Source organism: Aquarana catesbeiana, linkage group LG10, assembly GCF_042186555.1.
Source record: "Aquarana catesbeiana isolate 2022-GZ linkage group LG10, ASM4218655v1, whole genome shotgun sequence".
Classification (NCBI taxonomy): domain Eukaryota; kingdom Metazoa; phylum Chordata; class Amphibia; order Anura; family Ranidae; genus Aquarana; species Aquarana catesbeiana.
In genome coordinates this window covers 224044260-224185068 of record NC_133333.1, presented here as the reverse complement: position 1 = coordinate 224185068, position 140809 = coordinate 224044260, and the positions used below count along the sequence as shown (strand labels likewise).

At 44.6% G+C, this 140809-nt stretch overlaps 2 protein-coding genes across 3 annotated transcripts in view; one reads left to right on the top strand and one right to left on the bottom strand.

Moving 5' to 3' along the window:
* FOXJ3 (forkhead box J3) overlaps positions 1–8574 on the bottom strand; it is a 117301-nt gene extending 108727 nt beyond the window's left edge. For both annotated transcript variants that reach the window (XM_073603361.1, XM_073603363.1), the window contains exon 1: positions 8450–8574. The gene's annotated coding sequence lies outside the window, so the exon portion shown is untranslated. The remainder of the gene's footprint in view (positions 1–8449) is intronic.
* Positions 8575–36154: 27580 nt separating this feature from the next.
* On the top strand, positions 36155–126701 carry RIMKLA (ribosomal modification protein rimK like family member A). Its single transcript, XM_073603360.1, has 5 exons — positions 36155–36882; positions 82287–82517; positions 97761–97847; positions 112561–112764; positions 123030–126701. The coding sequence occupies exons 1-5, from the start codon at positions 36720–36722 to the stop codon at positions 123473–123475; spliced, it is 1131 nt and encodes a 376-aa protein (XP_073459461.1). The 5' UTR covers positions 36155–36719; the 3' UTR covers positions 123476–126701.
* The last annotated feature ends 14108 nt before the right edge of the window (positions 126702–140809 follow it).

The following is a 140809-nucleotide window of genomic DNA, read 5'->3' as shown; positions in this document are numbered from 1 at the left end:
TATGAAAAACCAGAAAAAAGTCCCTGGCCCTTTCCATAAAATGCACAGATGTGAACTACATCCATAGCAAACCATGGTAAATGGACTGCAGTGTGTTTCTGTAAAACTGAAAAAGCACTAAAAAATAAATAAAATGCATAGTTGTGAAATAGGCCTAACACCTTGGATTGCAAAGTCATAACAGCAGAGTCAGAAGGTCAGTCCACCTGCCACAAATTTAACCACTTGCCGACCGTCGCACGCCGATATACGTCGGCACAATGGCAGCGGTGGGCAAATGGGCGTACCTGTACGTCCCCTTTAAGTGGCGGGGCTAGCAGGGCGCCTGCCGCATACAGCGTGACCGCGCCCCACGTACTCAATGTCCACCGGCGATCGTGTCATCGAGCTGCAGAATGGGGAGATGCCTATTTAAACAAGGTATTTTCCCGTTCTGCCTAGTGATATGACAGATCTACTGCTCCCTGTCATCAGGAGCAGTGATCGCTGTCATGTCAGTGGAAGCCCATCCCCCCCCCCCCCCCCACAGTTAGAATCACTCCCTAGGACACACTTAACCCCTTCATCGCCTCCTAGTGGTTAACCCCTTCACTGCCAGTGTCATTTACACAATAATCAGTGCATTTTTATAGCACTGATCGCTGTATAAATGACAATGGTCCCAAAATAGTGTCAAAAGTGTCCGATGTGTCCGCCATAACGTCGCAGTCACGAAGAAAGAAAAAAAAGGTGATTGTAGCCGTATTGGTGCAATCGTGACAGAGAAAATCGAGTACTGTCCGTGATACTTTTTTCAGTACTGCTTGGACCTTGAAGAGGGGGACACACCCCAAAAGCTCGTCCATGAAAAATGATATGTTAGTGTAAATTAAAAAAAAGTATCACGGACAGTACTCCATTTTCTCTGAAGAAAAAAAAAAAATGTTTTTGCAGATCGCCACCATTACTAATAATAAAAATAAAAAATAATAATAAAAATGCCATAAAACTATCCCCTATTGTGTAGACGCTATAACTTTTGCGCAAACTAATCAATATACGCTTATTGCGATTTTTTTTTTTCCCCAAAAATTTGTAGAAGAATACATATCGGCCTAAACTGAGGGAAAAATATATATTTTTGGGGGATATTTATTATAGTAAAAAATATTGCCTTTTTTTTCAAAATTGTCGCACTTGACATAAGTACCGGTATTTACTCTTCCCAACTCCATCCCAAACAAAAAGGTTTTGGCTGGAGCTGGGCTTTAAAATAACTATATATTTAAAAAAAAAAAAAAAAAAAGAGCTTTCCTCCTCCCCCCTAGAGTAGGAATGGGGTTATAACCCCTGCCAGTTTTTTTTTTTTTGCACCCACTGGGAGATTTACCTTCACTTCCTGTCCCATAGTCAAAGGAGGAAGTGAGAGTCTCCAAAGTGAAGGAATCCCGGCGTGTCACCAGTACTTGTGTCCCCTCTATTAGAGACCTGATAACACAAAATTTGGGACTTTCATTTTCGGTGATTATGGTGAAAAGGACAAATAGAGGGGACACAGACTCCCTCTCCACATTCTTTTAGCTTTGCCTTTAGTCACACGTTACGCAGTAATCCTCACCCTGTATACACACGTTCACCCCGGGTAGACAGGTACATTATGTATAGCAACTTGACAGCAAGTACACACAACTGAAATATTCATTCTAAGACTACCACACAGATGATTTCATTCCTCCTCTCCCACGACTACAAGCTTTTAAAACTCATGACAGTGAATCAGTGTAGCAGGACGCATCCACTTCTCCACACTGCAAAATCAAAGCCAAAGTAGGAGTAACCTCAGCCAGGACGGTGTGTGTAGGATCGAGAGACGCATGTCAATATTCTCAAGTGATATGACAAGAGATGGGTCAGGAAACACCTGGGAAAATAATGCCACTGTCAGTAGTACATATTTATCTATAGCAGAGATACATGTATACAGTATATCCCTATAGGAAATGACAACCTTTTTCTTTTGGCATATTAATACACACAAAACCCTTCTGATCACCTGCCGCCGATCTTGGCTCCTCCTCTTCTCCCGTGTGCCCCCATAGGAAGCTGCTTGCTATGGGGGCACACAGTGCGTGCTCGCTCCCGAGCTGTGTGCGTCTTTGGAGCAGCACTCCTCCTCATTGCTATTTGACTGTCAGCCAATGACCCCTGCTGCTGTTGCAACTCATGTCTTGTGTGAAAAGGAAGAGAGCCAAGAGAGATGCAGCCATGCACAGTGCTGGGTCTCTTCCCCCCCCCCCTACACACACAGGGAAGAGGGGAGGACAGAACAATATGAAACGTTTTGGCTTTAGAACAACTTTAAAAAAGGAACTGCACCCAGGAAGATGGGCCCATGTAGAGGGTAGAGGACTATTCACCAATTTTGTCTGTGATCTCCCTGCAGCTGCTCTTTCCCTATAACAGGCTTGCCATAGTCTGCAGTGTGTCGGTGGACATCTGGGTAGACGCAGGGGTTTGCTTCCTCGTGTCAGAGTCTCCAGCAAGGAGAACAATGTGCAGCACAGTAGTGATATCACCAAATCTCCTGAGCCTAGCAGAGTCAGCAGTGCCTTAGATCTCACCCTGCAGATATCCCCTGTCCTTCAAAACAACGGCAAGGCTACTTTATTACTGCTCAGTCCAAAGAATGCTGGGAGCCCATTCTGGCCAAAGATGCACCCTCAGGGAGGATGGTGCCAAGTCCAGAACACTCTGGGCCCACAGAAATGGGCTGGATGATGATGAAGACGATGGTAGACATTCAATCTGGGGTACAGCACTGGGGATAAGAAAAGTTCTACAGCAAAAGCGTTTTTCTTCTATTCGGACAGGCGCAAGGCATGTGAATTTTAAACTATATAAAACATTTATGGAGTTTCACATAAAGGTGACATTAATAGCCCCAATCCCTTATCATTGGGCAATAATGCTACAGTTCTTTTACCATATCATGGGATGCTATAGAATGATTAAAAGGGAGCGGATAATCTGATTTTAGTAGATAAAACAAAATGTTCTCTTTACATCAGGAGTGAGCAGCCTATGTTTACCTCCCGCAGTCACATAAAACTTGCACAGGACTAGGTATGTTCTCCAGGCCCAACCCGTGACAATGGGGGGTGTTGCCTGTGCAGGCTCTAGTGGTATATAGGATCAACCTGTTACTACTCTGCCTACGGTGAGCATAGTATAGGATCATTTAAACCAGATCCAATGAGCTGTGCTAATCAGAGGTCAGAAAGTTATAAAGCCAAAAGTCCGTCCCTACGTCATTACAGGATGCAACAGTGACATAGGGATAGGAGAGAGGAACCACAGCATTCAGCGGGAGGACGCAGACATTTGACAAAACTGCATGACCTGCTTTACAGCTCATCTCCAGACAAATCAAAACACCAACATCTTCCTCCACTGATACCTGCATGGTTTGTTTTTTACTTACTATGTGAAGAAAGACGCACTCACTTAAAAGTAGTTGCAAACCTTCACATATACCCAGTGAAGTGACTGGCCTCAGGCGATACACACAGATAAAAACAAAACAAATCCTCCTACATCAGTTGTACCTGTTTATCTGCAGTCTTCTCTACAGCAGTACAAAGTCTAAAATTTTAAAGCTTGTCTGAGAGCTCAGAAAAAAAAAAAAAAAAGGGCAGGAGAGCTGAAGTTACACTTTGCAGAGCTCAGTGAAGAGAGCTCCGACAGCTGATTGGAGGAAAGAGATACCCCCCTCCTCCACACAGGAACAGAGCTGAGGGTCCCACCCCATCACCTTTTTTCAGGAAAACTTGTCAGAAGAGACTTATGCTGAAAGCAGAGGAAGGAAGCAGCAGACAGAAATTACACTCAGTGCTCTTAATTGAGACAAGTACACACTATAAAAGGAATACACTTTGTTCATATTGTTGCGGTGTGCATTTAAAAACTACTCCATGCCGTGTTAAACTTTTTTTTCACCACGCTGCCATGATTAGAAATTAATGAAAGGTCAATGTAACATTTCAGTAATGTTAAGACCAAAAAAAAAAAAAAAAAAAAAAGTAAAATGGTGTGATGTTCTGCCACAGAGAGACAAAAAGAACTAATGCAGCCGCCGCATCCTAAATTTGAAATACTTAACTACAGTACTTACAAAGCCATCCACCACTCTGCCACTTGCCCCAAAACAAACCCCTGCTCCTTTTTTGGGGGCGACAAGCTTTACGTGATTTTTTTTTTTTTTTTTTTTTAGCCGTGTGTGTTGCAACTGCAGCAGAATCGCACTGCGTCTGAGGTGCCACTAGGAACAAAAGCACCCAAAAACGCACGTTGTGCATTCTGCCGCGATTTAGAACCGCCTTAGTCTCAAAATACCAACCTAATCGTTCTTTTTCTTCCTCCCAAGACCTCCTGCTTCTCTAGCTCCCTCGTCAGCTCCTCCCATGCTCACCTCCAGGACTTCTCCCGAGTCTCTCCCATTCTATGGAACTCCCTACCCCAATTTGTACAGCCATCTCCTACTCTGCCGGCTTTTAGGCGATCCCTGAAAACTCATCTCTTCAGAGAAGCCTATTATGTCTCCACCTAACAACTGTATTTCCACTTTCTCCACCAGCTCACCCCTCACAGTTATTGCCTTTTGTATCATCTGACCCTTCCTTTTAGATTGGAAGCTCTAAACGAGCAGGGCCCTCCGATTCCTCCTGTATTGAATTGTATTGTAACTGCACGGTCTGTCCTCATGTTGTAAAGCGCTGCACAAACTGTTGGCGCTATATAAAAATCCTGTATAATAATAATAATAATATTCTGCAGGCCGGAAATGCTCCCTGCGCCCTCTGCTGGCAGAATAGAATAGCGCAGTGGGATACATTCCCCCCCTTAACAGGGTATCATCTATGGCCAGCCTGGGTCTGACAAGCTGCCTGCTGGCTTCCATGTACCCTCAGTACATTTGCCTGCACCTGGCAAGGGCAATGCCCCCCCCCCCATCATCACGTTTCCTGGGCTCTGCTATTCATGGTGAGTGGCATTGGGTAAATGGAAGGGACACCAGTGAAAGTCCATTTGCTGACCTCCCCTGACTAGCAAGAACCCATAAGAGATAAGAAATACCTTGATCTGTGCTCCATTAGCTTCAGTGGAGACATTGAGAGTCTACTAGACCTCTGATGTCTCAGTAAGGAGAACCTATAAGTGTGAGGACACAAAGGGAACTACTGGTCCCATATGTGATAGCAATAAAGTACAAAAAAAAAAAAAAAAAAGTGTAAAAAGTTAAGGTATATCCAAGCATCAAGACCCCCTCCCCTCTAAAAAAAAAGAAAAAAAAAAAAAAAAAAATCAGACACGTTATCTGTGCTGAATGACTGATTCCTATGCATATGCGTGGGATGACATCACCCCCCACTGGCCAATCAAAGGGCAGAAAACTCAGCCCACAGAGAGATGACAGTGGCCAGTGAGGGATGTCACCACCACGTCCCCAGAAAGAGGAAGCGAGTATATTGGGGGGGGGGGGGGGGTTTAGGGATTGTAAACATCTTTTTTTATTATTATTAAAATAACAAACATGTTACACTTACCTGTTCAGTGAGCTCTTCTGGGGTCCTCCGCCGGGCACTCTATGTGCCTTCTCTTCTTCTTCGAGTGCCCCCCCCCCCATAGCAAACCATACTGCAAGCAAGTAGGCAGCGGGTGCAGGGATGGCAAAGTACATGTAAATTGCTGGATTGCCTCCGGAGTTTGGAGCGCACTTGCACACGCCCCCTGCCCTGATTGGACACAGCAGGAGTTTGGCAGACAATTTCCAGCCAATGATCTTGGCTGAGGCCTGCTGATTGACTGTATCCAATCACACACAGAGTTATGTTTACAAACACAGAACTTTCTGTGCAGTGAACAGCGATCTGTCTGGTTCTTCTCCCTTAAAAGCAGAGAGAAAAAACTGCCAGATGGTAAAGTAAAAGCAGCGCACATTACACATAGTGGGGTGAACAGTTAACCCCTTGATTGCTCCTAGATTTTAACCCCTTCTAGCCAATGTTATATATCAGCGCTGATCACGGTATTCCTGTCACTGTCCCCCAAAAGTGTCAAAATGTCGGCCGCAATATTGCAGTCCCGCTATACAGTACAGTACTAGCACTGATCACTATATATTAGTGTCACTAGCGATGTTTGTGTCAGTTAGTGTCCCTCCCAGCCAGTGTCTGTTAGCTCCAGATTGTCCGCCACACTACAAGTCGCTGGTCATCGCCATTATAGTATAGCGTCTATACCGGCATAAATTACAGTATACAGTATATACACACACCATAGATTGTAGACGCTATAACTGTCACACAAACCAATAAATATACACTCATGCTAGCCATACACGGTTAAAAAACCACTAGAAAAAGCGTTCGACTCTCCAAACGTTCGTGGGCTAATTTTGACCAAAACCACTCACGATTTTTAAATCGCGATTTAGGCCCCCCCCCTTCACAATGGTGACAGGACCAATTCGCATGACAAGTCGCACCCTATTTTTGGCAATGGAACTGTTCAAATCAGAGCGACTCCAACTTTGCGGTTCCTGCACTACTTTTGGCGATTTCAGGGGCGTCTTGCATAGACATCTGTGCATGAAGTCGCACAGATGTCAGCCAAGCCGCACCTGAAGTCACAAAGACCTACAGCTTTCAAATTGTGCGACTTCCAAGTCAGATTCAGTGTGAGTGGGGGGGGGTGGAGCTTACACACAGAAATAGGCGTCACGCACCGCGCAACCTATTCGCTTCAACAGGGCTGCCCTATGTGCGTTTGTCGCCCCAAAACAAACCCCTGCTCCTTTTCCTTTTTTTTTTTTTTTTTTTTGAGGGGGCGATAAGCTTCACGTGATTTATTATTTTTTTTTAGCCGTCTGTGTTGCAATCGCAGCAGAATCGCACTGCGTCTGAGGTGCCACTAGGAACAAAAGCACCCAAAACGCACGTCATGCATTCTGCCGCGATTTAGTACCGCCTTATGTGAACGAGGCCTAAAAGTGAGGCCCGAGCGTTAACGGCACCCCAAAACGCAGGAAGCAAAGGCCGCCCCTCCCCGTTAACGGCACCCCAAAACGCAGGAAGCAAAGGCCGCCCCTCCCCGTTAACGGCACCCCCAAAACGCAGGAAGCAAAGGCCGCCCCTCCCCGTTAACGGAACCCCAAAACACAGGAAAAGGCCGCCCCTCCCCGTTAACGGAACCCCAAAAAGCAGGAAGCAAAGGCCGCCCCTCCCCGTTAACGGAACCCCAAAAAGCAGGAAGCAAAGGCCGCCCCTCCCCGTTAACGGAACCCCAAAAAGCAGGAAGCAAAGGCTGCCCCATTTGCTTCCTGTGTTTGGGGTGCCATTAACAAGTAAAGACCGCCCCCTCCCCGTTAACGGCACCCCAAACGCAGGAAGCAAAGACCGCCCCACCCCGTTAATGGCACCCCAAAACGCAGGAAGCAAAGGCCGTCCCTTCCCGTTAACGGAACCCCAAGAAGCAGGAAGCAAAGGCCGTCCCTTCCCGTTAACGGCACCCCAAAACGCAGGGAGCAAAGGCCGCCCCTTCCCGTTAACGGTACCCCAAAAAGCAGGAAGCAAAGGCCACCCTCTTTGCTTCCTGCATTTGGGGTGCCGTTAACGGGGAGAGGGGGGGTATCGGTGGGATCTGAGGCCATGTGCACACCTCGCATGCTTTTTTTTTCACGCTTTTCTTTTGCTCGCTGTTCCCTCGGCACGCATAGAGCGAACTATTGGAGCGTTTTGCCAAGTTCCGTTTTTTTCCCGCATCTGTCCTACATTTTTGCGTGCGGCAAAAAAATAAAAATATAAAAAAAGCGCACAACCAAGAACGTGGCTAAACGTTCCCAAGGGCTGCTCTACGCATGTCGCGGGAAAAGCGTGCAACAGAAACGCGTGGGGGGGGGAACCGCTTTTTTCAAGTGTCAAGATGTGGGTGTGGTCTCAGATCCACCAATAGGAGGAGGAGTTCCTGATCTGTATACAATGTGTACTATAGAGAGGAAGGAGATTGTACAATCAGATTGTATGGTGGGTGACACCCCCGGAATGAAGCTGCCCCCCTGTACCCCTCACTATGGGGGGCCCCTCATGTCACCTCAGGGGCCCCCCACCAGCCAGGCTGTGATAGGCCATGCTGGGATTTGTGGTTCCTCAGTAGCTGGAGGAGGCCCGGCCCAGTGAGGACACGCGGGGAGGGGGGGGTGGCCCCCTTCTCTGGGGCCCTCAGCTCCTCCCCCCTCCGGGGCAGCCAGGCGCCTCCACACACCTCCCCGGTAACATGGGGGGGGGGCAGCCTCGGGCCCCAGCCAGGCGCTTCTATTCCACAGCGGCGGCCATCACAGCCCGGCCCGGGGCCCCTTTACCTCCCCTTCCCCGGGCCTCTCCCGCCCAACACACAACCCGGCCCGCCAGCTCACCTGATCGCCCGCTCCGTGCGGTCCCGACGTGTCGGCCAGGAGAGGAACAAATGCAGAGGAGCGCCGAGACTACAACTCCCGGCATGCCTCGCCCGCAGACACCGGAAGAAGGTGGGATAGGGTTCAACACGTCACAAACTTTATTGACATTGACGGCGAACAGAGAGGCTGAGGGTTCCACTCTGCATGGGCTACTCTGTCTCTCTATGCTCCTCTGCTCCTCTGCTGTACATATGTCTAGGTTTTTTCTGGCTATATTACATCTGTTTACATTTTTTTTACTTTTATATTGTCATTAATATGGTGAGCAACAGAAGACTCAACATTTTACAGTTGTCACCAGTCATGGCGTATCAAGAAACTTCAGGGCCCCCCGGTGCAAGAAACCATGAAGGGACCCCCGAGCCGGGGCCATTCCCTCCAAGCTAGGGCCCGGGGCCCAAGTGTAACCTTTGTGATCGTGGTAGTTCCACCACTGATGTCAGTAGTTTTTTATTTTTTTTTAACATTTTTTTATTTGTATTTTTTTTTTTACAACCTTGTTTTTTTTTATTATTTTTTAACCACCTTAATACCGGGCCAATTCTGACACTTCTCACATATATGTAAAAATCAACTTTTTTTCCCCTAGAAAATTACTTACAACTCCCAAACATTATATATAGTATTTATTTGTATTTTGAATTTTTTTTTTTACAACCTTGTTTTTTTTTATTATTTTTTAACCACCTTAATACCAGGCCAGTTCTGACACTTCTCACATATATGTAAAAATCAACTTTTTTTTTTTTCTTTTTTGCTAAAAAATTACTTACAACCCCCAAACATTATATATTGTATCTATTTGTATTTTATTTTCCAATTTTATTTTTCTATTATTTTTTAACCACCTCAATACCAGGCCAATTCTGACACTTCTCACATACATGTAAAAATCAACTTTTTTGATATACAATTACTTACAACCCCCAAACATTATATATTGGATTTATTTGTATTTTTTTTTTTTTTTTTTTTTTTACAACCTTGATTTTTTATTATTTTTTAACCACCTCAATACCGGGCCAATTCTGGCACTTCTCACATACATGTAAAAATCAACTTTTTTTTTTTTTGTTAGAAAATTACTTACAACCCCAAAACATTATATATCGTATTTATTTGTATTTTTTATTTTTTTACAACTTTATTTTTTATATTATTTTTTTAACCACCTCAATACCAGGCCAGTTCTGACACTTCTCACGTACATGTAAAAATCAATTTGTTTTTATTTATTTTTTTTTGCTAGAAGATTACTTACAACCCCCAAACATTATATATTGTATTTATTTGTATTTTTTTTTAACAATTTTATTTTTTTATTATTTTTTAACCACCTCAATACCAGGCCAGTTCTGACACTTCTCACAAATTTTTAAAAATCGATTTTTTTTTTTCGCTAGAAAATTACAACTCCCAAACATTTATATATTCTATTTATTTTTATTTTTTTTTTCAGTTTTACTTTTCTATTATTTTTTAACCACCTCAATATCAGGCCAATTCTGACAATTCTCACATACATGTAAAAATCAACTTTATTTGCTAGAAAATTACTTACAACCCCCAAACATTATATATTGTATTTATTTGTATTTTTTTTTATTTTTTACAACCTTGTTTTTTTATTATTTTTTAACCACCTCAATACCAGGCCAGTTCTGACACTTCTCACATACTTGTAAAAATCAACTTTTTTTTCCTAGAAAATTACTTACAACTCCCAAACATTATATATTGTATTTATTTGTATTTTTTTTCTTTTTTTTACAACTTTATTTTTTTATTATTTTTTTTAACCACCTCAATACCAGGCCAATTCTGACACTTCTCACATACATGTAAAAATCAACTTTTTTGCTATAAAATTACTTACAACCCCCAAACATTATATATTGGATTTATTTGTATTTTTTTTTTATTTTTTACAACCTTGTTTCTTTATTATTTTTTTAACCACCTCAATACCGGGCCAATTCTGGCACTTCTTACATGCATGTAAACATCAACTTTTTTTTTTTGCTAGAAAATTACTTACAACCCCCAAACATTATATATTGTAAAAAAAATTAAAAATACAAATAAATACAATATATAATGTTTGGGGGTTGTAGATAATTTTCTAGCAAAAAAAAAGTTGATTTTTACATGTATGTGAGAAGTGCCAGAATTGGCCCGGTATTGAGGTGGTTAAAAAATAGTGTCAGAACTGGTATTGAGGTGGTTAAAATTATTAAAAAATAAAAGTTGTAAAAATAATTAAAAATACAAATAAATACAACTTTATTTTTTTATTATTTTTTAACCACCTCAATACCAGGCCAGTTATGACACTTCTCACGTACATGTAAAAATCAACTTTATTTTTTATTTTTTGCTAGAAAGTTACTTACACTTGCCACACATTATATATTTTTGTTTTTTTTACAACCTTGTTTTTTTTTGTTATTTTTTTAACAACCTCAATACCAGGCCAATTCTGGCACTTTTCACATACATGTAAAAATTGACTTTTTTTTTTGGTAGAAAATTACTTACAACCCCCAAACATTATATATTGTTTTTATTTGTATTTTTTTTTTTACAACTTTATTTTTTTATAATTTTTTTAACTACCTCAATCCTGGGCCAATTCTGACACTTCTCACATACATGTTAGGCTGCATTCACACCTGAGCATTTTCAGCTTGTAAAACGCTCATTTCAAAATCTCCAAAATGCCCAACAAGCAAAATCCCATTCATTTAAATGGCCCCTGTTCACATCTGAGCGTTCTGTTGCCTGAAGCAAAACGCCTGAAGCTCAAAAAAGTACATGAGCTTCTTTTTAGGCAGATTAAAGGCTTTTTATTACTTTTTGCATTGGCAACCTTAGGACCTCAAATGCCTGTACAAAAACATTGTAAAAACTATTTATTTGTACTTTTTTTTTTTTTTTACACCTGTATTTTTTATTATTTTAATCACCTCAATACCGGGCCAACTCTGACACTTGTCACCTACATGTAAAACATTTTTTTGGGCTAGAAAATTACTTAGAACCCCCAAACACACACACATATATATATATATATATATATATATATATATATATATATATATATATATATATATATATAATATATATTTATATTTGTATATTTATTTTTTAGCAGAGACCCTAGAGAATAAAATGGCGGTCGTTGCAATATTTTACGTCACACTGTATTTGCACAGCGGTCTTTCAAACGCAATTTTTTGGGAAAAAATACACTTTCATGGATTAAAAAAAAAAAACAGTAAAGTTAGCTCAATTTACTTGTATAATGTGAAAGATGATGTTACGCCGAGTAAATAGATACCTAACATGTCACTCTTTAAAATTGCGCCCACTCATGGAATGGTGACAAACTTTGGTACTTAAAAAATCTCCATAGGCGACTCTTTAAACATTTTTAACGGTTACCTGTTTAGAGTTTTCAGAGGAGGTCAAATACTAGAATTATTGATCTCGCTCTAACGCTCACATGTGTGGTGCGAACGTTATTTACCTATGCGACCACGGCTTACGTATGCTTTCGCTTCTGCGAATGATGGGGGCGCTTTACTTTTTTTTTTTTTACTTATTATTTTATTTTAATTTATTTATTTTTTACACTGTCCCTTTAAAAAAAGGTATTTTTTTAGAGGGATCTCTAAGACCACAAATCCCTCCTTTGCACCTAAAAGCATTAAAAACGCCAAGTTTGGCTGTTTTGAATACTGACATTTTTGCTTCCAGGTTACTAGATCAGCTTTGTTCTGGTCTCTGGCCAGCTGGCAGACGTACCGTCTGGTCGGTCGGACCTCCTGGTGGGACGGGAGAGCCCCGGTGGATCAGCGGAAGGCAGCGGGAGGGGGTGGGGGGGGGTGGTCTCCTCCCGCTGCTTGTGATAAGAATCGAGCAGCTGCAGGTATCACCCCTGTACAACCACTTGAAGCAGAATGATGTACAGGTACGTGATTTTGCGGCAAGTAGTTAAAAAATCATTTTAGGCCCGAACATTACACAAAACCCCCAAACATCATATATTTTCTGAAAGCAGACATCCTAGAGAATAAAATAGTGGGAGCTCCAATTTTTATGTCACAAGATATTCCCGCAAAGGTCTAGGAAACGCAAAATTTCAGTAAAAAAACACACTAAAATGAATTTTAGGGGAAACGAATGCAATAAACTACCCAGATTTTTGGTAAAATATAAAAGACGAGGTTGCACCGCGTAAACAGATACCCAACATGTCAATCCTTAAATTTGTGAAATGCCAACAGACTTCAGTACCCTGTATTTTCTATAGGCGACGACTCAGTGGCCCCCTATAGGTCATCAGTTTAGTGTTACGGAGGAGGTCTGGTAATAGTATTATTGCTCACACTCCGGCGTGTGTGGCGATATGTGACATGTGTATCGCAATCTATGTTTTCACACGTAGACGCCCCCCGACGCATGCGTTTACGTTCGTACGTGTGTATATGTGGGGGGTGGGGGGAGGGGGGGCTCAAAAAATGTTTGAGGGGGGGATTTTATGTGCTTGGGTGTAACTTTATTTTTTTAGTTTATTTTTGTTACTTTTTTTTTATCACATAGGGGACAAAAAGTCCCGTATGTGATGATTTTTAGGCGACAGTTTCTCTCTAACTACATCCCGCCCGCCGTATAGAGAAATGACGGTGGACGGGGTGCTCTGTTGTTCTGGGACAACGTCATCTGTCCCCCCCCAGTCTCACTTTGTTGGCGGACCCACGGGGTATGCATCGCGGTGATCGCAGGCGCGCTGTGCCACTGGGGCACGGCGTGACCCCGATCTTGGTAAAGAGCCAATGACGAGATCACATGTAAACAAGGAAATGCCGGTTGTCAGCTCTCCTCGCCTCACACTGGCAGAGTGTGAGGAGAGGAGAGCCAATCAGCGGCATTTCCTCACAGCGAAGATCTGTACAGATAATCAGTGTTGATGGCAGAGAAAAAAAACGCTCCTGCGCACAAGTGGATACCCAGACAAATGTGTAATGACATAGGCCTTGCTGCCCTCAAGGATAGGGAAATCCTAGTAGTCAAAGATAAAAGAGAAAAAAGAGGGTGCACCAGCCTAGTGCATTATCTTTGGATAAAAATGTATTAAGAAGATAAAAAAGCCTACTTACAAAACATAAATGATATAATTGCAGTGTAGTAGCAGCATTCAGTTGAACATAGACAATACTCCAGAGGTCACGGAGGCAATCACAGAAATCACTGCCAACTGACGCGTTTCAAGGGGTAAGTCCCCCCTTCCTCAGAGCACAGCAGTCGCCCTGATTATCTGTGCAGCCCCAACAGTGCCCAGCAGTGATGCCAATTTGTGCCCAGCAGTGAGGCCAATCTGTGCCCATCAGTGATGCAAATCAGTGCTGCCTTTCAGTGCCCATCAGTGCCTGCTCATAAGTGCCGCCTACCAATTCCCATCAGTGCCACCTATCAGTGCTGCATATTAATGCCTCCTTATCAGTGCCCATCATTGCTGTCTCATCAGTGCCCATGCCTTGCAAAACATTCAGTGGAGCCCAGAGGAGACATGCAGGGTCTTTTAGACCAGGCCAATTTTCAGCGCTCTCACATTTTGAATAACAATTTCGTGGTCACACGTACTAAATTTTTAAATTTTTTTTCACACAAATAAAGCTTTCTATCGGTGGTATTTAATCACAGCTGGGTTTTAAAAAGACCGAAAATTTTGAAGAAAATAAAAGGACTGAAAATTTGGGGGAAAGACAAGACCGAAAATTTGGAGAAAAAAAAAAGTTTTCTGTCAGAAAATTTTGTAAATACCGTAAGTCATGTGCGCTGATGAAGCTGCACTGATAGACACTGATAGGTGGCACTGATGAGGCGGCACTGATGAGGCTGCACTGATAGATGGCACTGGTGAGGCGACACTGATAGATGGCACTGGTGAGGCGGCACTGGTGGGCATCAGGAGGCACTGATGAGGGTGTACTGATAGGTAGCTCTGATGGGCACTGGTAGGTGTTACACAAAATTTTACAGTTATCACCAAGAAAGGAAGCGAGGGAAATCTTCCCTCCCAGCACAAATCTCTACCCCCATCCATCCCTCCTCCTAGCTCAAATCCTCTCTCTCCTCAAAGTCCCACAGCACAACCCCCCCCCCCCCCCCCAAAAAAAAAATATATATATATCTTCTAGCACAAATCCTCTACCCCTCAAATTTCAAATCTCCCCCCCCCCCCCCGCTCCAAATCCCCCTTCCCAGCACAGATTTGAACAGTTTTGGAACTTTGACACATGTTAGTAAAATTGTACATATCATCACAACTACTTCCAGGGGAATTATTCCACTTTTTTTTTTTTAAGACAAATTGGGATTCCATTTGGTGGCAAATTGTAATGGACAGCCTCTGATTTTTTTTTTTAATTATTATTATTATCAAGGGAAAACTGGCACAAAATTGTGCTCCCCATGGATTGATTTTCAGAGGTGTAGCCACACAATTAAACCTAGCCTAAAACCCGCACCACCACAGCGCAGTCATTTGCATTGCACACAGTTGCAGGGGGTTGCGGCACGGCCCCATTCACTTGAATGGGTTGCACATGGCAGCGGTACTGTCCACCGAACACAATAGGGGGTATATAACTCTTGCCCCAGCAGCAATGTTTTTCATGTGTGCAACCCCCTCCAGCAACCCCCTTAAAGGGGTTGGTATTCTCACAACTCTTTTTTTATGCCCCCCACAACAGTAAGCTAAGCCTGACTTTACACTATGCAATCTGATTATACAATGTACTTTTAAATCTACCAGCAGCTACGTAATGCAAGAGCCTGCCATCATACTCATTGAATGGGTTGCATAGGGTTGTCCTTTTATTACATAATCTTGGCAAATCCAAAGAACATTGTTCAGAGATTGTACAATCAGACTGTACAGTGTATGACCAGCTTGGATAGGGAATTTCCCCCCTAACATTAGAGAGATTAACCCTTTCACTGCCAGATCAGTTTTTGCATTTTTTTTTTCACACCTGTTAAAATAATTATTTTAGGCATGACAGTTAAAACCCCCAAACATTCTATATTTTCTGAAAGCAGAGACCCTGGGGAATAAAATGGTATTCCTCCTGATTTTTTTTTTACATTACTCAATTTTAGCATAAAGAATTATCAAAGCACAAACTTTAAGTAAAAAAAAAAAAGAAAATGGTTTCAAACATAGACGCCTCACCTCCTGTTATGGTGACAACTGTAACATTTTGAATTTCCCATCATCTTTATACCAGGTGATAATAGTCACCAGACAACTACAGAGGATTCATTTTCTTAGTGGGGGCTGGAAAAAAAAATGAAAAATGAAACTGATCTGAGTTTTTAACTCCTTCCTATTCTTTATAAAACTGCCAAAAAATGTTTTGTCTTTAGATACACTTTAAATAGTGTCAGGGCTTAGTTTAGACCAGCTTTACCCTTTTAACACAGAGGAGCCCTTCAAACAACTTTTCTGTCTCGGGGACCCCTGCTAATAATTATTATCTACTGCTCCCTGTTATTAGCATTACATTACAATAATAAAATAATGTCATATACTTAGCTTCTTTTCTCCCCAGAGCATATTGTTTTTTTCTACCCCCCCCCATCACCCCTTCCTCCATCCCTTTCTATAAGACATTATTATTTTCAGTAATATTCAAGAAATAAAATGAATGGCCAGAAAAGAAAACAAACAGTGACACTTACTTTGGTGGTGAGTGGGAGAAGTGCGCCTTTACAATAGTGTTCAATAGATAAATGTCCACTAACATTGCTAGTAAGTGGAAGAGGTGCCCTCCTACATTGAGGTGTAGGGGAATAAGTGATCCCTTGGATTGATTTTCAGTGGAGAAATGTTCCCTTACATTGGTGATCAGGGGTGAAGGGACCCCTTACTTTGGTGGTCAGTGGGAAAAGCTCCCCCTTATATTAGTAGTCAGTGGGAAAAGCTCCCCCTTACATTGGTAGTCAGTCGGGAAGTCACTCCTTACATTGGTAGTCAGTGGGGAGGTCACTCCTTACATTGGTTGTCAGTGGGGAGGTCACTCCTTACATTGGTAGTCAGTAGAGAGATCACTCTTTACATTGATAGTCAGTGGGGGGGGGTCACTCCTTACATTGGTTGTCAGTAGAGAGATCACTCTTTACATTGATAGTCAGTGGGGAGGTCACTCCTTACATTGGTTGTCAGCAGAGAGGTCACTCTTTACATTGGTAGTCAGTGGGGGAGTCATTCATTACATTGGTAGTTACTGGAGAGGTCACTCCTTACATTGGTAGTCAGTGGAGAGGTCACTCCTTACAATGGTAGTCAGTGGGGAGGTCACTCCTTACATTGGTAGTCAGTGGGGAGGTCACTCCTTACATTGGTAGTCAGTGGGGAGGTCACTCCTTACATTGGTAGTCAGTAGAGAGATCACTCTTTACATTGATAGTCAGTGGGGGGGTCACTCCTTACATTGGTTGTCAGTAGAGAGATCACTCTTTACATTGATAGTCAGTGGGGAGGTCACTCCTTACATTGGTTGTCAGCAGAGAGGTCACTCTTTACATTGGTAGTCAGTGGGGGAGTCATTCATTACATTGGTAGTTACTGGAGAGGTCACTCCTTACATTGGTAGTCAGTGGAGAGGTCACTCCTTACAATGGTAGTCAGTGGGGAGGTCACTCCTTACATTGGTAGTCAGTGGGGAGGTCACTCCTTACATTGGTAGTCAGTGGGGAGGTCACTCCTTACATTGGTAGTCAGTAGAGAGATCACTCTTTACATTGATAGTCAGTGGGGGGGTCACTCCTTACATTGGTTGTCAGTAGAGAGATCACTCTTTACATTGATAGTCAGTGGGGGGGTCACTCCTTACATTGGTTGTCAGCAGAGAGGTCACTCTTTACATTGGTAGTCAGTGGGGGAGTCATTCATTACATTGGTAGTTACTGGAGAGGTCACTCCTTACATTGGTAGTCAGTGGGGAGGTCACTCCTTACATTGGTAGTCAGTGGGGAGGTCACTCCTTACATTGGTAGTCAGTGGGGAGGTCACTCCTTACATTGGTAGTCAGTGGGGAGGTCACTCCTTACATTGGTAGTCAGTGGGAAGGTCACTCCTTACATTGCTAGTAAGTGGGAGAGGTGCCCTCCTACATTGAGGTGTAGGGGAATAAGTGATCCCTTGGATTGATTTTCAGTGGAGAAATGTTCCCTTACATTGGTGATCAGGGGTGAAGGGACCCCTTATTTTGGTGGTCAGTGGGAAAAGCTCCCCCTTATATTAGTAGTCAGTGGGAAAAGCTCCCCCTTACATTGGTAGTCAGTCGGGAAGTCACTCCTTACATTGGTAGTCAGTGGGGAGGTCACTCCTTACATTGGTAGTCAGTGGGGAGGTCACTCCTTACATTGGTAGTCAGTGGGGAGGTCACTCCTTACATTGGTAGTCAGTGGGGAGGTCACTCCTTACATTGGTAGTCAGTGGGGAGGTCACTCCTTACATTGGTAGTCAGTAGAGAGATCACTCTTTACATTGATAGTCAGTGGGGAGGTCACTCCTTACATTGGTTGTCAGCAGAGAGGTCACTCTTTACATTGGTAGTCAGTGGGGAGGTCACTCCTTACATTGGTTGTCAGCAGAGAGGTCACTCTTTACATTGGTAGTCAGTGGGGAGGTCACTCCTTACATTGGTAGTCAGTAGAGAGATCACTCTTTACATTGATAGTCAGTGGGGAGGTCACTCCTTACATTGGTTGTCAGTAGAGAGATCACTCTTTACATTGATAGTCAGTGGGGAGGTCACTCCTTACATTGGTTGTCAGCAGAGAGGTCACTCTTTACATTGGTAGTCAGTGGGGGAGTCATTCATTACATTGGTAGTTACTGGAGAGGTCACTCCTTACATTGGTAGTCAGTGGAGAGGTCACTCCTTACATTGGTTGTCAGTGGGGAGGTCACTCCTTACAATGGTAGTCAGTGGGGAGGTCACTCCTTACATTGGTAGTCAGTGGGGGAGTCATTCATTACATTGGTAGTTATTGGAGAGGTCACTCCTTACATTGGTTGTCAGTGGGGAGGTCACTCCTAACATTGGTAGTCAGTGGGGAGGTCACTCCTTACATTGGTAGTCAGTGGGGAGGTCACTCCTTACAATGGTAGTCAGTGGAGAGGTCACTCCTTACATTGGTAGTCAGTAGAGAGATCACTCTTTACATTGATAGTCAGTGGGGGGGTCACTCCTTACATTGGTTGTCAGTAGAGAGATCACTCTTTACATTGATAGTCAGTGGGGAGGTCACTCCTTACATTGGTTGTCAGCAGAGAGGTCACTCCTTACAATGGTTGTCAGCAGAGAGGTCACTCTTTACATTGGTAGTCAGTGGGGGAGTCATTCATTACATTGGTAGTTACTGGAGAGGTCACTCCTTACATTGGTAGTCAGTGGAGAGGTCACTCCTTACATTGGTTGTCAGTGGGGAGGTCACTCCTTACATTGGTAGTCAGTGGGAAGGTCACTCCTTACATTGCTAGTAAGTGGGAGAGGTGCCCTCCTACATTGAGGTGTAGGGGAATAAGTGATCCCTTGGATTGATTTTCAGTGGAGAAATGTTCCCTACATTGGTGATCAGGGGTGAAGGGACCCCTTACTTTGGTGGTCAGTGGGAAAAGCTCCCCCTTATATTAGTAGTCAGTGGGAAAAGCTCCCCCTTACATTGGTAGTCAGTCGGGAAGTCACTCCTTACATTGGTAGTCAGTGGGGAGGTCACTCCTTACATTGGTAGTCAGTGGGGAGGTCACTCCTTACATTGGTAGTCAGTGGGGAGGTCACTCCTTACATTGGTAGTCAGTGGGGAGATCACTCCTTACAATGGTAGTCAGTGGAGAGGTCACTCCATACATTGGTTGTCAGTGGGGAGGTCACTCCTTACATTGGTAGTCAGTGGAGAGGTCACTCCATACATTGATAGTCAGTGGGGAGGTCACTCCTTACATTGGTTGTCAGTAGAGAGATCACTCTTTACATTGATAGTCAGTGGGGAGGTCACTCCTTACATTGGTTGTCAGTGGAGAGGTCACTCCATACACTGGTTGTCAGCAGAGAGGTCACTCCTTACATTGGTAGTCAGTGGGGAGGTCACTCCTTACATTGGTAGTCAGTGGGGGAGTCATTCATTACATTGGTAGTTATTGGAGAGGTCACTCCTTACATTGGTTGTCAGTGGGGAGGTCACTCCTAACATTGGTTGTCAGTAGAGAGGTCACTCCTTACAATGGTAGTCAGTGGGGAGGTCACTCCTTACATTGGTAGTCAGTGGGAAGGTCACTCCTTACATTGGTAGTCAGTGGGAAGGTCCTTCCTTATATTGGTAGTCAGTGGAGAGGTCACTCCTTACATTGGTAGTCAGTGGGGAGGTCACTCCTTACATTGGTAGTCAGTGGGGAGGTCACTCCTTACATTGGTAGTCAGTGGGAAGGTCACTCCTTACATTGCTAGTAAGTGGGAGAGGTGCCCTCCTACATTGAGGTGTAGGGGAATAAGTGATCCCTTGGATTGATTTTCAGTGGAGAAATGTTCCCTTACATTGGTGATCAGGGGTGAAGGGACCCCTTACTTTGGTGGTCAGTGGGAAAAGCTCCCCCTTATATTAGTAGTCAGTGGGAAAAGCTCCCCCTTACATTGGTAGTCAGTCGGGAAGTCACTCCTTACATTGGTAGTCAGTGGGGAGGTCACTCCTTACATTGGTAGTCAGTGGGGAGGTCACTCCTTACATTGGTAGTCAGTGGGGAGGTCACTCCTTACATTGGTAGTCAGTGGGGAGGTCACTCCTTACATTGGTAGTCAGTGGGAAGGTCACTCCTTACATTGCTAGTAAGTGGGAGAGGTGCCCTCCTACATTGAGGTGTAGGGGAATAAGTGATCCCTTGGATTGATTTTCAGTGGAGAAATGTTCCCTTACATTGGTGATCAGGGGTGAAGGGACCCCTTATTTTGGTGGTCAGTGGGAAAAGCTCCCCCTTATATTAGTAGTCAGTGGGAAAAGCTCCCCCTTACATTGGTAGTCAGTCGGGAAGTCACTCCTTACATTGGTAGTCAGTGGGGAGGTCACTCCTTACATTGGTAGTCAGTGGGGAGGTCACTCCTTACATTGGTAGTCAGTGGGGAGGTCACTCCTTACATTGGTAGTCAGTGGGGAGGTCACTCCTTACATTGGTAGTCAGTGGGGAGGTCACTCCTTACATTGGTAGTCAGTAGAGAGATCACTCTTTACATTGATAGTCAGTGGGGAGGTCACTCCTTACATTGGTTGTCAGCAGAGAGGTCACTCTTTACATTGGTAGTCAGTGGGGAGGTCACTCCTTACATTGGTTGTCAGCAGAGAGGTCACTCTTTACATTGGTAGTCAGTGGGGAGGTCACTCCTTACATTGGTAGTCAGTAGAGAGATCACTCTTTACATTGATAGTCAGTGGGGAGGTCACTCCTTACATTGGTTGTCAGTAGAGAGATCACTCTTTACATTGATAGTCAGTGGGGAGGTCACTCCTTACATTGGTTGTCAGCAGAGAGGTCACTCTTTACATTGGTAGTCAGTGGGGGAGTCATTCATTACATTGGTAGTTACTGGAGAGGTCACTCCTTACATTGGTAGTCAGTGGAGAGGTCACTCCTTACATTGGTTGTCAGTGGGGAGGTCACTCCTTACAATGGTAGTCAGTGGGGAGGTCACTCCTTACATTGGTAGTCAGTGGGGGAGTCATTCATTACATTGGTAGTTATTGGAGAGGTCACTCCTTACATTGGTTGTCAGTGGGGAGGTCACTCCTAACATTGGTAGTCAGTGGGGAGGTCACTCCTTACATTGGTAGTCAGTGGGGAGGTCACTCCTTACAATGGTAGTCAGTGGAGAGGTCACTCCTTACATTGGTAGTCAGTAGAGAGATCACTCTTTACATTGATAGTCAGTGGGGGGGTCACTCCTTACATTGGTTGTCAGTAGAGAGATCACTCTTTACATTGATAGTCAGTGGGGAGGTCACTCCTTACATTGGTTGTCAGCAGAGAGGTCACTCCTTACAATGGTTGTCAGCAGAGAGGTCACTCTTTACATTGGTAGTCAGTGGGGGAGTCATTCATTACATTGGTAGTTACTGGAGAGGTCACTCCTTACATTGGTAGTCAGTGGAGAGGTCACTCCTTACATTGGTTGTCAGTGGGGAGGTCACTCCTTACATTGGTAGTCAGTGGGAAGGTCACTCCTTACATTGCTAGTAAGTGGGAGAGGTGCCCTCCTACATTGAGGTGTAGGGGAATAAGTGATCCCTTGGATTGATTTTCAGTGGAGAAATGTTCCCTACATTGGTGATCAGGGGTGAAGGGACCCCTTACTTTGGTGGTCAGTGGGAAAAGCTCCCCCTTATATTAGTAGTCAGTGGGAAAAGCTCCCCCTTACATTGGTAGTCAGTCGGGAAGTCACTCCTTACATTGGTAGTCAGTGGGGAGGTCACTCCTTACATTGGTAGTCAGTGGGGAGGTCACTCCTTACATTGGTAGTCAGTGGGGAGGTCACTCCTTACATTGGTAGTCAGTGGGGAGATCACTCCTTACAATGGTAGTCAGTGGAGAGGTCACTCCATACATTGGTTGTCAGTGGGGAGGTCACTCCTTACATTGGTAGTCAGTGGAGAGGTCACTCCATACATTGATAGTCAGTGGGGAGGTCACTCCTTACATTGGTTGTCAGTAGAGAGATCACTCTTTACATTGATAGTCAGTGGGGAGGTCACTCCTTACATTGGTTGTCAGTGGAGAGGTCACTCCATACACTGGTTGTCAGCAGAGAGGTCACTCCTTACATTGGTAGTCAGTGGGGAGGTCACTCCTTACATTGGTAGTCAGTGGGGGAGTCATTCATTACATTGGTAGTTATTGGAGAGGTCACTCCTTACATTGGTTGTCAGTGGGGAGGTCACTCCTAACATTGGTTGTCAGTAGAGAGGTCACTCCTTACAATGGTAGTCAGTGGGGAGGTCACTCCTTACATTGGTAGTCAGTGGGAAGGTCACTCCTTACATTGGTAGTCAGTGGGAAGGTCCTTCCTTATATTGGTAGTCAGTGGAGAGGTCACTCCTTACATTGGTAGTCAGTGGGGAGGTCACTCCTTACATTGGTAGTCAGTGGGGAGGTCACTCCTTACATTGGTAGTCAGTGGGGAGGTCACTCCTTACATTGGTTGTCAGTGGGGAGGTCACTCCTTACATTGGTTGTCAGTGGGAAGGTCCCTCCTTACATTGGTAGTCAGTGGAGAGGTCACTCCTTACATTGGTTGTCAGCAGAGAGGTCACTTCTTACATTGGTTGTCAGTGGAGAGGTCACTCCTTACATTGGTTGTCAGTGGGGAGGTCACTCCTTACATTGGTTGTCAGTGGGGAGGTCATTCCTTACATTGGTTGTCAGTGGGGAGGTCACTCCTTACATTGGTTGTCAGTGGAGAGGTCACTCCTTACATTGGTAGTCAGTAGAGAGGTCACTCATTACATTGGTTGTCAGTGGGGAGGTCACTCCTTACATTGGTTGTCAGTGGGAAGGTCCCTCCTTACATTGGTAGTCAGTGGGGAGGTCACTCCTTACATTGGTAGTCAGTGGAGAGGTCGCTCCTTACATTAGTAGTCAGTAGGGAGGTCACTCCTTACATTGGTAGTCAGTAGGGAGGTCACTCCTTACATTGGTTGTCAGTGGAGAGGTCACTCCATACACTGGTTGTCAGCAGAGAGGTCACTCTTTACATTGGTAGTCAGTGGGGGAGTCATTCATTACATTGGTAGTTACTGGAGAGGTCACTCCTTACATTGGTAGTCAGTGGAGAGGTCACTCCTTACATTGGTAGTCAGTGGAGAGGTCACTCCTTACATTGGTTGTCAGTGGGGAGGTCACTCCTTACATTGGTAGTCAGTGGGGAGGTCACTCCTTACATTGGTAGTCAGTAGGGAGGTCACTCCTTACATTGGTTGTCAGTGGAGAGGTCACTTTGGTTGTCAGCAGAGAGGTCACTCTTTACATTGGTAGTCAGTGGGGGAGTCATTCATTACATTGGTAGTTACTGGAGAGGTCACTCCTTACATTGGTTGTCAGTGGGGAGGTCACTCCTAACATTGGTTGTCAGTAGAGAGGTCACTCCTTACAATGGTAGTCAGTGGGGAGGTCACTCCTTACATTGGTAGTCAGTGGGGAGGTCACTCCTTACATTGGTAGTCAGTAGGGAGGTCACTCCTTACATTGGTTGTCAGTGGAGAGGTCACTCCATACACTGGTTGTCAGCAGAGAGGTCACTCTTTACATTGGTAGTCAGTGGGGGAGTCATTCATTACATTGGTAGTTACTGGAGAGGTCACTCCTTACATTGGTAGTCAGTGGGGAGGTCACTCCTTACATTGGTAGTCAGTGGGGAGGTCACTCCTTACATTGGTAGTCAGTGGGAAGGTCACTCCTTACATTGGTAGTCAGTGGGAAGGTCACTCCTTACATTGGTAGTCAGTGGGGAGGTCACCCCTTACATTGGTAGTCAGTGGGGAGGTCACTCCTTACATTGGTTGTCAGTGGGGAGGTCATTCCTTACATTGGTTGTCAGTGGGAAGGTCCCTCCTTACATTGGTAGTCAGTGGAGAGGTCACTCCTTACATTGGTTGTCAGTGGGAAGGTCCCTCCTTACATTGGTAGTCAGTGGGAAGGTCACTCCTTACATTGGTAGTCAGTGGGGAGGTCACTCCTTACATTGGTAGTCAGTGGGGAGGTCACTCCTTACATTGGTAGTCAGTGGGAAGGTCACTCCTTACATTGGTAGTCAGTGGGAAGGTCACTCCTTACATTGGTAGTCAGTGGGGAGGTCACTCCTTACATTGGTAGTCAGTGGAGAGGTCACTCCTTACATTGGTTGTCAGTGGGAAGGTCCCTCCTTACATTGGTAGTCAGTGGGGAGGTCACTCCTTACATTGGTAGTCAGTGGGGAGGTCACTCCTAACATTGGTTGTCAGTAGAGAGGTCACTCCTTACAATGGTAGTCAGTGGGGAGGTCACTCCTTACATTGGTAGTCAGTGGGAAGGTCACTCCTTACATTGGTAGTCAGTAGAGAGGTCACTCCTTACAATGGTAGTCAGTGGGGAGGTCACTCCTTACATTGGTAGTCAGTGGGGAGGTCACTCCTAACATTGGTTGTCAGTAGAGAGGTCACTCCTTACAATGGTAGTCAGTGGGGAGGTCACTCCTTACATTGGTAGTCAGTGGGGAGGTCACTCCTTACATTGGTAGTCAGTGGGAAGGTCACTCCTTACATTGGTAGTCAGTGGGGAGGTCACTCCTTACATTGGTAGTCAGTGGGGAGGTCACTCCTTACATTGGTAGTCAGTGGGGAGGTCACTCCTTACATTGGTTGTCAGTGGGGAGGTCATTCCTTACATTGGTTGTCAGTGGGAAGGTCCCTCCTTACATTGGTAGTCAGTGGAGAGGTCACTCCTTACATTGGTTGTCAGTGGGAAGGTCCCTCCTTACATTGGTAGTCAGTGGGGAGGTCACGCCTTACATTGGTTGTCAGTGGGAAGGTCCCTCCTTACATTGGTAGTCAGTGGAGAGGTCACTCCTTACATTGGTTGTCAGCAGAGAGGTCACTTCTTACATTGGTTGTCAGTGGGGAGGTCATTCCTTACATTGGTTGTCAGTGGGAAGGTCCCTCCTTACATTGGTAGTCAGTGGAGAGGTCACTCCTTACATTGGTAGTCAGTGGGAAGGTCCCTCCTTATATTGGTAGTCAGTGGGGAGGTCACTCCTTACATTGGTAGTCAGTGGGGAGGTCACTCCTTACATTGGTAGTCAGTGGGAAGGTCCCTCCTTACATTGGTAGTCAGTGGGAAGGTCACTCCTTACATTGGTAGTCAGTGGGGAGGTCACTCCTTACATTGGTAGTCAGTGGGAAGGTCACTCCTTACATTGGTAGTCAGTGGGGAGGTCACTCCTTACATTGGTAGTCAGTGGGAAGGTCACTCCTTACATTGGTAGTCAGTGGGGAGGTCACTCCTTACATTGGTAGTCAATGGAACATGCCTTTTTTCTTATTGGTAGCCAGTGACCCTTTACATTGGTATAACCACTTAAACTCTGGAAGGTTTCACCCCCTTTATGACCAGGCCATTTTTTGCGATACAGCACTGCGTCACTTTAACTGACAATTCCATTGGCGTATGACACTGTACACAAAATAAAATTGATGTCCTTTTTTTCCCACAAATAGAGGTTTCTTTTGGTGGTATTTGATCACCTCTGCGGATTCTCCTACGGGAGATTGTTGTCACATGTACCACACAGCCCATACTTGATATTCCTGCAGCTCCTTTAATGTTGCTGTAGGCCTCTTGGCAGCCTCCCTGAAAAGTTTTCTTCTCGTCTTTTCATCAATTTTGGAGGGACGTCCAGGTCTTGGTAATGTAACTGTTGTGCCATATTTTCTCCACTTGATGATGACGGTCTTCACTGTGTTCCATGGTACTCACCCTTTGCCTGCTGGCTGCCTTTTAATGGGCCAGAGTTTAGTTCCCCTTTAACATTTGTATCTGGAATATATATTTAAGAATGTGCCCGCTGTCAGATGAACAAGAAAACAATAAAACAGGTCAGTTGTGTGTATTCATTGCCTCTAAGTTTTATAATACGCTGTCTATTTAAAATACGCATTTGCGATTTACAAAAGCCCATTACCATTGTTGATCGGCTAATGGCATTGCTTTTAACCTGGACAGACACACAATCAATGGGATTTTTTATTTTACGTATCAGGGTATATTTTATTATCTCCATCCAATTTATGGCTAACACTACGGGGGGGTTATTTACGAAAGGCAAATCCACTTCGCATTACAAGTGCAAATAGCACTTGAAATTGCACTGAAAGTGCACTTGGAAGTGCAGTCGCTGTAGATCCAAGGGGGACATGCAAGGAAAATAAAAAAACGCATTTTAGCTTGCACATGATTGGATAATAAAATCAGCAGAGCTTCCCCTCATTTCAGATCTACCCCCCAGATTTATAGCGACTGCACTTCCAAGTGCACTCAGTCCAATTTCAAGTGCACTTTGCAATTGTAGTTTGCACTTGTAGTGCAAAGTGGATTTGCCTTTAGTAAATAACTTCCTATGTCTTTTTTTTTAAATACGTTATTCTGTAGGCTTATTTTTGAAATGTAGTCATGTTTTTTTTTTTTCTTTTCTTTTCAAATGTCACAGACTCTGGGTCTGGTTTAGTAGCGAGAGAGGCTTCACCGCACAGGTATGGATTCAAGCCAGGTGTAGACAAAATGATTGCCTCCAAAAGGAAAGAGCCCCAGGTGCTGGCTAATGCTGAGTCAGGCAGGAAGTATACGAAAAGATCCTGACAGCCGCACACCAGGAAAATATGCAAGTGTCTTTATTATAAAATCGGGATCATAGAGCATACAGGACACTGTAGCGGAAAAGTACAGGCAAACATCTAACGCGTTTCGCACTTATGCTAAGTGCTTACTCATACCCAGAAGTTATTATTATTATTATACAGGATTTATATAGCGCCAACAGTTTACGCAGCACTTTACAATATAAAAAGGAGACAATACAATAAAATACAAGAGGATTAAGAGGGCCCTGCTCAGAAAAGCTTACAATCTAATAGGGTGGGGCAGGTGGTACAAAAGGTTGTAACTGTGGGGAATGAGCTGATGGAAGTGGTAGGAGATTGGAGACGTGATAGGCTTTCCTGAAGAGGTGAGTTTTCAGGGATTGCCTGAAGGTAGCAAGAGTAGGGGCTAGCCGGACCGCTGGAGGTAGTGAGTTCCAGAGGATGGGAGAGGCTCTGGAGAAATCCTGGAGATGAGCATAAGAGGAGGAGACGAGAGAGTTTGAGAGTAGGAGGTCTTGAGAAGAGCGGAGAGGACAATTTGGGTGATATTACTATTATACCGCGTACACACGAGCGGAATGTCCGACAAAAAAAGTCAGACGGAAGCTTTTCATCGTATATTCCGATCGTGTGTATGCCTCATCGGACTTTCTTTTTCGAAAATTCTGACGGACCTAGAAATAGAACATGTTCTAAATATTTCCGACGGAAACAATTCCTATCAGGAAAACCGCTCGTCTGTATGCTGTTCCGACGGACCAAAAACTACGCATGCTCTGAAGCAAGTACGAGACGGAAGCTATTGGCTACTGGCTATTCAACTTCCTTTTTCTAGTCCCATCATATGTGTTGTACGTCACCGCGTTCTGGACGGTCGGACTTTGGTGTCATTGTGTGTACGCAAGACAGTTTCAGCAGAATTCCCTCGGAACCCCGTCAGAAAAACCTTCAGAGTTTATTTCGACGGGAAAACCGGTCGTGTGTATGCGGCATTAAAGTGCAGGAACTTGCACTTTAATAGTAAGGGGGCCCATCTGTTGGGAAAAAGACCACATAAGCAGAAAAATGGATCATCTTCCAGCGAGGGGCATGTCAACTGCATTAGATTATTGGATACCAAAGCAGAGGAGATATAAACAGAAAATAAAGGGTAATGTATCTTATAAACAGGAGGACGCCTATATTGAGTATACCAGGACCATAATTGCCCATACCAGCCTGTACTGCTGAAAAAAAAAAGAAAAAAGGAGAATATTGACTGAAAAGTCTCCAAAAAGAAAAAAGATAAGAAAACAAGAAGCAGGCAATGGCTTCATAAATTAGGTAGGTACTGTAAGGGCTCTGCTAACTCCAACAAAGCAACATCTACGCTAGACAGGACCTGATCAGGGTCAGAGGTGTGGTCTCGAGTCCGTCATAAGAACCCCCCAACAATGATGGTTACCAGAAGGCTGTAATAATGCCCCCCCCCCACCCCCATCATTAGTGGTCAGTGGCAGGCTTAGGCTGTAATAATAACCCCATCCCCTCCAAGCATGCATGATCAGTGGCAGGCTGTAATAATAACCTCCCCCCCAGTATTAGTGGTCAATGACAAGCTATAATAACCCCCCACACACCAGGATTGGTGGTCAGTGACAAGCTCAAATAAAATCCCTGCCATTGTTGATAGTGAATGGTAGGCTGTATTGACTCCCCACCCCTGGGCAGTGGTAGTCAGTGGCATTCTTAAGCGGTAATAGGAGCCCCCCCCAGCAGCAGTGGTCAGTGGCAAGTTGTAGTAATAACTCCCCCTCCCCAGCGTTGGTTGTCAGTGGCAGGCTTTGAACCCCCTCCTCCCAGGATTGGTGGTCAGTGGCAGGCTGTATATATAATCCCCCTTAGCATTGGTGGTCAGTGGCAGGCTGTGTATCCCCTCCCACCAGGATTGGTGATCAGTGGCATTCTGTAGATATAACCTCCCCCAGCATCGGTGGGCAGTGGCAGGCTGTAAATCCCCTCCCCCCCGGATTGGTGGTCAGTGGTAGGTTGTAAACCCCCTCCCACCGGGATTGGTGGTCAGTGTCAGGCTTTAAACCCCCTCCCCCCAGGATTGGTGATCAGTGGCAGGTTGTAAACCCCCTCCCCCGAGGATTGGTGGTCAGTGGCAGGCTTTAAACCCCCTACCCCCCAGGATTGGTGATCAATGGCAGGTTGTAAACCCCCTCCCCCCAGGATTGGTGGTCAGTGGCAGGCTATAAACCCCCTCCTCCCTGGATTGGTGGTCAGTGGCAGGCTGTAAATTCCCTCCTCCCTGGATTGATGGTCAGTGGCAGGCTGTAAACCTCCTCTCCCCAGGATTGGTGCTCCGTGGAAGGCTGTAAACCCCCTCCCCCCAGGATTGGTGGTCCATGGAAGGCTGTAAACCCCCTCTCCCCAGGATTGGTGGTCCTTGGAAGGCTGTAAATCCCCTCCCCCTGAATTGGTGGTCAGTGGCAGGCTGTAAACCCCCTCCCCCCAGGATTGCTGGTCAGTGGTAGCTTGTAAACCCCTCCCCCCGGAATTGGTGGTCAGTGGCAAATTGTAAAACCCCCTCCCCCCAGGATTGGTGGTCGGTGGAAGGCTGTAAACCCCCTCCCCCCAGGATTGGTGGTCAATGGCAGGCTGTAAACCCCCTCCTCCCTGGTTTGGTGGTCAGTGGCAGGCTATAACCCCCTCCCCCCAGGACTGGTGGTCAGTGGCAGGCTGTAAACCCCCTTCCCCCAGCACTGGTGGTCAGTGGCAGGCTGTAAACCCCCTCCCCCAGGATTGGTGGTCCATGGAAGGCTGTAAACCCCCTCCCCCAGGATTGGTGGTCGGTGGAAGGCTGTAAACCCCCTCCCCCCTGGATTGGTGGTCCATGGCAGGCTGTAGTCCCCTCCCCCAGGAATGGTGGTCAGTGGCAGGCTGTAGTCCCCCTCCCCCCAGAGCTGGTGGTGATTAGTTTACTAACCTGATCACTAGCTCCTGCGCTGCTTCCCCTGTCCCCGCTCTCTACCCCCCTCCCCCCAGGACTGGTGGCCAGTGGCAATCTGTAGCCCCCTCCCCCCAGGATTGGTGGTCAGTGGAAGGCTGTAGCCCCCTCCCCCAGGAATGGTGGTCAGTGGCAGGCTGTAGCCCCCTCCCCCCAGGAATGGTGGTCAGTGGCAGGCTGTAGCCCCCTCCCCCCCAGGAATGGTGGTCAGTGGCAGGCTGTAAATCCCCTCCTCCCTGGATTGATGGTCAGTGGCAGGCTGTAAACCTCCTCCCCCCAGGATTGGTGCTCCGTGGAAGGCTGTAAACCCCCTCCTCCCTGGATTGGGGGTCGGTGGAAGGCTATAACCCCCTCCCCCCAGGATTGGTGGTCAGTGGAAGGCTGTAAACCCCCTCCCCCTGGATTGGTGGTCCGTGGAAGGCTGTAAACCCCCTCCCCCCAGGATTGGTGGTCCATGGAAGGCTGTAAACCCCCTCTCCCCAGGATTGGTGGTCCGTGGAAGGCTGTGAATCCCCTCCCCCTGAATTGGTGGTCAGTGGCAGGCTGTAAACCCCCTCCCCCCCAGTATTGCTGGTCAGTGGTAGGTTGTAAACCCCTCCCCCCAGAATTGGTGGTCAGTGGCAAATTGTAAAAAACCCTCCCCCCAGGATTGGTGGTCGGTAGAAGGCTGTAAACCCCCTCCCCCCAGGATTGGTGGTCAATAGCAGGCTGTAAACACCCTCCTCCCTGGTTTGGTGGTCAGTGGCAGGCTATAACCCCCTCCCCCCAGGACTGGGGGTCAGTGGCAGGCTGTAAACCCCCTCCCCCCAGCACTGGTGGTCAGTGGCAGGCTATAAACCCCCTCCCCCAGGATTGGTGGTCCATGGAAGGCTGTAAACCCCCTCCCCCCAGGATTGGTGGTCGGTGGAAGGCTGTAAACCCCCTCCCCCCTGGATTGGTGGTCCGTGGCAGACTGTAGTCCCCTCCCCCAGGAATGGTGGTCAGTGGCAGGCTGTAGTCCCCCTCCCCACAGAGCTGGTGGTGATTGGTTTACTAACCTGATCACTAGCTCCTGCGCTGCTTCCCCTGTCCCGGGTCTCTACCCCCCTCCCCCCAGGACTGGTGGCCAGTGGCAGTCTGTAGCCCCCTCCCCCAGGATTGGTGGTCAGTGGAAGGCTGTAGCCCCCTCCCCCCAGGAATGGTGGTCAGTGGCAGGCTGTAGCCCCCTCCCCCCCAGGAATGGTGGTCAGTGGCAGACTGTAGCCCCCTTCCCCCAGGAATGGTGGTCAGTGGCAGGCTGTAGCCCCCTCCCCCCAGGATTGGTGGCAGTGGCAGGCTGTATCCCCTGCCCCTCAGGATTGGTGGTCAGTGGCAGGCTGTAAACCCCCTCCATACAGGATTGGTGGTCGTAGCAGGCTGTATCCCCCTCCCCCCAGGATTGGTGGTCAGTGGCAGGCTGTAGTCCCCTCTCCCCAGGACTGGTGGTCAGTGGCAGGTTGTAAACCCCCTCCCCCCAGGATTGGTGGTCAGTGGCAGGCTGTAAACCCCCTCCTCCCTAGATTAGTGGTTGTGGCAGGCTGTAAACCCCCTCCCCCAGTATCGGTGGTCAGTGGAAGGCTGTAAACCCACTCCCCCCAGGATTGGTGGTCGGTGGTAGGCTGTAGTCCCCTCCCCCAGGACTGGTGGTCAGTGACAGGCTGTAAACCCCCTCCCCCCCAGGACTGGTGGCCAGTGGCAGTCTGTAGCCCCCCTTCCCCCAGCACTGGTGGTCAGTGGCAGGCTGTAAACCCCCTCCCCCAGGATTGGTGGTCCATGGAAGGCTGTAAACCCCCTCCCCCAGGATTGGTGGTCGGTGGAAGGCTGTAAACCCCCTCCCCCCTGGATTGGTGGTCAATGGCAGGCTGTAAACCCCCTCCTCCCTGGTTTGGTGGTCAGTGGCAGGCTATAACCCCCTCCCCCCAGGACTGGTGGTCAGTGGCAGGCTGTAAACCCCCTTCCCCCAGCACTGGTGGTCAGTGGCAGGCTGTAAACCCCCTCCCCCAGGATTGGTGGTCCATGGAAGGCTGTAAACCCCCTCCCCCAGGATTGGTGGTCGGTGGAAGGCTGTAAACCCCCTCCCCCCTGGATTGGTGGTCCATGGCAGGCTGTAGTCCCCTCCCCCAGGAATGGTGGTCAGTGGCAGGCTGTAGTCCCCCTCCCCCCAGAGCTGGTGGTGATTAGTTTACTAACCTGATCACTAGCTCCTGCGCTGCTTCCCCTGTCCCCGCTCTCTACCCCCCTCCCCCCAGGACTGGTGGCCAGTGGCAATCTGTAGCCCCCTCCCCCCAGGATTGGTGGTCAGTGGAAGGCTGTAGCCCCCTCCCCCAGGAATGGTGGTCAGTGGCAGGCTGTAGCCCCCTCCCCCCAGGATTGGTGGTCAGTGGCAGGCTGTAGCCCCCTCCCCCCCAGGAATGGTGGTCAGTGGCAGGCTGTAAATCCCCTCCTCCCTGGATTGATGGTCAGTGGCAGGCTGTAAACCTCCTCTCCCCAGGATTGGTGCTCCGTGGAAGGCTGTAAACCCCCTCCTCCCTGGATTGGGGGTCGGTGGAAGGCTATAACCCCCTCCCCCCAGGATTGGTGGTCAGTGGAAGGCTGTAAACCCCCTCCCCCTGGATTGGTGGTCCGTGGAAGGCTGTAAACCCCCTCCCCCCAGGATTGGTGGTCCATGGAAGGCTGTAAACCCCCTCTCCCCAGGATTGGTGGTCCGTGGAAGGCTGTGAATCCCCTCCCCCTGAATTGGTGGTCAGTGGCAGGCTGTAAACCCCCTCCCCCCCAGTATTGCTGGTCAGTGGTAGGTTGTAAACCCCTCCCCCCAGAATTGGTGGTCAGTGGCAAATTGTAAAAAACCCTCCCCCCAGGATTGGTGGTCGGTGGAAGGCTGTAAACACCCTCCTCCCTGGTTTGGTGGTCAGTGGCAGGCTATAACCCCCTCCCCCCAGGACTGGGGGTCAGTGGCAGGCTGTAAACCCCCTCCCCCCAGCACTGGTGGTCAGTGGCAGGCTATAAACCCCCTCCCCCAGGATTGGTGGTCCATGGAAGGCTGTAAACCCCCTCCCCCCAGGATTGGTGGTCGGTGGAAGGCTGTAAACCCCCTCCCCCCTGGATTGGTGGTCCGTGGCAGACTGTAGTCCCCTCCCCCAGGAATGGTGGTCAGTGGCAGGCTGTAGTCCCCCTCCCCCCAGAGCTGGTGGTGATTGGTTTACTAACCTGATCACTAGCTCCTGCGCTGCTTCCCCTGTCCCGGGTCTCTACCCCCCTCCCCCCAGGACTGGTGGCCAGTGGCAGTCTGTAGCCCCCTCCCCCAGGATTGGTGGTCAGTGGAAGGCTGTAGCCCCCTCCCCCCAGGAATGGTGGTCAGTGGCAGGCTGTAGCCCCCTCCCCCCAGGAATGGTGGTCAGTGGCAGACTGTAGCCCCCTTCCCCCAGGAATGGTGGTCAGTGGCAGGCTGTAGCCCCCTCCCCCCAGGATTGGTGGCAGTGGCAGGCTGTATCCCCTGCCCCTCAGGATTGGTGGTCAGTGGCAGGCTGTAAACCCCCTCCATACAGGATTGGTGGTCGTAGCAGGCTGTATCCCCCTCCCCCCAGGATTGGTGGTCAGTGGCAGGCTGTAGTCCCCTCTCCCCAGGACTGGTGGTCAGTGGCAGGTTGTAAACCCCCTCCCCCCAGGATTGGTGGTCAGTGGCAGGCTGTAAACCCCCTCCTCCCTAGATTAGTGGTTGTGGCAGGCTGTAAACCCCCTCCCCCAGTATCGGTGGTCAGTGGAAGGCTGTAAACCCACTCCCCCCAGGATTGGTGGTCGGTGGTAGGCTGTAGTCCCCTCCCCCAGGACTGGTGGTCAGTGACAGGCTGTAAACCCCCTCCCCCCCAGGACTGGTGGCCAGTGGCAGTCTGTAGCCCCCCCCCAGGATTGGTGGTCAGTGGCAGGCTGTAGCCCCCTCCCCCCAGGAATGGTGGTCAGTGGCAGGCTGTAGTCCCCTCCCCCCAGGATTGGTGGTCGGTGGCAGACTGTAAACCCCCTCCCCCCAGGATTGGTGGTCAGTGGCAGGCTGTAGCCCCCTCCCCCCAGGAATGGTGGTCAGTGGAAGGCTGTAGCCCCCTCCCCCCAGGATTGGTGGTCAGTGGGAGGCTGTAGTCCCCTCCCCCAGGATTGGTGGTCAGTGGCAGGCTTTAGCCCCCTCCCCCCAGGATTGGTGGTCAGTGGCAGGCTGTAGTCCCCTCCCCCCAGGATTGGTGGTCGGTGGCAGGCTGTAGTCCCCTCCCCCAGGAATGGAGGTCAGTGGCAGGCTGTAAACCCCCTCCCCCCAGGACTGATGGCCAGTGGCAGTCTGTAGCCCCCTCCCCCCAGGAATGCAGGAATGGTGGTCAGTGGCAGGCTGTAGCCCCCCCAGGATTGGTGGTCAGTGGCAGGCTGTAGCCCCCTCCCCCCAAGAATGGTGGTCAGTGGCAGGCTGTAGTCCCCTCCCCTCAGGATTGGTGGTCAGTGGCAGGCTGTAGCCCCCTCCCCTCAGGATTGGTGGTCAGTGGCAGGCTGTAAGCCCCTCCATACAGGATTGGTGGTCGTTGCAGGCTGTATCCCCCTCCCCTCAGGACTGGTGGTCGGTGGCAGTATGTAACCCCAACCCCCAGAATTTGTGGTCAGTGGCAGGCTGTAGTCCCCTCCCCTCAGGATTGGTGGTCAGTGGCAGGCTGTAGCACCCTCCCCTCAGGATTGGTGGTCAGTGGCAGGCTGTAAACCCCCTCCATACAGGATTGGTGGTCGTAGCAGGCTGTATCCCCCTCCCCCAAGGATTGGTGGTCAGTGGCAGGCTGTAGTCCCCTCTCCCCAGGACTGGTGGTCAGTGGCAGGTTGTAAACCCCCTCCCCCCAGGATTGGTGGTCAGTGGCAGGCTGTAAACCCCCTCCTCCCTGGATTAGTGGTTGTGGCAGGCTGTAAACCCCTCCCCCAGTATCGGTGGTCAGTGGAAGGCTGTAAACCCCCTCCCCCCAGGATTGGTGGTCGGTGGTAGGCTGTAGTCCCCTCCCCCAGGACTGGTGGTCAGTGACAGGCTGTAAACCCCCTCCCCCCCAGGACTGGTGGCCAGTGGCAGTCTGTAGCCCCCCCCAGGATTGGTGGTCAGTGGCAGGCTGTAGCCCCCTCCCCCCAGGATTGGTGGTCGGTGGTAGGCTGTAGTCCCCTCCCCCAGGACCCCAGGACTGGTGGCCAGTGGCAGTCTGTAGCCCCCCCCAGGAATGGTATTCAGTGGCAGTCTGTAGTCCCCTCCCCCCAGGATTGGTGGTCGGTGGCAGACTGTAAACCCCCTCCCCCCAGGATTGGTGGTCAGTGGCAGGCTGTAGCCCCCTCCCCCCCAGGAATGGTGGTCAGTGGCAGGCTGTAGCCCCCTCCCCCCAGGATTGGTGGTCAGTGGGAGGCTGTAGTCCCCTCCCCCAGGATTGGTGGTCAGTGGCAGGCTGTAGCCCCCTCCCCCCAGGAATGGTGGTCAGTGGCAGGCTGTAGTCCCCTCCCCCCAGGATTGGTGGTCGGCGGCAGGCTGTTGTCCCCTCCCCCAGGAATGGAGGTCAGTGGCAGGCTGTAAACCCCCTCCCCCCAGGACTGGTGGCCAGTGGCAGTCTGTAGCCCCCTCCCCCCAGGAATGCAGGAATGGTGGTCAGTGGCAGGCTGTAGCCCCCCCCCCCCCAGGATTGGTGGTCAGTGGCAGGCTGTAGCCCCCCCCCCAGGATTGGTGGTCAGTGGCAGGCTGTAGTCCCCTCCCCCCAGGATTGGTGGTCAGTGGCAGGCTGTAGTCCCCCTACCCCCAGAGCTGGTGGTGATTGGTTTATTAACCTGATCACTAGCTCCTGCGCTGCTTCCCCTGTCCCCGCTTTCTACTTGTACTGTTCAACTGACAGTCCTTCATTCAGTACACAGAGATCCTCCATTACCCGGCACCCCCCATCCTCCCTCCTCCATTCTTCCTCTTATTCTCCCCCATCCTTCCCCCCATCCCCCCCCATTCTTCCCCTTATTCTCCCCCCATTCTTCCCGTGTCCCCCTCCTCTGCCCATCTTATTGTCGGGTCATTGCAGAGAAGCGCTCAGCTCTGGTACCCAGCGAGCATCTCCACCCCCCTCCACTCTCATCCGAGCGCTCTGATTGGCCGCCCGCGTAGTCTCAAGACTGACATCCCTCCGCCCCCATTGGCCGCTTCCTTCTCCGAGCCTGTGATTGGCCGGTGCCGCAGCCCCGCTCATCATTAGGAATAACCTTTTTCCCTCGTATGCAGCGCTGGCTTCCCCCGGGCGGGCTGCAGGTAATCCGATGATCCCGGTGCTGAGTGCCGGGAGGACGGTGATCCGTGAAGTGCAAATAACTGAACTGATAGAGAGCCAGAGCCAGCCAATAAACACACAGAGCCTTGTGCTGGGGGGGTCACCTCTGTCCCTGCTGCTGCTATAGTAAGGGGGGGGGAGGGAGGAGAGAGACTGAAATAAATGGGATCTGACATGGATTTTGCAGGGTCCGCCCATATTGATTCCATCAAGGGGTTTGCCCACTGAATGCTGTATTATGTAGGGGAGTCGGTGATCACAGTCCCCTTCTGATGGCGCATGGCTGCTGGAGATTGCTTTAATGCAGCTGATTCTTCATTACAGAGCAAGCAGTTAGCTGCCTGCTGCACCCAGGCCTTCCCAGGTCCCAGGCACCGCTGACCTTGCTGCATTTTGGTGCACAGTCTTATCCTTTCCTTTTTTTTTTTTTTATTTGTTGTTGTTGTTGCACTTGACTGTTTCCACCATGTGCGCCCAGCTGTGGCTGCTGACAAGCAGGAATATCCTGAAGGATTACCCACAGATGCGCATCCTGGAGGCACTGAGGCAGCGCTGTAGAGACCAAGACGTGGGCTTCAGTCTGGTGTTGATGGATCAGATCGCCCTCACTGTCATTGATGGCAAGCTGGGTAAGAACTGATTTATTTTTTATTTTTTTTACTAGTTTACTCCTCCCCATCTGCATCCTTGTCATCCTGCATAGAACACCTTCAACTCATATTCACTGGCGCAAGTTTATAGATGAACAGTCACACTTCGTCATTTCCAGGGACACTTAGTACTGTTTTGTTTTTGTTTTTTTTTAATGTTGCCAGTTGAAGCATTGAGATACACCAAGATAACATCCTTGCATATTAAGATGAATTATACCTTTTTAATTGCACTTGTTTAAAAATTACTCAGAAAGGCAACATGGTATATTCATGGTGCTTTAAAAATATTTTAAAGAGAGCTTTTAATATATTTTTAAAAAAGGTGGGGAATTCCCAAAGGCAAACATTTCTAGGGACAAACCTCCAAGAATCATGGTTGAACTAGGAAATGAGAAGAGTTAGGAAATGGGGATATTTATAAGGAATGAGGACTTCTAGCAAAAGTGTATAGGAAGTGAGGATAGTTAGGAAATGAAAAAAGTTAGCAAATGTTGATGTATAGGAAATGAGGGTGGCTAGGATAGGAGGATATATAGGAAATGGGAAGAGTTAGGAAATGGGGCTATATAAGAAACGAGGACTTCTAGCAAAAGCTAGTTAGCAAATGAGGATTGTTAGGAAATGGGAAAAGTTAGCAAATGTGTATATATAGGAAATTAGGAAAGTTGGGAAATGAGGATGGCTAGGAAACAAGGATCTATAGGAAATGAGGAAAGTTGGAAAACAAGGATGGTTAGGAAGCAAGGATATGTAGGAAATGAGGAAAGTTGGGAACTGAGGATGGTTAGGAAATGAGGATAGTTAGGAAATGGGGAGAGTTAGGAAATGGGGATATATAAGGAATGAGGACTTCTAGCAAAAGCGAATAGTTAGGAAATGAGGATAGTTAGGAAATGGGAAAAGTTAGCAAATGTGGATATATAGGAAATGAGGAAAGTTGGGAAATGAGGATGGCTAGGAAATGAGGATATATAGGAAATAAGGAAAGTTGGGAAATGAGGATGACTAGGAAAGGAGGATATAGAGGAAATTAGAAAAAAATGGGAAATGAGGATGGTTAGGAAACGAGAATATATAGGAAAGTTTGGAAATTAGGATGGTTAGGAAACAAGGATATATAGGAAATGAGGAAAGTTGAGAAACGAGGATGGTCAGGAAACAAAGATATATAGGAAATGATGAAAGTTGGGAAATGAGGATGGTTAGGAAATGAGGATATATAGGAAATATTAGGAAGTGGGGATATTTAGAAAACTAGAATATATAGGCAAAGAGGGTAGTTAAGGAATGGGGATATATAGGAAATGAGGATAGTTAGGAAATGAGGATAGTCAGGAAATGGGGATAGTTAGGAAATTAGAACATATAGACAATGACGATAGTTAAAGAATGTGGATAAACTGTATAGAGAATGAGGATAGTTAGGCAATGATTATGAATAGGAAATGAGGATATAGGAAACCAGGATAGTTAGGAAACAAAGATAGTTAAGGAATGAGAATAGTTAGGAAATGAAAATACTTAGGAAATGTGTATAGTTAGGTAATTAGACTGGTTAAGAAATTAGGACAGTTATCGAATGAGAATAGTTAGTGAATGGGGATAGGTAAGAAATTAGAATGGCTGGGAAATGGGGATAGTTTGAAAATGGAATAATCTGGAAATGAGGGGTAATAAGGAAATGTGGATATGTAGGTGAAGGAGAGGGATACACTGGGTAAAACTGCAAATATCAACAGTAATGGTAGAAAGTCTTTTTATACAAGGTGTAGTAGATGATTGGAAAGGACTTCCAGAAGATGAAGCAGAAAAATCAACCTCTACCTTGCAGTGCTAGGGTCTTTGGTTTGATTTTCAACAACACTACTGGTATGGAGTTTGCATGTTCTCCCTGTACGTGCATGGGCTTCCTCTAGGTACTCTGCTTACCTTCCACACTCCAAAGATATGCTGGTGGGATAATTAGCTCCTGTATAAACTGGCCTGTAGTATTTAAGCTAGGAGCCTTAGATTGATAGCTCCTTGAGGACCGGGACTGATGTGAACGTACGATATATGTAAAGTGCTGCATATATTAACGGTACTATAAAAACACCTGTGATAAATCTAAATCCTTTGCATGATTTAGATTTATTATTCATGATATGCATTAGTGAAGTATAATAAATATGTGGACTAGATGAATCATTTGATTCTATCTGCAATCAATATTCTAAGTGTGTTTTCTCCATTTTTTACCTTTACAAAACTGTATCCACAACATCAACGTCACCCTGTAAGAGAATGTTTGGTATAATGCAAAATAATTATTATTCTATCACTAAATTCACAGTAACTTAGCAAACATGAGGTGAGAAAAGAGTCAGCAAAAGGTACTGGATTTGCTGCAATGTACCGCTCGTTCCAGGTTAAATGACATAAACAGTTACTTTAATAGAAGGCTGTGCATGATAACGATGTAGCAATGTGTTTCTGTCCTGTCATGTGAAAGCTACAAAGTTTAAAAGCAAACTTAGGTAAGCACCAGAGGGTGGAATCACCAAACAAATTCTTATCATCTCTCCTGGACTCTGGCAGCGAGATTTCTCCATCTTATTTTGTGTCTCCGGCCCCTCCCACCAGGCCATTATGAAAGTGGCGCCCTTCTGCAGCTAAGCTCTCTAATTTTTTTGCTTATTCTACATTACAGAGAATCCATCTTGGGGAGTGTGACAACAATGTTTGGATTTGTACAGGCTGTACTTGTTGGGCAGGATGGAGGACATCTCACAACTGAAATCTCTGTTTGATATAAGAAGCACAATGGTTTTTCAACTCACTGATGCTTGTTAATATTCTAAAATGTATATTTTTGGGAGGAATTTGCTTTGAAGGGTCAGTCCACCCAAAACTGTCATTTTATTAATATTGTTATTATTATTATTTTAATTTACTTATGCACCAGTGGTCTTTTTTCTCAGAATTTTTGGTATGTAGATCTTAGCGCTTGAGATCCCTCTTTTACACATCTGCTCCCAACCATATAAAATGGTCTACATGTTTGATTTCACTCAACATTGTTTGAGGGTCAAACAATTGCTGGATCATTCCTTGTAGGATCATAATGAGTATCATTCATAGTTCTGTAGACCCTGCATTCAAAGCCCTGGTTACCATTCATATTTCTGGAAACCCTACACTCATAGCTTTGGGTACCATTCATAGTTCTGTAGACCCCATATTCCTAGCCTTGGGTACCATTCATAGTTTTGGAAACTCTGCATTCAAAGCCTAGGGTACCATTCAGAGGTCTGTTGACCCTACATTCATAGCCTTGGGTACCATTCAGAGTTCTGGAACCCTACATTCAGAGCCTTGGGCACCATTCATAGTACTGTAGATCCTACAATTAGAGCCTTGAGTACCATTCAAAGTCCTGTAAACCTTACATTCATAGCCTTGGATCCCATTCATAGTTCTGTAGACTCTCTATTCATAGCCTTGCGTAACATTAATAGTTCTGAAATCCCTACATTCATAGCCTTGAGTACCATTCATAGCCTTGGGTATCATTTATAGTTCTGTAGAACCTACATTCATAGCCGTGGGTACCATTCACAGTTCTGGAAACCTTATGCTCATTGCTTTGGCTACCATTCATTGTTCTATAGACCCTATATTCCTAGCCTTGGGTACCATTCATAGTTCTGAAAATCCTGCATTCATAGCCTTGTGTACCCTTCAAAGTTCTGTAGACCCTACATTCATAGCCTTGGGTACTATTCAGAGTTCTGGAACCCTACATTCAGAGACTTGGGTACCATTCATAGTTCTGTAGACCCTACATTTAGAGCCTTGAGAACCATTCATAGTTCTGTAGACAATACATGCATAGTCTTAGGTATCATTTATAGTTCTGGAATCCCTGCATTTATGGCCTTGGGTATCATTCCAAGTTCTGTAGACCCGACATTCCTTGCCTTGAGTACCATCCATTGTTTAGTAAACCCTAAATTCATAGCCTTGGGTACGAGTCATAGTCCTGTAGATCCTACATTTAGAGTCTTGAGTACCATAAATACTCCCGTAAACCCTTCTTATATAGCCGTGGGTACCATTTATAGTTCTGTAGACCCTACATTCAAAGCCTTGAGTACCATTCCTAATTCTGTAGACCCTACATTCATAGCCTTGGGTACCATTCCTAATTCTGTAGACCCTACATTCATATCCTTGGGTACCATTCGTAGTTCTGTAGAACCTAAATTCATAGCCTTATATATCATTCATATTTCTGTGGATCCTAACCCATCATGGCAGTTGTCGCTTGGCCAAGTCTTACTGATGGATCAGTTGAAATGAAGCCGTTACTTTTTTATGGCAATTTAACAAGACAGGGTTAATATGTGTTTTTTAATTAAAAAAATACACCTTTTCTGGAAGAACTGCTATCACTGAATCAAGGTCAAGTAACTGCTACAGTGTGCTTTATACTTACTTCTTTTCTTCAGTTCACAGATCCTTGTCCTTCATAGAAAAAAGATGCCCTCAGTGCACCCAGTTAAAGCCAGTCAGAAGCAGTATGTGGCCATATAGAAGTCTGTAGGGATGGACCAACTGCAGCATAAAGCACAAGGGGTAGGTGTGGCCCAGCACTGCAGCAGTCAATATTTATGGGTAAACTACATAGAGTAAGTGAGTAAGTGTAAAGCACATCATGACACTCACATATTTCTAATTCACTGATCTAGTGTTCTCCTTTAATTGGAAACTGTGCCTTGTCCATGCATGACAAATTAACAGGTTCATTTTGATGCTGGCCCTCACCGGCTGCACATAATCAGACTCTGGGAGTGAGGGAGAGTTAGCTTTGCATATGCTGAGTTGCCAATCACCAATCACCGGTGAGCAGGGCTTTTGTTCTCAGAAAATAGGTACAGGAACTCAACCACACCATGTCTGCATCCGCCATACACCCCAGGCGCCTACATCTCCCTTGTTCCCATTCTGCACTCAGTGGGAGCTACTCAGGAGATAAGAACTGTGGGAGCCATTGAGAGACAAGCTATCACTGGTAAACACAGAAGCTGGACTCCTGTGTTTACAAGTGATAGTGCTGAGCAGGGAGCAGAGGGCCTGAGTCAGAGGTGGTGGAACTAAGTTCCACCAAGTTCCAGCTGAAAAAAAGCCCTGCCGGTGAGGTTGGAAAGGAAGGGGAGGGAGTCGTATTCTCACCCCATAAACAGAAGTGCCAAGTATTTTCTCGTACTCATGCAAATGCTCCGATACCTAAAACCAATACCTTTGCAGTGCGATTTGAGCCCATACAAAATTAATGAGCTCAAATTGCACTGCACAGAATCGCATGTGATTTGAACAGGAATTTCCCCCACCGCTCCTGTGTGAACCCAGGCTTGTCATAGTGACTTCAGTGTGGGCACACACAGGAGCGGGGTGGGAAACCGCATGTGATTCGGATAGGAATCGCACGCATTCCAGTTCAAATCTTATGTAATTCTTTGTAGTGTGATTTGAGCACATTCATTTTGTATGGGCTCAGGTTACACCGCACCAGACAGTATTGGCGAGTGCTTGAGCACAAATATTGGTACTTGTAAAAAACTTAAAAAACAGGTATCGGTGCACCCTAATTTATAGGTGTCCATGTGCAGGAACTCTTATTGTTCCCCTCTAGGTACCCAAGGTCGAACCCTTTCCCCAGGGAAGAAATCTATCTACGGCCCTGCTCTGATTTTGATTAACCATTGACTTATAGAGCAAGGAAGCAGACTATCAGCAAACACAGAGAGTATACACAAGTCCAAACAGTATATAGCATTTAGGAAGTGATCCTTTTCCTGATGGGTGCACACCAACCAAAATGGGGTCCTCCAAGTGCTTCTTGACGCCTTTTTACTTTCACTTCCCTGACTCCTGCTCATTCTGGTCAATGCTTTGCCATAAGAACCTAGGCTGCAATATGTGCATGGCCGCTTTTGCAACTGTTCACAGAAACATAAGAGGCCTGGAGACATGATATTTGAGGATGACCTCCAGCCTTCCCTTCATTCTTGCACAGTTGTAGAGGTTCCTCTCCTGTACTGAAATTACATACTCCGGTTAAATGCTGCCGGAGGGTCACAGTGGCTGCAATTGATAGGCACAGTGGCTGCAATTGATAGGCACAGTGGCTGTATTTGATGGGCACAGTGGCTGCATTTTATGGGCACAGGGGCTGCATTGGATGGGCACAGTGGCTGAAATTGATGGGCACATCGGCTGCAATTGATGGGCATAGTGGCTGCAATTGATGGCACACTTGCTGCATTTGATGGCACAGTGGCTGCATTCGATGGGAACAGTGGCTGCAATTGATGGGCACAGTGGCTGCAATTGATGGCACAGTTGCTGCATTTGATGGCACAGTGGCTGCAATTAATGGGCACAGTGGCTGCAGTTGATGGCACAGTGGCTGCAATTGATGGGCACAGTGAGACTGCAATGTTTTTTTTTTCAGTATTTTTCCAAATTTTTAGCACCAGCTGCCACTGGTAGATGCAGAGAGTCCCAGTGACAATGTTGTTGGTTTAAAGTAAGGTATTTAATGAAAATGAAAAGGTCTTATTAAAACATTTCTGTAGCATGTTGATGAGTGGGGAAAGAGGGTGCCAAGGAAGGCAAATGTAGGCAGTTTAAACTTAAAGGCATAGGCGTGCGCAGGGGGTGTGCCAGGTGTGCCTGGGCACACCCTAATCACTATGCGGTTGATTTACTAAAACCAGAGAGTGCAAAATCTGGTGCAGCTGTGCATGGTAGCCAATCAGCTACTAACGCTGGCTTGTTTAGTTAAGCTTTAGCAAAAAAAGCCTGGAAGCTGATTGGTTTCTATGCAGAGCTGCACCAGATTTTGTACTCTCCAGCTTTAGTAAATCAACACCTATGTGCAGTGCCAATTTCCCCTACTACCCAGGCTTCCCCCCGCACTGCAGTGCTGCTGGCTTTCCTCGTCTCCCCCAGGCTACTGTGGGGTATGCTTTAGGTTGGAGAGCGGAGGAAGGGGCTAGTAGATATGTAATTTACTGGCCCCTTCCTTTTCTAAATAAACACCGTGAACACACTCCCTCACTGTGTCCATTCATAACCAAAGCATAGTAAACTGTTTAGTATGCTTCAGTTTGTGAATGAACAGGAAGCCGCTCAGCACAGAGCGCTTTCGATTCATTCACTGTCCCATGCAGCTGAAACTGCAGATAAAGGCACGTGTGTTTGAGCTTTGGGGTGCACACCCTAATGCAATGGGCTGCGCACATCTATGCTTAAAGGGTTAGTTCACCTTTACCAAAAAACTGCCTATGCCAGTAAAGGGTGCCTGTAAAAAAAAAAAAGAAAAACTGTGCATCACTGACTAAAGTTGAATAAAGTCCTTGCTGTGGGTATAGGCCATTTACGTACTTCCCAAAGCCTGACTGAAAAATCCCAGAGATGGCATCATCCCGTCCAGCATTGTGGCTAGGACAATACTAAGATTCTCCCAGCTGTTACTGCTCACCTCCACCATCACAGAAACAGGCTCTCAAACTTCTGCACATGTGTACTCAGCAATCTACTCCATCACAACATTGATGAGCTCAGAGCTACTGTGTCAGAGCAGACAGAGCACATGTAAGGGGTATGAATCAGCTGGGAGTGTCATAGCAACATCCTGGCAACAAAGAAGGACAGGATGATGTGATCTTCTGGAGTTTTTCAGCCAGGCTTCAGGAGATACATAAATGACCTACACCTATAGCGAGGGCTTTATTCAACTTTGGTCAAAGCGTCACAGTTTGTTTTTACTCCAGGTGCCACTTATCTGCATAGGCAGTTTTTTGGTAAAGGTGAACTATGCCTTTTAAGCGTTAAAAATATTTATACATGAATGTGACCAGCTTACAGTGCCTTGAAAAATGTGTTTTATTGGGATTTTATGTGATAGACCAACACAAAGTGACACATAATTGTGAAGTGACAGGAAAATGATAAATGGTTTTCAATTTTTTTTTTACAAATAAATATGTGAAAAGTGTGGCGTGCATTTGTATTCAGCCCCCTTTACTATGATACCCCTAACTAAAATCTAGTGGAACCAATTGCCTTCAGAAGTCACCTAATTAGTAAATAGAGTCCACCTGTGTGTAATTTAATATCAGTATAAATTCAGCTGCTCTGTGAAGCCCTCAGAGGTTTGTTAGAGAACCTTAGTGAACAAACAGCATCATCAAGGCCAAGGAACACACCAGACAGGTCAGGGATAAAGTTCTGGAGAAGTTTAAAGCAGAGTTAGGTTATCAAAAAATATCCCAAGCTTTGAACATCTCATGGAGCACTGTTCAATCCAACATCCGAGTATGGCACAACTGCAAACCTACCAAGACATGGCCATCCACCTAAACTAACAGGCCAGGCAAGGAGAACATTAATCAGAGAAGCCGCCAAGAGGCCCATGGTAACTCTGGAGGAGCTGCCGAGATCCACAGCTCAGGTGGGAGAATCTGTCCACAGAACACTATTAGTCCTGTACTCCACAAATCTGGCCTTTGTGGAAGAGTGGCAAGAAGAAAGCCATTGTTGAAAGAAAGCCATAAGAAGTCCCGTTTGCAGTTTGCGAGGAGCCATGTGGGGGACACAGCAACCATGTGGAAGAAGGTGCTCTGGTTAGAGGAGACCAAAACTGAACTTTTTAACCTAAAACCTTTTGACCTAAAAGCAAAACACTATGCGTGGTGGAATACTAACACTGCACATCACCCTGAGCACACCATCACCACCGTGAAAAACACGGTGGTGGCAGCATCATGTTGTGGGGATGCTTTTCTTCAGCAGGGACAGGGAAGCTGGTCAGAAATAATGGGAAGATGAATGGAGCCAAATACAGGGCACTCTTAGAAGAAAACCTGTTATGCTGCGTACACACGAGCGGACTTTTCAACTGGACTAGTCCGACAAATCGAGTCCGGCAGACAATTCGACCATGTGTGGGCTTCATCGGACCTGCAGCGGACTTTTTCGGACGAAAATCTGACAGACTTTAGATTTGGAACATGTTTCAAATCTTTACTCCGCCGGACCTAGTTCCTATCGAAAAGTCCGCTCGTCTGTATGCTAGTCCGACAGACGAAAACCGACACTAGGGCAGCTATTGGCTACTGGCTATCAACTTCCTTATTTTAGACGCCATCACGTACGAATCCGTCGGACTTTGGTGTGATCGTGTGTAGGCAAGTCCGTTTGTTCAGAAAGTCCGCCAAAAGTCCATCGAATAGACCGTCGGACCAGTCCGGTCGAAAAGTCCGCTCGTGTGTACACGGCATTAGAGCAGGACCAGGGCCGGTGCTACCACTAGGCAAACTAGGCAGCCGCCTGAGGCGCACTGCTGCCTAGGGGCGCCTGGCCACTAGTGTTCTTACTCTCTTCTCTCTGCAGCAAGCAACTAAGTCTCAGCAGGCAGCCGCTGCTCCGTTCGCACATAGTGTCAGAGGCGCAGCGGAGGTCTGTGTCTGTGTCCCCACTCTCGAATGAATGGAAGCAAGCAAACGTTCATTGATGGGCACTAGTAGGCTACATTTAATGGACGCTGGTGGGCTGCTTTTGATGGGCACTTCATTAAAAAGGTGGTGTATACATGGGCAGGACAAAGGGGGTGGAGTCAGGGGGGGTGCGGCAAAATGAGGTTCCGCCTAGGGTGTTAAAAATTCTTGCACCAGCCCTGAGCAGGACAACGACCCTAAACATACAGCCAGAGCTACAATGGTATGGTTTAGATCAAAGTATATTCATGTGTTATGCTGCATACACACGAGCGGACTTTTCGACCGGACAGTCTGTCCGACTAACTTTCGGCGGACTTCCAACGAACTTTCCGAACAAACGGACTTGCCTACACACGATCACACCGAGGTCCCACGGATTCGTACGTGATGACGTACGACTGGACTAAAATAAGGAAGTTGATAGCCAGTAGCCAATAGCTGCCCTAGCGTAGTTTTTGTCCGTCGGATTAGCATACAGACGAGCGGACTTTTCGGTAGGAACTGGGTCCAGCGGAATTCCAACGTAAAGATTTGAAACATGTTCCAAATCTAAAGTCCATAAGATTTTCAACCGAAAAAGTCCGCTGCAGGTCCGATGAAGCCCACACACGGTCAAATTGTCCACCGGACTCGGTCCGTCTGACCAGTCTGGTTTGAAAAGTCCGCTTGTGTGTACGCGGCATAAGAATGGCCCAAAATCCCAACCTAAATCCAATTGAGAATCTGTGGCAAGACTTGAAAATTGCTGTTCACAGACGCTCTCCATCCAATCTGACAGAACTTGAGCTATTTTGCAAAGAAGAATGGGCAAAAATGTCACTCTCTAGATGTGCAAAGCTGGTAGAGACATCCCCAAAAAGACCTGCAGCTGTAATTGCAGTGAAAGGTAGTTCTACAAAGTATTGACTCAGGGGGGCTGAATACAAATGTACCCTACACTTTTCACATATTTATTTGTGAAAGATTTTGAAAACCATTTATCATTTCCCTTTCACTTCACAATTATGTGCCACTTTTTGTTGGTCTATCACATAAAATCCCAATAAAATACATCAACGGTTTTGGTTGTAACATGACAAAATGTGGAAAATTTCAAGGGGTGTGAATACTTTTTCAAGGTACTGTAAAGCTGATCTCCAGAGAAACAGCTAAAAATATGGTAAAATACATGTATGGAAGTTGTTCTATCTGCAAATGATTTGTATTTCTGTCTATCTAGTTCTGAGATTTACACAAATTACCAGATAGCAAGGGCAGCCTGCAGACCTGACTTTCTTTTTACTGCGGTTACGCAATGCAGCCTTGGTCATCTCAGCAGACTGAGTAAGACATGCTGTGTTTATTTTCGTGAGTGTAAACCAGACAAATTACTTGTTATGTGTATTGTGTTTTATACTGTTTAAATATTAATTCGTTTTTAATAGGAGTTCTGTCATTTTTCAGGTTGTCAGTAGAAAATGTGCTCCATCAGTAAATTTTCCATGTTTTGTTAGTAAAAAATGTAGGAGGTTGGCAAACCTGGGACTCAGTGGGAGCAGCAGGAGCCATTGGTCATTGGCTCATGCTGCTGTCAATCAAATCCAGCGATGAGAGTGCAGGGGTGGGGCCAAGTCACACTGTCTGTGTCAGTAGACACCCACAGTGCAGCTTCATGAGTACCCCCCCCCCCCCCCCCGCCCATGTGGGGCTTTCTAGGGGTGTACTTGGGAGGGAGGATCAGACAGGAGCTCCGGCAGGGGATCCCAGAAAAGGAGGGTTGGAGCTGCTCTGTGCAAAACCAATGCACAGAGCAGATAAGTAAAACATGTTTATTATTTAAGAAAAAAAGAAAGAAAGAACAAAAAGATCCTTTAGGCCAGGTTCACACTAATGCAGTTTGCTCTTGATCCGTTTCTGCAGTGCTTTTTGCAGTGTGTTTTGCATTTTTGCACATGTGTTTTTTTTACATTTTTCACACATGTTTTGATGCGTTGTGCATTTGTTATGTTTTTTTTGTTAAAGGAGAGAATGTTTTTGTTGTTAGGCAGGTTAAAAAATGCAAAATGCATCAAAAACGCTCCCAAAATTCACTACTTGTGTTTCCGCAGCCTGTCCATTGAAGTCTATTGAAGCAAAAATGCACACCGTGTTGCGTTAAAAAAATTCCCAATAGATGTGAACGTGTCCCATAGGAAACCAAGTTAAATGTACTGTAGTGCATTTCTGCAAAATGCAACACGCACTTAAAAAATGCATAGGTGTAAACCAGGCCTTACAATCACTTTAAGCTGGCCAAGTGCGTCTCTGGCCAGTCCCTACTCTGCTCTGCAAAATACTTACTTGCTTATAGCATACTTCAGTGGATATAGTGCCGCCATGGGGTAAATCGACACAAGTTGCAGGAGAGCTACAAGGTTCAGGTCTTTTCATTGGCTTGCACTGCAATACAAAAACATGATATACCTGTGCTCAAATCCCAACAGTGGTGGCCCACTCAGAGGCGCAGGGGCGCCGCCCCCCTAATCCATGCGCCCGGCCCCTAATCTCCATGCAGGGGATGAATCAAACCACAAGTCTCCACCAATCCACCTATAACAAAAATATTGACTTGGGTCAAAATTTTACATTGAAATCAAATATCCAAACTAGTTTGGGAAGTCTGTAAGAAATCAGCTATTAGAAATAGTCATATGGTCTACAAAAGAGAAATTGTGATGCCTCCTTAGTGCAATTTCCTCAGCTGTGTTGACATCAATCCGTTCCATCTTCTAATGCATCAGTGACAGAAGGGAATATGCTGGTGTGGAATCCCAGCCATGTCTACTATGTTAGCATGCCTTGTTTTGTCTTTAAAACATTCTGATCTTTTCTATGGGAGCTTTTGAATTCAGGGCATTAGGCCCCTTTCACACGGGACGGATCCGTGTTGATCCGCCCCGTGTTTATCCGCTGCTCAGCGGGGATCGCTCCGCTTTCCCCAGCTGAGCAGGCAGATGACAGGGCGGGACCTGCACACTGTGCAGGGACCGCCCTGTCAGATCTCCGCTCTCCCCTATGGGGGATCGGAGGAACACGGACCGTCTGTCCGTGTTCCTCCGATCCGCTCTGCAGACGGATAGAAAAATAGGATTTTCTTCCGTCCGCAGAATCGGACGAGAGCGGAGGCGGACAACATCGGGTGTCAGCGGATGTACATCCGCTGACACCCGCTATCCCATAGGGATGCATGTATGTCCGTATTTCATCCAAAAACGGATGGATGAAATACGGACATACGGTCCGCACGTGTGAAAGGGGCCTTAATTTCACCACCAGGAAATTACACAATGTACCATTCCAATTTCAAGGTGAACAATGTCTTCTAGATACAGATAGTTTTGATAGTGATACATGTAAGTATCTGAGCCTACTACTGATGCTGTAATTTGTAAGAGATGTCTTTAAAAGGATATTACATTTGTAACAAGCCCCTGCTCGCTCGGTTCCACTCTCCTGACACTCCTCTGCAGCTATAGAATCAGATTGCAGATCGCAACATCTGATGGTTCGGTCATCCGATGCTCCGGGACTAGAACTACAGCTATGTGCCATTCTAATCCAGTTGTGTGGCTCAGAACAAACACCAGGCAGGCTGTATGTAAGTTCAATTAGGGATCTCTTTTATTGACAGGAATACAGGCTCTTTTATACAGTAAAAGAGGGGGTGCATACCTCCTGCTCATATTACTCTAACAATACACCTGTAGCCTAATTAACCTAATTAACATGAGCTAGTTTACTAACATGACCTTTTGCCCAGACTTGTGGTCACCGAGCTTCACACAGTACATTATACATTATCATAAGTACAACCACAGGACATTTTCACAGTAGCAGGAGCTAATTACAATTAACAATACAAACAGTGTTCTCCCCCCTCCTCAGCCTAGTCATCAACACTTATAGTAGGAGTAGACTGTTCATCTCCTAGCCAGTCCTGGAGGCTAATGTGATCAGCTCACTCAATTACCATGTTGAGTTCAGAATCAAACAAACCAATAATATTCTTTACATATATATCCTGGGAGATATTGGGGATAAATATTACTGTCCCATTTTAAGCAATCCAAGACATACCCTCCAAGTCACCATTTCCCATATGGCATACACAGGGTCCCCAGAGTCTGTGTGTCCTGGGGGACCAGGACCCGAATCCACAGTAATACCACCTCAAGAGTCCCCAGGCATACAGCTCACAAAGAACTCCTTTCCCCCAAATGCCAGGGCCCATAATCGGTCGGCAAGAGGCTTGCATTCAGTCCCCTCCAACAGCCTCTATCCCGGGTGAGTCTGTCACATTTCTCCCCCATCAGAGGTTGACTAACAAGGTGCCAGACCTCCACCTGGTCTGGACATGCATTAGTCAGGCAGAGTGAACTCACATAGTCTGTCCGCATGATCTTCTTTCTTGGCTGCAAGGAATAGTTGACCTCAGTAGGTGTGGGGCAGAGGTCAGTTACTCTCTGTCTGGCTGCCAGCGCTTCAGTTGGGTGGTTTTTAACATTCCAGGGCTCGGTCTGCTGCTGGGCAGAGGGGCACCGTTCCCCCAAATGCCAGGGCCCATAATCGGTCAGCAAGAGGCTTGCATTCAGTCCTCTCCAACAGCCTCTATCCCGGGTGAGTCTGTCACAACATTTATTACTATATATATATATATATATATATATATATATATATATATATATATATATATATATATATATATAAATAAAGACATGCCAGAAATACCACACTCATAGTCATATATACATAATTTAAAATGAGTAACTAAAGGCAAAACTTTTTTTCCCCCCATATTAGATAGAGTGGAGAGGGATTAGAACACCTGTTAGGTTTTCATTGCCATCTGTTCCCCCTGTTATGGAGATTCACCCTCTCTAGTGACTGTTATCATTGATAGTGAAAGTGAAAAACAATCACAAATTTTGGATTGCCACCAGAACAGGATTTGAGGGGAAATCTTCCAATGGGGACACCAGTTCTGATGATCCTGGTGACAAACAGGGATTCCCTCACTTTGGGGAGATATTCTATGACTTCCTGCTTTGGCTATAGGACAGGAAGTGAAGGAGAATCTGCCCAATAGGATACAGATGGCAAAAAAAACTGATAGCTATAATCCTCCCTTAAAGTGGTTGTAAACCTTAGTCATGAAATTTGAACTAAGCACATATATCTGTAGTGTTTACTTGTCTCTCTCCAAAGCTCTAAGTGTCATTTCTCTCTGGTGCTTCATTCCTCTGTAATCAGCATTAATCACTTCTGACAAGTTTTCAGACACATGAGATAACATGAGCTAAAATTTGTGTCTGGGAGAGAGATATGCACACAGCTTGTCTAATTAGAATACAGCTCTGCATGTTCCTTTGTTCCTCTGCCTTGTATCTTAGTGTAGACTTCTGGGAAAATTGGTGAGCCAATCACACAAGCAGGAAATTATGTTTCTGGGGTGCTTTCTATGTATATAGTTACATAGTTACATAGTAGGTGAGGTTGAAAAAAGACACAACATCCATCAAGTCCAACCTATGTGTGTGATTATATGTCAGTATTACATTGTATATTCCTGTATGTTGCGGTCATTCAGTTGCTTATCTAATAGTTTTTTGAAACTATTGATGCTCCCCGCTGAGACCAGCGCCTGTGGAAGGGAATTCCACATCCTTGCCGCTCTTACAGTATGGAACCCTCTACGTAGTTTAAGGTTAAACCCTATTTTCTTCTAATTTCAAAATTCAACCTTTCCTCATAACTAAGATGCTCCAGACCCTTTATTAGCATAGTTGCCCTTCTTTGTACTCGCTCCATTTCCAGTACATCCTTCCTGAGGATTGGTGCCCAGAACTGGACAGCATACTCTATGTGCGGCCGGACCAGAGTCTTGTAGAGCGGGAGAATTATCATTTTATCTCTGGAATTAATCCCCTTTTTAATGCATGCCAATATTCTGTTTGCTTTGTTAGCAGCAGCTTGGCATTGCATGCCATTGCTGAGCCTATCATCTACTAGGACCCCCAGGTTCTTTTGCATCCTAGATTCCCCCAGAGGTTCTCCCCCCAGTGTATAGATTGCATTCATATTTTTGCCACCCAAATGCATTATTTTACATTTTTCTACATTGAACCACATTTGCCATGTAGTTGCCCACCCCATTAATTTGTTCAGATCTTTTTGCAAGGTTTCCACATCCTGCGGAGAAGTTATTGCCCTGCTTAGCTTAGTATCGTCCGCAAATACAGAGATTGAACTGTTTACCCCATCCTCCAGGTCGTTTATGAACAAATTAAACAGGATTGGTCCCAGCACAGAACCCTGGGGGACCCCACTACCCACCCCTGACCATTCCGAGTACTCCCCATTTATCACCACCCTGTGAACTCGCCCTTGTAGCCAGTTTTCAATCCATGTACTCACCCTATGATCTATGCCAACACCCCCAGGTAGCCATTTTGCATTTTCAGAAAAATACAGAGCTGCAGTTTGGAAATTGAAGGTCATTTTTATTACCTTCTATATTATTTTTTCTTTATTTGCAATTTTTTTTCCCAAAGCTACCCTTTAAGAAAGGCCAGGCCCAGGCTGGGAATTGGCAACTCTGTCATCTGCCAAAATGTACCATGAATATCCATATAAGGTGATTTGTTTGTATTTGATGTGCTTTTCCCAAACCTTGGATGACACACAGGGTTGATTTACTAAAGGCAAATAGACTGTGCACTTTGCAAGATGATTGGATGATGGAAATCAACAGAGCTTCCCCTCATTTACTAAGCTCTGGAGCAACTGCTCTTGCATAGGACAACTGCACTTGTAAAAGTGCACAGTCTATTTTCCTGTAGTAAATCAACTCCTACCCGTCCAATGAATAAGGAGAATGACTGGTCGTGCAAAACCAATGAGGATCAGCTGGATGGTCAGGATGGAGAGCCTCACATAACGCAGGTGGCAGAGGTTATCCTAATTGTGAACGATCAAAGCACCCTTCTTCCTGCTTATATGGGCACTTCAGAAATCTGCTTTGGGTGATGTCAGGAAGTTCATGCAAGTACACAGAATGGTGAGGAATGTGTGCACGCATGAGCCTGTTTCTAATGCTAATGGAAAATGGGCTATTTAGGCCTCTCTAGGCATGAAAAGGGTGGTTGACGTTTTTTTTTCTGCCTCTAAACGCCCCTCTGTGTTAGCCCTTTGTGTCCATGTACACATTGGGGTTGAATAAGTACAGCTGGAGAGTGCAAAATCTAGTGCAGCTGTGTGTGGTAGCCAATCAGCTTCTAACTTCAGATTATTCAATTAAGCTTTGACAAAAAAATATGGAAGATGATTAGTTTTCTATGCAGAACTGCACCAAATTTTGCATTCTTCAGTTCTAGTAAATCAACCCCATAGGCGTTTACAGGGATTTAGAGGCAGGGAATATAAAGGGCCAGTGAGTTCAGGAGAGGAGTGTTTTGCCGCAAAGAAATGCTTGAAAACCTAAGCTCTCACGTATTTGGGTCTTGAGCCTTCATTAGTTTCAATGGCAGAATAAATTAATGTTATAACCAAAAAAATGAATGAATGGCAAAATGCTTGACACGCCTGAATGCATATAAACCCGGCGTTTTTAACTCTGCTTTCTCCTGCCAGGAGAAAGGCGTTTAGAAGAGTTGCAATGTGCATGAGGTCTAGCCAGTTACAGATAGCCAGTGCTGTCTTGTCTACACCATTATCTGTGACCCTTGACTTTGTGCCTGACTACCTGTGACCAGCCCAGCTTGCCTTGACCTGCTCCTGATATCCATCCACGCTGACCCTGTCTTGGACGAGAACTACATTTCTACCTGCAACTTCTTTTCCTTACCTGCTTAGTTATTACTGACTCTGGCCTGAACCCCAACCTTACTTCTGCTTACACTATTGTACCTGATCTGATTGCCAGTTGCCAACTCGCTTGCCTGACTTCACACCAGTCCTGAGTATCTGTGCAACCGGCCACTATCGCCAGCTGGCAGTCTCTTAGAAAACACCCCTGCCTACACACCTGCCCGAGGCCATAGCCAACATAACACCCTGTCAACTGTCCTCCGATCCTGTGTTCACGCTATGTCCAGTCTCCTGTCAGTCATCTCCTAAGGGGAAGCTACATAGCTCTGACCAGTCCAGGTACACGTGTCTTCCTGTACCAACTTCTGGCAAGAACTAAGAGGCGTGCCACTACATGCCCTTGTGCTACCTGTTCAGTTTACCAGGGGTCATGAGCTGGAGGAAGGCCATCCTCGTCTCTCAAAGCTCCTCCTCCTGGTACGTGACAGGTGAGTCCAGATTAAGAGCTATAACCAAAAAATCTATGATAAAAAATAAACCCTCCCTCTAAAAAAATCTGAAATGCTAGCTTTTTTGTTTGGTATTCTACTACAATATAAAGATACCTGGAAACTTGCCAGACATGACCCAGTGATGCTGGAATTCTGCCCAGGTTGCTGGGTCAATGTCGGATCATTTACACCTCCTAAATTTTGATACAGGAGATGTAAACAATATATTATATATAATATAACTTCCTAGCAATTTACTAATGCTAGCAGCTTAATGATTAAAAATAGCTAATGTTGATTGAGAGAGTTTAGTTCCACTTTAAGGCTTTTAAGTCACACAAAACACTCAAAATTAATGACAATAAATAATAGATGTGCTTTCACTATCTCTGCATACTGTGAAATATATAATGTACTCTCACACATGAACTTTCTGACAGCATTCATATATTTCTGTAAAATAAAAGCTTCTGCTTGTGGCAGATACCTCTTTAAGCTGAACTGCATGCAGAAGAAAAGGGTAGTATTTAGTTGTAATATGTTATACCTGTTGCTGGTGAGGTCTTCTTTTTGGCCTTAGTTGTTCCAGTGCTCCATGAAATGAAAGACAATGTACCCAGTGATTTAAGTATATTGTACATTCACATCAGTTCCCTGCCCTCAAGGAGCTTACAATCTAAGGTCCCTAAGTCATATTCATACATACACATATTAGGGCCAATTTAGTCAGGAGCCAATTAACCTACCAGCATGTCTTTGGAGTGTGGGAGGAAACCGGAGTACCCGGAGGAAACCTACCCAGGCACAGGGAGAACATGCAAACTCCATGTAGGTAGTGTGATTGTTGGATTTGAATTGGTGACGCTATAGTTGCAAGTCAGAAGTGTTAACCACTAAGCCACTGTGCTGCCTATTGAGAAGGCACTTGCTTCTTGGAAAAGGCGACCATTCGCTGTGGCCTGTTCCTAGGAATAGTCAGCCGGTGGTACCGCAGCCTTTTTGGAACCGATGTTAGCACTGACAAGCAGATACGAGTGTGATGCTCTCGTGGGTTTTTCGTTGATCACTTCTATCTCTTCTCTGTGGGTGGATGGGTAAGTAGGGGCCATCCCCAAACTGTTCCCACAAAGTTGGGATTATGACATTGTCCAAAATGTCTTTGTATGCTGACGCCTTAGGAGTTCCCTTCATTGGAATTTAAGGGGCCAAGCCCAACCCCTGAAAAACAGCCCCCACACCATAATCCCCCTCCACCAGATGATTTGGACCAGTGCAGAAAGCATAAAAGACACAAAGACATGGATGGGCGAGTTTGGGGTGGAGGAACTTGACTGGCTTGAACAGAGTCCTGACCTCAACCCGATAGAACACCTTTGGGATCAATTCGAGCGGAGACTGCGAGCCAGGCTTTCTTGCCCAACATCAGTGCCTGACCTCACAAATGTGCTTCTGGAAGAATGGTCAAACATTCCCATAGACACACTCCTAAACCTTGTGGACGGCCTTCCCAGAAGAGTTGAAGCTGTTATAGCTGCAAAAGGTGGACCAACTCAATATTGAACCCTACAGAATAAAAATGGGATACCATTAAAGTTCATGTGCGTGTAAAGGCAGGTGTCCCAATACTTTGACAATATAGTGTTTGGGGGTTCTAAGTAATTTTCTAGTAAAAAAAAAAAAAATGCAGATTTTTACATATTTGTGAAAAATGTCAAAATTGCCCTGAACAGCAATTGTTAGGGTTCTCGTGTATCAAAAGTGCCACCAAGGAGAGTACAGTGCCTTGAAAAAGTATTCATACCCCTTGAAATGTTCCCAATTTTTTCATGTTACAACCAAAAACATGTATTTTATTGGGATTTTATGTGATAGATCAACACAAAGTGGCACATAATTGGGAAGTGGAAGGAAAATTATAAATTGTTTTCAAAATTTTTTACAAATAAATATGTGAAAAGTGTGGCGTGCATTTGTATTCAGCCCAATCTTTGTAGAACCACCTTTCTTTGAAATTACAGCTACACAACTTTTTGCGTGTGTCTCTGCTAGCTTTGCACATCTAGAGAGTGAAATGTTTGCCCATTCTTCTTTGCAAAATATCTCAAGCTCTGTCAGATTGGATGGAGAGTGTCTGTGAACAGCAATTTTCAAGTCTTGCCACAGATTCTCAATTGGATTTGGGTCTGGACTTTGGGCCATTCCAACACATGAATATGCTTTTATCTAAACCATTCCATTGTAGCTCTGGCTGTATGTTTAGGGTCATTGTCCTGCTGGAAGGTGAACCTCAGTCTCAAGTCTTTTGCAGACTCTAACAGGTTTTCTTCTAACATTGCCCTGTATTTGGCTCCGTCCATCTTCTCGTCAACTCTGACCAGCTTCCCTGTCCCTGCTGAAGAAAAGCATCCCCACAACATGATGCTGCCACCACCATGTTTCACGGTGGGGATGGTGTGTTCAGGGTGATGTGCAGTGTTAGTTTTCCGCCACACATAGCATTTTGCTTTTAGGCCAAAAAGTTCAATTTTTGTCTCATTTGACCAGGGCACTTTCTTCCACATGGTTGCTGTGTCCCCCACATGGCTTCTCGCAAACTGCAAGCGGGACTTCTTATGGCTTTCTTTCAACAAAGACTTTCTTCTTGCCACTCTTCCATAAAGACCAGATTTGCTGCAGCTCCTCCAGAGTTGAAATGGGACTCTTATTTAATGTGAGGGGGTGCTAATTAGTGGGCTATAGCCCAATTAAACAAAGTGCATTCTACTAAGAGCAAAAATAAGAGTATGTATTAAAAATGTGCTACATACAAAACTATTATAGTTCACTTAATCAATAATAATGTGCAATGTGCCATAAATGGTTAAAAAGTCCATCACCAGTAGGTGCTATTCATCAAATAGTGAATTCAATATAAGAAAACATTAGTGAATCAATAACAAGTCCTTTTTGTACACATCTTCAGTGCTTTTCATCTTCAATGTGACATCAAATAAATAAACTGTCACCGACTGTAAATCATATACCCAAAGTGCTCCGTAAGTACATTCCACTTACTAGAGGGATATGACCTCTTTAATTAAAAAAGAAGGTCATACAGTGCTTTTTGGCAAAGTATTAAACTTGCTCAATATAATGGAGACTTTTCCCTAATGTGAATCCCTCCTCCGCAAGCCCATGAGAGAGGTATAAAAGAGATAAAGGGAACCAATAGAGTAATCCAGTTTTATTAAAACAATCTTTAAAATACAAAGCAAAATGCCAGCTTACATGAGTGAGTGCCTTGTCCCGGCTCTAGGATATCCCGAATACTGGCTGGAGTGATGATGCCTCCCGGCACACGCTGACAAGTCGGTGTGCGTTCCACCGCCTAGTACGATCAACCAGGGACCTGGATGTAATGCGACCAAGATGCGCCTCGACGTACTTTTCGTATTGCTACGTCATCAGGAAGTGTTCATGGGCCTCTTGGCTGCCTCTCTGATTATTAGACACGTGCATTCGTTTTCGTCCAAATGCATTTTCTTCCAAATTTCGGGTATTTTCGTTATCGTGTTAACAAATGATAACGAACGTACAGAATCTGAAAACCGAAAGACCTGACATAAACAAATGCTTTATTTTCGTTTTCGTTGCGACAACAGTTCAATATACATAGGAGATTCGACATGACGCTGACAATAGCGATCTGTGTCCATCAAACCTGTGGTCGAATGTGCCTAACCTTAGCTCTATTAGTCCAAGAATATTCTACATAGAGAGAAAAGATTTGACATAGAGAGAAAAGATTCGACATTATAGAGTCAATAGCAAAAAAAGTCGAATGTGCCTAACTCTATTAGTCCAAGATTATTCGACATAGAAAGAAAAGATTCGACATGAAGATTCGACGAAGCAGTCGCCGCGAGTGGACATTTATGGTTAAAGGCTCCGCCCATAGGCTATAGAAGAATTCTAATGTTACATACATAGTTACATAGTAGGTGAGGTTGAAAAAAGACACAAGTCCATCAAGTCCAACCTATGTGTGTGATTATGTGTCAGTATTACATTACATATCCCTGTATATTGCGGTCATTCAGGTGATTATCTAATAGTTTCTTGAAGCTATCAATGCTCCCCGCTGAGACCACCGCCTGTGGAAGGGAATTCCACATCCTTGCCGCTCTTACAGTAAAGAACCCTCTACGTAGTTTAAGGTTAAACCTCTTTTCTTCTAATTGTAATGAGTGGCCACGAGTCTTATTAAACTTTCTTCTGCGAAAAAGTTTTATCCCTATTGTGGGGTCACCAGTACAGTATTTGTAAATTGAAATCATATCCCCTCTCAAGCGTCTCTTCTCCAGAGAGAATAAGTTCAGTGCTCGCAACCTTTCCTCATAACTAAGATCCTCCAGACCCTTTATTAGCTTTGTTGCCCTTCTTTGTACTCGCTCTATTTCCAGTACATCCTTCCTGAGGACTGGTGCCCAGAACTGGACAGCATACTCCAGGTGGACCAGAGTCTTGTAGAGCGGGAGAATTATCATTTTATCCCTGGAGTTGATCCCCTTTTTAATGCATGCCAATATTCTGTTTGCTTTGTTAGCAGCAGCTTGGCATTGCATGCCATTGCTGAGCCTATCATCTACTAGGACCCCCAGGTTCTTTTGCATCCTAGATTCCCCCAGAGGTTCACCCCCCCAGTGTATAGATTGCATTCATATTTTTGCCACCCAAATGCATTATTTTACATTTTTCTACATTGAACCTCATTTGCCATGTAGTCGCCCACCCCATTAATTTGTTCAGGTTTTTTTGCAAGGTTTCCACATCCTGCGGAGAAGTTATTGCCCTGCTTAGTATCGTCTGCAAATACAGAGATTTAACTGTTTATCCCATCCTCCAGGTCATTTATGAACAAATTAAATAGGATTGGTCCCAGCACAGAACCCTGGGGAACCCCACTACCCACCCCTGACCATTCTGAGTACTCCCCATTTATCACCACCCTCTGAACTCGCCCTTGTAGCCAGTTTTCAATCCATGTACTCACCCTATGGTCCAAGCCAATGGACCTTATTTTGTACAGTAAACGTTTATGGGGAACTGTGTCAAATGTTTTTGCAAAATCCAGATACACCACGTCTACGGGCCTTCCTTTATCTAGATGGCAACTCAGAAGGTTAATAGATTGGTTTGGCAAGAACGATTCTTCATGAATCCATGCTGATTACTGCTAATGATACTGTTCTTATTACTAAAATCTTGTATATAGTCCCTTATCATCCCCTCCAAGAGTTTACATACTATTGATGTTAGGCTAACTGGTCTGTAATTCCCAGGGATGTATTTTGGGCCCTTATTCCCAGGGATGTATTTTGGGCCAATGTTGGTTGACTAGTAATAATAATTAATAAATATAATTATTACTAGTGTCATACAACTCTAGAATACTACTATAGCTTGTAGGCGGAACATTTGACCGGAAATGTATGATTGCGGCGTCGTACAGTTTAGCTGCTCTGTCGAATCTTCTTAGAACGTTCGACAGACACCATAAGCCTTCAATGACAGATTCGACCTTAATTATTTCGGATTTTCGGACGAATGCATTTTTTAACGAAACGAAATAAATAAAAACGAATTTTGGGAGTAACTAAATAAATTTCGAAACAAAATATTTCAGTGTGCACATGTCTACTGATTATTGCTCTTCTTGCCCGGCCTGTCAGTTTAGGTGGACGGCCATGTCTTGGTAGGTTTGCTGTTGTGCCATACTCTTTCCATTTTCAGATGATGGATTGAACAGTGATCTGTGAGATTTTCAAAGCTTGAGATATTGTTTTATAACCTAACCCTGCTTTAAACATTCTCCAGAACTTTATCCCTGACCTGTCTGGTGTGTTCCTTGGCCTTCATGAACAGCTGTATTTATACTGAGATTAAATTATACACAGATTGACTTCTGAAGGCAATTGGTTCCACTAGATTTTAGTTAGGGGTATCTGAGTAAAGGGGGCTGAATACAAATGTATGCCTCACTTTCTACATATTTATTTGTAAAAAATGTTGAAAACCATTTATCATTTTCCTTCCACTTCACAATTATGTGCCACTTTCTGTTGGTCTATCACATAAAATACAAATAAAATATATTTACGTTTTTGGTTGTAACATGACAAAATGTGGAAAATTTCAAGGGGTGTGAATACTTTTTCAAGGCACCGTATATCTATTGTTTATAAAAACCGCCTGTATTTGTCAAGATGGATGAGTGGACCTTGTAATGCAACTTTAGGACAAGAGATATTTGTTAAAGCTGCTGTAAAATAACATCTACAAGGAAAAGTCAACACAAGCCCGGTAATAATAGTCACAGCACACACGTTCAACACAATTAAACTGAAGGAAAGATTAGTTGTCAGAATTCTTAGATTTGAGACGGAGGTCACACAATGTAGACCTGAGACAGAGGTCACTCATTTTATGGTCTGTCTATGTTTAGAGATATTTTACACATCCTGTTAAGTACACTACACAGAGTAAAATACTAACCGAAATGACCCCTACAGGGTATATAGCCTCCCGTACGTACGTACTGTATACACTGGGGGATCCTCACTGTCACTGTAGATTAGTTTAAAGAACGTTGTGCAGTCATCCCGCACATTGAACTGACAACCTTCCGCTCAAAGATACATTTCAGCTGCCAATGTTTTTAAGTTTTAATGATTCTGCTTGTTCAGTGTTCTTGCATTGATTCCATATGTAAGCCAAATGATGTATAATTCATAGACTGATGAGTATTCAAATAAAATACTTTACCTCCTGCGGGTGAGATTACACCATAATGACTGTAACGCAGTGGCATGTCCATGTTCGTAGAGAGGCTTCTGACTACTCTATCTTTACATCAGGGGTTTACAGAAGGTTCACCAAATGCACACATAATGTAGGGGGTGTGCCACATCATAAAAAACTATGAATAAATGGTGTATTACATGCTGTTCATACTCTCTCGGTCACTATGAGATTCGTTTTCTGTATTCTGAAAAAAAAAAAACTGGTTGATCCTGCTGCTCTCTATCGCCCCCTTCTGTCCATGTCCCCAATTCAGCTAGGGATTTTGCAGAGCAGTGTTGGCAGCTCTGCACATTCTCAGTTTTCAGTTAGTTTTTATGCTGAGCATTTCCTCCCTATCACAGCTGAGCAGCCCATGTGACTATAGAGTCACACATGTGGGCGTATACCCACTAATCAGCTAAACTTAATGGGGGCGGCATGTTACATGTAGATTGGTGGAGGCTTCACATCCCTCTTATTCTAAGACAGATTCTAAGCAAGCCTGTGACTCGTAGAAACCCAGATAGCAAGGATAACTTGCCACAAATATGTGGCAGTGTTGAATTGTAAGTCTTGTTAACTTGCAGCACATTTTCACTGGCAAGTTGAGCACTTGCAGAGCACTTGAAGCACAAGTTCTTAGTTGACACTTTTCCAATTTGTAGCAAATGTGCGTGTCAAGTCTCTAACAAGAGCAAAGTTGCAGTGGTGAGTCTACAGCAAGAGCTCTGCAAGTCTACAGCATGAAAATTCTGCCACAGTGACCCCTGTGGTGGGATGACTATTGGCATGTGGCATGGCACGTCTAGCAATAACTTAGCAAGTCATTTGCAAACTTACAGCACAATCGCTTGCTATCTGGGATTCTGCCCACACCCTGTTATTGCAAAAAAATACTAAAGATTTGATTTCAAATATATATTTGTATGAAAATTTATAACAGTTTATTGATATTAATTATTTATTTTTGCTCTGTATTCCAAAAGTTTTTTTATTTTTTTTATTTTGAACATGTGACCAGTAGCAGAGGACTAGAAGCTCCTCCTGCTTATGTTTCCCTGCAAGACAGGCTGGGAAAGAGCTGGGTCATGTGACAGCTGTATATTGATTAGGAAAAGGTTACTTAGATTTTTTTTTTTTTTTAATTAAAATTACAGTGACGTCATCCATATACAGAAGTAGAAGGGACAATGTAAATTAAACAGTGTGTTTTTAGTATCACTTTAAGGGCCACGTTTGCAGGCAACACTTCCCAGTACCCATAATTGGTACTCTTTTGGAAATAGAAGGCTGTAGAATATGTGTTCACAGGAAACCTAATGACTGTGTAAATATGTGTGATTCTCACGTTTACAGCTTACAGTAAAGTACATTTGTTAAAAGATGACAGATCTATTGCCTTATTCCTGTATAGTAACCCTACCACTGTTAGTCATGTTTACGGTATCTAGCAAGCGATAGCCCCCTGAAATGTTCTACAGCCTAAAAAATTGATTACTCTATTAACTAGTTAGTATGAGTTGGTCAACTGCAACTGAGCTTGTTCTACAATTTTCAAACATAATTTTTAACCAAAAAAGAGACAATTGCAAATCATTAGCTATTACTAGTTATACCATGACCTAGATACATTCTTCATGGAGAGTTCCTTAAACAGTTGCACAAGTAAAAAAAATACAGCCCCATGAACTGTTCAAAAATCTGGAATATGACAATCTCATCAAGCATGGCGGTCCCATGAATTGTTCAAAAACCTGGAAATTGACAGTTCCATTATATGTTATAGAATCTGGAAGGTGATGGTCCCATAAACTGTTCTACAACTTAAAAAAATAGTCCCATGAACTCTCCTAAAACCTGGAGATTGACAATCCTATCAAATGTTTGAGAATCTGGAAAGTGACGGTCCCATGAACTGTTCTACAACTGAAAAAAAATTACAGTCCCGTGAACTGTTCTAAAACCTGGGAAGTGACAGTCCCATCAAGTGTCCTAAAATGTGAAAATTGACGGTCCTATGAATTGTTCTATGACTTAAAAAAAAAATACAGTTCAATTACCTATTCCAAAATCTGGAAATTGACAATCCCATTAAGTGTTTGAGAATTTGGAAAGTGATGGTCCCATGAACTGTTCTCTGACTTAATAAATGTACAGTTCCTTGAACTGTTCTAAAACCTAGAAATTGACAGTCCTACCAAGTGTTCTAGAATCTGGAAAGTGACAGTCCCACTAACTAGTAATTGTCACCTATGGTTTTCAAACATAATTTTTAGCATTACCAAACAGGACCATTGGAATTGGCTAACTACTACTAGATATGCAATGACCTGAATAAATGAAAACCTTTATAGACAGTTCCATGCACTTTTGTACAACGTGCAAAGTGAAATTCCAGCAAAGCGCTCTTCAGCCTGGAAAGTGACAGTCCCATGAATTGTTCTTCGTAAAAAAAATGAGTCTCATGAACTGTTCTAAAACTTGGAAATCGACAGTCCTATCAATGTTATAGAATCTGGAAAGGGACAGTCCTACAAACCTGGAAATGAACTGTCCCATACACTGCTAGACCCACCTAGAGTTTTTTTTACAGTTGTGACCTCTATTGATGTAGGATGCCATAAGGGTGGGGGCTGGCACCACTATGGTTAAATACAGTTCTGGAATGCACCCCTCACACATGGCTTCACATAAGTCTGCCTTGAAGGGGAATCCTCCAGCTTGAATAGGCACTCCATAACTCTACCAATATGCAGTGCCTGCTGTAGTTGACACTCCTACAACATGGACATTCTCCTTCTTTGCTACTGCCCTGTGCACTTGTCTTTAAAAAGTTACAGTATCTCACAAAAGTGAGTACACCCCTCACGTTTTGTAAATATTTTAATATATCTTTTCATGTGACAACACTGAAGAAATGACACTTTGCTACAATGTAAAGTAGTGAGTGTAAAGCTTGTATAACAGTGTAAATTTGCTGTCCCCTCAAAATAACTCACCACACAGCCATTAATGTCTAAACCGCTGGCAACAAAAGTGAGTACACCCCTAATAGAAAATGTCCAATTTGGGCCCACAGTGTCAATATTTTGTGTGGCCACCATTATTTTCCAGCACTGCCTTAACCCTCTTGTAGTTCATCAGAGCTTCACAGGTTGCCACTGGAGTCCTCTTCTACTTCTCCATGATGACATCACGGAACTGGTGGATGTTGACCTTGCGAACCTCCACCTTCCATTTGATGATGCCCCACAGATGCTCAATAGGATTTAGGTCTGGAGACATGCTTGGCCAGTCCATCACCTTTACACTCAGCTTCTTTAGCAAGGCAGTGGTCATCTTGGAGGTGTGTTTGGGGTTGTTATTATGTTGGAATACTGCCCTGTGATCCAGTCTCTGAAGGGAGGTGATCATGTTCTGCTTCAGTATGTCACAGTACATGTTGGCGTTCATGGTTCCCTCAATGAACTGTATCTCGCCAGTACTGGCAGCACTCATGCAGCCCCAGACCATGACATTCCAACCACCATGCTTGACTGTGGGCAAGACACACTTGTCTTTGTACTCCTCACCTGGTTGCCGCCACACACGCTTGTCACCATCTGAACCAAATAAGTTTATCTTGGTCTCATCAGACCACAGGACATGGTTCCAGTAATCCATGTCCTTAGTCTGCTTGTCTTCAGCAAACTGTTTGCCGGCTTTCTTGTGCATCATCTTTAGAAGAGGCTTCCTTCTGGGATGACAGCCATGCAGACCAATTTGATGCAGTGTGCGGCGTATGGTCTGAGCACTGACAGGCTGATCCCCCACCCCTTCAACCTCTGCAGCAATGCTGGCAGCACTCATATGTCTATTTCCCAAAGACAACCTCTGGATATGACGCTGAGCACGTGCACTCAACTTCTTTGGTCGACCATGGCGAGGCCTGTTCTGAGTGGAACCACCTGTCCTGATAAACCGCTGTATGGTCTTGGCCACCATGCTGCAGCTCAATTTCAGGGTCTTGACAATCTTCTTATAGACAAAGCCATGTAGCGCAACAATTTTTTTTTACAGATCCTCAGAGAGTTCTTTGCTATGAGGTGCCATGTTGAACTTCCAGTGACCAATATGAGAGAGTGAGAGTGATAACACCAAATTTAACACACCTGCTCCCCATTCACACCGGAGACCTTGTAACACTAATGAGTCACATGACACCAGGGAGGGAAAATGGATAACTGAGCCCAATTTGGAAATTTTCACTTAGGGGTGTACTGACTTTCGTTGCCAGCAGTTTAGACATTAATGGCTGTGTGTTGAGTTATTTTGAGGAGAGACCAAATTTACACTGTTATACAAGCTGTACACTCACTACTTTACAATGTAGCAAAGTGTCATTTCTTCAGTGTTGTCACATGAATAGATATAATAAAATATTAACAAAAATGTGAGGGGTGTAGGTCATTGCCACTATAAATTGGACCATACTCATAAAGGATGGAGAAAATGTGAGGGGGGGGGGGGGGGGTAAACTGCTGATGGAAAGAAGCGTACAATGCATTGTACATCTAAAGTATGCATTCTTCTGGGAGCATAAACCTGTGAACCAAAGCTTTACCAGTGTGTGTTCTTCGTGCCTTAGAAAACAACATGGTTGTGTATACATTCTCCCTAAGGGTGCTGAAGCAGCTGAGGTCAGTCAATTTCACACGTCACCTCCAATTTTGCCCTTGCCCTAAGCTTGTGTGCTGAGAGAATCTGCGGCCTTGCTTATGTATGCTCCAGAAGTGCTAGGCCTACTTCTAGATGGCTGTGTGTTCCCACTACATTCCGTAGCCCGCAGGTCACAAGCTGCCATCTTGCTTTTGATCTGTTAGACAGACTAGAAGTCTGTGTGTCAGATACACTTGCCATCAGATGCAGTATAGCCGTGCTGTGCTGTTGCAGAGTCTTTGAATGTTATGAAGAACAGCTTGGCTGAAAGGGCAGAATGTGGGATACAGAAGCTCTGGAGTGCCTGAAATAGTCACAGTTCCTTTTCAAAGGTCTACTAAACTAAAATAAACTGGCAATATACGTCACATATCTATATAAAGGCATTTCTTTTTTTTTTTCCTTAGATAGTATTAATTAGAAGAAGAACAAATCCCTGTTAGCAGCTACAGTCAACAATAAAATAACACAGCAGCCTCTATGTCTCTTGGGGTCTCCAGTAGTGGTAGCTCTACACCAGAGTTCCTTAGCTTCATCCATTTACTATAACCATTGGAAAGAGGCATAGGGGGGTTGATTTACTTCAGGATTTAGGATCAGCTTCCAGTTTTTTTTCTGGTTAAATTGAATAAACTGAAGTTACAGCTGATTGGCTACCATGCACCAGATTTTGCACTGCTCCAGTTTTAGTAAATCAACCTCATAGTTGCCAAGAGACAAGACATTTTCTACATTTTGTCCACTGTTTATACGTAAGCAAATGAACCACCCCCCTACTAAGGCCTCAGTTACATGGAACGTGAATAATTAATATGCAGGAGATCACTGGTTAAACCACGAGTGCTTTTTTGAACCACCACTTTTCCTTTATATTGGCTTCTCAAAATAATTTAGAGATCGGAGATTTAGGTTTACTTTGATAAATAAATAATATATTTTTATCAAGGTTTATACATTAAATCAAATAGAAGGAAAACTGAGGAGGAAAGAAGGACAGGAGGATTTGGTTCCAAATGAGGGACAGTTGGGAGCTATGGCCAAGTATCCATCTTTCTACAGAACATTGTAAATTGGCCCACACCCCTCACATCTGGCAATGGCAGCCCACATTTTCCTCTAATGCCGCTTACACATGAGCAGACTTTTCGACCAGACTGGTCCGACGGTGTGTGGGCTCAATCGGACCTGCAGCGGACTTTTTCGGTCGAAAATCTGACGGACTTTAGATTTGGAACATGTTTCAAGTCTTTCCGACGAACTCGAGTCCAGTTGAAAAATCCGCTCGTCTGTATGCTAGTCCGACGGACGAAAACCCACGCTAGGGCAGCTATTGGCTACTGGCTATCAACTTCCTTATTTTAGTCTGGTCGTACGTCATCACGTACGAATCCATCAGACTTTGGTGTGATCGTGTGTAGGCAAGTCTGTTCATTCAAAAATCCGTTGGATGTCCGTCGAAAGTCCGTCGGAAAGACCATGGGACCAGTCCGGTCGAAAAGTCCGCCCGTGTGTACGCGGCATAAGACAGTACATATGTCCTCCAACATAAGGGATAGTAAAATAGTCATAGCTTGTCATTATAAAAAGGGCTTTTTCTCTTTTTTTTAAATCTATATTGCACTGCATGCGCAAAAAGTAACTGCTTGTGTAAATCATTAGTGTAATATTAAGATAAGATCAAGTTGGGTTTGTACAAAATGAAATAAATACATTATGCCATTTTTATGTGTTTGCAATCTTAACAATCAACGGATTCCAAACGATACATACAATACAGTGCCTTGAAAAAGTTTTCATACCCCTTGAAATTTTCTAAATTTTGTCATGTTACAACCAAAAACGTAAATGTATTTCATTGGAATTTTATGTGATAGGTCATTGTGAAGTGGTAGGAAAATGGTAAATGGTTTTCAAAATTTTGTGTGGCGTGCATTTGTATTCTGCCCCCCTGAGCAAATACTTTGTAGAACCACCTTTCCCTGCAATTACAGCTGGAAGTCTTTTTGGGGATGTCTCTACCAGCTTTACACATCTAGAGAGTAAAATTTTTGCCCATTCTTCTTTGCAAAATAGCTCAAGTTCTGTCAGATTGGATGGAGAGCGTCTGTGAACAGTAATTTTCAAGTTTTGCCACAGATTCTCAATTGGATTTAGGTCTGGACTTTGGCCCATTCCAACACATGAATATGCTTTGACCTAAACCATTCCATTGTAGCTCTGGCTCTATATTTAGGGTCGTTGTCCTGCTGGAAAGTGAACCTCCGCCCCAATCTCAAGTCTTTTGCAGACTATAACAGGTTTTCTTCTTAAATTGCCCTGTATTTGGCTCTATCCATCTTCCCATCAACTCTGACCAGCTTCCCTGTCCCTGCTGAAGAAAAAGATCCCCACAACATGATGCTGCCACCACCATGTTTCACGGTGTGGATGGTGTGTTCAGGGTGATGTGCAGTGTTCGTTTTCCACCACACATAGCATTTTGCTTTTAGGCCAAAAAGTTCAATTTTGGTCTTATTTGACCAGAGCACCTTCTTCCACATGTTTGCTGTGTCCCCCATATGGCTTCTCACAAAATGCAAATGCTTCTTATGGCTTTCTTTCAACAACTTTCTTCTTGCCACTCTTCCATAAAGGCCAGATTTGTGCAGTACACGACTAATAGTTGTCCTGTGGACAGATTCTCCCACCTGAGCTGTGGATCTCTGCAGCTCCTCCAGAGTTACCATGGGCTTCTTGGCTGCTTCTTTGATTAATACTCTCCTTGCCCGGCCTGTCAGTTTAGGTGGACGGCCATGTCTTGGTAGGTTTGCAGTTGTGCCATAGGCTTTCCATTTTCAGATGATGGATTGAACAGTGCTCCATGAGATGTTCAAAGCTTGGGGGCTGAATACAAATGCATGCCACACTTTTCATATATTTATTTGTAAAAAACTTTGAAAACCATTTATCATTTTCCTTCCACTTCACAATTATGTGGCACTTTGTGTTGTTCTATCACGTAAAATCCCAATAAAATACGTTTATGTTTTTAGTTGTAACATGACAAAATGTGGAAAACTTCAAGGGGTGTGAATACTTTTTCAAGGCACTGTATACACACTAATGCCGCGAACACATGGTCGGATTTTTCGACAGGAAATGTTGGATGTGAGCTTGTTGTCGGAAAGTCCGACAATGTGTACACTCCATCAAACATTTGCTGTCGGACTTTCCGCCAACAAATGTTTGATAGCAGGTTTTCAAATTTTCCGCCAACAAAACTTTGTTGTCGGAAAGTCTGATCGTGTGTACACAAGTCAGTCACACAAAAGTTCATGCATGCTCGGAATCAAGCTGAAGGAGCCGCACTGGCTATTGAACTTCTTTTTTCTCGGCTCGTTGTACGTCTTGTACGTCACCGTGTTCTCACGTTCGTAATTGTTGGCCAATTTTTGGTCAACATTTGTGTGACCGTGTGTATTTAAGACAACAACCTTCAAACAAAAATCCACAGTTTTGTTGGCGGAAAATCAGATCGTGTGTATGGGGCATAAGTGTACATTTTATACAGAGTGTTTTACTGTATGTGTTCAATGACCAGGGGGTTGAGAGAGTATTCATTATTTTACTTGTTTCCCTTCTATTTCTCATATTCATCTCTCTCTTTTTTTATTTCACAATTTTTTCTTCATGGAGGGGATGGTTCAGGTCAGTGGTCTCCAAACTGCAGCCCGAGGGTAGGATATGCCTCTACCTGGCCCTTGGGGCACTATTCTATCCACACTGACACCAACGATGGGGCACCATTCCTCCCACCAGTGATGGGGTGCTATTCCTCCCAATATCTACAATGGGGCACTATTATTTCCACTGATACCAACAATAGAGATTTATTATTCCCACTGATACAAACAATAGAGCACTAATATTCCCACTGATACCAACAATTGGGGACATTTATTCCCACTGATACCAACAATAGGGCACTATTCCTGCTACTGATACCAAAATTGGAACACTTTTCCTCCCTCTTAAACCAATGATGGAGTATTGTTTACTAATACTCCCACTGATGCTGGGACATTCTCTACTCCCACTGGTCACAGTCTGCCAACCCCCCCAACCCCCAAAGTCTAAAAGAGGCGGCTCTCTAATTAGGCAAATTAGGCGGTCGCCTTAGGCCTCGCCCCCAGAGGGGCCTCGCAGCCACCTAATTTGCCCGTACCGTAGCCTTGATGATTCGCCGGGACCGTGCTGCAATATGATCCATTCTCGACCCGAAGTCCCAGCGAATTAGAGTACCACAATGCCCGCGGCTTGTGCGGGGTGTCTTTGTTCCTGCACGCCATGAGCTCCACTCCACTGTGCATTGCAGCTGGCCCGGCATCTCTCCCCAGCTGCCTGACACACACACAGTACAGTGAGTGCACTGTAGAGCAGAGCGAACTGAACCCGCCCCTCCTCCTCCTGTGCTGTAATGTTTTCCCGTGCACAGAGGTCAAAGGAGGAGGAGGGAAGGAGGCACACCACCTGTGCAGAGAGGCGAGTGCGCTGGTCTGAGGTCTGTGTAATCTAAAAGTCAGTCTTACAGAGGAGGGCAGGGGGGCATGAAGAAGTGGATGGGTGAGGAAGGACAGGCAAAAAGTTCACTTGGAGTGATTTGGGGGAGAGGATATCCATCCATCCCCCCGATCCAATCCCAGCTCCATTCACCCCATCCCATCTCCATCCACCCCCCATCCCATCCCGGCTCCATCCACTTCACCCCAATCTCATCCCAGCTCTATTCATCCCCCCAATCCAATACCAGCTACATCCATCCCCCATACCAACCCAGCTCCATCCACCCCCATCCCACCCCAGCTCTATCCACCCCACCCCAATCCCATCCCGGCTCCATCCATTTCCCCGATCCCAACCCGGCTCCATCCACCCCACCCCAATCCCATCCCAGCTCCATCCATCCCCCGATCCAATCCCAGCTCCATCCACCCCACCCCAATCCCATCCCAGCTCCATCCATCCCCCAATTCCATCCCGGCTCCATCCATTCCCCTCGATCCCATCCTGGCTCCATCCACCCCACCCCAATCCCATCCCGGCTCCAGCCATCCACCTGATCCAATCCCAGCTCCATCCATTCCCCCATACCATCCTGGCTCCATCCACCCCACCCCAATCTCATCCCGTCTCCATCTATTTCCCCCGATCTCATCCCAGCTTCATCCATTCCCACCAATCCCATCCCGGCTCCATCCATCCCCCTGATCCCATCCTGGCTCCCTCCATCCCTCCGATTTCATACCGGCTCCCTCCATCCCTCGATTCCATCCTGGCTCCCTCCATCCCCCGATTCCATCCCAGCTCCCACCATGCCCCGATTCCATCCCGGCTCCCTCCATGCCTCGATTCCATCCCGGCTCGCTCCATCCCCCCGATTCCATCCCGGCTCCCTCCATCCCCCTGATTCCATCCTGGCTCTAGGCACCCCACAAGAGATGTGGCTGTATTTGATGGGCACAGTGGCTGCATTTGATGGGCAAAGTGACTGCATTTGATGGGAACAGTGGCTGCAACTGATGGCACAGCGGCTGCATTTGATGGGCACAGTGGCTGCTATTGAGGGCACAGTGGCTGCATTTGATGGGCACAGTGGCTGCATTTGATGGCACAGTGGCTGCATCTGATGGCACAGTGGCTGCACTTGATGGGCACAGTGGCTGCACTTGATGGGCACAGTGGCTGTAATTTATGTTTTTTTTTTAGAATTTTTCAGTTTGTTTGCACCCCATCCCCCCCCCAAGAATTGTGAGCACCAGCTGCCACTGACCATCTCCTGTATCAAGTCCGCAGTCTCTGATCATCTCTTTTACTATGTCTACAGTCTCTGACCATCTCCTGTAGTATGTCAGCATAGTCTCTGCCCATCTCTTGTATCATGTCTGCAGTCTCTGATCATCTCCTGTACTATGCCTGCAGTCTCTGATCATCTCCTGTACTATGTCTGCAGTCTCTGATCATCTCCTGTACTATGTCTGCAGTCTCTGATCATCTCCTGTGTTATGTCTGCAGTCTCTGATCATCTCTTGTATCATGTCTGCAGTCTCTGACCATCTACTGTATCATGTCTGCGACTCTCTCACTCTGCGGAAGGTGCTCCAGAGCCCCCTCCACATTAGAGTTCCCATTTTAAACGCAAGTTGGAACTCTGTGATGTACAGGGGAATGCAGTGGACTCTGATATAAAGGTAATCTTTGGTCACCAGAGCTCTCCCCCTCCCTTACATTAGAGTTCCCCTTTACACCAAAGTCTGCAGGTTCCCCCTTAGATCAGAGTTCCCTTGCACTGTAAGGGGGAATTCTGCAGACTCTGATATATGGGGAAACTCTGTGCTGGCTTGGTTATATTAACCTGACCTTCATGTAACTGGAGAAATATGCGTGTAATATATAATATATATGTAATATATATATTTCATTAAAGAATTGGTTTAGAAAATTCTATAAACGTTGAATTCATAGTTCATAGAATTTAAAACTCTTAATATATGCAATTTATACAGTTAATCTTAATCGCTTGAATTATTTTTCCCGTTATGGATGTGAGTGGGGCCTCATGTCTCATATTTGCCTAAGGCCTCACAAAGCCTAGAGACGCCTCTGGGGCCCTTTGTTTAGTAAGTTTGAAGACCCCTGATTTAGTTTGAGGCAGACCTGATCCAGCTACACCACACACCTGCTCAGCAATGCATCTAAAATGCAGATACTAAACATTTGAGTATAACAGCCCTTGCTGACTACATAAACAATAATTTTCTTGAAAGCCTTTCAACCAGTGATCGAATGGAAAAGTTAAATGGATCAATGCAAATTACTAACAGCATTTCTCTGACTTAATGGTTTCATGAAAGTGTTGTTAGCAGGCTACCTTCAACCATCTGATCGTTTGTGCAGACCAAAGCAGGCTTAAAGTGGTTGAAAAAAATATGGTCAGCATTACGAATTTTATCTGCGTGAAAGCTGAAGGTGGAAGCGCTATAGTGCTCCGACCATGTGACTAACGCCTAGGGTTGCCACCTCCTCCCTTTAAACCCAAACACATATGAATTACACAGGTTCTGTGGCTGAATAAGGTGGTAATTAAACTCAATTGGTGCCCTATCTACATTAAATTAGCCTCAGAACCTGTGTAATTCATATGTGTTTCGGTTTAAAAGTATGAGGTGGCAACCCTACTAACGCTCCCCCCTCCCCCTCTTTCAACCACTTCCAGCCCAGGAACGTCATATGACGTCCTGGAATTTGAGCGGGGATATCTGAATGATGCCTACAGCTACAAGCATCATTCAGATATCATCTTTTTTTGGCCGGCGATTCTGTGCACCGTAACAACAATCATATCGGCAGTTCAGCCGCTTGATCGTTCATCGCCCCCTCATCGCCCCCTCCCGCCTCCCTTCGGTGCTTCTCCGGGCTCGCCCGTACGACCGGCGAACCGGAGAACGAATCGGATCGTCGCTGGAAGTTGATTATAGAGATTTCTGGTGTCCAGATTTTCCCCAGACGTTACGGCGTTTACATCTGTCCAGGCCGGCGGATGTAAACAAAGCCAGGGATTCGGCTGGAAAGGCCGAGACAGTTAATTTTTTTTTCATCTCAGTCTTTTCAGCCTGGAGGAGAGATGTGGGGTCTAATAGACCCCACATCTCTCCATAAAGAGGACCTGTCACACACTATTCCTATTACAATTGTAATTGTAATTGTAATAGGAATAAAAGTGATCAACATTTTTTTTTTTTTTAAAGAGAAAGTGTAAAAAAAATAAAAATAAAGATAAAATAAACAATAAAAAAAAAATTTTAAAGCGCCCCCCCCTCCCCACGTGCTCGCTCACATAGGCGAACGCATACGTAAGTCACGCCCACATATGTAAACGGCGTTCAAATCACACATGTAAAATATCGCCGCGTGCGTTAGAGCAAGAGCAGCAATTCTAGGCCAAGAACTCCTCTAAACTGGTAACCTGTAAAAAAATGTAAAGTGTCACCTATGGAGATTTTTAAGTACCAAACTTAGTGGCCATTCCACTGGTGTGCGCAATTCTAAAGCGCAATATGCTAGGTATCTATTTGCTCAGCTTAACATCATCTTTCACATTATACAAAAAAATTGGGCTAACTTTACTGTTTTGTTTTTTGTTTTATTTATGAAACTGTTTTTTTTTTTTTTGTTTTTTTTGCAACGATTGCCATTTTATTCCCTAGATTCTCTGCTAAAAAAAAAAATATATAATGTTTGGGAGTTCTGAGTAATTTTCTAGCAAAAAAAATGATGATTTTTACATGTAGGAGAGGAGTGCTAGAATAGGCCCGGTATGGAAGTGGTTTAAAAAAAATGAAAAAAAAATGGCCTTATGATCTGTTTCCTTATAATAATATTCATCACCATTGAGTCCAATTTTTACAAGTCAGGTCTATAAAATGCCAACAAGGTGGCTACTCAGCACGTGATTGTAGTTTTCTGCAGTTTTCTGGTGCGATTAGCAGACGGAGAATATGATTCATTTTAGTGCTTGGCTAAAGTTGGAACACTGCACACTCACCCTGCTAATAAGAAAACTTTGAGGAATGCATAGATTATATGTGCAACAGGAATTAATGAAAGTGCGACTTGTTGAATGACGTGCACAGAAAAGGGGAAAAAAATGCTGCGCAATTTCCTGTGTGTATAAAATCATGACAATCAGACCAAATCAGTGACCGTATTTCAGCTTATGTTAAAAACTAAACAAAACAACACTCACCAATGCTTCAAGAGCAATAGGCCCACTAACCCTGCATACATGATGCATACCTCCCAACTGTCCCTGATTTCAAGGGACTGTCCCTGATTTGGAGCAATGTCCCTCTGTCCCTCTTTCCTCCTCATTTGTAACTCATTTTGGTCTGATCTATATAGTTGTATAAAAAAATGAATCTTTATCTTTCAAAAAGTGTTCCCCAGTGCTAAACCTTTCATCCAATTTCTAAATTGCTGCATTTGTAAATTTTAAAAGCCAATATAAAGGAATTATAGTGGTAAAAAAAAGCACTTGTGGATTTAATTAACCTCCTTCTTTTTTTTTTGTTAATTCTCCTTTTTTAAGGAGGTGTGTCAGGGGGCGTGTCCTACGCCTACATACATTTGCTAGTAGGTGTCCCTCATTCCCATCTCAAAATGTTGGGAGGTATGCATGATATACTTAATATGAAAAAACTAGGACTCTTCCTATGTAATCTCCAAAGCAGATGTTCCATCAAGAGTCTGATGATGAACAGGCTTTGCTGCCCTCTTCAGATTGGGGATTTATTTTCAGCGGGAACGCAGGGGGAACACAGGCCCGGCACCCCCAGCACAGAATGTATGTAATTGCAAGGGGTGCTGGGGTGTGCTGCAGGGCCTGTTGATGCTGGCTGCTGGGGGGATCTGTTGCCACTTGTGTGAACTTTTTTTTTGCAAGGGGAGGATCTGTTGTTGCTGGAGAGGGATCTATTGTTGCTGATGGTGGGTCTTATGTTGCGGGGGTCAGTTGTTGCTAGGAGGGATTTACTGTTGAGGGAGGGGTCTATTGTTGCTGGCTGCTGGAGGGTCTTTTGATGCTGGCTGTAGGGAGATCTGTAGTTTCTGCAGGGGGCCTGTTTTTGCTGAGGAGGGATATTTTGTTGTAAGTGGTCCATTCTTGCTGGGGGTATCTATTGTTGCTGGTGCTGGGGGGGTCTATTGATGCTGGGGGGTTCTATTGATGCTGGTGCTGGGGGGTCTAATGATGTTGGTGCTGGGGGGTCTATTGAAGCTGGTGATGGGGGGTCTTATGATGCTGGTGCTGGGGGGTCTATTGATGCTGGTGCTGGGGGGTCTAATGATGCTGGTTCTGGGGGGTTCTATTGATGCTGGTGCTGGGGGGTCTAATGATGCTGGTGCTGGGGGGGTCTAATGATGTTGGTGCTGGGGGGTCTATTGAAGCTGGTGCTGGGGGGTCTAATGATGTTGGTGCTGGGGGGTCTATTGAAGCTGGTGCTGGGGGGTCTATTGATGCTGCTGCTGGGGGGGTCTAATGATGTTGGTGCTGGGGGGTCTATTGATGCTGGTGCTGGGGGGTTCTAATGATGTTGGTGCTGGGGGGTTCTATTGATGCTGGTGCTGGGGGTCTATTGATGCTGGTGCTGGGGGTCTATTGATGCTGGTGCTGGGGGGGTCTAATGATGTTGGTGCTGGGGGGTCTAATGATGCTGGTGAAATAGGATGCGCACACCTATGGTGTATGCCTTGTCATATGCAGGTCAGTTTTTAAAAAAAAGATTTGGACAATGGAAATGATATAATATCCTATGCAAAATGATCACTACCGACAAGTATAGCTGACCATAGACAGACAGATGACTCCCATAGGTCAATTAATAGGAGACATTCCCAAACTTTCTGTCTATGACCCATTTGGGTCTTAATTTGTGACTTTTCTCATAAGGAAAAGCTTCTATGTCTACATTTACCACAATGAGAAAAGGAAAGGATTGGTCATGTTGCAAAAAGATTTTCTAAAAAAAAAAAAAAAAAAACTTGTAGCGCTTCACTACTCAGCCCAATGCATTAAAATGGGGCATTGTATTAGCATGGAATTGGGCTTTGTATGTCCACCATTTGTTAATATTAAAAGACCAGTTGAAGTAACAGAAATAGATATGAAGTCAGATAGACTTTATACGAACAACCTAAATTTTCAGAGTCTTACCTCTACGTTCCTGTTAAGTTACTCATACGCATCTCAAATTCAGAAATTTGAGTCATGGGTGGCAGTGTTGGCACCACCCAGCTCAACAAACACTCAAAATCAACTGAGATGGCTGGAATTTTATTGGCCCAAAAGTGCATTCTATCAGATCCTATGAAATATAGTCTCTGCTCAGGTATCCAGGCAGCCATGCATGTATGGCTAGACCTACAGCACTTGAGCTAGACATCTAAATGTAGTTTAATAGGAATTACAACCAGTGCTCTCAGTAATGTAACAGACCGGATGAGACATGCCCCTCTTCTTCTCTACAGTACAATTCTGGGTAAGGAAACCTGTGTTGAGGGGTGTAGCTGTTACTCAGCTCTGCCAGCATAGAGCGCTGAAGTGCGAGAAACACCAATGCTGCGTACACACGGTCGGATTTTCCGACCACAAATGTTCGATGTGAGCCTGTTGTCGGAATTTCCGACCGTGTGTAGGCTCCATCGGACATTTGCTGTTGGAATTTCCGACAACAAATGTTTGAGAGCTGGATCTCAAATTTTCCGACAACAAAATTTGTTGTCGGAAATTCCGAGCGTGTGTGGACAATTCTGACGCACAAAAGTCCACTCATGTTCGGAATCAAGCAGAAGAGCCGCACTGGCTATTGAACTTAATTTTTCTCGGCTCGTCGTACGTGTTGTACGTCACCGCGTTCTTGGCGATCGGAATTTCCGACAACATTTGTGCAACCGCGTGCATGCAAGACAAGTTTGCGCCAGCATCCGTCAGAAATAAATCCATGGATTTTGTTGTCGGAATGTCCGAGCGTGTGTACGCGGCATTAGAATGTGGCTGCTGTAAGACTTTGCACACCTTTTGTTTTTATCTACCTAGAATGTATTTAGCTGTGCATTTAGCCCAGTACTGTCCTCCTGCAGCCAATTGTTCTCATTGGTCGGGTCCACGCCACCGCTGTCTTGGATTTGGAAACTGGCATGTGACTTCCTAAAGAATCACAGCTGGCTCCCCATTGCGCATGCACGAGATCCTGAGACTGGTCCTGCAGCTTCTTGAGATGTGTGATGTGGGGTGGGGCCGGATGAGCGTCCTCATTCTTGCCTAGGCCAGAATTGAGGAAGTGGGGGTGTGGGTACCTGTCAAAAAAGGTACCCGCTCCCCATAAAAATAAAACAAAACGTGTTAGCGGCGGAGGTGGGGGAGGATTGGTACTAATACTTTTGAGTGAAGATCTGCTATACCTTAGATTGTAAGCTACTTGAGGGTAGGGACCGATGTGAATGTACAATGTATATGTAAAGCGCTGCGTAAATTTACAACGCTATATAAGTACCTTAAATAATAATAATAATATAGGTTAATTTCTGCTTTAAATAATACATTGTTATAGTGATCTCGATACTGCGGCCCTGGGGCCAGATGTGGCCCTTTGTTTGCTTTTATACGGCCCTTGGGGCATTATTTCAGCCACTGATGCCAACAATGGGGCATAATTTCCCCCTCAATGACCCCAATAAAGGGGCACAATTTCCTCCCAGTGACCCTAATAAAGGGGCACAATTTCTCCCAATGACACCAATAAAAGGGCCAAAATTCCTCCCAATGACATCAAAGATGGGGCATTGTTTTTTTTCCCACTGGCATCGTGACCTTTTCTACTCCCAATGGCCATAGTCCGGCCCCCCAAAAGTCTTAAGGACAGTAAACTAGCCCTCTGTTGAGAAAGTTTGGAAACCCCTGCAATAGACTAAAAACAGAGAGAACTGAGGGGGAAAAAGGGCCTATTTTGGTTCAAAAAGAGGCACAGTCCTCCAAATGAGGGACAACGGTGAACTATTGGTATACCTGGATTGGGGAAATTGTATGTTCAATTTCTGCACCCAGTGCCCGTGCTGGCCTCCACATGAGCACTCTTTCCTGAAAAAGGCCACTCGTGTAGACTTTTGACACACTAGCCTAGTTTGTTATTTCCCTTTTTATTGAAGATGCTAGCAAGAGTGAATGAGTCAGCACATTGGAGGAGATTTTCACTCTGCATTGTGTGCAGTGCGCTCTTCTTCTAAGTTATTTAAACCTTTGCAGCTCGGCACATTTCACAAGACATCAGTCATCAATATAAATGCAGCACATTAAACTCCTGAGTGGAAATGGATCAGTGATTATACCTTGTCTCTGCAGTCACTCTGTACGCCTATTATGCTGGTATTTATAGTATGCAAGCCGTAGTGGTTGTTGATGACTGCGCACTGAGCAGTAACAGCTGATGGAAGCATTAAGATTACAAGAGGGAAGTGAGCTAGTATGTGTTTGTGTGTAAGGCAGTTCCTCGATGTACACTGCAGAGGAGCCCCTCGCTATAAAAAGAAGGACAAATTCTTATGATTGCATGAGCACTGGATGCCTGATGATTGCATGGGCACTGGATGTCTTATAGTTGCATGGGCACTGGATGCCCAATGATTGCATGGGCACTAGATGTCTTATGGTATAACTGGATGCCTAATGATTGCATGGGCACTGGATGTCTTATGGTTGCATGGGAACTGGATGCCCAATTATTGCATGGGTACTAGATGTCTTATGGTATAACTGGATGCCTAATGATTGCATGGGCACTGGATGTCTTATGGTTGCATGGGAACTGGATGCCCAATTATTGCATGGGTACTAGATGTCTTATGGTTGCATGGGCACTGGATGTCCTATGGCTGCATGAGCACTGGATGTCCTATAGTTGCATGGGCACTGGATGTCCTATGGTTGCATGGGCACTGGATGTCCTATGGTTGCATGGGCACTGGATGTCTTATGGTTACATGGGCACTGGATGCCTGATGGTTGCATGGGCACTGGATGCCTGATGATTGCATGGACACTGGATGCCTGATGATTGCATGGGCACTGAATGTCTTATGGTTGCATGGGCACTGGTTGTCTTATGGTTGCATGGGCACTGAATGTCTTATGGTTGCATGGGCACTAGATGTCTTATGGTTGCATGGGCACTGGATGCCCGATGATTGCATGGGCACTGGATGTCCTATGGTTGCATGGGCACTGGATGTCTTATGGTTGCATGGGCACTGGATGCCTGATGATTTCATGGGCACTGGATGCCTGATGATTGCATGGGCACTGGTTGTCTTATGGTTGCATGGGCGCTGGTTGTCTTATGGTTGCAAGGGCACTGAATGTCTTATGGTTGCATGGGCACTAGATGTCTTATGGTTGCATGGGCACTGGAACACGATTATTGCATGGGCACTGGATGTCTTATGGTTGCGTGGGCACTGGATGTCCTATGGTTGCATGGGCACTGGATGTCCTATGGTTGCATGGTCACTGGATGTCCTATGGTTGCATGGGCACTGGATGTTCTATGGTTGCATGGCCACTGGATGCAAAAGTGCAGCATGCAATGACCCTGGTCTGGCCAATAACTCACAAATGTTTCTTATTTGGAAGGACTGTCCCTCTTCACAACCAAAGCCCTCTGTCCTACTTTTCTCCTACTTTGTGCTTCTTTTTGGTCTGATGCCTTTTTAGCATTTATTGCAGATTAAATTGGATGGGACTGTGGGATACTCCAGAACACTGACATGAATGTGAGGACACTTTTCCCTTTGAAGCTACTTCTTAGAACAGTCCCTTAAAGTGGAACAAAACTCATCTCAGCTCCAGTGGTGCAGCATACCCGAGCCCCCCGCCTGGCCGCAGACATCTTCAGGTGGTCGACTTCCGGGTCTTGATTGCCGGCCGCTGTCATTGGTCAAGCAGGGGTGAAATCACTCCTGCGCATGCGTACAGGCAGGTAAGTGTTTTTAATGCAGAACAGACAAAGCATGTCTCCTTTGCATTAAAAATCCCGCCTGTCCACCTATTTAAATTAGTTACCCTAAAGCTCCACTTTAAGCAGTAGGACATAAAGCAAACAGCACTGGGACACCATAAGTAATGTCCAAGGCCATGCAAGCCTTAAAGCGACAGTAAAACCCACTTTGTCATTTTTACCTACAGGTAAGCCTATAATAAGGCTTACCTGTAGGTAAGGTGAAAATCTCCTAAACGTGCACCGTTTAGGAGATATTCACTCTGCATGCAGCCACTGACGTCACCGGCACATGCGCTCTGAAGGACCTTCGGAGCTTTGTGCCAGAACTGAGGGCTCCTGAACGCATGCGCAGGAGTGACGTCATCGTGGTTCCAGCCACTTACAGCGCCAGAGCCTGCAAACCCAGAAGAAAGACTGGGGGAAGATGTCAGCCCTCTCAGCGGTGACAGTGTGCCACTGGAGGGCTTCGTTCTAAGGGAAGCATTTCATAATGTGCTAGTATGCGATGCATACTAGCACATTATGCGATTGCCTTACAGGTGTTTTTTTTTTAAACACTGCCGTAGTTTACTACCGTTTTTAATGTTAGTGCACCAGAGGTTAACAGCAGCGACAGTCACTAGGATCCCTCTCTCAGGTTTGTACTCACAGTGTCCCTGGGACTTGGCTTTCTCCCTCCAGGCTCAGGCCGACAATTCCCTCAATGGAGCCTCCAGACTGGATACTCAGTGAAAACCCTCTTTAACTCACAAGTAATTTGCACAGCAAAATAGGCCCCCTAGCTGTACATAGCTGGGACTTTTATGAGACTAGCAGAACCCTAAGCTGGACAGCCTAGAAGGGCAGCAGCCTTTCTGGCTGGGAACCTCTCCTCCTAGGGAAGAATCCTGCTCTCTGAAGCTCTAAACTATTTATATAGTCTCCCAGCCACCATCTGGGCACCTTCCCCCAGGGATTGGCTGGAGCTGCATACATTTTCTGACTGCTCATTTGATCCTTCCACCCACTACATTCCAGAAGACAAGGGGAAGCAATCAAACTCACAGCCTGCATAGCCCACAGCAGACCAAAGCAATCACATGATGGGCTGTTGATTACAGCAGAGCCAAAAGAACAAAATTTGCCTAACCTAACTAGCTGCCTGTTTGGGAGGGTGCTACAAAAAGGCTCTGTTTAATTACCAAAAGAATTTTACTGAACTTAACCTTTTATCCAACGTCTAATCTATAGCATGCACTATGGCGTGGCCACACTAAAAAAATGTTTTGCCATTACATACATTTTAACAGCATTACATCCAACAATGTTATCATTTAAATGAAACCTCACATTAAAAACAACATTCAATTTTTTATTTTTTTTTTATTGGCCCATGTGCTTTCTTTCATATCTTTCCTCTTGTTCTGTTTCAGGCTTGCAGGTTGATAAGAAGACAGTGACCTCCTACCCTCAGGTGATACTGGTCCGGGTCCCAACACCTACCGTCCAGTCTGATAGTGATATAACTGTTCTGCGACACCTCGAGAAACTGGGCTGCCGCCTGGTGAATCGCTCTCAAGCCATTCTAAATTGCGTAAACAAATTCTGGACGTTTCAGGAGTTAGCTGGCCATGGAATTCCTCTGCCCGATACCTTCTCTTATGGTGAGTTTCTGCCTCAGCTCCAGATTCCATAGACATGAATCACCGGTTTGGACATTTTGGTATGTGTTCCACTATACCTGTTACTTATTCACAAAGGAGGCAGATACTAACAATATACATCACTGTAGAAACAAACACTAATCTCGACCAATCAAAGGAACTGCATGTCTGTGTGTCTACAAAGGGTACGGTCAGATGTGAGATAGTCATTACTCCTTATTCCCTAGACAACCTCCCAACTTTTTGTGATGGGAATGAGGGACGCGTATTAGCAAAAGTATGTAGGCATAAGGCACACCCGCTGCCATGCCCCCCTTAAAGGAGAATTATGCAAAAAAAGATTTGTTAAAGCGACATTAAACCTTAATTAAAAAAAAAAAATGAAATAACAAATATGTTAGACTCACCTGCTCTGTGCAATGGTTTTGCATAGAGCAGCCCCTAATCCTCTTCTTCTGCGGTCCCCCGCCGGCTTTACAGGCTTCTCCTCTTTGGCAAGTGTCTCCATGGAAAGCCGCTTTCCATAGGGGCACCCATGCATGCTCGCTCCTGAGCTGCCCTGTCTGTGTCTATTGACACAAAGCGGGCGGTTCAGTGCCGCCACCTGCTCGTTAGGCACAGCATTTGATTGACAGAAGCTGGATCGGATCGGGCTAAGGTAAGAATAAGGGGGAGGGGGTGGCTGGGGGGAAATTTGTAGCACAGAAGGTTTTTTTTTTATCTTACTGCATAGAATGCATGTACACATGACCGGTTTTGCCACCAGTTTTGCCGACGGAATTCCACTCAGGTGGTCTTGCATACACACGGTCACACCAAATTCCGACTGTCCAGAACGCGGTGACGTACAACACGTACGACGGGACTAGAAAACTGAAGTTCAATAGCCAGTAGCCAATAGCTTCCGTCTCGTACTTGCTTCAGAGTAGACATGTGCACAGCCAAAAAATTCGTTCATTTTCGTTTTCGTTTCATTAGTTTAATATTTTTTTCGTTTTTCGGGTCATTCGTTATGATCGCGATTCGTAAATTCGTTCATTCGTAAATTCGTAAATGCGTTCATTCGTACATTCGTAAATTCGAACATTCGTTCATTCGTACATTCGTACATTTTTACATTTGTTCATTCGTAAAATCGTTCATTTGTAAATTAGAAAATTCGGAAATTTGTAAATTCGAAGTTTGAAAATCCAAAAACCCGAAAATTCACAAATCTGAAATAGTAACTAACTATTAAATTATAGGTATTGTAATTTCCTTTCAAATTTGACTGTCAGTGAACGTAACAAATACGAATTTATCCGAAGTTACAAATTATCCAAAACGAATGCTGCATCTAAACAAATGGAACGGAACAAATTAATAATAAATAATAATAATAAAATGTTGTTATTATTGTTATTTATTATTATCAATTCATTACGTTCCATTCCGTTTTTTCTGATCATTCATAACTTCGGATAAATTTGTATGTGTTACGTTCACTAACAGCCAAATTTGAAAGGAAATTACAATACTTATAATTTAAAAGTTACTAGTAATTACTAATAGTTAAGTTATTATTAGTTAACTATTATTTCAGATTTCCGAATTTTTGAATTTACAAATTTATGAATTCACTAATTTACTAATGTACGAATGTAAGAATGTACGAATGCCCGAATTTACGAATGTCCAATTTTATCGAATTTACGAATATTTGGAAAAAATTCGTTAAACGGGTTTTCGTTAATTCAGATATTCCCGAATTAACGAATTTGTCGAAATTCGTTAAAAAACAAATTCGGAACGAAACAAATTGCACATGCCTACTTCAGAGCATGCATTGCTTTTGGTCCGTCGGAACAGCATACAGACGATCGGTTTTCCCGATAGGAATTGGTTCCGTCGGAAATATTTAGAACATGTTCTATTTCTAGGTCCGTCAGAATTTTCGAAAGAGTAAGTCCGATGAGGCCCACACACCATCGGAATATACGATGAAAAGCTTCCGTCTGACTTTTTCTGTCTGACATTCCGCTCGTGTGTGCGCGGCATTAGGCTTTAGAACCACTTTAAACCCACAAGTGATTTTTTTTTAACCACTACTATTACTTTATATTGGCTTTTGAAATTCACCAATGCAGAAATTTAGAAATTGGATGAAAGGTTTAGCACTGGGAAACACTTTGTGCATTTTTATATGCAACTGTATCAGGGGTCTCCAAACGTTCAGACATTATGGGTGCCGGTGTTCTGACAAAATGAGCAACCTGGCAGAATGTACAACCCGCGTCACATCCTGTTACGTGGAATCAGCTGGAGCTCCAACTGGCGTGCACTGCGCAGGCGCAACGAGTCATACATCCCTTCAGTGGCTGACGTCAGTGGACGGAGGAATTCGCCTGACAAAATGCTCGATTGACTACTGCGCACACGCACGGCCATCTTGCTCCACCTTACACTTAACCTCATCACACCTACAGTAAGCAGGCGGGGCAGCGGACATGTTGCTACACCAAACGCCGTTTTGAATTAGCAAACTAATTTCACCAATATATATTTATGTAGATAAGCTCACTCTCTCTCACTCGATTTTTGAAATCTGTTTGCTAATTCAAAACGGCGTTTGGTGTAGCAACATGTCCGCTGCCCCGCCTGCTTACTGTAGGTGTGTTAACATCGAGTGTAAGGTGTAGCAAGATGGCCTTAAAGCGGAGTTCCACCCATATAAAAGTCAGCAGATACAAAAAGTGCAGCTGCTGACTTTTCCTGTAATGTGGGCGAACGAAGCCTCGCTCCTCTCCCCCTCCTCTCCACGGCGCCGGCATTCTGACTGTTGGCGCCCGGCTGTGGCTTCACAACCGGGCACACACTGCGCATGCATGAGCCGTGCTGCGCGCTGTGATTGGCCGGGCAATCTTCTGGGACTTGTGATGTTTCCCAGAAGATTGCACGAAGGGAGGGGGGAGAGGTGAACTTCCTTCCGGCGCCGCAGAGCCCAGGGAGGAAGTGGGAGCTGGATGCCTCTTAAAAGAGGGTATCCGCTCCCCCCCCCTAAAAAAAATGACAAGCCAAATGTGGCATGTCAGGGGGTGACATTCACTTAAAGCGGAAGTTCCATTTTTTGGTGGAACTCCGCTTTAAGAACTTAAATTTCATCAGTGTTAGTTCATTTCCGCCGTGCGCATGTGCATTAGTCAGCCGAACCTTTTGTCAGGCAAATTCCTTGGTGCACTGACGTCAGCCAGTGAAGGGATGTATGAAGCGCTGCGCGTGCGCAGTGAGCGCAGTTTGGAGCTCCAGCTGATTCCATGTCACAGGACCTGCCCGGTTGGTCATTTTGTCACAACACCGGACTGTGGCAAGTGTAAGTAGAAAATGCCTTGGTGTCATTGGGCGTAAACAATACCCCATCATTGGCATTAGTGGGAAAAATAATGTCCCATTGTTGGCATCAGTGAAAGGTATAGTGCCCCATCATTGGTCTCAAAGGAAGGAATAGTGCATTGTATCAGTGGGAAGAATAGTGCCCCAAGGGCCAGATAAAATCAAGCAAAGCACTGCAGTTTAACCGCCTAAGGACCACCCCACATACATTTACTGAGGCAGGGCAGCCCTTAAGCGCAAAATTACGTACATTTACGTTATTGCTTTCTTCGGCCCTGGGGCACACTATACGCGCCACCGGAGCCCTGCTCCCGCTGTGATTGGACACAGTAGAAGCCAATCAGCGGCTCTGGCGGACGCAATGTCTGCTGGCCACCCACAGTCGTTTTGAGGAGAGGCAGAACAGCGGTCTGCCTATGTAAACAAGGCAGATTGCCGTTCTGCCAGAGAAGAAAATGGAGATCTTGTGTTTCTGCCAAACAGAAACATAGATCTCTGTTTTCGTTTAGTGAAAGCACATCCCCCACAGTTAGAAAGCACTCATAGGGAACATATTTAACCCTTTGATTGCCCCAGATGTTAACCCCTTCCCTGCCAGTGTCATTAGTACAGTGACAGTGCATTTTTTTTTAGCACTGATCACTGTATTAGTGTTACTGGTCCCCAAAAAGTGTCACAAGTGTCAGTTAGGTGTCTGATTTGTCCGCCGCAGTGTCGCAGTCCCGCTAAAAAATTGCTGATCGCCACCATAACTAGTAAAAAAATAAGTAAATAAATATAAATTCCATAAAAGTATCCCATAGTTTGTGGACACTATAATGTTTGCACAAACCAATCAATATACGCTTTTTGGGATTTTTGGATCTGTTTTATAGCAGAAAATAAAAAAAATTGTTTTTTTTTTCAAAATTATTGGTCTTTTTTTTATCAAATACCACCAAAAGAAAGCTCTATTTGCAGGAAAAAATGGACATACATTTTATTTGGGTACATCGTTGCAGGACCATGCTAACGCAGTGCCGTATCCCAAAAAATGGCCTGGTCAGGAAGGGGGTAAAACCTTCCAGAGCTGAAGTGGTTAAAGAATACGTAAACCCAACATTTCATATTCCTGATATGTACCTGCTGTACCAAGTACTTGTATGAAATCCCTGGTGTTCCTGCCAGTCCCTTTGCTTTCCTATAAAAACTGACCACACTAAGCAGGAGAGCACAGTAGGGTTGATTTACAAAAAAGCGGAGAGTGCATAATCTGGTGCAGCTCTGCATAGAAACCAATCAGCAGCCAGGTTTTATTGTCAAAATTGAATTGAACAAGCTGAAGTTAGAAGCTGATTGGCTACCATGCACAACTGCACCAGATTTTGCACTCTCCAGTTTTAGTAAATCAACCCTAGTGGTCAGCTTTCTAGCTGTGGTGAGAACGCACAGCCATTCACTGGGAAGGCCAGTTTCTCCTCCCTCAGCTCTCTGAGCTCCTTACTGTATGCAGCTGAGAACAGAGGTTATGTAATCACTTACACTTATGTCAGGGTGTTTTTAATGTGTGTATATATATATATATATATATATATATATATATATATATATACACAGATGTTTTGTCTTTCATTTCTGGTTTGAACTGAATGGAATGGGTGGTTTTACAAGGTAAGGGTTCCCATATACTTTATTGACAAGCTATGTCTGGTTAGCGATATATTTATAAAGTTGTGAATCTGACATTTCATTATCACCGCGGTTGAAACTTCCTGGTGAATTTGTTTAAATGACAGCGATTGATTCACCAGCAGTGAATATTTGAATGTTTGGTGAAAGTTGCTTTCACTGCTTTATGAAAATATAGCGCTACTCCTGTCGGAGCTGGAGGGATATTGTCCAGGTCTCCCCACAATCTTTGCCCCACAGCCAGGGATACAGGCTCATTCACACGTTTCTTCAATGACCAGTCTAGGGGTGTTCTTTTTATTTTTGGAGAACATGGAAAGGGTTGAAGGAATTAGGTGGGATACTCCAAAAAGCAAGAACTATGTACAACTTGAGGGCTTAGATATTCTTCAGAACAAGCTATATTAAAGTTAATGCTGCCTTGTAGCAAACAGTAGACTTCAGCTTTAAGGTAGCGGTAGTAGTAGTAGTAGTAGTAGCAGCTAACTATTTGGACAAAGCTCTTCAGGACATCAGCCAGTATCCCCTTTAACTAGACCCACAGATGACTATTTAGAACCAGAGGGGTAGCTAAACCACAAAGGTCCTCAAGATCTCTCAAGGGTCTGTACTCACTCAAGGCCCAAGGAACAGCTGGTTGCCTCCTTCCAACCTCCAAGCGACACCTTTCTCCAGTGGTACCAGACTAGATGTTCAGCATATAGGCCCCCTCAGTCAGCTCTCTTTAGCGCCAGGGTCTCAGCATTCAGGCCTTCAGGTCGCCTACCTAAGGCCTCATGACAGCAGACATAGCAGCATCCTCTCCAGGAAAAGACCCTGATCTTAGTGTGCTCACAGAAAATATACAGTCTCAGAGCATACCATCAGAGCCTCTGTGATAGACCAGGCCTGTATCAATATTTGTGCTCCTATCTGCATAGCTCAACACCTATCATCCAGAAACTTCTCAAGTTTTCTAGATGCAGAGGAAACTATCAGGCTGGCAGCAGCTGAACACACTAGGCAGACCTAGCTAGCAGAGGTGGCTGGTGCTCAATATTTTTTTGGGGGGGCGTCAAATTAACGAGACCTTCCCACCCCGTGGGAGATGGATGGGAAGGCGGCAATGCCTAGGCCAATCGGGTCTCAGGACCTAAGAGTCCCTGGCCATACGGGTCTCAGGACCTGCTTCCTGATTGGCCACCAGGAGAATCAGGAACACGATAGTGAATATTCATTCGTTATTGTCACAATACTGGGTGGGCTCACGGCACAGTGCTCTGCGCCCCGAGCCCACCCTTTTTTTAAGCCAATTAGAGCCTCTGGCTCTAATCATGTGCTTAAAAAAAACAAAAAAAACAATTGGAATCCATGTGCTCTTTATGTAGATTAGGGGCTAGGCACATGGATTAGAGGGGCGGCGCCCCTGCATCCCTTATGGACGGACCACCATTGCTAGCTAGCAGAATGCAGCTTTATTGAATACAGTGAGCAAACTATGCTTTTACCTAACAAACAATCACAGCCACACTGAGTACAGTGTAGCAACTAAATTTACCTATCAAAACACATACTAAATGTATCTATCTAAACCTAGGACCTATCTAGGAGGGTGTTACAAATACATCCTTAGATTTTTCTTGAAAAGAGAAGTCCTTGCAATGCAAGTGTTATGACGGTTATGAAATCATTTTCCAGTAGGTGTTTACAGGGATAACTAATGGATTAACCACTTCATAACTGTGCCATAGCCGAAAGACGGCTACAGCACTGCTCTGTTGTTCTGGGAGGGCGTCTATTTTTTTTTTAAGCACCCGCTTAGAGCCAGTGGCTCTAATAGGCTTCAAAATAGGGTGAGCTCGGGTCGAAGAGCAGTGCACTACGAGCCCACCTAGGTGTTACAACATCGAATGAATATTCGCTATTGAAACACTGATCCTCAACCCGGCCAATCAGATGCCGGTCTGAGATTCATTTTCCGATTGGCTGAAAAGAGAAGAGTCCCAATTGGCTGCCGAGAAGGAGGGAGGAAACGGAAGCCGCCGCCAACGTGATGCCCATGGAGAGAAGGGGAAGCCGCCGGTGAAGCCCAGGAAAAGCGCTGCCCACCATAGATGAGGTAAGTGCTCCAGACCTGACCGACTGACCAGGGGGGGGGGGGTGTGCTGCAACTGTTTGCCGCCCCCCCCCCCCAAAAAAATGACCCCACTGGATTAGACAGTGAAGGAGCAGCAGGATACTGATAAGGTCATCTCTATGCTCACTCTGCTCTCACCTTATATTAGCTTGTTAATTGACAACACATTTGTATTCAGAACATCTGATTGTGTAATCCAAGTTCTGCCCCTCCCTCTCCCAATCAGAGCACTGCTGTATAGGAGACTGCAAGAGGCTGAAACGAATGCCCCGTACACACGATTGGATCTTCCGACAACAAGCTCACATCGAACATTTCCCGTCGGTGTGTGCGCGCCATTAGTCAAGTTCAGGCACTTAGCCTAGTTGCATTTATAACATTTATTTATTTTGTCTTTTATATCTGCCCGGAGTTCCACTTCAATGAGCCTTTGTGTACAGGTGACAGGTCCACTTTTATGTAAACATGCTGGTGCAGAAGGAAATTGTCTTCCAAGGTGTCATGTTTTATGTAATGGATGTATGGCTTGGAGGCAGAGGGGCCAGCGAGGTGGTTTGCATTTCACACTTTGATCTTGTGACGAGAGCCATCAGATAATGTTTCTAAAGCGCTGAGTGAACAGAAAAATGCATGGAAACACTTACAACGTTTTATATGTTTATTTATTCTGTCTTTGGGCTGTTCTGGGCCTCCCGTCCTCGTCTTTCCCATGAGAACACACAGGCACATCCACTCTAGTATGTCACGGGTCTCCTGAACGCATGGAACCTTCTGAACACAGAGGAAAAGGTATTGGACTGAGCCACCAATGAGATTTCAGGTTCCATTTGGCAGGTGTACTTCATACAGTGAAAGATAAAACCTGATTGGTTGCTATGAGCTGCAGTTCAGTGTTCCTATAAATCCGTTTAATTTAATATTTTTGACTTTGCTAGCCAACTGTGCTAACAACATACTTCCATATTTGCGGAATGATTTCCTGTTGACAGCCACTAATTTACTGAAAAATCTTAACCACTTTCTTTACACCCAATAGAAGTTTTACTGCTACAGGGCGGCAGCTGTGCGCCGGATCACATATACATACATGATCTAGCTCTCCTGGGTAGGGGGCGCACACGTTCCTGCTATGGTTATGCACAGCGGGAGCTGATCAGCGGGTACCGTGGCCTTGATCATTTTTAGCGGGACTGCGACATTGCAGTGGACAAATCTGACCCTAATTGACACTTTTTGAGGATCAGTGACACCAATACAGTGATCAGTGCTAAAAAAAAATATATGCACTGATCACTGTGTAAATGACACTGGCAGGGAAGGGGTTAACATCAGGGGCAATCAAAGGGTTAAGTGTGTTCCCTGCTAGTGTTTTCTAACTGTGTGGGGGGAATGGACTGACAGGAAGAACACAGAGATCACTGTTCCTGTTTACTAGGAAGATCTTTGTGTACTTCCCTGTCAGAACAGGGATCTGCCTTGTTTACATAAGCAGATCCTCGCAATCGCGGGTGGCCAGTGGACATCGGGTCCGCCGGACCCGCGGATTGGCTCCCCCTCCATGCAGCGGTCATGCACGCGCGCCCACAGTATCTATTACACGAAACAATGTACAGGTACGTTGTTTCGTGCAATGGCACCGCCCTGCTGCAGTATACAGTATATGCGGTGGAAAGTCTTTGGTTAAAAAAATAATAAAAATAAAAAATAATAAAAATAAAAAACTACGACCACCATCTACTGCTCTACTGACTGACACCATCCACTGCCTTACTGATACCAACCTCTGTCCTACGGCAACGTCCACTGCTATATATATTTCTTGCGCTCGATGCACCCTGATTCAAGGTTTAAATAAATAAACCTGATGGCACCGCTGCAGCCTATATATTCCCGACACTGGGCAAACTAGGAAATCCTCAAAAAAAAATAAAGCGTTCTTTCTTTAAAAATAAAATACATCTTACATTGCAATCAATATATAAAGTGCAAGCAAAGGCAATGTGCATTGTTTTTTGCACATTGCCTTTGTTTGCACTTTATGTATTGATTGCAATGTAAGATTTATTTTATGTTTAAAGGGACCACACACTTTTTTTGGAGAATGTTCCAGGCCAGGCAAGCCTTAAGCCCCATACATACGATCGGACTTTCCGATGGGAAATGTTTGATGTCAGGCTGTTGGTGGAAAATCCGACCGTGTGTATGCTCCATCAGATTTTCCGCCAACAAATGTTGGCTAGCATGTTTTCAAATTTTCTGCCAACAAATGTGTGTTGTCGTATTTTCCAATCGTGTGTACACAAGTCCGTCGGACAAAAGTCCAAAGTACAAACAGGCACATGCTCAGAAGCAAGGACGAGCCAGAAGCGGTCGGTCTTGTAAACTAGTGTTTGTAATGGAGAATTAACATTCCTGACACAGCAAATTATGAAATCTCGAGATGCAGCGCACAATTCTCTTCTTCTTTAATGGGATAATAATGAAGCTGCTTTGCTGGTGATACTGATGGAGTTATTGCAAACTAATTTTCAAAGGCTTTTTTTTCTAGTGATATCAAGAATAATATCATTATGATTTTTTTTTATTTGGGCAAGTTACCACAACACCATATCCCGTAGTTTTTAAGATCAAAGATACAACTATGTTGGTGTCCCTTGTTAATTTTACATTGTATTTTCTAAAATGTAACTGCTGACTCCCAAACTGTCATTTGAAGTAAAACACATAGCCAAGTATTATTCTCCACAATTTCTTTTATTGTGCATTAAAAAAAAAAGAAAACAAATAAAATTAGACTATCAACTATCAGCCAACAGAACTTAACCAAAAAGTACATTCTATGCATCCAAAAATATAGAAAATACACCAAATCAAATCATTATTCAACAAAAAAAAAAATGTCAAAGCAATAACTCCAAGGCCACTAATAAATAACACGTTATCTCCTCCGATTCCGCAACATGACTGCTTGACGAACGGCCATTCAGAAACGAACTGAAAAACGCGAACTGAAAAGCGCTAAATGAAAAGCGCGAAAAGAAAAGCACGAATCAACACTCACCAAACTTCTACTAACACAAAATTAGCAGAAGGAGCCCAAGGGGTGGCGCTAAAGAGCTGAAAAACAACATAGTACGTCACTACGTTCATATTTGTTGGCCAACATTTGTGTGGCCGTGTGTATGCGAGACAAGTTTGAGCTAACGCCCTTCGGACAAAATTCTGCGGTTTTGTTGTCGGAAAGTCCAATTGTGTGTACGAGGCTTCAGTGCACCAGTTTTTAACAGCTGCAACAGTCACTAGAATCCCTCTCTCTTACATCAGTACTCATAGAGTGCTCAGGACTTGCATGTCTTCCTCATATTCAGGCAGACAGGCTACACTGTGAAACTTCAAGATCGGATCCTCAGTGAAACCCCTCTTCCAGCTCTCATAGGATTAGAAGGAGAATAGGCCCTCTCATATGCACAGATGAGACCTCAATGAGATAGGTAGGATCTTCAGCTGGACTACCCCTAGGGAAGAAACCTGCTCAAACTATTTTTGCACTCCCCAACCACCATCTGGGCACACCTCCCCAGGGATTGGCTGGAGCTGTATAAATACTCAGGTTGCTCATTTGACTCTCCCACCCACTTTCTTCTGAAAGCCTCCAAAAGACAGGGGGAAGCAATTTAAACTTTCAGCCTGTGGAGCTCAGAGCAGCGCAAAGCAATCCCATGCTGCTCTGCAGAATACAGGAGAGCCACAGAACTAAATTTGCTAACTAAACCTAGAGGCCTATCTGGGAGGGTGCTACATTTGTGCCAAGCTTGCCCAATGTCAATATGCAATACAAATCATACCTTGGGTTTGGCTTTAAAAAGGCAGTGGTAGCTAAATGCGCCTTTTTGTAGCCTCCCTGGTGGTTTTCCCGAGTGTGGTTCGGGGTTAAAATTCAGGACCATTAGCGGTAACCCCTAGCCAAACTCGGGATTACATCGCAGGATCCTGGTGTGGCTTTACTTACCTTGTCCCCGGATCCTGCGATGTCCCCCGCAGTGTCCGTGGGCTCAGTCCTCCTCTGAAGCCTCTCCTTGCCAGGCTCCGTTCCCTGCGAGCGTCGCGACGCACGGGGGCGGAGCCTGGCGGCAAATTAAAAAAAAAGTAAAAATCATAACACATACAGTACTGTAATCTTACAGATTACAGTACTGTATGAAATTATTTCACATCCCTTTTGTCCCCAGTGCTTTGTCCTATGCCCTGCATGCAGTTTTATGTGATATATACTGTTCTTTCTGCCTGGAAACTGGAGATTGTCCATAGCAACCAAAAAGTGTCCCTTTACGTCAAAAGTGGCTTTAGACCAGCTAGAAAACAGCGATAATAAATTAGAACACTTGCAGAATTGAGCGATAGTGAATCGTGGGGAAATGTATTTTATTACTATTTATTTTTATTTTTTTTAGTTATTTATTTTTATTTATTATATTATAATTTATGTTTTTGTGTTTCAAACTTTATCATACCCGGGATATCTACTAGACTCTTGTTTGGACAGATTTAAGTGTTTTATTGTTAAGAATTACAGACCTACAATATAAAACGCCAAATTTCCATGCAAAATAATTGTACTGCTTTCAGCACCTAAAATCCGAAATAATCATACCGCCAGGGAGGTTAAATGTCTTTTATGTGTTTTTTTGTATACAGTAAACATGTACAGTATGCAGCGGTGAAGCTCCCAGTATAACACAATCAGACAATACGGTGGTAAAGGGGAAATTATTGCAATAGGCCCTGGCGCCATAAACGGCAATAATGTAGTAGCAGATACAATCCATAGAGATAATGATTTACCCTGAATGTTGAAGACACAGTGAGCTCAATTAATTTATGGTCTCAAATGCAATCAAATGTAAAAGACTAAACCTGGCCATAAACTAGTTGAATTTAAAAAAAAGAATTAAAAATAGATCCCTTCTAATAATTAAGGCGTCACTTCCCTAATACATGGTGGAACGATAATCTGCAACGATGGGATTTTTTCAGCACCAAAAAGAAACCACAGAAACAAAATATTCAAGTTTAATAAACAATGATTAAAATTGATATAGTTGCACAAGAAATAATTGTAGATTAAAAATGATACAAAAACAACCCTGCAAACAACATCAGCTGTAGCAAAGGGCTGTATGTTACAAGTGAAAACTCTGACACGTTTCGATTCCAATAATCTTCATCAGGAGATATACGAGGGTTCTTCAAAAAGTTTCTGTCCTTTTTTAACTCTATTAAATCTAAAAAAGTGAGGAAAGATCCCTGGTAGATTCAGCATGGGTCGAGTCAGTGTTCAGTGGCTACTCTGTACAAACAGCAGCATTTGAGAACTGATGGCCATTTTGACCCTTTGACAATTTTTGCCTTTGTTACCGTTAGTTTGCTGACTTGTCAGACTTTGCTGACTTCAGTCCTCTCCAAATAGTACTTTTTGATGGCATATAGATGCCTTTACTATCCTTATGTAGTGTTGGGGTAGCAACATATTCTACAATTCATATAGCCATTAGGAGGTTTCTTTGGGCGTCCTCTGTGCCTTTTGTGTGCGATTCGCACGCTACCCACACTGTGGACCACAGCTACTTCAATAACTGGTCTTCCGATATATTACCAAAATCGACATCCCCTGATGAAGTTTTTTGGAATCGAAACATGTCAGAGCTTTCACTTGTAACAATCGCTACAGCTGATGTTATTTTCAGGGTGTTTTTTGTATAACTTTTAATTTACAATTATGTCTTGTGCAACTATATTAATTTTCTTATTCAATTTCAATCTTATTCATTTTCTTATTCAAAAATATACAGAAATACAAATACACCTAGTCCGTCCATGCAGGGACTATGACTGGCAACCCAGAGAACATATACTTACACAGCATAGGCGAAGGAGGGAGGGCCTCCTTCTCAAATAGGCACATCTAACCTAAACAAAACATATATGTATTGTGGGGAAAACCCCAAAAATGGCAAAGTAGCCAGGACATGTATGTCAAAGATCCCTTAGTAGGTAGTCCTGGACACCAATAGGCAGCTAAAGAGAGCTGAAAAACCCATCAAAAGAATGAGAGCAGAAAGCAAGACAGGAAAGAAAGGTAAAAGTAAGGTGAGGAGGAGACACAAAGGAATCAATACAAAGAGAGACGGAGACTTTATCATACAAGTACATGGTACAGCAGGCACATATCAGGAATATGAAGTGTTCGGTTTACAGAACGTTCTATGAATGGCAAGCTTAACATGTACAAAAACAACAGCTAACACAAAGTACTCGTTCAAACATACAGTATGTGCAGATGGCATTTAGCTTGTGTACGGCCAATGACGGCGGCTCCATTTATACTTCGCAATTTGGAATCAGGAGCAGAATTACATGGCGATCCCTGCACAACCTGCAGTGTGTGTTTGGGTGCCATTATACCTTATTCTGCGTACACACGATCAAACTTTTCCGACGGGAAATGTTGGATGTGAGCTTGTTAGCTGAAAGTCTGATTGTGTGTACGCTCCATCGAACATTTGTTGGCGGACTTTCCGCCAACAAATGTTGGCTAGCAGGTTCTCAAATTTTCCGCCAACAAAACTTTGTTGTCGGACTTTCCGATCGTGTGTACACAAATCCGCCGCACAAAAGTTCACGCATGCTCGGAATCAAGCAGAAGGAGCCCAAAGGGAGCCGCACTGGCTATTGAACTTCCTTTTTCTCGGCTCGTCGTACGTCTTGTACGTCACCACGTTCCCACGTTCGTAATTGTTGGCCAACATTTGTGTGACCGTGTGTATGCAAGACAAGTTGGAGCCAACAACCTTCAAACAAAATTCCACGGTTTTGTTGTCAGAATGTCCGATCGTGTGTACGGGGCATTAAAGTGTTACTAAACCCACAACAGTAAAATCAGTCTGTATATGCAGTAAAGCATGTTTGTTATACTCACTGTGGATCCTAAGGGGTTAATCCTTTGCATTGTCTAAAAAGGCTGTTTGATCCTGACTTCTCTGATCCTCCCCTTCTTTTATTGTCTCCAATCCATCTGCTGATAGAACAGAACCTTGGGTGCACTCTGCACATGCTCAGTTTGGTGTGTATTGCTAGAGAGTTTTCTTGGGGGGGGGGGGAGAATGTGATCAGCACAGGGCCAATCAGCACTGTCTAGACAGAGGGTCAGGGGTCCTGCAGCCTCATAGGACAGTCAGGAGAATCAAAACTCCTCCTACAAGCTTTAACCAAAGACTGATAGAAGTCACAAGACTGCTATATACTGCTGATGAGAAAAGGTATTTAGCAGTTTATTATTACTAAAATAATTGCATTTCCATGTTCTGTGTACTGTGGGAGACCAGATATAGTGACTGCAGGGCCCTGGGTTTAGTAACACTTTAATGGCACCCCGTGATGTGATTCTGCCATGATTGTCATACGACAGGACCGCGTGGCAATCCACACCTTTAAAAATGAAGCTTCTCACCCAAAAGGAGCAGGAGCTTCTTTTTGGGTGAAAAACACACATACGGACCCTATTGAAGTGAATGGGCTGGGCCCATGCAACACGCAAAATTGCGTGTAAATCACAAATTTTTCCGCCACGTGAAAGTGAATGCAGCCTTAGTGAGCCTGGAGGCCCAGCGGCAATGTTCGGCCCTGCTGCCTAAAGCCTATCAAAGTCAAATGACAGGCTGAAAGTTGCTGGGACTAGACAGGGCTTAACGCTGTACTCGTGTTTAGGGCTGAATGTCCATAAAGCAAGCATTCTGCAAAGTCACTCAGAGTAGCTGTCCAGTGGGACGGTATTCTAAGATTCTAATATCAGCCGTAGGATGATGTCCCATCATGGGTCTAGTCAGCATGGATCCCTGGTCTTCACTCCCAGGAGAGGCATTGCTAAATGTAAATGGTTGGAAGGGGGTTGGAGGTAGATAAAGGGAACAGTATTTGCCTGGAGATGGGCTTTAAACATGGTTTCTCACACCCTAATGTATCCTCTTGTTGTATAGTCATTGTTGTGATTTGTTTTTGTTTGTAATACAAATTTTCTTTTTCTAACGTTTTAGGTGGCCATGAAGAATTTTCAAAAATGATCGATGCTTCAGAGCCTCTTGGGTACCCTGTGGTTGTGAAGAATACTCGAGGGCATCAAGGTATTTCAGCCTCTTTATTTTAGAATAACTGAACCGTGGAGGACCGTTTATGGTACAGTTCTAGGATTATTTAATGCAGACCTCCAGATAAAAAGAACAAGATACATTAAAACCAAATAGCCCATTAAAAGATGAAATAAAACCTGCTTTTGCTGCAATTCTCAGCTTCAATCCAGAGATTTTTCCCCCCACAGTACATTTTTCTGCCACTAGATGTCCTCAGCTTGATAGCCAGCATTAGGGATGAGCCGAACACCCCCCGGTTCGGTTCGCACCAGAACCTGTGAACGGACCGAAAGTTCGCACGAACGTTAGAACCCCATTGACGTCTATGGGACTCGAACGTTCGAAATCAAAAGTGCTCATTTTAAAAACTAATTTGCATGGTATTGTCCTAAAAAGGGTTTGGGGACCCGGGTCCTACCCCAGGGGACATGTATCAATGCAAAAAAAACTTTTAAAAACGGCCGTTTTTTCGGGAGCAGTGATTTTAATGATGCTTAAAGTAAAAAAAAAAAAAGTGAAATATTCCTTTAAATATCGTACCTGAGGGGTGTCTATAGTATGCCTGTAAAGTGACGCGTGTTTCCCGTGTTTAGAACAGTCCCTGCACCAAATGTCATTTTTAAAGGAAAAAATCTCATTTAAAACTGCTTGCGGGTTTAATGTAATGTCGGGTCCTGGCAATATGGATGAAAATCAGTGAGACAAATGGCATGGGTACCCCCCAGTCCATTACCAGGCCCTTTGGGTCTTGTATGGATATTAAGGGGAACCCCACACCCAAATTAAAATAAGGAAAGGTGTGGGGCCACCAGGCCCTATATACTCTGAACAGCAGTATACAGGCGGTGCAAACAAGACAGGGACTGTAGGTTTGTTGTTAAGTAGAATCTCTTTGTAATTTTGAACGGGTACATTTTTAACATGTTTAGCTCCAGCCAAAAAATCTTTTTTAAGCTTTTTGGAAAACATAGGGAAGGGTTATCACCCCTGTGACATTTGTTTTGCTGTCTTTCCTCCTCTTCAGAAGATTTCACCTCACTTTTTGTCCCAATGGATTGGAAAGCATCAGTGGAAAGGAGAAATGTTTTTCCCATATTAACTCTTACAGGAGAGAATTTCCCTTCCTAGGGGTAGATTTCATCTCACTTCCTGTTGTCTCCTTCCGTTTGCAAGTAGGAGTCGTTTGTAAGTTAGTTGTTTGAAAGTAGGGTCCTGCCCTATATACTCAGCATAAATTTGGGCCTTAGGTGTTGCTGTGGCCACAACACTGTAAGCCCTCACAGGGCCCTGCTGTGAAATATTAGATCAAGAATTGTAATTACATGCCCCTGTTGAACAGGAGCTGAAAAATTAGGCCTTAGGCACTGGTGCTGGTGCCACAACACTGCAACCCCTCACAGACACTCTAGTTGGAACGCAGGAACGAGCCCTGCTGCAAAGTATTGCATCAAAAATTGTAATTACACACCCCTGTTAAACAAGGGCTGAAAAATTGGGCCTTAGGCACTGGTGCTGGTGCCACAACACTGCAACCCCTCACAGACACTCTAGTTGGAACGCAGGAACGAGCCCTGCTGCAAAGTATTGCATCAAAAATTGTAATTACACGCCCCTGTTAAACAGGGGCAGAAAAAATGGGCCTTAGGCACTGGTGCTGGTGCCACAACACTGCAACCCCTCACAGACACTCTAGTTGGAACGCAGGAACGAGCCCTGCTGCAAAGTATTGCATCAAAAATTGTAATTACACGCCCCTGTTAAACAGGGGCAGAAAAAATGGGCCTTAGGCACTGGTGCTGGTGCCACAACACTGCAACCCCTCACAGACACTCTAGTTGGAATGCAGGAACGAGCCCTGCTGCAAAGTATTACATCAAAATTTGTAATTACACGCCCCTGTTAAACAGGGGCTGAAAAATTGTGCCTTAGGCACTGGTGGTGGCGCCCAGAACCAAAAATGTTCTTACAAGCTATCAGCGTGATGATTGAGGAGGAAGAGGATAATTACTCAGGGATAGTCACTCAGCATCAGCATAGGCAGTCTTTGAAGGGATCTGAGATTTCAAAAAAAATTATTCGGTTACATCAGCATCAGGTGCTTGGTAGCTGGTGGTGATCCAAGACTGATTCATTTTTATGAAGGTCAGTCGATCGACCGAGTCAGTGGACAGACGCACCCTGTGATCGGTTACCACGCCTCCAGCAGCACTGAATGTGCGTTCCGAAAGAACGCTGGATGCAGGACAGGCCAGTAGCTCAATTGCATACTGTGCAAGCTCTGGCCAGTGATCCATCCTCAAGACCCAGTAACCCAGAGGATTTTCGGTGGGAAAGGTGTCCAAGTCTGATCTTGCCCCTAGGTATTCCTGCACCATGTAAAACAGACGCTGGCGATGGTTGCTGGAACCGATCATACCTTGGGGCTGCGGACCAAAAAATTGTCTGAACGCATCGGTCAGACGGCCACCTTCTCCACCGCTCCTTCTTTGACTGACCGAAGCCTCAGCAACACGTTGTCCAGAAACAGGAGTTTGTAACCTCCCAGTCTCTGGGAACGCGTTGCACAGACCTTTCTCCAAGGCCTCCCGAAGATGTTTCATCCTCTGCTCCCTCTGCGATGGCAAGATAAGGTCCGCAACCTTACCCTTGTAACGTGGATCAAGGAGGGTTGCCAGCCAGTATTGGTCCTTCTCCTTGATACCACGAATAGGAGGATCCTTACGCAGGCTTTGCAGGATCAGGGAGGCCATGCAGCGTAGGTTTGCTGAGGCATTCGGTCCGGAGTCCTCTGGGTCACTAAGGACGACATGGTCCGCAGCCACCTCCTCCCAGCCACGTACAAGTCCATGTGTTTCTTGGGACTGATCCCTTAAAGACTGCTGCTGATGCTGAGTGCCAGGCTCCACCTCCATACTGACACAATCTTCCTCCTCCTCCTCCTCCTCGTCCTCTTCCTGTGTGATCGGCGGGCATGCAGGAACACTGTCTGGATAAAGGGGGCCTTGAGAGCTAAGGAAGTCCTCCTCTTCCTGCCTCTGTTCTGCCTCAAGTGCCCTGTCCATTATTCCACGCAGCGTGTGCTCCAACAGGTGGACAAGGGGGACAGTGTCACTGATGCATGCACTGTCACTGCTCAGCATCCTCGTGGCCTCCTCAAATGGTGACAGGACAGTGCATGCATCCCTGATCATGGCCCACTGGCGTGGGGAAAAAAAACCAAGCTCCCCTGACCCTGTCCTGGTGCCATAGTCGCACAGGTACTCATTGATGGCCCTCTGCTGCGTGTGCAGCCGCTGCAGCATGGCCAACGTTGAGTTCCACCTGGTGGGCATGTCACAGATTAGGCGGTTCTTGGGCAGGTTAAACTCCTTTTGGAGGTCCGTCAGCTGAGCACTGGCATTATATGACCGGCGGAAATGCACACAGACTTTCCTGGCCTGCCTCAGGACATCCTGTAAGCCCGGGTACCTGCCCAAGAACCGCTGCACCACCAAGTTAAGGATGTGAGCCAAACAGGGCACATGGGTCATTTGTCCCTGTCGGAGGGCAGAGAGGAGGTTGGTGCCATTGTCGCAAACCACCATTCCTGCCTTAAGTTGGCGTGGCGTCAATCACCTCTGAACCTGCCCCTGCAGAGCTGACAGAACCTCTGCCCCAGTGTGGCTCCTGTCCCCCAAGCACACCAGCTCAAGCACCGCATGGCATCTTTTGGCCTGCGTACTTGCGTAGCCCCTTGAACGACTACGGAGCACCGCTGGTTCCGAGGAAGAGGCCATGGAGTAAGAAGAAGAGGAGGGGGTGGAGGAGAGAGGTGTGTCACAATCATTAGCATTTTGGAGGCGTGGTGGCGCAACAACCTCCAACACTACTGCACCTTGTCCTGCATCCTTCCCAGCTGCCAGCAGAGTCACCCAATGCGCCGTTAAACTTAGGTAACGTCCCTGTCCATGCCTGCTGGACCATGAGTCAGCGGTAATATGCACCTTACCACTGACCGCCCTGTCCAGCGAGGCATGGACATTGCCTTCCACATGCTGGTAGAGAGCCGGAATCGCCTTCCGTGAGAAAAAGTGGCGTTTGGGTACCTGCCACTGAGGAACCGCACATTCCACAAACTCACGGAAGGGGGCAGAGTCTACCAACTGAAAAGGCAGCAGTTGAAGTGCTAGCAATTTTGCCAAGCTAGCATTCAACCGCTGGGCATGTGGATGGCTGGGAGCAAACTTCTTTCGGCGCTGCAGCAGCTGGGGCAGGGAAATTTGCCTGGTACAATCTGACGTCGGTGTACCAAAATCAGATTGCCCACAAGTACTTGGCTGTGACACACCTAATTCTACACCTTCATTCCTCTCAGTGCAGGTCTCAGAGAGGACTGAAGGTCTAGTGGGGTTGGAAATCTCAGCTGATGAGGAGCAAGGAGAGGTCCTCTTTGTTCTTTGGTGTGGGTCTTTTAGATACGCTTGCCAACGAACTGCATGGCAGGTCAACATATGTCTGGTCAAGCATGTGGTACCCAAGCGGGAGATGTTTTGGCCATGTGAGATACGCTTGAGACATATGTTGCAAATAGCAGCGGTGCGATCTGATGCACTCGTCTCAAAAAAGGCCCACACCAAAGAACTTTTTGAATAACGCGCAGAGACTGCAGCGCCCTGCACATGTGGAGCTTTGGGGTGTAATGCAGTCAATGTGCTGCCCTTAGGCTGGCCCCTGGAGGGCATCCTGCCTCGTTGGTGATGTGCCGCCTCCTCCTCCTCGTCCTCCTCCTCTCTCCTATCAGGCACCCACGTTGAGTCAGTGACCTCATCATCCCCTCCCTCCTCATCACTGGAGCAAACCTGGCAGTATGCTGCAGCAGGGGGAGCATGACTGCCAGATTGCTGTCCTTCTTGGGCACCCCCTCTGTCCGTGCTCATGTTACTGCCTTCATCGAGCTCAGTATCATCATCAGAGCCTTCCAAACGCTGGGCATCCTCCTGGAGCATGTACCCAACACTGTGGTCAAACAGTTCGAGGGACTCCTCAGGAGGACATGGTGGGGCTAGGGAAGGAGTCACTGATGACATTGAGCCGAGGGAAGAGGCCGCTGCTTTGCCAGACAAAGTACCCTGGGCATGGGTGAGAGAGGATGAGGAGGATGAGGACGGCTTGGTCATCCACTCGACCAAGTCTTCTGCATGGCATGTTGCGGCTCAACATGGCCAGCTGCCGAAAAAAAGGCCAAGCGTGTCCCATGGCCACGTGCTGATGAGGATGCACCGTCTCCACGACCAGCACTAGACACAGAGCCTTCTTGCCCTCTCTTATTGGCTTGTGACTGTCTGCCTCTCCTTCTTGGCCTTCCAGACATACTAATGGCCTGTAGCTGCACTAAGCTGGGATATATATATATATATATATATATATATATATATATGTACTGATACTGCAGCTAGCAAAATCAACTGCCTGCCTGTAGTATGAGAACACCACCAACCTTCTACAGGTAGCTTTAGCTGAACACTGTGAGGTGGACGCACCCCACTAACTTGTAGGTTTAGCTGAACACTGTGAGCAGGACGCACTGCACTAACTGTAAATAGTCTAGCTGCCTGACTGTGGTACTAATAGGATCAAAAGAACACCAGCAATTTTCTTCAGGTAGCTGTATTTACTGTAACAAGACAAGCCTGCCTGTCAGTAAGAAGATAACAGAAACGGATCTAGCTGAACACTGTGAGCAGGACGCACCCCACTAGCTTGTAGGTTTAGCTGAACACTGTGAGGTGGACGCACCCCACTAACTTGTAGGTTTAGCTGAACACTGTGAGCAGGACGCACCCCACTAACTTGTAGGTTTAGCAGAACACTGTGAGCAGGACGCACTGCACTAACTGTAAATAGTCTAGCTGCCTGACTGTGGTACTAATAGGATCAAAAGAACACCAGCAATTTTCTTCAGGTAGCTGTATTTACTGTAACAAGACAAGCCTGCCTGTCAGTAAGAAGATAACAGAAACGGATCTAGCTGAACACTGTGAGCAGGACGCACCCCACTAGCTTGTAGGTTTAGCTGAACACTGTGAGGTGGACGCACCCCACTAACTTGTAGGTTTAGCTGAACACTGTGAGCAGGACGCACCCCACTAACTTGTAGGTTTAGCAGAACACTGTGAGCAGGACGCACTGCACTAACTGTAAATAGTCTAGCTGCCTGACTGTGGTACTAATAGGATCAAAAGAACACCAGCAATTTTCTTCAGGTAGCTGTATTTACTGTAACAAGACAAGCCTGCCTGTCAGTAAGAAGATAACAGAAACGGATCTAGCTGAACACTGTGAGCAGGACGCACCCCACTAGCTTGTAGGTTTAGCTGAACACTGTGAGGTGGACGCACCCCACTAACTTGTAGGCTTAGCTGAACACTGTGAGCAGGACGCACCCCACTAACTTGTAGGTTTAGCAGAACACTGTGAGCAGGACGCACTGCACTAACTGTAAATAGTCTAGCTGCCTGACTGTGGTACTAATAGGATCAAAAGAACACAAGCAATTTTCTTCAGGTAGCTGTATTTACTGTAACAAGACAAGCCTGCCTGTCAGTAAGAAGATAACAGAAACGGATCTAGCTGAACACTGTGAGCAGGACGCACCCCACTAACTTGTAGGTTTAGCAGAACACTGTGAGCAGGACGCTCTGCACTAAATGTAAATAGTCTAGCTGCCTGACTGTGGTACTAATAGGATCAAAAGAACACCAGTAATTTTCTTCAAAATACTGTAACAAGACAAGCCTGCCTGTCAGTAAGAAGATAACAGGAACGGATCTAGCTGAACACTGTGAGCAGGACGCACTGCACTAAATGTAAATAGACTAGAAGATAACAGGAACGGATCTAGCTGAACACTGTGAGCAGGACACACTGCACTAAATGTAAATAGTCTAGAATTTAACAGGAACGGATCTAGCTGAACACTGTGAGCAGGACGCACTGCACTAAATGTAAATAGTCTAGAAGATAACAGGAATGGATCTAGCTGAACACTGTGAGCAGGACGCACTGCACTAAATGTAAATAGTCTAGAAGATAACAGGAACAGATCTAGCTGAACACTGTGAGCAGGACGCACTGCACTAAATGTAAATAGTCTAGAAGATAACAGGAACGGATCTAGCTAAACTGAATACAGTGTATATATATATATGCAACACCTGGGATGCATATATATACACAATACACTGTAAGTGCAGCTAACTGACTGACTGTTCTGCCTAATCTATCTAACTCAAATCAAATGACACTGTCTCTCTGTCTATCTCTTTCAACGCCGGAACACACACTACACAGGGCCGCCATGCAGGCGGCCTTATATAGTGTGAGGCGTGTACTAAATCCCCTGAGCCATAATTGGCCAAAGCCTCCTTGGCTTTGGCCAATTACGGCTCTCTGTTAAGGCGGCGCTGTGATTGGCCAAGCATGCGGGTCATAGTGCATGCTTGGCCAATCATCAGCAAGCAATGCACTGCGATGCCGCAGTGAATTATGGGCCGTGACGCGCCACACGAATTTGGCGCGAACGGCCCATATCGTTCGCAATTTGACGAACGATCGAACAGCCGATGTTCGAGTCGAACATGGGTTCGACTCGAACACGAAGCTCATCCCTAGCCAGCATCATTCAACCCACCTTCTTTGAGACCAGGATATCAGGAACCCAATAATAATACACTTCCTGCCTTAGGGTGTCTATAGCTCCCAACTGTCCCCTATTTCGAGGGACTGTCCCTGATTTGGAACAAAGTCCCTCTGCCCCTCTTTCCTCCTTATTTGTCCCTCATTTTTGATCTGATCTATATAGTTGTATATAAAATGCACTTTGGAAAGAGACATATATGAGAGGCTCTTCCATTTTCTATAAAATGCACTTTTTATCTTTCAAAAAGTGTTTCCCAGTGCTAAACTTTTCATCCAATTTCTAAATTGCTGCATTTATACATTTCAAAAGCCAATATAAGGGAATAGGTGAGGCTAAAAAAAAAGGACTTGAGGGTTTAACTAATAATTTTAAAAAAAGAAAAAAAAATGAAGAGGGCGTGTCCTATGCCTACATACTTTAGCTAATACGTGTCCCTCATTCCCATCTCAAAAAGTTGGAAAGTGTGGGTGTCTCAATGTGGATGGAGGAGCAACGAAGACACATTTGGACAGCAGCATTGTCAGTCTGGGGACTAGCAGATTTAGATGGACTTGACAGATTAAAACTCCAGTTTATGCCATTTAAGTAGTTACAGCAACAGTTTTGTTCCCTTTGGGATAAAGGTTTTACATAAAGGAATAAAATTGAATCACTGTGAGCACCCCTGCCAGTGTTAAATAGTTTGTCTCAACCAGTGTTGCCAACCTACCAGATTAAAATTTGCTAACACGACACCCAAAATTTACTGGCATAGCCAAATTTTTACTGCCATTTCCATGTTGAGAGAGTGTGGCCTGGTATGGTTCAGGAGAAGGCGCTCGCTCGTCCCCTCCCTTTTCTGACCTACCAGGCTGCATGCTCGAATAAGGGTCTGGTATGGTTTTTGGGGGGGACCCCATGCCTTTTTTTTTTAAATTTTGGCGTGGGGTTCCCCTCCAAATTCATACCAGACCCGAAGGGCCTGGTATGGATTTGGGGGAGGGACCCACGCCATTTTTTCCCCGATTGTTTTTTTTTTTTTGCGGCAATTTTTATTTTATTACATTCAGCTGTCAGCGGTGAACCCCCACTGACAGCTGATGAAACATTGGTTGTTAAGGACGCGGCAGCCGGCTTCCCAGCCTGATCCTTAGCAACCAGCTATATACAGTGTGTTTAAAGAGAAAAAAAAACACAAAGTGCATGAAAACTGCATCAAAAACACGGGTTTAAAGAGGAGTTCCACCCAAAAGTGGAACTTCCGCTTTAAGCACTCCTCCCCCCCTTACATGCCACATTTGGCATGTAATTTTTTTTGGGGGGGGGGAGTGGGTGACTACTTTAGAGAGGGACTTCCTGTCCCACTTCCTATTTCCTCCCGCGGACCGCCTAGGCGACTCCTCCTCTCCCCCTAGGTGGCCCCTCCCTCTCGGCAATCTTCTGGGACACGTGAGAGGTCCCAGAAGATTGCCTGTCCACTGGGAGAGCGCAGCGCTACTCGCGCATGCGCAGTGTGCGCCCGGCCGTGAAGCCGCAAGCTGTCACGGCCAGGTGCCCACGGTTTCAATGGATGCACCGAGGAGTGGAGAGGGAGAGGAGCGAGGCTCTGTGCGGCCGCATCGCTGGACCGTGGAACAGGTAAGTGTCTGTTTATTAAAAGTCAGCAGCTAAACTTTTTGTAGCTGCTGACTTTTAATAAAAAAAAAAAAAAAAAGCCTGGAACTCCGCTTGAAAGAAAAATTGCAGCCAAAGCACATCACACTCAGCCTGAACCCCACTGACAACTAATGACTCATTGGTTGTTAAGGATGCGGCAGCCGGCTTCCCGGCCTGCTCCTTAGCAACCAGCTATATACAGTGTGTTTTAAAGAGAAAAAAAAAACACAAAATGCATGAAAATTGTATCAAATACATGGGTTTAAAGAAAAATTGCAGCCAAAGCACATCACACTCAACCTTTTCTTGTCAGTCGCCGCGCCTTGCGTTTAAAGCAGCGCTGCGTTCAAAAGGAAAAGACTGCATTTGACAGGAACACCTTTCTACACGTGCATTTTGCACTCTCCCCTTGCGGACATTTTTTTTTAAATTTAAAGTTTATCCAACTACTAGTTAACCAGGTTAACGGAAAATTGTAAGGGAAGCTTCAAGGGCTGATAATATGTCATGATGGAGGTTGTTATTTTAAGATATACCATGGAGATGAGTCATTGAGAGATAAGTTATTTTCAACGGGAATGAGTCACCAGCCATACAATAACAGCAGATCTAATCTCATTCAACTCCCGTGTTATGGTTTCGTCTGCTGCGCCTAGCACTAGAATCACTCCAAAGAACACATGGACTCCGAACACAGAAATACAGTTCCCCATTGATAAAATTATCACCAACAGTGCCAGCTGGCTGTTATGAAATTGAACAAATTGTCCACTTTTATTTATTCCACAATGCCGCTTGTATTTTCTGTGTTGATCCTGGCCATTGGTAACGCGCCCATACCATTCCTCACGTGGTGGACCAAAGGTCAGGCGTCTCCTCCTTGAAAACTGAAAGCAAGGGACAGAATACATTACAGACAAGAATATCGGGGAAATGTTATTCATTGAAAATGTAGTTTTAAAGCAGAACTCCAACCAAAAATAATAATGTAAAAAATGATTAGCCCTTTAAAGATAAAATTGCAAAACCAGTTTTTGCTACAATATTCACATTCAATCCAGAAGTTGTCTTAGACCCGCTCCAGCCTACGACTGGACAGTGAAAGGAGAAGCAGCATAGAGTGATGAGCTCATCTCTCTGTCACTCTGCTTTCTCCTCCTCTCAGCATGCTTCTTGTTCGCACATGAACTGATTGGCTTCCTTGTGCTGCTTCTTCCTTTCACACTCCAGCCATGCTGTGCAGGGACTGCAAGAGGCTGATACCAAGTCAGATTCAGGTACTTACACTTCTTGCATTTAAAAATTCATGTGATAGTGTATTAAAGCTGAGCTCCAGGAAATATCCATACTGCGTACTTGCAGTGGTCCAGCTTGGTACAATGTAAGTATGCATCAAAGTGATTGTAAAGGATCGTTTTTGTTTTTTTTTTAAATAACAAACATGTCATACCTCCACTGTGCAGCTCGTTTTGCAGAGTGGCCCCGGTCCTCCTCTTCTGGGGTCCCCCGGCGGCTCTTGCGGCTCCTCCCTGCATCAGCTAACGCGCTAGGAGAAGCGCTCTCCCGAGGGGGTTACCTTGCGGGTGCGCTCCCCGAGTCCAGCATTTGTGTCCACAGACACGAATGCCGGACTCGGCCCTGCCACCCCCCCCAGCGCCCGCATCATTGGATTTGATTGACAGCAGTGAGAGCCAATGGCTGCGCTGCTATCAATCTATCCAATGAAGTACCGGGACCCCGTGGAGAGAGGGACAGAGTGTCCCCACCGAGGAGATGAAGGGGCTCAGGTAAGTAAAACGGGGGGGCTGGGGGGCCGGGGACTGCCAGGTGTTTTTTCACCTTAATGCATAGGATGCATTAAGGTGAAAAAACACGAGGGTTTACAACCCCTTTAAGGCTCGGTTCACATCTTGGCGTTCTGAATTGTGGGTGGAACCACTGCGATTCGAAATAGCGGCAAATCGCGAGACACCCTCGCGTTCCCTGTCACTTCTAATGGCACCCTAATAGCTGCTTTATTTTACCACCATTCGTCGGGTGACAGTCGCGGTAAATTCACGCAAACACGCCTGTCGCCCAAAAGAAGCTCTTGTTTACGGGATTTTACTGCAATTGTCGCCCCACGAATCGCGGCAAAATCACGCCGCGATAGGCGTGCCGTTGGAAGTGACAGGGAACGCACGGGTGCATCGCGATTTGCTGCTATTTTGAATCATGGGCGGAATCGCTGCGTTTCCGCCCGCGAATCAGAGCACCAAGATGTGAATAGAGCCTTAAGGAGGAGTGGGCTTCCTCCAAGCACACCTGTCCTTAATCTATCCCACTGAATAAATGGTCCTACTTAAGGCTCTGTTCACATCTTGGCGTTCTGAATCGCGGGCGGAATTGCCAGCAAATTGTGGGACACCCGTGCGATCCCCATCACTTCCAATGGAAACCTGATCGTGGTGCGATTTTGCTGCGATTCATCGGCGGCAATCGCAGTAAACTCATGCAAACAGAATCATGGGATGCCTGTCACCCAAAAGAAGTACAAGAGCTTCTTTTGGGCGACAGGCATCCTGTGATTCTGTTTGCACGATTCTCCCCGTGCCGCAATTAGGGTGCCATTAGAAGTGACAGGGAACGCACGGGCGTCCCGCGATTTGTCGCTATTTCAAATCGCGAGCAGAATTGTGGCGATTCCACCTGCGATTCAGAACGCCTAGATGTGAACAGAGCCTAAGAGACTCTGGAAATCTATAGAGTTAGGACTGCAGTATATATATGTTGAGGTCCCTTGGCATGGGCTCTGCAGCTTACGCATATATTTGCAAATGTGTGCAAACAAAACCCTCCGTTTTTAGTGGAAATTGTTAGACTAGGTCAATTCGGTTGTTTTGCAGGCTGGCTAGTAGGTGTGCTGGGAAATCTTTTGTTTGTTTGTAAGTAGGTATTATCCATACCCAATGGACTTCGGGTAAGCCAGAATTCACTGCAATAGTTGGCACTACTACAGTGATATCTATGACCTTCCAAGTCCTGCCCAAGTTCTGTGCTTGGTCCTTGCTAATCCATAAATGAACTGTGATTAACCACATTTTTTGGAAAGCTGAGTTAAATTTCACTTGCCACACTTAGGCCTGATTACTGCCAGACCTGTTGAATCAAGAAATCACTTAAATAGAAGCTGTCTGACAAAGTGAAGCACACTAAAATATTTCAAAAAACAACACATCATGCCACGATCTAAAGGAATTCAAGAACAGATGAGAAACAAAGTAATTGACATGAATCAGTCTGGAAAGGATTACAAAGCCATTCCTAATGCCGCGTACACATGAGCGGACTTCTCGTCGGACTGAACTCCAAATGACTTTTCAACGGAGTTCCAACGAAACGGACTTGCCTACACATGATCCCACCAAAGTCCGATCGTTTCGAACGTGATGACGTACAACCGAACTAGAAAAGGAAGTTCAATAGCCAGTGGCCAATAGCTGCCCTTGCGTCGTTTTCGGTCCGTCGGACTAGCATACAGACGAACGTTTTTTTCGATAGAAATCGAGTCCGTCGGAAAGATTTGAAACATGTTCTAATTCTATTTTTTAACAGAAAAGCCTGCGCACAATCGAAATATCCAAAGGATTCGTTCCGTCTGACCTTTTCTGCCGGAAAGTCCGGTCATGTGTACACGTCATAAGGCTTTGGGACTCCAGCAAACCACAATGAGAGACATTATCCACAAATGAAGAAAACTTGGAACAGTGATGAACCTTCCTAGGGGTGGCTGGCCTAACAAAATTACTCCAAGAGCATGACGACGACTCATTCTGGAGGTCATAAAAGAACTGCAGATATCACTTGCCTCAGGTAAGGTCCATGGCAAGGTTCATGATTCAACAATAAGAAAGAGAATGGGCAGAAATGGCATTCATGGGAGAGTTCCAAGGCCAAAGCCACTCCTGACCAAAAAAGAACACAAAGGCTTGTCTCACATTTGCCAAAAAAACATTTTGATTATTAACAATACTTTTGGGCAAATATTCTGTGGTCTAATGAGACAAAATTGAACTTTTTGGAAGACGTGTATCCTTGTCAGGAAGGCTCTTTCAGAAGACAGAATAATGCCCGCAGACGAATCCCTGTTTCCTGAACCACCCAGAAGAAGAAGAGGCGCGTTAGCGCGTGCTAACACGTGCGCGCATATGCGCCGGAATGCGAACAAATATGCGCATGCGCAAATGTGCGTGGCGCATCACTGTGACAGATAAGGACACCAAATAGGTTTTTTTAAGCTCCCAGGATCAGTGCTGTCTAGTCTACAGCGTTCTGTGATTGATCTGTTGCTTGTATCTGCTCTTAAAATACTGCTTGTTCCTGACTAGTCCTGTTCTCCATCTGCATCGATCTCGGCTTGTTCTTTGACTATTCTCTGCTTATGTTCCAGTCCATTCGGAGCTCCCAAGTTGCTAGCACCTGTCCATCTGCCACTGGGACCTGCACTTTGGCTAAAGTACCAGCCTGTTCCTGCCCTTGGGAGATCTGCTGCCATCTGGCGTACTACTCAACCAGCAGCCCAGCAGCAAGCACGTCTACTGGCACTCATGCGACTCTGCTCTCCTGCGCCACCTGTATACTGTACCAGGGGCCCTAAGTCAGAGGTGTAAGAGAGGCCTTCCTCTTCATAAACCAGGCTCTACCCACCAGGTACATGACAGTCCTGTTACATCTGGCGTAAAACTAACACAGCATTTCATAAAAAGAACATCATACCAACAGTCAAACATGGTGGTGGTAGTGTGATGGTCTGGGGCTGCTTTGCAGCTTCAGGACCTGGACGACTTACCATAATTGGTGGAACCATGAATTCTGCTCTCTACCAGAAACTCCTGAAGAAGAATGTCCAGCCATCAGTTCATGATCTCAAGTTCAAGCACACTTGGGTTATGCAGCAGGACAATGATCTGAAACACACCAGCAAGTCCACCTCTAAATGGCTCAAAAAAACAAAATTAAGGTTTTGGAGTGGCCCAGTCAAAGTCTGGACTTAAATCTGATTGAGATGCTGTGGTATGACCTTAAACAGGCCATTCATGCTGGAAAACCCTCCAATGTGGCTGAATTAAAGCAATTTTGTAAAGAAGAGTAGCCAAAATTCCTCCACAGCGAGGTGAAAGACTCATTGCCAGGGATAGCAAACGCTTGATTGCGGTTGTTGCTGCCAAGGTTTGGGGGGGGGCTATTACTTTCTTCATAGCACTGTAGGTGTTCCGAGCCAACATTTTTTGGTTGATCCTTTAAATACCAATGGGGTGACACTTTTAGACCCACCAAGTAGAAATATGTGCTTCTTTTATTTACACTTGCATTTATCCTTTGCCCATATAACACAACATTTTGTTCATTTTGAAGGTAAAGCTGTGTGTCTTATTCGGGATAAACATCACCTTCTAGACATATCTCACCTGGTACGCCATGATGCTCCATATCTGTTTCAGAAGTATGTGAAGGAATCACATGGGAAAGATGTGCGTGTGGTCATTGTTGGTGAACAGGTGATTGGATCCATGCTCCGGTGTTCTACAGATGGCAGAATGCAGAGCAACTGCTGCTTAGGTAAGTGCACCTATAGAGATCGATAAAACGCATATTCTTAACCGCTGGGAACTTTCACCGCCACTAGACCTTCATCTGTAGAACAATCATTGGGGGAGAAGTTGGGTGTTTTTATTTGAAGTAGATGTAAACCATCAATAAAGCAAATTGAGTTACGGCAACCTATTTATTTTGAATGGACCGCCAACATACCTAACCGTGGCAAAAACTGCACCTGACCCTTTTTTGGGAATGCGCTGCTGCAAAGGTATGTTGCCTTAAAAAAAAAAAAAACAAGCATCCCAGTACACCTAATTATAACAGAATCCACACCTGACCATTTTTTGGGAACATAATCCAGCACAGGTGTGTCATTTTAGTACATTCGAGTGCTTCCCAACACTGCATTAAAAAAAAAAAATGCATCTGACCCTTTTTTGGGAATGCGCCACCCCAGCACCATAATTTGAAAGGGCCTAATCTCATATACGCCTAAACGTGGAACTACACTGCATCTGAGCACCACAAACCAAAAACACAATTTAATTAATTGTTAATATTCAAAGCATACTCCCCCATCCTTCCATGCCTCCATGCTTTATTTTGCTGAGAAGTCACTCTTTGAACCCCCCTAGCATTTATGGCCATCTTGAGTAAGGATGGGCTCGGGCGTGTTCGCACACCCCACGTGCAGAGCCCTCCAGGAAGTCGGCACTGCGCTAATCACAGTGAGACATTTCCTGATCTCTGCAGCCGCACATCGGGAAAATGTCTCACTGCCTGTGATTAGCGCCATGCCGTGCTGACTTCCTGGCGGGCTCTGCACGTGGAGTGTGCGAACACGCCCGAGCCCATCCTTAATCTTGAGTAAGGGAAGATGATTCATTTAGCATTGACTTCCTGGAATCTATCTGTACTTAGCTCAAGCATGCAAGCAGGAGAAGGTGTGCTTGGCTGAGAAAACCCATCCTCCCCTCCTGAAGACCCCTAGGATGTATGACATCATTTGTCATATGCATGGAAACCAGGAAGTAACTGAAGAAATGTAAGAAAAAAAAAACCTTTAAAACAAGTAAATATGATATACTGTCCTATCTATTTACTAATGCTAACAGGATAAGAATTACAAAGTCAATGTTGATGGAGAGAGTAAAGTTTGTTTTAACGTGTTAATGAGATGTCAAAAGTAATTGTCAATATTTTTAAAATCTACACCTTTCATATAAATAATACCAAGTGATCCTGCCATGAAGGTCCTCGCTCAAGAGCTTCCTGTTAGTGGTGACGACGCTATGTCATTGTTGCCTAATTGTGCTCTTGCATTGTCACCCTGTCACATAGGATTCTGATGGAGACTGTTATGCCGCGTACACACGAGCGGACTTTACGGCAGACTTTGCCCGGCGGACTTTTCAACGTACTTTACGACGGACTTTCTGAATGAACGGACTTGCCTACACACAATCCACCAAAGTCCGTCGAATTCGTACGTGATGACGTACGACCGGACTAAAATAAGGAAGTTCATAGCCAGTAGCCAATAGCTGCCCTAGCGTGGCTTTTTGTCCGTCGAACTAGCATACAGACGAGCGGACTTTTCGACCGGACTCGATTTCGACGGATTGATTTAAAACATGTTTCAAATCTAAGTCCGTCCAACTTTTGAGAAAACAAAGTCCGCTGGAGCCCACACACGATCGAATTCTCCGACGAAATCCGGTACGCCAGACCAAGTCTGCCATAAAGTCCGCTCGTGTGTACGCGGCATTAGTGGTCGTTTCAACACATTTTACGCAGGCATGGTACACTGTTGTCACCATCATGAAACCTGCCCTGAGAAATGCCATTCAGCTGTCACTGGATAGCGTGTAGGAAGTGGCTGCAAGGAGCAGCACTGAGATTCTGGGAAGGCTGTCCACAAGGTTTAAGAGTGTCTATGGGAACGTTTGACCATTCTTCCAGAAGCACATTTGTGAGGTCAGGCACTGATGTTGGACAAGAAGGCCTGGCTCGCAGTCTCTGCATCCCAAAGGTGTTCTTTCGGGTTGAGGTCAGGACTCTGTGCAGGCCAGTCATGTTCCTCCACCCCAAACTCGCTCATCTATGTCTTTATGGACCTTGCTTTGTGCACTGGTTCAAATCATTTGGTGGAGGGGGATTATGGTGTGGGGTTGTTTTCCAGGGGTTGGGCTTGGCCTAGGGTTGCCACCTCATCCCTTTAAACCTGAACACATATGAATTACACAGATTCTGAGGCTAATTTAATGCAGATAAGGCAACAAGTGAGTTTAATTACCACCTTAATCATCCACAGAACCTGTGTAATTCATATGTGTTCGGGTTTAAAGGGATGAGGTGGCAACACTAGCTTGTCCCCTTAGTTCCATTGAAGGGAACTCCTAAGGCGTCAGCATACCAAGACATTTTGGACAATTTCATGCTCCCAACTTTGTGGGAACAGTTTGGGGATGTCCCCTTCCTGTTCCAACATGACTGCACACCAGTGCACAAAGCAAGGTCCATAAAGATATGGATGAGCGAGCTTGGGGTGGAGGAACTTGACTGGCCTGCACATCCTGACCTCAACCCAATAGAACACCTTTGGGATGAATAAGAGCTGAGACTGTGAGCCAGGCCTTCTTGTCCAACATCAGTGCCTGACCTCACAAATGCTCTTCTGGAAGAATGGTCAAACATTCCCATAGACACACTCCTAAACCTTGTGGACAGCCTTCCCAGAAGAGTTGAAGCTGTTATAGCTGCAAAGGGTGGGCCAACTCAATATTGAACCCTACAGACTAAGACTGGGATGCCATTAAAGTTCAGATGTGTGTAAAAGCAGGCGTCCCAATATTTTTGGTAACATAGTGTATATGATTTATGTGAATGAATGGCAATTAACACTTCTCTGTTTAGTATCAATTTAAATATATGCTCATTTCAAATTGCCCAGCTGTGTGATAATTAACACCTAATAAAAATACCCAGTTACCTCACCAGTAATATATTTAAAGTATGTGGCCTTCACCAGTTGTATTCGAAGTAAATTGTGGCCATTGGGATAGCTTCGCTTGTGGCAACCAGCCACTAGATAGGCCAGTGTGGATTTCCAATTGTTAAGCAAGTTTGGTCAGTGGGAAAGCAAGGGGTTGGATGGTTGGCCAGAAAGGCACGGGGGGGGGGGGGGTCCCCCTTTTCCCCATCCTTCTCCCTCTCATCCTGCATTTCCCCAATCCCCCTCCACCAACTATACTGTTGTTTTGTTCTGACTACCCCCAAAAAAATGTAAGAATATAAATGAGGAAACGGTATCTTTTAGTTATAGGCACATAGAACTTTATTAGTTGTTCAATTTAAAAGTTGTTTGCTCTTGGGTTCAACATTACCCTAGCATTGTCATTTTACATTCTATTGTACTGTGCTCATTGCAATAACTGGAAGCAATATCGTACTTGATTTGTATACTGTTATGCCACTTATTCTACATAAAGCATAAAAAAAAAAAAAGGCAAGGAGTCAGATGGAACCAGGTGTGGATGGTGCCAAAGAAACAGAAATCTTGCCCAGAATGAAGCCAAAGCTTAACCAGGTGGTTTTTAGGGTTGAATGTTAAAGCAAGATTTGAGAGCAACCATGTAGTCAGGAAACACAGCAAGGTCAGATAGTTCTAGCAAGGATTGGAAAAGCTAAAGCTGGCAATACAGTGCCTTCAAAAAGTATTCACACCGCTTGAAATTTTCCACATTTTGTCATGTTACAACCAAAAGCGTAAATGTATTTTATGTGATAGATCAACACAAAGTGGCACATAATTGTGAAGTGGAAGGAAAATGATAAATGGTTTTCAGATTTTTTTTTTTTACAAATAAATATATGAAAAGTGTGGCATGCATTTGTATTCAGCCCTCTTTACTCTGAAACCCCTAACTAACATCTAGTTGAACCAATTGCCTTCAGAAGTCACCTAATTAGTAAATAGAGTCCACCTGTGTTTAATTTAATCTCAGTATAAATACAGCTGTTCTGTGAAGCCCTCAGATGTTTATTAGAGAACCTTAGCAAACAAACAGCATCATGAAGGCCAAGGAACACACCAGACAAGTCAGGGATAAAGTTGTGGAGAGGTTTAAAGCAGGATTAGGTTATAAAAAAATATCCCACGCTCTGAACGTCTCATGGAGCACTGTTTAATCCATCATGCGAAAATGGAAAGAGTATGGTACAACTGCAAACCTACCAACACATGGCCGTCCACCTAAATTGACAGGCCGGGCAAGGAGAGCATTCATCAGAGAAGCAGCCAAGAGGCCCATGGTAACTCTGGAGGAGCTGCAGAGATCCACACCTCAGGTAGGAGAATCTGTCCACAGGACAACTATTAGTCGTGCACTCCACAAATCTGGCCTTTATGGAAGAGTGGCAAGAAGAAAGCCATTGGTGAAAGAAAACCATAAGAAGTTTAGTTTGCAGTTTGTGAGAAGCCATGTGGGGGACACAGCAAACATGTAGAAGAAGGTGCTCTGGTCAGATGAGACCAAAATTGAACTTTTTGGCCTAAAAGCAAAACGCTATGTGTGGCGGAAAACTAACACTGCACATCACCCCGAACACACCATCCCCACCGTGAAACATGGTGGTGGTAGCATCATGTTGTGGGGATGCTTTTCTTCAGCAGGGACAGGGAAGCTGGTCAGAGTTAATAGGAAGATGGATGGAGCCAAATACAGGGCAATCTTAGAAGAAAACTTGTTAGAATCTGCAGAAAACTTGAGAGTGGGGCGGAGGTTCACCTTCCAGCAGGACAATGACCCTAAACATACAGCCAGAGCTACAATGGAATGGTTTAGATCAAAGCATATTCATGTGTTAGAATGGCCAGTAAAGGTCCAGACCTAAATCCAATTGAGAATCTGTGGCAAGATTTGAAAATTGCTGTTTACAGACGCTCTCCATCCAATCTGATGGAGCTTGAGCTTTTTTGCATCCAAGAATGGGCAAAAATGTCACTCTCTAGATGTGAAAAGCTGATAGAGACATCCCCAAAAAAGACTTGCAGCTGTAATTGTAGAGAAAGGTGGTTCTACAAAGTATTGACTCGGGGGGGGCTGAATACAAATGTACCCCACACTTTTCACATATTTATTTGTAAAACATTTTGAAAACTATTTATCATTTTCCTTCCACTTCACAATTATGTGCCACTTTGTGTTGGTCTATCACATAAAATCCCAATATAATACATTTATGTTTTTTGGTTGTAACATGACAAAATGTGGAAAATTTCAAGGGGTATGAATACTTTTTCAAGGCACTGTACATATAGCCAGCCTGCAGGCTGAATAGAAAAAAAGAACATCTAACTAATAACCCCATCCTTGCTACACAGCATTGATGGACAAATCTCTCACTGTGGCTATTTTATTTTGACAGCCAGCCCTGTCAAAATGATGGATATGAGTGCTGTTTGGTTGACAACCTTCTGCTCAGCTCCTTTGATTTGCATCGCTCCCCCCATTGCTGTTTGGCCAGGCTGGAGCTAAATACATCATTGTCTGTGATTGGCAGCTCCCAAGACCACCACCACCATTAATCATGCAGGCCGGGGGGCAGGGGGGGGTAAGCATAAATGTCCTATTCCCAGTGGAACACATGCAAACAACTGCCCGCAGCACGGCAGATAGGCACACTCACAGCAGAAGAGACGGTAGAAACTGAGCTTCAATAGGAACACCCACAAATTGGGCTGCATACAAGGGTGAAACTCACAGGCAATAAAAACATACAGAAATTTGTGCTTTTTTTTTATGAAAGAATCAATCGGGATTTCTTTTCTCCAGTGAAGATCATCAATTAAACATGAAACAATAGACCAATAAGTAACTTTTAGACCTTATGAGACTTAATTACTAAATTATAAATTTTATATATATATATATATATATATATATATATACATATATATATATATATATATATATATATATATATATATATATATATATATATATATATATATATATATATATATATATATATAAATAATATAAATATTAAATTCTAATTTAATATTTAAGCACACTATACATTCTCTCTAGGTTCTTTCGAGACATCTTTGAAATCTTTACTGTTTTACAACAGTTGGTATACTCCTATATGTAGCCGCTAGTGGAGAAGGTAAAATCTTTGGTCCAGCGGAAGAAAGAAATGAAGATCTTATCCTATTCTGTGAAATGCAAAATATACTTTGGTTATCATAAAGCAAGGAAGGCAGATTTATTTTTAGCAGAGTCTGACTCATTATGGGCTGACTCAGCTCTGCATTTCACATCATGGGATTCCCCTCATTACAAGTGTCTATCTCTTTACAACAAGGCTTTGGCTATTAAAGAATTAGAGAACTAATTCAATAGAAAAGTGAAGTCCATCATGAACGCTGTCCAGGATATCACTGAAAGTTACCTTTTTTTTTAGAGTTCTACATAACTCTATGCAGGTGCAGTAAGTCTGCAGCCTTCTGTCACATGACTCTATGCTATGCAACCTCTCCTTGATACTTCAGTTTTTGGGTGAGTATGCAGAGGGGTCAGAGAGCGGGCGGTGCTGGAACCAGGGAATACCTTGGCCATTTTGGCAAAATGCATTGGAGACAATAAGGAAGTCAAAATTTGTAGATTTTAAGTGTGCAGTGGTAGAATCAAAATGATATATAAGTGCCTTGTGAGCTGTTATGTGCCACCTAGAAAAAGCTGCTAACACCTGTGCACACTCTCATATATGTGTTCCGATTACCAAATATCTGTTGGTGCAGCTCTATTGTGTCCAACAATAAATCAAAAAATTGCTTTCCAATTCAATCTTTCCACCAATAAAAGTACATAAACTATGTGTAGCACCACCCTTGTAGGATTTGCTAGTGTCCCGGGCCCCCACTGCTGCACAGCCAGTCACATAGCATTTCCTTTACATACTCCAACACAGAAAACAGTCCTTGGCTTGGTTGGATGTTTTAAATTAAAAGAGAAGTATTGGGTTGGGTTTTTTCCAGTATCATACTTACCTAGGTGGATGCAGCATCGGTCCGATGCTGCATCTGTCCCCTGGCGCCTCTACACTGAGAACCGAGCGATCAAACACCGCTGATCGCTCGGTTCTGACAGCTCAGTGAGCAGAGAGCTGCAGACTGTCAGTCAGCAGCTCTCTGCTCTGCCGCCTTCTCGCAAACTGGGGCGCTGAGCTTGGAGGGGGCGAGAACGGCTGGTTCAGGTTCTCAGCGGCTTGCTGAGAGCCTGAGCCGTGTGTCGTCCAGGGACCTGGCTGATCCCGAATTTCCATGGTCGATCACGCGGACCCTGGACCAACTTCTGTGACGTCAGCAGAGAGCAGACTTCGGCCTGTCTGCTGAAAATGGGTCACAGGTGTGCAGAACGAATTGCACTCCTGTAATCCACAGGAGAAGTACAGCCAAATGAGCTTTGGCTATACTTCTTCTTTAAGGGATGATAACTTGGATGGGGTAGGGAATTATGGGATGCCCAACTTGAAAAACAGAACTATGAACAAAGGGACATTACAAAAAGTCCTCTTCTGCCTTCCTCCTGCACAAACTTGGCTTTCTCAGCACAGAACCTGCTGCTTACTCCTGTGGGAACTAGTAGGATGTTACTAGTTCAGCAAAGGCCCATTATAGGCATAAACTCTCAGTCCCTTGACAAAGTAGTCCTTCTGTTTCCCTGTGGCCATTGATCCCAGCTCCACTTGCTTTCAGAAAATAGTAGCCTACCTGGCTGCCACCAGCCATGCCTGGCTGATCTTCCTCTCAGTCCTCCTGACTGACTTTCTGCCCCACTTCTGCCTGAATGGCACACACACATGGAGTCCTCCCAGAGCAAGGTTAGTTGAAGACTTGGCACTACGTCTTCAAGAGAGATCTGCTTCAGATGGCAGTCTTTCCCCTTGTCTGTCCCTGTACCATGCTGATCTACTCACTGTCTCTCCTTGCTCCTTCCTCCTTCCCGCTGCTTCTCCGGCATTGATCTTTCCACTGCCTTCTGTTTTAGGATCCTTCCAGACCAGCTTCCCTGAGCACCCTGCTCCAGGCACCCCCATCACCCCTGTAAGGGGTCCCTCCAAAGCCACCAACACCCTATCCTCAGCACTGCTTCTCCATCTTTCATCTGACCCTCCTGCTGGTATGGCCCATGTCTATTTATGGGGTTGTCCCAGACCCATGCCAGCCCACCTCTGAGGATTGGCTCAGGCTCCATTAATATTAATGGCAGCGTCTCCTAACCTCCACCCTCTAGTTCTAGAAGGTTCTCCAACCTTCCAGACATCATTGGGAGGCACCAGAGAGCTGCCAGGATGAGTCATATAGTTTGGCCTCTAGTAACCCTGACCCAATTCAATGACTCCCTGGCCAGAATGGGCTTTTTCCTACTTGCAACACTAGAGGGTGCTACATGTGTGATTGTTGATCTCTCTGGTGCCCTCCTTCTGTGGTTTAGATGTACAGTACTCTCGTCTGAATTCCTTGACCCTATAAAAATGTATGGTCAAATATAACTTTAATTAAGAGTCTCACTTGTATCAGCTGATCGATCAAACAAATCTCTTCACTCTGTAATCCTCTCCACTCATTCTCCCCTCAACTCAGAGTACATATGAAAATAGAAAAAACATATAGTGCCTTATCCTTTAGACACCACAATCCTATTATGCAAATACTACCCACATAATATAAAAAATGACCGTGCTTTATTGTTTAATTCAGAGAAAAGCTTTTAATACCACATGTGCCACATTCACCACATGTGCCCTCATCTGGTCGCTATTTTATATAGCCTTCTATATATTCATAATATCCCTCCAAATCACTTCGATTGACAGATAGTAAATCGGTAATGTCGCTTTAAATCCTCCTCCTCTTGTGGTTTTACTCAGCAGGTATGCAAAGGGAAATAAATAGTGGCTTATCCTCAAACAACCATTAAACAACAAGTACTTTATACAGACTATTACTCACAAACAATGCTGTGAAAGTGCATTTGTGACATGCATCAAAAGGTGTGTTTTAAATTCATAGTGAAAGAGCCTTCCTGATGTTACAAGACCAGCATCTTTTTCTTTTAGGCACTCTCCAGTCTTCACCTCCACTCAGCCCACATACAAAGTAGTAAAAGGCAAATATAGTGCTTTATCCCCTTAAAAATATTATTTATTTCATACTCTGTAACATAATACTCACATTTTCAAGTTAACACCATAGCCTCCTATATTTCCACAATGTATTGCCACTTTGTTTGCTCCTTTACAATAAACTACCCTCCGCTCGCTTTAACACAGACCTTCGGCGTCACCTGTAGCCCCTCCCCTACACGTTTTGTCACCGATCACGTGACTTCCTCAAGGGGATCTTTTTGTAGGGTCAAGGAACTCAGGTGAGACTACATCTAAACCACAGAAGGAGTGCACTAGAGCAGTGTTTCCCAACCTTGTTTCCGTCAAGGCACCTTTTACAGATTATGGACAATCTTGAGGCACCCCAAAAAATTATGGACAGTCTTGAGGCACCCCATTCTAAAATGTAAAAATGATTCCAATAGTTTTACCTAATGCAGCAACATCCACACACATAGGACACCCAACATTACAGGTGATTTATTCTTCCAAAGCAAATACACTTTTGCAAATTGGTACTGACTAGTATTTTAATGTTTCCCTTCTCCCTCATTGGTGGAAAGGGACAGGGGAGAGTCAAACAAGGAAGCTATGCAGGCGACTGACATCATTCTTATCAGCTGATGATGTAATTGGTTGTTAGAATGCTGGCAGCAAGAAGGTTGAAATGGTGTACAATGAAACCCTGTGGCTTTGTGTAACTAAAAGGCAGGCTTCATCCACATGCCGTATACCATTTTTGGGCAGTTTTTGGGCATTTTGCCAAGGCACCCTTGAAGAAACCTGAAGGCACCCCAGGGTGCTTGGGCACCCTGGTTGGAAAAAGGCTGCACTAGAGAGATCAACAATCACACAGATTTAAAAAAAAAAGACTTTAATAGGTGGAAAGGCCTGAACTGGATGGATATTTCAGCATTTTTTTGATTTATTGTTGCATACATTAGCACAGCACCATATAACAGAAATTTGTTACGTGTGCAGTGGGCTTTATGTGGCATCTGAGGGATACGTATGTTGCATTCAGCTATCCTGGACCTGTTTTCATGCCAAAACGGCCATCAAAAAATTAAACTTTATCTTTTTTTTTTTTTTTTTTAAATTTCCTACAGGCGGTGTGGGTGCCACCTTCCCCCTCAGTGAACAAGGAAAAGTGTTAGCTATGCAAGTGTCCAGCATCCTGGGAATGGATATATGTGGCATCGACCTTCTCCTGGACGACAACGGTTCCTTTGTGGTTTGCGAGGCTAATGCAAATGTCGGTTTCACAGAATTCGACCAGGCCTGCCAGTTAGATCTCGGTGGCATTATTGCAGATTACGCAATATCTCTCCTCACCCGCTTACCGTCCAAAGAGGCGCCTGGGCCTCCCACAGCATCCAGCCCTCCGGAGATTGGTGAGATGCAACCAAGCGCATCTACCAGCATGCTCAATGGCAGCGATGGATCGAGCTGTAGCCATGGTGTCTGTGACGTCAAGGAAATCCGGGATTCAAATGTGCCAAAGCCATGCAAATCTGCACTGACAGATCACATCTGCGATGGCGTCACAGAGTAAACTAACTACCTCTTTATTTTCAATGTAATCGAATGCAATCATCAGTCAAGGTGGCCCGCTAGGCTCATTGGGGGGCTTGTAGAGAAATGATGGAATGTATGTTCTGAGGTGAAAATATGTATTAATAATAATGCTGCTTCCTTGTGTCTCATCAGTATTACTGATGGGGTCGAATTTATTTTATTTGCACCTGTAGAACACCTGCGGGCTTATTTCATAGGGAAGCACAAAGCATACTAGCCTTTATTGTTTTCAATGCAACAATGCAGCAACCAATCAAAGCTAAGTGTTCATGCATTTGTCTGAATGGTGCCAGTAGTAGAACTATAAGCCTTCCAAATTCATAGCTGTATATAGAACTGTGTAATATGGTAATGTCACTATCAAGGGTGTCTTTGCCGGTGGTGCTTCATCACAGAGCCAGATATTCCACAAGGAGGCAGGAGCCTAGGGCCCGATGGATGTCTAGAGGGCCCAGCTACAACCTTCATGTTCCTGCATGAACCAACACAACTAGACCTGTCTTATCATTTCATAACGTAGGATGCACTTGTTGGCAATGGATGCCCTATGGGGCTATTCCAGTAATGCAGATGGGAAGGCTTCTCTATGACTATTGGAATCCTTATCAATATCAATCAAAGAACTGGGGGGGGGGGGGGATTAAGGATGCTACCTATTCTCTATTAATCAAGCTCTGCTTTTCTGGTCAGCTGCAATCCTTCATTGCTTCCTAGATGGTCTTTTTAATCATGTCATATTTTTTTTAATTTTAATCCCTTTCCTGAAATTGAGAGGTGAATGTGTTAAGCATTGCAGCTGTGCCATACTGTACACATAGGCGTCCGCGCAGGGTGTGCCTGGGCACACCCTAAACACCCCATGTGGCACAGACTCCCCCTGCTGCCTGGGCTCCTTATGTCATTTACTGGCCCCTTAATTTTGTGAATGAACGCAGTGAGTGATCGGTACCGATCACCCACTATGTTCATACACAACTGAAGCATAGTAAACTGTGTTATATTGTATAAACACACACAACGGATGTTGGGGTACACACCCTAATGCATTAGGCTGCACACACCTTTGACTGTATATCTCGTTGGTCAGTACAGCTGCCACTTTTTGGCACTTTTGGTGCTGTCTGTTGTTGGCATCTTACGAAAATGACTGTATAACGCTATTATAGTCAGCCTCAAAATGCAAACGAAGCTTGTTAATAATAAAACTGAAACAATGCTCTTCCTTTTTATTGCTAAGCAAAATTAGCATTTATAGAAATTATATAATGCTCAGTATTTCAACAGAGTTAGGCTCCATGCACACTGGGCTTATAAATCGCTGCTTCCACGGAAGTTTTGCATTTTGCCTGTAGAAGCAGCTCAGTGTTATCCTATGTGTCCATGCATATTAGGACATTTAAAGGCATATTTTAAGCTCAGCTTTAGAGGCAGAAAAGAACCCCTTCTGGTTTGCGTTTTTGAGAGGAGTTTTCAGGCAGAAAAAACGCTAAACGCTTTTAAACGCTCCTTAAACGCCTGTACAAAAACGTTCTATATGAGCACTTTTTTCTGCCAAAGGGACTGCTGTTCTTGTAAGCTCAGTGTGCATAGACACTTAAGGTGATTACACACTATAAGAAAACCGGGGAATTATTGTCTGTTTTTCCTTGATGTTTCACAGCAACTCGAAAGCAATGATAGAAATAATGTACAAAAATTTCCATACGAGAAAGGATTTTTTTTATTTTTTGCTGTTTATTGTTTCTGATCATGTGCAGTCTTTCCTATCTGATTTTTCTTGTACAAAAACAGTACACATTAAATGAAAACCGTTAGTTCTGTTCATGTACGAGAAAAATTATGGAGTTTGTCCCTTCTGAGATTTTCGTTTGGAAAGTCTGAATCGGATGTCCAAAGCTGTGTACACACTTTATGAAAATCGGAACAATCGTTGGTCGTACGGGATTTTTCTTCCGATTTTCTTATAGTGTGTACCCTATTTTAAAGTGTATCGCTAACTAGTTTTGGTAGGGGTAGTGCCCCTGTTGGGTTTTCAAATTCTGTTTATGTCCCCACTGGAGAAATTCACCCTTTCAATTTGTCCTGTGGTGACTACTGTGATTGGGACAGAAAGTAATGGGAAATACAAAATTTTACAGTTGCCACCAGAATAAAAGTTGAGAAGAAGCCTTCCACTGGGGACAGCTGTTTTGGAGGCAGCTGGGGTTTTCCCTTTGGAGTGATCTCCTCTCACCTCCAATTAGGTCTTGAGGACAGGAGTTAAAGAGAAGACTTCCCCCATAGAGACACAAACAGCTGTAAAAAAAATAAAGAGGTTCTAACCATTCCCAAAACTAGAATAAAAGATTTGGGTCTAGAGATCCATTGTAAGGTGCGTACAGAAAATAGAGATTGTTGGCCATTTATAAATGCTGTTAAATGCTGAGATATCCAAGGTATAGTTGCCACCTCATCCCTTTAAACCCGAAGACCTTTGAATTACACAGGTTCTGAGGCTAATTAAATGCAGATAAGGCACCAGGTGAGTTTAATTACCACCTTAATCAGCCACAGAAGCTGTGTAATTCATATGTGTTTGGGTTTAAAGGGATGAGGTGGCAACCATAAATCCAAGGCCCACAGCGCTCCCTTCTTCATAGGTACAGATCTGTATTCTCACTCATTGCCATCTAATATCTGTAGTGTAGACGACTTTAAATGCTGACTTTGAGTGGATCAGTGGCATCTGCTGCTGCTGACATTTCTGTGTGGGTGGTTTTTGCTGCCATGATTTTTGTCCTGGACATATTACAGTATGGTTTCGTTTGGGCACGTTCAATGTTTGTCTCAGTGATATTATTAGCACTGCTATTACCAGCATCATTTTCATTGTGACAATATTAGTGGTACTAAAGGTATTGGACTATTGATGAGTGAAATTGAGAGTTTTCATTTTCCTGAAAATCAGGAGATGTTGGCCAAATTTTAGAATTTTGGCAAAATGCTCTGAAGTCAAAAGTGAAGGTAAAATGACTGGGCTGTAAATGGCTCCCTGAGAAGTACGGCCATTCCTTCCATCTATCTTGGACCTGTTCTTGTGCCAGAAAATGTTCACATAGTTGTCTCATTATTTAACATTTAACTTTTCACAGAAAGAGATAAAAACAGACTGTGTAATAAAAAAAAAAAAAAAAAAAGTAAAATAAAAAGTGTGTAAATGACAACACAAATAATAATCAAATAGGCAAAAATGGGAAAAACGCAAATACAAAGAACAATAAAGGAAATAAACGAAACTATCCTGGTTACACCAAAATATGCATATTCTAAATAAGAGATTAATAAACGACAAGATATTTTTTTTTGCAAACAAATTTTGCCACGCAAGTTAAAGCCTACGTTTATTAAAAAAATAATAATAATACTATCTGCACAAGGGACATTACTTGCTATCATTGTGATGTGTCCTTTGTTCTGCTGGCTCCTGGTCTAGTAGAAATGTTCCTACTCCATTTTCTTGCCTATTCCCACCGCTGTAATCTTCCAGTGCGGACAGGATTAACGGAGCCGAGGGAGCCGTGACAGGCTCTCATCAAGAATACCTGGCTATGCCCTTCCTTTCCATCCCTCCTCCTCCATTCATAGAAGTCATACTATTGCATCTATTAATGAAACGTGACCTATGAATGGAGGAGGCGCATCTTTCAATCATCCACTCCTCCTCACTTCATTTACCATGTTTCATTCACAAAAGCTATAGTACCAGATTCTATGAATGGAGGAGGTGGACGGAAAGGGTGAGCACTCTTGATGACAGCTTGCACAGCTCCCTCAGCTCTATTAATCCCCGCCGCATTGGAAGATTACAGGGGGAATCGAAGGAGGAAGATTTCTACTAAATCATGAGACAGCAGCACAAGGGACACATCACAGTGATAGTAAGTAATGTCCCTTGTGCTGATATATATATGTTTCACTTATGCCCCGTACACACGATCGGACTTTCTGACAAAACCGTGGATTTTTGTTTGAAGGTTGTTGGCTCCAACTTGTCTTGCATACACACGGTCATACAAATGTTGGCCAACAATTATGAACGTAGTGACGACAAGCCGATAAAAACGAAGTTCAATAGTCATGTGATATCTCCAGTACGAACTCTAGTTTTACAAGACCAAGTGCTTCCGTCTCGTAATTGATTCTGAGCATGCGTGAACTTTTGTGCAACTTGTGTACACACGATCGGAAAGTCCGACAACAAAGTTTTGTTGGTGGAAAACTTGAGAACCTGCTAGCCAACATTTGTTGGCAGAAATTTCAACAACATGTTCAATGGAGCATACACACGGTCGGACTTTCAGCCAACAAGCTCACATCCAACATTTCCTGTCGGAAAGTCCGACCGTGTGTACGCGACATAAGTCTTTAATGAGTGAAATTGAGAGTTTACACTTCAAGGAGATTTTGCTAAGGTAAAAATATGTAATTTTTCAGCAAAATCAATTTAACCAAAATCTTTTTTGCTCATTCTCATGTATAACTAATGTTTAGGTTAGAATTACAGCTGGAGGTTAGGTTGAGACTGAGGGTCCAGTTTTCTTACTTCCCGTTGTAATCAATAACTGTTCTTACCAGAGACTGTAGAACTCAAAAACACTACCTAGTGTTCCTCAAAACACACAAAACACTTTGAAAGATGCTTCAGAAAATGTATCAAACACTCAAACACTATGAAACGCTTTAAAATATGCTTACAAAGGTCAATGAATAACCACCTGCCAGGAATTTTTAGGAGCTTCTGGTGTTAATGAGGAAATGTTTAGGCATTTGGTTGAGGTATGTGTTTTGCGGTTTGGTTCAGGTAAGGGGTAGGTTCAGGCATAGCACGAACACTGCCACTGCTGATCTTCTTTTAAGATTTTAAGGCGCCTGGCTGTCAGGCTGATCTAAAGGCTTTAGTACCTTCTGAGTTACTGAGGAACAAGTATGCAGATCAGGAATTCTGAACCCACTCCATTTGCTTAACATTTGTCCTGAGTAGAAGGTCAGTTTACACATTTCACTTAGTACAGGTTGAAGGTTTCTGCATTGGATGAGCATTAGGTTGATAGGTATGGTTGGAATTAAGCTGATTGTTATATTTGGGTGTTGGATTGAGGGTTAGGGGCTAGGTTAATTAGGTCATGGTTGGATTTAGGTCAAGGGTTTTGTTGATGATCATGGTTGAGAGCCGGATTAAGGATTAAGGGTAAGGTTGATGGCTATGGCTGAGAGCCACAAGCTTACATAGAGTAGTATTTATTAGGGTAATAAATGAACATCGACATATCATGTGTTAAATGTGTCAGTGCCAATTACTTACAGATAGTGCAAATTAATTTATTTACAATTTATGGTGCTGAAAAGTAAGAAAACAGCCATGACAGTAATCAAGTAGTGGAAAATAATGTGTCAGCCTTTGAGGCTCATAAATCCAAACAGATGACTATGCAATCTACTGCAGGAAAATACCTGACTTTTCTGGATCAGAACTTACTGCTACTTTATAAAAAGTTGATTAAGCCAGTGTAAAATGTATACTTCGGAGAAGAAAAACAAAACTTTTATTGTATCTATAAACTCATAGTCGGGGGCCCTTTACGTTCACAGGAATGTAAAGGATTTGGGTGTGGAAACTGCTTATGCAGTGGTGTTCTGCTGGTACAACATAATGAATTAAATTAATATGTTTACTACTAAAAGTATTTAACCCAGTACTTCAGCGTACCATATTGAGAATCTTTGGACTCCAGGGGAAAAGACTCAAGTGCTGCCTTCTCCTTCCAGCACCTCATCCAACAATAAGTCAAGTAGAGTAGTAACATCCTACCCCTTTATTCTCTTTCCATGCAATGTAAACCAAATCCATTAATTTACCATCCAGCAAGGGAGAGACCTTCTCGCAAAGGGTGGGACTGGGACCACTGGTGAAGACATTTTGCAGCAGGAGTCCTTGGAGGATATGGGAAACAGGGCAATAGGAACCAGCTCATGGATGTACTGAAGCAAAGTTCAGTATAATTAGAAACCAACCAGAATAAGGGCCTGTGTGGATGGGCTTTGAGCTTGTATCAATGGCACCAGTTTGACATCAATTTGAGATTCTTCTGAGATCATTCAGAGATCAATGACAGGTGCGTTTGACCTGCAGTTGGCCTCCTTCTGGCTTGAAGTTGACCCATTTTAATTGGCTTTTGCTTTCTTAAAGACTTGTAGAATAATGCAAAACTCCCTTGTAGTGACCAAAAAGATAGTCGACAAAGGCCCGTAATCACCTTTCATTGTTCTGATAAACTGGTAGAGGCCAGCCATACACGGTTCAAATCTAGGCTGGTTCAGCAGGAACCGACCAAGATTCAAACTAGGGCTGCAACTAACGATTATTTTCATAATCGATTAGTTGGCCGATTATTGCTTCGATTAATCGGTTAATAACCTTAAAGAAAAGTGTGGTGTATAATTTAGTTAATATGTAAAGTTTTAAAAAAAGGCAATTTATTCTTAAGTATCTCTATGCAGTGGTAAATATAAATAACCAACTATATAGTTAGAGAGCAAAATCTCTAATCCACTCTGAGAATAACAGACAGAAGAGGTATACTGTATATACTATTAGAGGAGATATACTGTATATACTATTAGAGGAGATATACCATATATACTATTAGAGGAGATATACCGTATATACTATTAGAGGAGATATACCGTATATACTATTAGAGGAGATATACCGTATACACTATTAGAGGAGATATACCGTATACACTATTAGAGGAGATATACCGTATATACTATTAGAGGAAATATACCATATGTACTTTTAGAGGAGATATACTGTATATACTAATAGAGGTTGAATCTGGTAAATATCATCAGACTCGGATCTTTTTTAAAGAAAAAAAGACTGTTAAAGACTGTTTCATTTTAAAACAGAATGTTAAAAGCACGTGAAAATTTCAAACAACATTCTTCCATTCAGCGAATGTACAAAGATTTTTCATACGAATATTCTCATCTGAAAATTGATCCGTGTGGCCAGCATAAGGCTCAGTACACACCTATGCAGTTTGCTTTTGATCTGTTTCTACACTGCTTTTTGCTGTGCGTTAAGTACAGTACAGAGTGCCCCAATAGAAAGGTAAAGAAAACTTCTGCCTTTAGAACCACTCACTTCCTGCCTGGGACTACATGTCCCATGAGGTATTGCTCACAAGTTCTCAGGCACTTACTGACATGTATGGATGGTGTACTGAGCTGTATGTGTGCTGCACTGTATTTCCTGATATGTAAACAAAGAATGCATTCTGTATGCAGGCCAACTAATCGGCTAACCGATTAATCAATTATGAAAATAGTAATCGATTCATTTCATAATCGATTAGTTGTCGATTAATGGATTAGTCGTTTCAGCCCTAATTCAAACCATTAATGGGTAGGCTAAATGTACCAAGTTGATCAATTGATCAACTTGGGTACAACCAGCTTGTTGGAATGCTGAGATTATCACAAGTGGCTGCTATAGCTGCTAGCGATAATCACTGTCTTCTCCCAGCTGGGAGAAGACAATAGCTTGGCAGGAGGGATTCCCCTGTCAGCACGGTCTGTGTTGAGGGGGAAATTGTGCAAATTTGCTCCATGTATGGCCTGCCTTACACAGCTATTGGCCTTTGCACTTCAAGTAGACTTATTTAACGAAGATCGTTGGACATACTGAAATAATGCAAATATAACAATTATTTTTCTCTATATGTTATCACTACACAATCCATTGCATGGAACATATCGGATTGTAAGTATGCGGTTTTGCATTGTGATTCAAGCAGTCTTTACTGCATTTCACATAATGTCAGTCTACATAGGTGTGCGCAGCCTATTGTATTAGGGTTTGCCCCCCAAAGCCCAAACACACATACCTTACTCTGCAGCCTGAATGGGAAGTGCTCTGCGCTGAGTGGCTTCCTGTTCATTCACAAAATTGAAGCATATTAAACACAGTTTACTATTCTTCAGTTATGAATGGACGCAGTGAGCAAGTGTTTTCACTGTGTTCATTTAGAAAAGAAAGATGCCAGTAAGTTACATATTTACTAACCTGCTTCCTCCTGCTCTTCATCCTGAAACATACTCCACAGCAGACGGGGAGGGGGGGGGGGGGGTTGGAGAGGAGGGAAGCCAGCAGCACTGCGGGGCCAACAAGAGGGAGGGGGAGCCTGGGCAGTAGGGGGAATCGGCACCAATCATTGTGATTAGGATGTGCCCAGGCACACCTGGCACACCCCGTTGCGCATGCCTATGTCAGTCTAACATGTGCAACATTAGGCAAAGGTAACCAGCAATGACCATTGCAAGTAATCAAATGTCAGCTTCATAGGTGTGCGCAGCCTCTTGCATTAGGGTGTGCACCCCAAAGCTCAAATACATATGCATGTGTATATGTACAGATGGTGTCAGTAGGGCAGTAGACAGTGTCAGTAGTTTTATTTTTATTCTTTTTAAAGTATTTTATTTTGTAACATTTTTTTTGGGGGATGAAATATCAGTGGTCTAAACAGGGGGGGAATATGCACCACACAAGGCGATTAGGGTGTGCCCAGGCACACCTGGCACACCCTGTGCGCACGCCTATGGTCAGCTTTCCTTTCCTGCTTTGCCCTAAATTAAGACAGCTTTGAAACTGACAGTTTGCTAATGGCATCGCCCTCACTTTTCATATCATGGCATTCTTCTGTTCATTTTAAGGCTGGCCCAGAAAATGTCTTCTTCCACTTCTAATGTGGCGGGTGACAGGTACACTTTAAAGTCAAAATCTGTGCAGTATGTTTCTTGCTTGAAGGATTTTAAAAGAGAATTTTAATTTCCTAGTTCCTAATGCCACCAGTCTGGGGCTAATTATCCTTCTATGTGAGGTATGTTTTAGCTCTTTAGGGTTATTATTTTTTTTTTCAATGAACTGCTATTTCACACCATGCAAAACTGTTATGGCTTATTCACTTGGGCAGCCAGGGAGTGATCAAGCTCGTGGTCCACTGCAACACCTCCCAATCTAGCCCAACAGGATTGGTGTGGACAAGTCCCAAGGCTGGATTCACACTTTCTGCTTTCATGTCTTTTTACATGAGTTATCAATGTGCGTTGAAACCAGGGTGGATATAAATCAATGACTTTTTAAAAAATACATTTAAAAAAAAATCTAATTTTTTTTTTTATTATTTAAATACAATTTTTTTTTATTTAAAACTATTTTCTGATTTTTATCAAATTTATTTTAATAAAATGCTTTTGGTGTAAAAATCTAAAAAGATAGTTTTCAATTTAAGATACATGAATAATTTAGTTTATTTAGCATGAAATGGAACTTAGTTATGTAGCATGAGGCTGTATATTCTGCAATATTTACATTTTTGGTAAACTCATTCATTGAATTCAAGTTCTGCAAGCTGAGATAACATGCACTGCATTGATGCATTCACACAATTTCGCAGTAACCATGAGATAAAACAAAGTTCAGGAATATTCCTTTATCCCATTATTTTGCAAATCTATGTACACTACAAACTGTATGATTGGATCGGTTCTGATATGGCTGTTTTACTAACCTGACAGCTTATTATTCTAAATAGGAAACCTTCATTTTGTTTGCAAATTATAAAGATTCTTACTACCAGAAAGAATGAGTTCTTACATTTAAAGAGCACCTGTCATTTCAGATCCATCATGGTAGCGCCTGTTAGCGGACATCCACTCACCTGCTGCCACCACGTCCCTCACCTTGTTGTGTCACTGCCGCATCACCAGCCGTCCCATTAAATTGAATGGGACTGTCGGTGAGTCAACAGCGGGTCAGAGGAGGAGCCGCTGTGGGACAGAGATGACAGTTGCTCGTTAAAAAATATGATTTAAATTGAGTTGATTTAAATCCAGCCTTTTTACTAGTGATTTAAATCAAATCCACGCTGGTTGAGACGTTTTTGTAATGCATGCTCACCTACTGTTGTCCTCAATAGACGCTGTTGTTCACGATGGACCAAAAAAAAAAAAAAATGACATGAGGGACTCCATCTTTAAATATTGAATTCTCTTTATAAAAAGAGAAGTGTTTTATGATTCATTGGGCTAAAAGCAGAAGTGATGCAATATACATTATGTCACAATGGTGTGCTTGGCTAATGTCAGTAAAATTTTGAAATGTTTTTATATTGAGGATTGCAGATCTTATCTTATGGTGACGCCTGGACATGCAGGGAGGAAAAGCATGCAAAAACCAATATGACTGTCCCCCCTGTGGGCCTCTGCTGTCCCACCAATGCACAGCCGCACATATCAACCAGCTGGGGAGAAACTACAAATACCAGCATGACTGTGAATATAATGTGCTTTTAAATGATATGTGCATAAATGGCTGAATAATAAACATATCAAACAAACTGTGTGTCATATATTCCTGTACATAAAACCTGATCTTAATCATTAAAGGAAATGTACCAGTTCTTGAATACCAATATCTGTGTGTTAATCTGTGTTTGAGGTCTGGTTCACACCTATGCAGGTTGCAGTTTGCATATTCCGGGTGCATTTTGCGCTTTTCAATACACGTTTTTGATCCATTGAAGTCAATGGAACCAGAAAAAAGTCCCTGGCCCAGGGCCGGCCCTACCATGGGACCCAATGGGACCACTGGTGCCGGGCGGCAGGTTCTGAGGGGCGGCACATATGACGCCCAGGAAGACAGTGGTCCCACCCGATCGCTCCGCTCCACACGCCCGCCCCGCTCCTTATTCCACTGTGTGGATAGCCTGGTGCCGCTGCTATTACATGTAATGGCAGAGCACAGCTGACTGCCCTCCAATTCCCTCTGCGGCTCCCCCCCACTTTGCTGCTGACAAGAGAAAGTCAGCTGACAGGCTGACGGCCAACAGCGTGAAGGGGGAGGAGCTCTCTGCTGAGCAGAGACCCCATGATGAAAGAGGGATCGCTATAGGTGCGGCTGACACTGAGAAAAAGTGAGTGCCACTAATCCCATCTCCACCACATCTGCCTGTGTCTAACCCCCTCCCTACCACCTCTGCCTATGTCTAACCCCCTCCCTATCACCTCTGCCTGTGTTTAACCCCCTCCCTACCACCCCTGCCTGTGCCCCTGCCTGTGTCTAACCCCCTTCTTACCAGCCCTGCCTGTGTCTAACCCCCTCCCTACCAGCCCTGCCTGTGTCGTCTAACCCCCCCTACCACCCCTGCCTGTGTCGTCTAACCCCCCCTACCACCCCTGCCTGTGTCTGCCACCCCTGCCTGTGTCTAACCCCCCTACCAACCCTGCCTGTGTCTACCCCCCCCACCCCTGCCTGTGTCTAACCCCCCTACCACCCTTGCCTGTGCCTACCACCCCTGCTTGTGTCTAACCCCCTCCCTACCACCCCTGCCTGTGTCTAACCACCCAACCCCTCCTACCTGTGCCTAACCCCCTCCTTACCAGCCCTGCCTGTGTCTAACCCCCTCCTTACCACCCCTGCCTGTGTCTAACCCCCCTCCCTACCACTTCTGCCTGTGTCTAACCCCCCTACCACCCCTGCCTGTGTCTAACCCCACAGTGCTAACTGTGGTATTTTATTGTTAAAACAAAAGTAAAAAGCACTCATATGAAAGAAAGAAGTAAATTGCATATATCACTTTAATATCTCAGTAGTTCTGCTGCTAGGAAGGAAGGCTGGATTTGTCTCAATGCTTGTACAGCTAGCCTGCAAATACCTCTCTCTCTCCAGCATCTCCATAAAGCCACGCCCAAATCATGTTTTACACATTTCGTCACTCTGACATCATCAGGGAGCACCCCTTATTACGTCAGAGTGACGAAACGCATAGGCAAAGGCTTGGACGTGACTTTTTTTGTTTCTTTTGACAGACTTTGTTGATATATACAGAAGCGTAATAGGACCTTTGTGATGGGGATCATTTTAAAAAGGTAAGGGGAACAACGGTGGAGGTTTCTACTGCTGCATATCTTTTTCAGTGATAGAATATTTTGGTGAACTTGATCACGGATTTACTCAAGGATATTTGTATTCAATGACTATTATATTTCACTTAATGATTTTGATAACATTTTATGCACATGAATATATGGCACACAGTTTGTTTGATACTTTTAGTACTTAGCCACTTATGTATATATAATTTAATAGCACAGCATGTTCACATAATGATTTTGGGGTGAGCTGTTTCACTTTTATGCTTTCAGCTTGCAATTACATATATAACTGGTGCGCAAAGTTAGTTTATACATAAATACTAGCATGCATTGCCATCCAGCTGGGGTTTGTAGCTCAATTAAAAAGAATTTTATGCAAAACACAAAATTCAGTTAAAACCCATTAACAGAGATTTAGCTCTGTTATTTTTTTTTTTTTGCATTTCGGTACACTTTATGAAATAAAATGCAATGCTCTAAATGGCTTTTTGCAGCTGACAATTAAAAAAAAAGCAGGCATTCTAAATACGTTGCTACAATATTATGTAATTTTTGATTTTTTTTTATCTTGTTTTCCTTTAAAAGCAGGAGGGGCCGATAAGTCCAAGCATGGGCTACATTGGTGCTACCATGTCCATGATGAAACAATAGGCAGAGCTCCGCTATAGTCAACAAATTAAATCAATTAAGACAGGGAAAAACACTATTTAGTCCTATTATGTATTACTTTAAAAATAATTACATTTATTTTTAAATGCTGCTGACCTACTTACCTGAAATCTGTATTATCAATAACTTTCCGTTATAATTTTCTACCCAGAAACCAGGCTAAATGTTAAAACTATCATTCAAACATATTTCAGGCACTGGGAGCTGGAGGGGGAAGTCTTTAGGCAGTAGCCTATAGGAGTAGAGAGAAGCTCTCAGCAGGGTGGTAATGTTCATTTTTGGTTCAGTATGAGGATTGTTAACACAGGATGCATTGGTGCTTTTATTTCTGAATATTGGTGTCACCTTCATGCAGGGCTGTCTTTAAGGCAGGGAAAAAGGGGCATCAGCCCTGGGCCCCATCATTGTTGTGGGGCCCAAAGCAGCTGCCTCATACTTGCCAACTATCTCAGTTCAAACTCCCTTGTCCCTTGAAGTTTTAGTCCCGTGATGTGTCCCGATATCTCAGTGTGAAGATCTGTTACTAATGCTGCTCAGCTCTGCCTATTGCCATGTACAAATGACTAACCCGCAGACCCTGTGTTTACATGTAAATAACCTGCATTGATATGTAAATAGCTGCATTAATATGTAAATAGCCGCGGTGGTTCCTGTGAATGCTCCTATTACATTGGTGGTCAGTGTAAATCCACCTTACATTAGTGGTTAGTGTAAATCCCCCTTACATTAGTGGTCAGTGTAAATCTCCATTACATTAGGGGTCAGTGTAAATCTCCATTACATTAGGGGTCAGTGTTAATCCCCATTATATTAGTGGGCAATGTGAATCCCCATTACATTGGGGTTTTCTGTCTATGGATGGGTACCCTCACCTCCCCAGTCCATGGTGTGCAGGCAGTGAGGAGATGATGTGCTGTAACCTTTCCTGACCAATCTGTGAGAAGTAATGATGTGCACCAACCTCTTGCAACCAATCATTGTGCAGTAAGGATATGCAGTAACTTCTATCAACTAATTAGTAAGCAGTAATAATGTGCAGTAACCTCTAGCAACCAATTGGTGAGTGGTAAGGATGTCCAGTAACCTCTAGCAACCAATCAGTGAGCAGTATTGATGTACAGTAATCTGTAGCAACCAATCAACAAGCAAAAGTCGTGCTGTAACCTCTAGCAAATAATAAGTGAGCCATAATGTGTGCTGTAACCTCTAGCAGCCAGTCAGTGAGTAGTAATGATACGCTGTAACCTCTGGCAACCAATCACAATCTGATCTGATTCAGTAAACTGATCTTGTGTCTAGATGCTATTTATTGGAGGCTCAGAGCAGGTGGAGAGCAAAATTGCACGGGGGGGACTCAAGAAAATGTTTGCCCAGGGTCCAATTAATATTAAAGACGGCCCTGCCTTCATGTAGTATCAAGGTAGGATTATAGTAAGTGGATGGATAGATATGCAAAGGTTTTGTCAGTAATAAATGCTATTTGTATTTGAACTGTGCATTCAGCTGTTGTGCAGAAGTTATACACTATATTGTCAGAAGTATTGGGAGTCATACTTTTTAAGTATTTTAGGTAGTCATACACATTCCATTAGCATTTTGTGGTTTTATTGTACGTTTGGGATTGATATCACTGAGAATTATGAAGGGTCTAATGGGATCGTTTAAAATGTGGACAATCATTAAAAAGGTAGCAAATAAGTTGTGAGCCAGTGTTTAACAACAGCCCTAAAGTAAATCTAAAGCCAAAACTTTGTTTCTTATTATTCTGGATAGAGTAGGAAACGGTTTAAACCCCATACTGCTTTTTTCCTGACTGCGTCCCATTGCGGAGATTTCTCCTCACTTCCTGTTTTTCACAGTTGTCACTGGAACCAATGTCCCCATTTAAAGCTGAAGTTTAGGTATGGCAATTTTTACATAGTTATTCTGGTCCAGCAATGTACGTATGTATATGCCATACCTGTGGGACCTCCATGGAAGCTGGAAATCACTGTAATTTACATCGCTACTCCAGTGATCTCCACTAGCTTCCAGGTCCTCTCCCGAGTGGTTTCCCTGCTGCTTACTGAACACAGAAAGTGGCTTACTCAGCATGGGCACCATTCAAAGAACTCTTTGTGTTTTCTTAATTAATGCAAAGTGTTCTTTGATTGGACAAGGTGGAGATCATGACATCACTGGCTTACCTCTCCACCCCATCCTATCATTGAGCGTATGCAACATTTTCCTTGAATTGCGCCTCTGTTGAGCAAGTAACTTCCTGTGTTCACAATGCAGCAGGGCAGCTGCTCAGCATTATTATACAGGATTGATATAGCGCCAACAGTTTTCGCAGCGAGGGCAGACAGTACAGTTGCAATACAATTTGATACAGTAGGAATCAAAGGGCCCTGCTCGTTAGAGCTTACAGTCTAAGAGGAAGGGTCAAGTGATACAGAAGGTAATAACTGTGGGGAAAATATAAAGATGGAGAAAATAAAAGTACAGCTGTTAGGTGGAGGCAGGATAGACTTCTCTGAGTAGGAGATAGTCGGACAGATTGGGGTGGGGAATTCCAAAGGATGGTAGAGGCTCTGGATAAGTCATAGAGGCGAGCATGGGAGGAGGTGACGAGGGAGCTAGAGAGCAGGCGGTCTTGGGAGGAACAAAGAGAATGATTAGGTTGGTATTTTGAAACTAGGTTGGTGATGTGGCTGGGGGCTGAGTTGTGGATGGCTTTGTAAGTTATTGTTAGCAATATGAATTTAATTTGTTGGGTAAGTGGCAGCCAATGGAGAGATTGGCAGAGAGGGGTAGCAGACGCTGAATGGTTGGTAAGGTGGATGAGTCTGGCAGCAGCTTTCATAATGGACTGAATAGGGGATAGTCCATGTAAAGGTAAGTCAATGAGGAGGAAGTTGCAGTAATCAAGACGAGAGATCAATGTAATAATAATAATAATGATGTAACAATGGAGATCAATGTAGTAGCTGTGCCTACTACAGTAATTTCCAGCTTCCACAGACATCCAACAGATAGAGCAAGCTGGAACAAAGTAACTACAGTATGTACAATTGTCATACCTTAACTTCAACTCTAAATATTTCCCTTCTGTTTCTGTTCTGGGAACAACTATAAATTTTGAATTTTCTCTAAATTTCAATCCCGAGTGAGTGAGACAGGCAATAATACAAACTTCTAGAAACACAGGTAAGAAAGTGTTTCAGGGGTGCAGAGGTGCCCCCTTCATTAGGGCTGAATAATGTTGCAGTAGGATCTGGACAACAAGTGGCGTACTATGCAGAACACAATCCATTAGGAGCATGGGCGACAATCTCTGCAATAAAAAAAAAAAAGGGGACAGGGCTTTTGCACTTTGAAACAAACAAAAAAAAAGTTTTGCCTTTAGTTACACTCTAAAGTTATTTTGTAATCATTTGGAAATATATTAAGATTACACATACTAGATTTGGACAATGTTAACAAATCAAAGCTATGCAATCATTTATTGTTAAATTCTTGACTTGAAGAATTTACAGTATCTCACAAAAGTGAGTACATCCCTCACATTTTTGTAAATATTTTATTCTATCTTTTCATGTGACAACACTGAAGAAATGACACTTTGCTACAATGTAAAGTAGTGAGTGTACAGCTTGTATAACAGTGTAAATTTGCTGTCCCCTCAAAATAACTCACCACACAGCCATTAATGTCTAAACCGATGGCAACATAAGTGAGTACACCCCTAAGTGGAATTGTCCAAATTGGGGCCAATTAGCCATTTTCCCTCCCCGGTGTCACGTGACTCGTTAGTGTTACAAGGTCTCAGGTGTGAATGGGGAGCAGGTGTGTTAAATTTGGTGTTATCGCTCTCACTCTCTCATACTGGTCACTGGAAGTTCAACATGGCACCTCATGGCAAAGAACTCTCTGAGGAACTGAAAAATTGAATTATTGCTCTACATAAAGATGGCCTAGGCTATAAGAAGATTGGCAAGACACTGAAACTAAGCTGCAGCGGGTTGTCTTTGGGAAATAGACGTATGAGTGCTGCCAGCATTGCTGCAGAGGTTGAAGGGGTGGGGGGTCAGCCTGTCAGTGCTCAGACCATACGCCGCACACTGCATCAAATTGGTCTGCATGGCTGTCATCCCAGAAGGAAGCCTCTTCTAAAAATGATGCAAAAGAAAGCCCACAAACAGTTTGCTGAAGACAAGCAGACCAAGGACATGGATTACTGGAACCATGTCCTGTGGTCTAATGAGACCAAGATAAACTTATTTGGTTCAGATGGTGTCAAGCATGTGTGGCGGCAGCCAGGTGAGGAGTACAAAGACTAGTGTGTCTTGGCTACAGTCAAGCATGGTAGTGGGAGTGTCATGGTCTGGGACTGCATGAGTGCTGCCGGCACTTGGGAGCTACAGTTCATTGAGGGAACCATGAATGCCAACATGTACTGTGACATACTGAAGCAGAGAATGATCCCCTCCCTTCAGAGACTGGGCCGCAGGGCAGTATTCCAACAAGATAACGACCCCAAACACACCTCCAAGATGACCACTGCCTTGCTAAAGAAGCTGAGGGTAAAGGTAATGGACTGGCCAAGCATGTCTCCAGACCTAAACCCTATTGAGCATCTGTGAGACATCCTCAAATGGAAGGTGAAGGAGCGCAAGGTCTC

Bases quoted from the DNA above. Each gene is read 5' to 3' on its own strand.
- RIMKLA (XM_073603360.1), top strand. From the start codon at position 36,720: ATGTGCGCCCAGCTGTGGCTGCTGACAAGCAGGAATATCCTGAAGGAT. The intron at 36,883-82,286 runs GTAAGAACTGAT...GTTCTGTTTCAG, and splicing joins TGTCATTGATGGCAAGCTGG to GCTTGCAGGTTGATAAGAAG. The intron at 112,765-123,029 runs GTAAGTGCACCT...AATTTCCTACAG, and splicing joins GCAGAGCAACTGCTGCTTAG to GCGGTGTGGGTGCCACCTTC.